This window comes from Molossus molossus, unplaced genomic scaffold (genome assembly GCF_014108415.1).
Source record: "Molossus molossus isolate mMolMol1 unplaced genomic scaffold, mMolMol1.p scaffold_m16_p_12, whole genome shotgun sequence".
Lineage (NCBI taxonomy): Eukaryota > Metazoa > Chordata > Mammalia > Chiroptera > Molossidae > Molossus > Molossus molossus.
The window spans coordinates 91,194,752-91,333,667 of record NW_023425347.1 but is presented as its reverse complement, the minus strand read 5'-3'; the positions used below and the strand labels follow the sequence as shown (position 1 = coordinate 91,333,667).

At 52.5% G+C, this 138,916-nt stretch overlaps 7 protein-coding genes across 10 annotated transcripts in view; 4 read left to right on the top strand and 3 right to left on the bottom strand.

Moving 5' to 3' along the window:
* FAM43B (family with sequence similarity 43 member B) overlaps window positions 1-10 on the top strand; it is a 1,386-nt gene extending 1,376 nt beyond the window's left edge. The window contains exon 1 of the mRNA XM_036256894.1: window positions 1-10. This exon is cut by the window's left edge and continues 1,376 nt beyond it. Within this exon, the coding sequence (XP_036112787.1) occupies window positions 1-10 (10 nt within the window).
* A 23,303-nt stretch (window positions 11-23,313) lies between these two features.
* Window positions 23,314-43,237, top strand: CDA (cytidine deaminase). Its single transcript, XM_036256236.1, has 4 exons — window positions 23,314-23,574; window positions 34,671-34,782; window positions 38,913-38,970; window positions 42,665-43,237. The coding sequence occupies exons 1-4, from the start codon at window positions 23,421-23,423 to the stop codon at window positions 42,779-42,781; spliced, it is 441 nt and encodes a 146-aa protein (XP_036112129.1). The 5' UTR covers window positions 23,314-23,420; the 3' UTR covers window positions 42,782-43,237.
* Window positions 43,238-52,632: 9,395 nt separating this feature from the next.
* PINK1 (PTEN induced kinase 1) lies at window positions 52,633-66,375 on the top strand. Of its 2 annotated transcripts, XM_036255379.1 has the most exons (8): window positions 52,635-53,045; window positions 56,769-57,053; window positions 57,991-58,091; window positions 60,928-61,110; window positions 61,670-61,833; window positions 63,167-63,294; window positions 63,667-63,903; window positions 65,026-66,375. In XM_036255379.1, the coding sequence occupies exons 1-8, from the start codon at window positions 52,650-52,652 to the stop codon at window positions 65,281-65,283; spliced, it is 1,752 nt and encodes a 583-aa protein (XP_036111272.1). In that variant the 5' UTR covers window positions 52,635-52,649; the 3' UTR covers window positions 65,284-66,375. The 2 variants fall into 2 exon arrangements, with proteins under 2 accessions (XP_036111273.1, XP_036111272.1); XM_036255380.1 differs by lacking the exon at window positions 63,667-63,903 and having other exon boundaries at window positions 52,633-53,045.
* A 98-nt stretch (window positions 66,376-66,473) lies between these two features.
* Window positions 66,474-74,959, bottom strand: DDOST (dolichyl-diphosphooligosaccharide--protein glycosyltransferase non-catalytic subunit). The gene is made up of 11 exons (XM_036255382.1): window positions 74,620-74,959; window positions 74,291-74,401; window positions 70,904-70,990; window positions 69,771-69,874; window positions 69,542-69,636; window positions 69,157-69,250; window positions 68,733-68,881; window positions 68,243-68,390; window positions 67,535-67,655; window positions 67,310-67,416; window positions 66,474-67,219 (listed from the first exon to the last, which is right to left on the bottom strand). The coding sequence occupies exons 1-11, from the start codon at window positions 74,774-74,776 to the stop codon at window positions 67,067-67,069; spliced, it is 1,326 nt and encodes a 441-aa protein (XP_036111275.1). The 5' UTR covers window positions 74,777-74,959; the 3' UTR covers window positions 66,474-67,066.
* A 2,718-nt stretch (window positions 74,960-77,677) lies between these two features.
* Window positions 77,678-115,929, bottom strand: KIF17 (kinesin family member 17). 2 transcript variants are annotated; one of them, XM_036256690.1, is made up of 15 exons: window positions 115,699-115,929; window positions 111,003-111,149; window positions 110,081-110,182; window positions 104,392-104,581; window positions 102,069-102,521; window positions 97,696-97,805; window positions 94,965-95,112; window positions 92,535-93,079; window positions 91,450-91,530; window positions 90,289-90,476; window positions 86,743-86,974; window positions 82,780-83,038; window positions 81,631-81,701; window positions 79,507-79,624; window positions 77,678-77,856 (listed from the first exon to the last, which is right to left on the bottom strand). In XM_036256690.1, exons 1-15 carry the CDS (start codon window positions 115,927-115,929, stop codon window positions 77,678-77,680), a joined length of 3,054 nt encoding a protein of 1,017 aa, XP_036112583.1. The 2 variants fall into 2 exon arrangements, with proteins under 2 accessions (XP_036112583.1, XP_036112584.1); XM_036256691.1 differs by having other exon boundaries at window positions 81,631-81,698.
* Window positions 115,930-119,011: 3,082 nt separating this feature from the next.
* SH2D5 (SH2 domain containing 5) lies at window positions 119,012-129,768 on the bottom strand. Of its 2 annotated transcripts, XM_036257260.1 has the most exons (10): window positions 129,747-129,768; window positions 124,925-125,052; window positions 124,529-124,609; window positions 124,018-124,092; window positions 122,903-123,049; window positions 121,553-121,801; window positions 121,221-121,395; window positions 120,725-120,833; window positions 120,123-120,282; window positions 119,012-119,467 (listed from the first exon to the last, which is right to left on the bottom strand). In XM_036257260.1, the coding sequence occupies exons 2-10, from the start codon at window positions 125,009-125,011 to the stop codon at window positions 119,264-119,266; spliced, it is 1,287 nt and encodes a 428-aa protein (XP_036113153.1). In that variant the 5' UTR covers window positions 125,012-125,052; window positions 129,747-129,768; the 3' UTR covers window positions 119,012-119,263. The 2 variants fall into 2 exon arrangements, with proteins under 2 accessions (XP_036113153.1, XP_036113154.1); XM_036257261.1 differs by lacking the exon at window positions 129,747-129,768 and having other exon boundaries at window positions 119,264-119,467; window positions 124,529-124,612; window positions 124,925-125,035.
* A 7,603-nt stretch (window positions 129,769-137,371) lies between these two features.
* Window positions 137,372-137,719, top strand: LOC118626820 (60S ribosomal protein L35a-like). Its single transcript, XM_036256831.1, has one exon. It carries the CDS (start codon window positions 137,372-137,374, stop codon window positions 137,717-137,719), a length of 348 nt encoding a protein of 115 aa, XP_036112724.1.
* The last annotated feature ends 1,197 nt before the right edge of the window (window positions 137,720-138,916 follow it).

Below are 138,916 nucleotides of genomic sequence, written 5' to 3'. Positions count from 1 at the left end.
GGTGCGCTGAGAGCGGACCCGGCAGGACTCTCGGCCCCAGACCCGGCCGGCCTGACTTACAGCCTCCACCCCCGGCCCTACCCGCTTGGCTCCTCCCTGGTCCCCTGGCCCCTTGCTTCCCTCGTGGTCTCCGTTGTCTGTTCTGCACCTCATCCTGGCTCAGGGTGACGCCTGATATGCCCTTGATTACTGGGGGACAAGGTGGGGGAAGGGAGTATTCAATGTTCACCTATCCCCCTACCCGGAGTTTCTGGGCGCCCTCCATTGTGGAATTGCCTCCTACGCTTTACACCATCTCTTTGATAGACCAAAAAATCCTCTCAAGATAAGAGGGGAGAAGTTACCAGAAATCCAGGAGGGTGGCCTTGGACCTCAGCCAGGTGGAGGCAATGGCCCTGCCTTTGGCCAGCCTCGCCCTTCTTTCTGGTGAGGCATTCTTGTAGGGGAAGAATAGTGGCACTCGTGAAGCGAGGCCAGGCCCAAGGTGGGAACTGAGTCGGCTGCCATGCACACAAGGAAGAATTCTCAGGCCCTGTGCCTGGCCTCTCTACCCCTTGGAGGACTTCTGGGACTTTACTGTTCCACCTCTGGAGAAGACTGGGATGGTCTTACCAACCCAAACAACCGATTAGGCCAGGTCACAGCTCTCTGCACCAAGCCTGTGCCCTGGCACCTGGCATCCCCACAGGACTCCTCATCCACCCCATCTCTCTGCAGACAGATGTGTGTGGTTCCCCACTAGGTGCCCCACAACCAGGACCAAGACAGGACCTCCAGAGGAGGTAAGAAGAACCTTTGGCAGGTGTTTGGGGACACTGACTACCCAGAAAGTGGACATAGGAGGGGTGGCCTTAAGTCGAGGTTTGTCAGAGCAGGAGGGTCCTGGCAGCAGCTGGATTCTCAAATTAGGATGAGGAAGAAGGGTACGTTTCTTCAACAGAGGGAGTGGGCCCCTACCCAGGTGTCTGTCAACAAAGCCACAAAAAGCCCAAAGATCTATGTGTTACCAACTGATCATTGTAAATAAAGTGGACCTGCTTTTTCAGCCTTGTCATCACGTACTGTGTTATGTTTGATGCCAGGCCTGCTGGGGTGGAAAGAGTATCATTAGAGCCCTAAAGGAAAGGAGAAGACCCCAGGACGCGGCCCCTGTAGCAGCTGGAGCCAATTCTCAGGATTGGGGAGGTAGCAGTGCTGCCAGGAAGCTGTTCTCTTAATGTCAGGGAATGAGACAGTACCAGGTGTCTCGTCTGCAAATCACATGTGTCAAGCCCTGGAGGAGTGCCCACTGTCTGTTTCAGTCTCCCAGAGTGTCTGTTCCCCTGGGCACTCAGATGCAAGTGTCTCTGGGACATTTGGCAGGAAGAGAGCACTGGGCAGGGGCTTCTCATCGGTTATATATCTTTGAGAAGATTCCTGTGTCTATCAAAGCATGTGTTATACACGGTGTTGCCCTGGGGCTGAGACAGGAGGCAGGCTGTGAAGGAGAAGAGTGAGCAACCCAATTCTTTTCAGAGGAGCTGGAGAAATCAGTCCAGACAGTGTGCATCTTGAGCTCAGATATCTTCTTTAGCCCTTTGCTGAGCTAGGCACTGGTCTCAGCTATCCAGAGCCCAGACGAGTGGCCTCTGCAATCACCAGTGATCATGATTGTTCTGTTTCCTGGAGCTGCTGGCACTTCATCCTGGGGAACACAGGCAGGGTCGGGGGACTTTGAAGGGGGAAGCTGGGATTGAGTCCACATGTTCCAGGAGGGGTGGCAAGGACCCACCTCACAAGGACGCCCTGCATAGTTGTTGTTTCTCTCTTACATGTGTTTCCCCACATTTGCAGGAGAAAAGGAAGTGGGAAGATGTCAGACCTGGGAGAGGAGAATGGGCTGTGGGCAAGGCAGAAACAAGGTCACAATCATGCCCTCTTTAATCAGGTTCATGCCGCAGATATTTACTAGGCGCCCGTCTTGGGACAGGCACTGAACTAGACACTGCGGTCCAGGGGTCCCTCCCTTGTGGCTCCTACAGTCTCAAGTGAGATGCATATGACTAAAGGAGCAATTGCTTTATAATCACTCACAGACACACTCTCAGCCTCAGTTCCTCTTCTCCACTTTTCTCTGGCCGCCTCCCCAAACTAGAGACATGCACGCGCGCGCACGCACAGCCACCTCCTTCCGTCTCTCGCTCACACTAGGCTCTGTAGACCCAGAGTTAGAAGGCCTGGGTGAGACGACTGCCTCCTTACCTCCTGTGTGACATTGAGCAACTCGTTCAGCCTCTCTGAGCCTCACCTTTATCAGTGGTAAAAGGGGAGAATATCTACCTTGCAGGCTGATTGTAAGAATCAAATAGAATCAGGTCTTTGAAAATGCTTTGGTGAATACTGTAATAAAATGCCCAGCACATGGAGAACAACCGTTTTACCCAGAGGGCCCTTTTCTGTAGGTGAGGATTTGATTGTGCCCCACACCCCTTTCCCGGAAGCAGTGGACCTGGTCCAACCTCCCTCGTCCGGTGGACTGAGGATGAGATGAGCCACGGGTGAGGCAGCACAGTGCCAGCTGCCACCAGGCAGAGTGGGGCGTTTGGGGCTGCTCCAGCCACCAGGCCCCAGGCATCATTGCAACCAAGAAAGGGAGCGGAAACCTGGGAAACCATGCCCTTCTCCATCTCTGTATTTAGTCTGCTTGCTTCCCTGATCTTAGACCAAAACCGAGAAGAGCCCTAAATATTGGTCAAGTGGTCTGGTGCCCCTTCATCTCTTCTCCTGGCTTCAGCTTCCCCACCTCTAAATTGAGAGGAGGTAGATCAGTGGTTTTCAAGTTTTTTTTTCCTTTATTGATTTTAGAGAGAGAGGAAGGGAGAGAGAGAGAGAGAGAGAGAGAGAGAGAGAGAGAGAGAGAGAGAGAGAGAAACATCCATGAGAGAGAACATCAATTCACTGCCTCCTGCATACCCCCCACTGGGGATCAGGCCCACAACCTGGGCATGTATCCTGACCGGGAATTGAACCGGCAACCTCTTGGTGCACGGGTCAACGCTCAACCACTGAGCCACACGGCCGGACAGATCAGTGGTTTTCAAACTGTGTTCCTCCAAGTCTTAGATTCCCAGGGGTGCTGTTGGAGGTCCTTTGGGAGCGACGGGAGGTAGAATGGGGAGTCCCCCAACCTGCTTTAACTAGAGCCGTTTCCGTTTTCTCTTTGGGGTTCCTGTGATTCTCTTTGCATGATGGGATCCCATAGATATATTTTTTTAAGTTTAGATCATTGGGTGACATGCTCTAAACCTCCCTTCCAGCCCTGATGCCCTGTGGTCTAAAGTTCGCTGGGCTGATCGGCCTGCGTGGCAGTGGAGGGCTTTTCAAGAACAATAGGCAGCCCAGGACAGTGTGGGAAGTGTGTCCCCGGCTAGGCCAGCCACGTGGGGTCAAGACTCTTCCTGGGACTCTGGGGCCTGATTTCCAGCTCTCTTGAACCGACTCCAGAGGGCTAGGCTGTGACCAAGGTGACGTGTGCCACAGCACACAGTTCACAGATAAAATCGGCTGGCCCACCCTCCAGTGCCATGCTGACTCCCACACGTGGCTTCTCTTCCACACGTGGGCCTGTCCCCATTCCCCAGACCACCAGGCTTGTGTCCTGGCATGGCTTCCTTCTGGCTGCACAGTTTTCAAATCCTCCCCTCTCTTCAAGGCCCAGCTCAGATTCCGCCTCCTCGAATCTTTCCTTAATGCGTACCCTTCCTCCACTCCCGCCAAATCTGGGGGTGAGCCCTCCTCTCAGGCTCACACAGGACGTGGCCTGTGCTTCCCTCGTGGTCCTCCTGTTTCACCCGGGATGACTGTTTTTATTTGTGCCTTGCCTCATACTGACCCCTCTTCATCCTCCCCTCCAGTGCCTTGACCATGGCAGGGCAGAGAGTTGGTGCTCAGTGATGTCTTGTTGAATGAACACATGAATGAATGAGCCAGATGGAAGGGCCTTCTTGAAACAGGAAAGTCAGTGGGTGGAGAAGCATTCCCTCTGCCAAGCTTCTGCCTGGAGATGCTGGAGAACTATCCTCAGGCGCCCTGTTCAGACACGGCTATTCTTAGGGAAGATGGCAGCAGCCTAAGAGATGAGGTCAGGGGAGGAAACTGAGGCCTCTGTCCACAGGGTCTGCTTGGAGTTCCAAAGCCTCAGGATGGGGCCTTCCCACTCTCCGAACTAGTCCAGCCCCCAGAATAGGGCTGACACTCAAGATACAGAGCAGCTCCTGGCAGTGACCACCACCCTCCAGAGGCACCGCTGGGCAGCAGAAAGGCCGTCCAGGGAGCTGCAGGCCCTAATATACAGGTGGTCCAGCCTGGCTCGGGCCTCACACAGACCTGAATGCCACGCCTAGTGCTGCCACTTGATGGCTGTAAAACTTTGGGTAGGTTTCTGAAGGCCTGGATTTTTCATCTGTAAAAATAGGAATAGGTGAGTCCGGACCTTATACAGTTATTGGGAGAATGAAGTACGGCGATGCCTTTGAAGAACTGACTTAGCACAATGCTTGATGCGCCTAATAAGTGATAGCTGCTGCTATTGTGTTTGTTATCATTTTACCTGGCGCTCCCCTGACAGCACTGGGATGAGGGGATCTGGGGCCGGGGTCCTGAGACCCTAAATATATTGCTTGTTCCTGCTCTAGCATGGCTGCCTGCCTAAAGTCCCATTCATCTCTAAATCACGGTAACAGATTCAACCACAGGTTGTCTTATTTTTGACTCTAGTTGTTCCACCAACATAAGCCTGATCGCCTTAACACTAAATTAGACTCAATATCTTATGCCTTCTTTATATATCCTTTTCACCATGGCACCCAGCACGATGCCAGGCACATAGTGAAGCACCCAGAAGTGAGTGAATGAATGAATGAATGAATGAGTGATCAGCTGCTGCTAGCTGCAATATTGACAGGTAGCCTCCTAGCCAGAGTCTTCAGAAAGCTGGGATGTCATTCCTCTGTGAGTGATGGGCCAGCTCCCCGCTCTCCCTCAGCCCTGTTTGCCCTTAGCTGTAGGCTGTGGAGAAGAGGAAGATGCTGCTGGCTTAGGGACCAGCTGGTCCCCAGTAAAGGACAGCTGAAAAGGATTGAGGGGACTGACGTGCAAATCTGGTGAGTCTCCGAGCCAGAACTGTCCTCTCTTCCTTTGCTCCACTGCTTGCCTGTCCATAAAGCACATATGGGTTTGTTGACTGATCCAGAATCGCTGAGTTTCATCAGCACTCAAGAATGGGAAGGATGTTGGGCAGGCCAGGAATTAAAGGGGAAGCTGAGCTCAAGCCATCATGAAGGAGACCTCTGTGGGAGGACGGGGCCAGCACTGCTGCAGGCTGGGACCCTTGACCAGAAGGCTAGAGGAGTTGGGCTATGCTCAGTCAGACCTTGTTTCTGCCTGCCCCACACCCACCCGTCCCCCTTCATGGCAGAGATTGCTTTCCCTTCCTCCTGGGCACACACCTGAACGCTCCCTTTCCCCCCTGCACTGCTGGTCACGTGACTGTCACTGCCAGGCCTGGGCTGCACAAAACATAACTTTTGCTTTATTCTCCTGCCTACCTGCTGGATGTCCTTGGAAGCTTCGTGTTGAAGATGACAACGCCTCTACCAGCCTGGGTCCCTGAATGGTCACAAGGAGAGCTCCAGCCCTGCCACCAATGGGAACAAGAAATAAAACTATGGTCAGCCACTGACAGTGAGGCCACTGACAGTGAGAGTGTCAGTAGCAGCAGCAGCACATAGCTCACCTTGACCCCACTGCCCTGACACTCCTGGAGAAACCAGTTCCCCACTCGGTTCCTGGGGTTCTAGCAGAGCTGACTTCACAGGGCTTCAGGGGAAGACATGTCAAACTCCCAATCAGAATATCCCACCTCCTCAGCCCCACAGATTGGTTCCAGGATGAGCGCGTGACATGATCAGAGCCGGTGGAATTTAATTCCGGGACTTTGTTGAAACTTTTGGGAAGAGAGACACTCAGGCCCTGGCCGGTTTGGCTCAGCGGTTAGAGCGTCGGCCTGCGGTCCGGAGAGACCCGGGTTCGGTTCCCGCTAAGGGCATGTACCTCAGTTGCAAACTTGTCCCCGGCCCTGGTTGGTCGTGCGGGTGGCAGCCACTCGATGTGTCCCTTTCACATCGATGTTTCTCTCTCTCTCTCCCCCTCCTTCTCTATCTGAACAAAGAATGAAAAAGTGTCCTCGGGTGAGGATAAAAAAGAGAGACACTCAGTTGCTGAGAGGTGGGAGTACACCTGGTGCCACTGGCAGCCATCTTGCCACCATGAGGAAAGGGGGCCTGAGAGGCCAGCACAGTGAAAAGCAGAGCAGGACGCACAGAGAGCTTGAGCCCGAGTCCCTTCAGGCCTGCCCAGATCTGTCCCTGGAGTTTTCAGTTCAGTGAACCAATAGGTTGTACCTTTTGCTTACGTCGGTGTGCGTTGGGCTCTCTGTCCATGGACTCTGAGAAAGCCCTGGCCCTGCCGTCACTGTTCTCATCAGGCCCCCGGCTCTGGAAGAGGCGGAGGGGGTCATTAAAAAGCTTCAGGGTCTGTTATAGGTCCTGGTTGTGGAACATCCAGCCTGCTCATGAGATCCGAAAGTCCCCAGGCCCTCTCCCCCCTGGGGCCACCTGGTCTCCCATCCTGGCTGCCTCTCACACACCTTTACAGTCTCTGGATGGAGTGGCTCCCTTCCCTGTCCACAGCACCCGTCCCTCTGTCCCTCCGTGTCTTTGATCAGCTCGCGGCTCTGCGCCTGACTCCACGGGCCTCTTCAGTCTAACAAAGCTTCCGGCTTTCTTCCCCTGCTACAGCCTGAGGCTAACCGATGCGGCCAGGCCTCTGGGTGGTCCCCAGATCACAATCCACCCAGCTCACTCAGTTGCAATTGGGAGTAGGCTCACTAGATGAAATCTGGCCTACTAGCCCTGGCCAGCGTGGCTCAATGGCTAGATGTTGGCCCGTGCACCGAAGGGTCACTGGTTTGATTCCTGGTCAAGGGTACAAATCTGTGTTGCAGGTTCGATCCTCACCCTCCCATCGGGGCATGTATGAGAGGCAACCAACTAATGTGTCTCTCTCACATTAATGTTTTTTTTTCTTCTCTCTCTCTCTCTCCCCCTCCCTTCCTCTCTTACACTCTTTCTAAAAATCATTGGAAAAAATGTCCTCGGGTGAGGATGAACAAAAACCAAAATTGGTCTACTAAGCCCATTTCTAGGGGACTTTCAGGGGGGAGGGGACACTTCTGAGATGGAGCATGGGCTGAGTGGGCTGATCGGGGCAAAGGACTTGAACTGCCTTTTCTTTATTCTGGGATGTTACTTAACTGCTCCAAAGCTCCATTTTCTCTATTATACGGATGTAATAATCCCGGTTCCTGCCTCAAAGGGTTATTCTAAGGGACCATTCAAATGGAATGGAATTTGGATCATTCAAATGGAATGGAATTCGAGAGGGCTTTGAAAAGCACCAAAACCGCCCTGGCCAGTTTGGCTCAGCGGTTAGAGCGTCGGCCTGTGGTCCTGAGAGACCTGGGTTCGGTTTTGTCCCCGGCCCTGGTTGGTCGTGCGGGTGGCAGCCACTCGATGTGTTCCTTTCACATCGATGTTTCTCTCTCTCTCTCTGTTTCTCTCTCTCCCTCCCACTCTACCTGAACAAAAAATGGAAAAATATCCTCGGGTGAGGATAAAAAAAAAAAAAAAAAAAAAAGAAAAGCACCAAAACCCAGACAAGAGCCAGGGGCAGGATGCTGCTTCCTCGTGGGCACTAAGACAAGAAAGCTGGCGGGAGGCAGCTCAGTAACGTCCAGGTCTGAGGGCTCCTGTTTAGAGGAAGGAGCCCACTGCCAGGAAATGAGCACAGACAGCAGCAAGGGATGTTTTAAACAGACATCTGCAGGGATTTCCTGGAGGGGAGAAAGGCAGGACCAGGAAACAGCTTGTGGAGCTCAAACAATAGCCCCCCCCCACACACACACACACACACACCACCCCCAGGGTGGACCTGAGGGGTGGGCGGCGTCCCTGGTCCCTGTCGCAGGCAGACACGGCCCTGCTGGCCCGAGAGCCCCGGGAGGTCCTGAGCTGCCTCTAAAGCTCTAAAGCAGGACTGGGAGGCGCAGGCTGGAGCGTCTGGCTCCTTGTGTGGGAATCACGCTTGTCTTTGCCTCAGGCCCTGGACAGCTGCTGCGACTCCGACACCCAAGCCGGCCTCAGAGGTGATTCGGCAGCCTTTGAAACGGGAGACAGACATCACTGTAAGGTCACAGTGGACACTCACTCGCGCAGACTCCAAAGGGCAGCAGACTCAGGGATTTGCCTCACGTCGTCCCCTCTGCCAAAGGCCACTGGTGCGCAGGCCTGGACAGCAGGGAGCTCTCCTGTGCTTAGGGGACGCACACAGGGAGCTGACTTACCCGGGGGTGAGCACTGCCCACGGAGCAGGGCCTGTTGTCAGCGGCAGGAGGTGTCTGCAAGGATGGCTCCCCTAACAGTTCGAGTCCTTAGAGATGTATTACGTTCTTCTTCCAAGATGTTAAAAGCAACACATTTTTATTTGCAACCATTGAAACAGCAAAGATACAAGAAAATATTAAGCCCAGCTGTGTGGCTCAGTGGTTGAGCGTTGACCCATGCACCAGAGGTCGCCGGTTCAATTCCCAGTCAGGGCACATGCCCAGGTTGTGGGCCAGATCCCCAGTGGGGGGCATGCAGGAGGCAGCGGATTGATGTTCTCTCTCATCGATGTTTCTATCTCTCCCTCTCCTTTCCTCTGTCTCTAAAATCAATAAAGAAAAATTAATTTTTTAAAAAAGGAAAATTAGTACTCTTCCCTAGTACCGATCTTTCTCCCCACCCCCAGACCCTCGGCATACACACGCTCCTGGGTAACCGATGTCACAGGCTGGGTTTTATTCTCTCCCTCATGTCTCCTTACTTGTGAAATAAACCAACCCACATACACACATACAGAGATTTTGTCATTTGGTTTTATAAAAATGGAGTCCTTCTCAAACACATTCTGCAACTGGCTTGATTCTCCCTTACGTCACGCGCGCCCCTCCAGCACAGCGGGTGGAAATCTAACTCATTCTTCCTTTAATAGCCGCACAGTGTGTCTGACCATCCCCTAGGGTTTTCATAAGCATCTAAGAAAGGTCTGCTGCATGCAGATCTCCAGACCACGCCACCTGAAAGAAAGAGCAGACATGCTGAGCATATCCACATGGGGGCTGGAAATAAATGGGATCAAGAGGAGTTTACATGAATTTCTGGTGCTGGGATGTCTCAGCTGGAAGGGCCCTTAGAACGTTTGGTCCAATCCCCTGGTTTACAGATAACAAAGGGATTTGTCCATGGCCACACAGCTTGCTACTGGAAGATCTGGAGCCATAATTTAGGTCTTCTGACTCTCAGACCAATGTCCTCTCCTCCACACAAAAGCTGTTAAAATAAAAAGAGGTCCAAGAAAGGTTTATCTAACCTCACAGGTGCCCAAAATGTAGGGGTGAAATGAGGAGAGGAGACGTATTCAAATCCCACAGAGAATGAATGGCAAAAAGGAAGGAGCCTCTTTTTATAATTTGCCTCCTGCCCCTCTTACCAGTCAGATTCTCCAAACACTTCAATCTCATTTCTGCCTCAGGGCCTTTGCACTCACCATTTCCTATGCAGGGACCACACTTCCCTCAGATTTTGTATGGCTGCCTCCTTCTCACACACAGCTCTCAATTCAAATGTCACCTCTTCAGAGAGACCCTCCTTGCTTCCACACCCCCCACACACATACACACAACTCAAACCAATTTCGGCCCATCCAGCCACCACTGTTCCAAACTCTGCCTGTTGACTTCACAGTACTGGTCATTATCTGGTGACCTTGATCATGTGACTGTTTACTTGTTCAATAGCGATTGCCCCCATTAGAACAGAGGCTCTGTGAGGCAGATGCTTTGCCTGCTGAGGGCCGTGCCTGGCACACAATGGGAGCTTAGGAAAGATTTGACGTGACAGAGACCAAGTCTCCTGACTGCTGGTCCAGTGATGCACCCTCCACACCAAGGGGTGTCTTTGAGACATCGGGGCTGCAGAGGCTGGTGGCCCTGGCTCGTGACGAGAGGGCTGGCTGTCAGCTTCCTAGAGGCTGTGGAGAGGGCAGGGGACCTGTAAGAATTAAAAGGACTCAGGTGTGACAAGTCAGGATGGTCTTTTTTTTCGCCCTCAAAGGCAGGACTGGAGACCCTCTCTGATTCCTCTCCTCAGGCCACCACCTCCCTCTGCTGCCTCCACCTTCCCCTCCACTCGGCCCTCACTGTGCGCCTCCAGCAGGAGCTCAGAGTAGTCTCTCCGTCTCTCTCCCTGCCCTACGGCACCTCTTCTCACCAGCCTGTGCCCTGGCCGCCCATTCTCCTGCCCACAGGCATTCCCGGCGCCTTGCCGGGAGGGGAACCCAGACACCTCTCCTCTGGGAGTGCGACTGTCCAGAAGTTCTTGGTCACCAGAACACTGGGCAACCTTGGCCAAGTCTCTTTACCTCTCTGGGCTTGTCGCCTCCTCTCGAAAAGGAGGCACAGAAGGCTGGTTGCTCTGCGGCTTGGAACCAGGCTCACTTCTGTGTTTCACATTGAAACAGTCAAGTTCTGGGTGGGAAAATGGACTGGTGCCGGCTGCCCAGTGCGTAATGGCCACAATGGCCTCTCGTCCAGAGGGAAGTCCTCTTGGCTGTCATGGAGTCGGGGCCCTGTCACAAGAATTGTGAGCAAATAAGATGGTTATTCTTTCACTCCACTGTTCAGGGTGTTTGTAAGGCGGCAAGAGATGACAGTTCTGCTGGCCTCGGGGGTGTTTCTGAGGCTGGAACGAGATGATGCACGGAGAGCCCTTCAAATCTGGTTTGGCACAAAATACAGCTCAATAGCTCTAGTTATTAGTATTATTGCATAATGTGGAGCCAAGTGTCTTTGCTTCGGGAGCCCTCTCTGTGGGTTTCTCAGCTACTCGGGTGTAAATGACTTGCCACTGGAGAATTCTGTGAGGTCGCCTCGAATTGCCCGTGGTGGCTGCAGCCTGGGGGAGGGTAAGGGTCACCTGGGGGGACTTGAGCCTAACTACTCTCAAAGGGGGAAAGAAAGGGTTCTCAGGCAGAGACCAGGTGACCCCAACAGGGAGCTGTTTCAGGTCAAGTACCCAAGAGGGCAACTCTGTTAGGGATCTCGGGTCTTTTCTGGGGCCCCCGCGTTTGCCCTGAACTGTACTTTGGGGGCTCCCTTCCACCTGTGTGTTTGTGAACCTCTACTGTGTGCCAGGCACTGGTCTAGGTGCCCAGGATATAAGACAGACATCTGCCATTCTAAACAGACAGACAAGAAGCCCATGCCAGGGAAGAGAGGCCCAGGAGAGAGAACAGCCTGTGCAAAGGGCCGCCGGTGAGAACAGACAAGAAGCCCATGCCAGGGAAGAGAGGCCCAGGAGAGAGAACAGCCTGTGCAAAGGGCCGCCGGTGAGAACAGACAAGAAGCCCATGCCAGGGAAGAGAGGCCCAGGAGAGAGAACAGCCTGTGCAAAGGGCCGCCGGTGAGAACAGCCTCGGCAGGTCCCATGTGGCCGGCGGGTGACGGGAGAGGAGGCCGGAGCGGTAAGCGGGGCCACGTTGGTCCTGGTGACGACTTTGGCTTCCATTCTAAGTAGCGGAAACTTCCAGAATGTTTGTGTCTTCAAAAGCCCACTCAGGCCACTTTTTAAATGACAGAATGGGAAGAGAGAGGAAGAGAAGAGGAAGGAAAACCAGTTGGAGATCCGGCTGGGAACCGGTGGTGCTTTGGACAAGGGTTGTAGTGGAGGAAGTGGGGAGGAGAGACTGAATTCAAAATTTTAAAAAATATTTTGACAGTATCACCAGAGCACAGGGACCGAGTGAGCGTGGGGATGGGGGAAAGCCAGGCGTGTGAGCTCACAGATACAGAGAACAGGTTGGTGGTTGCTAGATGTGGGTGGGGGTTGAAGTGGGCAAAATGGGTGAGGGGAGTCCAAAGTGCACACGCCTAGTTACAAAATGAGTAGTCCTAGGGGTGTAATGTACAGCATAGTGCTAGAGTCAATAAAACTGTATTGCACTTTTGTTTCTTTTTTACTGATTTTTTAATCAGTAAAAAAGAGAGGAAGGGAGAGAAAGATAGAAACATCCATGTGAGAGAGAAACGTCGATGGGCTGCCTCCTGCACGCCCCCTACTGGGGATCAAGCCCATAACCCAGGCGTGTGCCCTGACCAGGAATGGAACCGGGACCTCTCAGTCCATGGGACAATGCTCAATCCACAGAGCCACACCAGCCAGGCTGTATTGCATTTCTGAAAGTTGCTATGAGAATGTCTTAAAAGTTATCACAAGAAAAAAATGTGTAATTATGTAAGGTGATGGATGTTAACTAGACTTATTGTGGTGATCATTTCCCAATATATACAAAATCAAATCATTAGGTTATACACCTGAAACTAATATAACATTCTATGTTGAGTGTATCTTCATTTTAAAAAGAAGAAAGAAAGCCCTGACTGGTTTGGCTCATCAGTTAGAGCGTTGGCCTGCGGTCCAGAGAGACCCGGGTTCGGTTCCCGCTAAGGGCACGTACCTCGGTTGCAGTTTGTCCCTGGCCCTGGTTGGGTTGTGCGGGTGGCAACCACTCAGTGTGTCCCTTTCACATCGATGTTTCTCTCTCTCTCTCTCTCTCTCTCTCTCTCTCTCTCCCTCCCACTCTATCTGAACAACAAAAACAAAAACAAAAAGAGGAAAGAAATACACAAAAATAAAGTACAAAAAATTAGTCAAAGTTCCACTGCAGACAAAAATATTCCACCCGGCAGGTTTAAAAGGTGATTCGGTAGGTTTCAGAAGGGGTGAGAAGCAGACTCTATTCCAGGAATAACCCCCCAATGTCATTGCAGAACTAACCTGCAGGGGAACTTTTGCCACCACTGCTGACTCAGGAACCTTCCTGTCCAACTTGCAGTCAGGAAAGCTGCCGAGGTAGGAAGCGGCTGACACTCCTGCTCAGCACCAAGAAACTTGGAACAGATCTGCACTAGGGCTACCACCACAGCTGCCTCGAGAAAACCGAAACACCATGCATCCAGAAGAGCCGTATGGCCACCTCCTCCCAGTGCTCAATTCGACCTGCCATTTCTGGTTTGGTGGCACCTTCCTGGCAGAAGCCAGGTGACATGGAAAGCCTAGCTGCAAGAGAGTCTGGAAATGTCCTCTGCAGCAGTCCAGCCTCTAAAGTAGAAGCAGTTGTGATGGAAAGTGGTTTGGAGGGGGACTGAGTAGGCTCGGTCTTCAGAATTTGCTCTAGTTCACTCTTTAGTTCCTCAACATTCATGCCCATCCTACTTTCCATCTTAAACTTCCATAAAGCAACCACAGCATGTTACCACCCAACCTAATGAAGTGTATCTCAATCAAACAAGAACATTCTTATCCTTTTCTCAAACAAACAAACAAACAAAATCCAAAGGCCTACAGTTACTACATCCAGTTCCTACCCCCCAGGGAATCTGATTGATGTTTACTTCTTCTCTAGTCACAATCCCATCCTGATAGTCCTTTTTTTTTTTAATCCTCACCCAAGGATACTTTCTTCCATTTTTATCTTCAGAAAGAGGAAGGGAGAGAGAGAAAAAAAAGAAAACATCAACATGAGAGAGACACATCAGTTGGTTGCCTCCCGCAGGACCCTGACCAGGGCTGGGGACTAAACCACAACCGAGGTACGTGCCCTTGACTGGAATCGAACCCATGACTCTTTGGTCTGCAGGTCAACGCTCTAACTGCTGAGCCAAACTGGCCAGGGCCTGATATTCTATAATCCATGCACTAAAAGTGTAAAGTTTACCAGCAACAAAGCACCCTATACCAATGGTGGAGGAAGAAAGATGGACAGTTAGCACCATCAATAAATATATGCGTGACATAGCAAGCTGAGGGCTGCAGTTCCCATTCCCTCCACTAGCCATTCCATTTTCCCTCTGCCTTCAGCGAGAACCGCCGGCGGTCAAGGCTTTAACCCAATGGATCACCTGAATTCATTCAGGAGGAAGCTGAACCACGGTTGTCCTGCTCATATTGGGTTGTTGCGGAATTAGAAAGGAGCCCAGAGGGTTTCATGGGATCAGAGGCACACTTCTCCCCATTCCCATTTTGCAAGTGTAATTCCCCCTTGATAACCAGAATCAATCACTCCAGCCAACACCGAATCACCCCCCTCCTTTTTTCCCTGTTTGTCCAGGGCTTGATGAGTCTGACATAGCCAGAGGTCTGTCTCAATTTCCCTATCAGTGGGACCTCCGCGGTGTGCCTTGGTGGAAACATTCTTCCTGTACATACTAAGACCTCTAAGTTAGCAGAACCCAGAGTCTTGGAGAGGGGAGCAGAAACTGTGTAAGCTTTCCAGCGCAAGATTCCCGGACCCATGGATTCTAGAAAAGAGAGAAGCATCACCTTGCCTTGGCTGTTCGTTCAGCACATATACCAACGTTAGGCCAACACTTCAGATTCATACAAGATTATCTTCTAGATGATACTAACGGAGCCCAGTAGGCCAGGTCACCAACCCATTGAGACAGATGATTCTGGTGCCAACAGTATGTGGCAAGACCAGTAAATCTCATGCACACCTGCAAATTTATTTACTTCTTTGGCTGAAAAAATAGTCTCTGGTCTGAAGCAATGGTATCTGGACTACCATGATTGTGAATAAGATACTCAGCACATCCACTAATGATGTTGCCGGTAGAAGCATGACAGGCAGAGAATGCAAACCCATAGCTAGAAAAAAAATGTCAGTTTCAAGTTGCCCGCCGGTAATGAAAAGAATCCAATGTAACCCACCTGCCACCAGATGGCAGGCTGGTCCTCTCCAGATAGGTGCCATATTGAAGGCTCAGAGCTACAGCTGTTGACAGCTGGGCACTTAGCTGTGGTGGGAAGACTAAAACAAGGCCTGCTAAGTTACTCAAAATTCACTGTCCTTTTGTTCCTTAATAAAATAACCTTGATTTTATTCAGGTCTTTGATGTCCCCAGCCAAAAGAAAGCATTTCCCAGCTTCCTTTGCTGCTAGGTGAGACCACATTAACTAAGTTCTAGCTAATGACATGTAAGTGGAGGCACACCCTTTATATTCTTTTTGCTTTCTTCTTCTTTTTTATTTATTTAAATTTTTTTCTTTATTAATTTTAGAGAGAGAGGAAGGGAGAAGAAGGGAGAGATAGAAACATCGATGAGAGAGAACATCGACTGGCCGCCCCTTGCATGCCTTCCCCAGTGGGGATCGGGCCCACAACCTGGGCATGTGCCCTGACCAGGAATCAAACTGGCTACCTCTTGGTGCATGGGTCGGCGCTTAGCCACTGAGCCACACCGGCCGGGTTATAGTCTTCCATCATTCTTCCATCTTGCTGCTTAGAATGAGTTGTAAAGGTTAAATCTCCAATAGCCATCTAGGATCATGAGATGAACTTGAAGATGAAAGGTACAAGCTAAGAAGGTATAAACTGGGTCCCTAATGACTGTGGAGTCCTAGACTAAAAGAGATATATAATTATATCTTATTTAAACCACTTTTATTTGGAGTTTTATGTAAGTCAAACCTAATTCTAACTGATATATTGATAAATAAGATGGCGGGAAAATCTAAAATATACCAACAATTACAATAAGTATAAATGGCACACTTTTACAATAAGTGTAAAAGACAAAGACTCTCAGAAATATTTTTTAAGCCAATAATGTCATTTATAACAGGCTTATTTACAACAAAGGACCAAAAGATTAAAAGCAAGGCCAGGGCTCTTGTCTTGAGTCACTGGATAGAATTCAGGGTGTCCATGAACTTGGAAGGAAAAATTATGTCTTTATTTTCACTAACCTTTAATTAAAATTTATCATCCCTGTCATTTATAAATGCTGACAAGTCACAGACATATAAGCAGTATCTGTGACTGTCACCCATAAAAATCATAAATGTTTTCATATCACTTTATTGCATTATCCCAAAATATGTTTTACTCCTATTACTACTTCAAAAATCAGAGCAGTTATTAGGCCTACTGTTGGATCTTGCTATATAATACATTAACTTAAAAGTAGATATAATAGCCCTGGCCGGTTTGGCTCACCAGTAGAACATCGGCCCGCAGACCAATGAGTCGCAGGTTTGATTCCTGGATTGCCGTTCTTCCCTGGCCCTGGTCGGGGTCATGCAGGAGGCAACCAGTCAATGTGTCCCTCTCACGTCGATGTTTCTCTCTGTCTCCCTTTCTCTCCCTCTCTTTCCCTCCCATTCTGTCTGAAGATAAGTAGAAAAATATCCTTGAGTGAAGATTAAAAAAACAAAAGTACATATAATTGTCTTGGCTGGACTGTGGACCAATGAGTCTCAAGTTCGATTCTGGTCAAGGGCACGCACCTCGGTTGCCGTTCGTCCCAGGCCCTAGTCAGGGTTGTGCAGGAGGCAACCATCATTGTGAATCTCACATTGATGTTTCTCCCTCTCTCTCTCTCTCCCTCCCTCCCACTCTATCTGAAGATAAATAGAAAAATATCCTCGGGTGAGGATTTTTTTAAAACGTACATATAATATCACAAATATTTTAACTATTCTGAGAACTATTTCAATACAGTTGGTTTGCTTTATAATTCTATGCATGTGAAAACATTGTTTTGAAAAGGGGTTCATAGGATTGGACAGGCTTCGAAAGGAGTCTATGGCCCAATAAAGGCTAAGAACTCCTAAAACAAAGGGACCCATGGGCTACAAACATCATTTCAGGAAAAAAGAATATAAAGGGTTTTGTTTGTTTTTTATCCTCACCCGAGGATATTTTTTCATTTTTTGTACAGATAGAGTGGGAGGGAGAGAGAGGAACAGAGAGAGAGAGAGAGAGAGAAACATCGACGTGAAGGGACACATCGAGCGGCCGCCACCCGCACGACCAACCAGGGCCGGGACAAACTGCAACCGAAGTACGTGCCCTTAGCGGAAACCGAACCCGGGTCTCTCCGGACCGCAGGCCGACGCTCTAACCGCTGAGCCAAACTGGCCAGGACGAAAGGGTTTTTTTTAATCATGAGAAACAAAAAAGAACATCACACGTTAATAAAATAAACAATAAATCAAAAGTATATAATGGCCCTGGTCGGTTTGGCTCAGCGGTTAGAGCGTCGGCCTGTGGTCCAGAGAGACCCAGGTTCAGTTCCTGCTAAGGGTATGCACCTTGGTTGCAGTTTGTCCCTGGCCCTGGTTGGGTCGTGCGGGTGGTGGCCACTCTATGTGTCCCTTTCACGTTGATGTTTCTCTCTCTCTCTCTCTCTCTTTCCCTCCCACTCTATCTGAACAAAAAAATAGAAAAATGTCCTCGGGTGAGGATAAAATAAGAAAAATTTTAAAAGTATAGAATGATCACACACATATATGCATCTAACAATATAACTTCAAAACTATAAAGCGACTGATAGGAATACATGAAAATATTGTGCACACACACACATAAAAAGAACAGTTCAGTTGGAGATTTTAACGAACCTCTCCCAGAAACTAATAAATAAAGTAAACACAAATAAGAAAGGCAATATTTTTTGAAAAGCATGATTAATAATTCCATATACCATATGGAACTTATGTCCAATAAGTCTAAAATACACGTTTTTCTGTATCTATGGAACATACACAAAGATAGACCATGTGCTAAGTCACAAAGACTTTTTCATTTTATTTATTTTATTTATTCTTACCTGAGGACATTTTTCCACTTTTTTTTAATGCATTTTATTTTATTTTATTTATTTATTTTTTTTGTACAGATAGAGTGGGAGGGAGAGAAAGGAAGATAGAGAGAGAGAGAGACATCGACGTGAAAGGGACACATCGAGTGGCTGCCACCCGCACGACCAACCAGGGCCGGGGACAAACTGCAATTGAGGTACGTGCCCTTAGCAGGAACCGAACCCGGGTCTCTCCGGACCGCAGGCTGACGCTTTAACCGCTGAGCCAAACTGGCCAGGGCTTTTAATGCATTTTAATCTTTATTTTATTTATTTATTTATTTTTATCCTAATCCGAGGACATTTTTCCATTTTTTGTTCAGATAGAGTGGAAGGGAGAGAGAGGAAAAGAGAGAGAGAAACATCGACGTGAAAGGGACACATCGAGTGGCTGCCTCCCGCACGACCCAACCAGGGCCGGGGACAAACTGCAACCGAGGTACGTGCCCTTAGCGGGAACCGAACTTGGTCTCTCTGGACCGTAGGTCGAAGTTCCAACCCCTGAGCCAAACTGGCCAGGGCTATATCAGCTTTTTCAAAGATAATAACAGAATACCATATATATCTTTATATCAACAGTTTTGAAAATTTAGATAAAACTAACAAATTCTTAAACACACACACACACGCACACCACGACTGGTTTATCAAAATTGGCTTAGAAGCAACAGAAAACCTGAATAGCTCTACAAAAATATCCTCGAGTGAGGATTATTTCTTTAAAATATTTAAAGAAATTAAATTGATAGTTTAATATTTTTCTTAAAAGAAAACATGAGGTTGCCCTGGCCGGTTTGGCTCAGCGGTTAGAGTGTCAGCCCTTGGACCAGAGAGGCCCGGGTTCGGTTCCCACTAAGGGCACGTACCTCGATTGCAGTTTGTCCCCGGCCGGGTTGTATGGGTGGCAGCCAGTCAATGTGTCTCTCTCAGGTCGATGTTTCTCTCTCTCTCTTCCACCCTCTCTCCCTCCCACTCTATCTGAAGATAAATGCAAAAATATCCTCGGGTGAGGATAAAAAAAAAAAAGAAAGAAAACATGAAGCTTGGGACGGTTTCAGGAAAATTCTTCCAAAACATCAAGAAATAGATTACTCCAACCTTATATAATTCCTACAGAGGCTAGATAAGAGAGTTTTCAGAGGATATTAAAAAGCTGATTTTAAAATGTGTCTAGAAGAACAAAGGCCCAAGGCGGAGGGGGTAGGTGTTTGGCCTCCAGAAACCAATACTTATTATGAAGTTCTAATAATAAAGATAGGTGTGGTATGAGGGTAGAAATGAAAAAAAAATGCACCAGTAGACCATAACAGAGAGTCCAAAGCCCCGCTCATATGTACATGTGTGATTTGACACAGCTGGCATTGGGAATAGCTGGAGGAAGGAAGGGATGTTCAATCGGTGGTGCTGGGATCATTGGACATCCATCTGGATCCCTACCTCACACCAGAATTAATAGAAATTGATTCCAGATAAATGAGAGACTTAAAAGTGAAGCAAACACTGAAAAACTTTTTAAAAAACATTGCCGTATGATTCCTCTTATGGCTGCTTGTGAAAGTATCTGTTTACCTAGATCACTGGATCTCAAGGTACAGGCTGACCTAATTCCACCAAGTCCTACTCCATCGTTCTCCAGAAGGAGATACTAGTCTGACATCCCATCAGCAGTACATGAGGTTTCCATTCCTCTTTCATCTTTACCAGCACCTATCATCATTCTACTTGTTTTTCTTTTTGCCATTCTGATGGGTGTAGAGTGACACCTTGTCTGAAGTTCATTTCTGTGACTATAAGAAGGTTAAGCAAATAGTTCCTGGCCGTTTCTGTTTTCTCTTCTGTAAATTGCCTATTCATATCCTTTGTCCATTTCTCTAGAGGGTTTACTTCCTTTTTCTTCTTCATTTGCCACAAGTTCTAGGCATAGTCATTAAACTGTTCATTTGCTAGTGTTCCTCAACTGAAAAAACTTTTTTTTTCTTTCAGTTTTTAAACATTACCTGAACAAAAATACTTGATTTTTATGGGGCCAAGTTGAAGACTTGAAAACTTGTAGAGTAGTTCTTTCCAACCCCATGTCTCCTGTGAAACACCTGTTCTAGTCTTTTGCCTACTCTCCTATTAAGATGCTTATCTTATTCTGATTTTTAAAATTTTTTTTATTCCTGGCCGGTTTGGCTCAGTGGTTAGAGCGTCGGCCTGTGGTTCAGAGAGACCCGGGTTCGGTTCCCCCTAGGGGCACGTACCTTGGTTGCAGTATGTCCCGGGCCCTGGTTGGTCGTGCGGGTGGCAGCCACTCGATGTGTCCCTTTCACATCGATGTTTCTCTCTCTCTTCCTCTTTCTACCTCCCACTGTATCTTAAAAAAAAGTGGAAAAATGTCCTCAGGTGAGGATAAAAAAAAATAAAAAATAAAAAAAAAATTTTTTTATTGATTTTTAGAGAGAGAGGAAGGAAGAGGGAGAGAGAGATAGAAACATCGACAAGAGAAAACATCGATTGGCCACCTCCTGCATGCCCCGCACTGGGAATCGGGCCCACAACCTGGGTATGTGCCCGGACCAGGAATTGAACTGGTGACCTCTTGATGAATGGATGGATGCTCAACCACTGAGCCACACCGGCCAGGCTATTCTGACTGATTTTTAAAATTCTTGCTGTATTGCAGATCTGAATTGCCCTAGAGGGTTTTAATTCCCCAACACTTCTAGCCTAGCCTATGCACGGGCTAACTGTCAGCAACAGTCACATGCTCTTAGCTTAGCAACCACAGTGGCGAAAACCAGCAGTCTCACTGACTCAGCAGAACAGTGAGGTCTCTGACTGGCCATCTGTGTCAAACGCCTTTACCCAATAGGGAGTGAAATCACAGTGAATGGGAAACCTTCCTGAGCAGAATAAAACTCTGGTCACCATGAGCCACTGCAGGTGGGTTAGCGCTGTCCCATTATCTGAATGAGGAAAAGGGGGCACAGGGCGATGAGCTAGCTTGCTTAGGTACCCACCTGGTAACAAGAGGATTTAAACTGATTGGTCTTATGCCAAGTCCTGCATCCCTCGCATGCCCATTATGCCAGCTCCCCCACGCGTGCTGGGATGGGCAAGAGCCCAGATTCAGACGGAGAAAAACAACTCGGATTTGAGATCCACTTCTGGTCACCATGAGCTCAAGTGTCCTCATCAGTAAAATGGGCGGTAATATTGCCAGTATCTACCTTAAGGTGAAGATGACGTGAAATAATTCAATCATACATTTAGCACAGGCCCTGGCACATGGAAAGATCTAAATAAGAGCGAGCTGCTATCATGAGTAACTGTCCATTGAATGAGTAAGCAAATGAGTGGTATCTGAGCTCTAACAAGGGGACTCTGGATGGTTCTTGAAAGGCCTGGGGGTGAGGGTGGGGATAGGGAGGGCTTTGGGGCCTTGACAATCTCTACTACCACTCAAAACACCTTCCTTGGATTTTCCTCTCCTCTGACCTGGGCAATGAATTTCTTAATTTCTATAGGGTGGAGATTAAAGCATGTTTAGACAATGCTGTTAGTGTTGTTGATCTATAACTTGACTCTAAGCAAGCTTCCAGGCCCCCTCTACCCTTCCATCCAGATGGCCCAAGCCCCTTCTATAAGGATTCTAGAACCACTGATGTCTCTCAAGCTCCACACCCCAGGTTTGCAGTGGGTGCTGTCCCCATTTATGACCATGGGCGGGTAAAGAGCTCTGAGGATGCCAAGGGCCACAGTTAGCCTGGAGGTGATCCAAGGTCTCCTGGCACTGTGGCGCTAAGGAGTCCAGCTCCAGATCTGGGTAGGGCTGGGTCGAGCAGGCATGAGTCAAGACAGGGCAGGGGACAGAAACAGGACTGCATGTTGAGGTGAATCACAGGCTTGGCCGGCCAGCAAAGCCCTATAACCCTCTTCCCAGATGGAATTATACTTGGCCCCCAAAAGTTTTAGAATTACTCCCATGTTAAGTGGGCACACACGGCCCCAGGACATCCTTCGCTTTCTTTCCTGGAGCCGTAGAGAGACCTTTAGGGTGCCCAGGCAGTGAGGGAGAGAGGCAGGGGAAATTCCCCACCTCGGACCCAGGAAACTGGTCTAGACGCTGAGAGTACAGATCAGAGGAAAATGCAACAGCAGGGTGGGGGGGGGGGGGGGCTGGCTGATTCTCCGAGGGCAGGATGTGTGGAAAGAAGGTGGAGTAAAATGACGGGGGTAGGGTCAGGGAGGGCAGAAAAAAATGAGGCAAACTTGCCCAACTGTACAGTGGCCCAGCTGAGTCTCTGCCTGGCTGAGAGCCCTGAGCCCCGGGCCCAGGAGCCAGGCTGCAAGATGCAGAGATGTCAACATACAGGACATGGAGATGTTGCCTCACTTCTCCCCACCCCCTGCCCTTCCCACTTCCCCCTGCTTACCCCACACAAGCCCTCAGAGAAGCCAATGATTTAATCCTTGATGGAGGTCTGGGGACATTTAGATGCCTCTGGACACCCTAACTGGTGTTCTGCCCTTCCTATATATTCCTGGCCAAGTCATTTAGTGATAGTTATCCAATTTTCATGGAAGCACAGAGTGCTCACGTCATGAAGTCCCAGGATCCTACAACCATGTTCACTATACACACATTATTTCATTCAATCCTAACAAGAACTCTGCGAGATACCGTTAGTGATCCATTTTACAGATGGGAAAATTGAGGCTTAGAGAGGTGGTATTAACTTCCCAAAGTCATATTGCTGAGTAATGGCAGAACTGGAACACAGCTCTTCTATCATCCCAGGATGGAGACCAGAGGTTATCACTATCCTCTCTGAGGTGAGGATAGTGATAACCTCACCTCAGAGAGGAGGAAACTGGCTGACAGGTCAAGTAAATTGCCAACAGTTGAATGTGTGGAATGTGGCGGAGCCAGGATGTAAACTCATTTCTTTTACCACCAACCCAATATTTGCTCTGCCTGAGAGATGACCTCAGAGGGTGCCTCCAGCTGAGATACTTTTAAATTCTGGGTTGAGACAGGGACGAATTGAAAGGAGAACGGGTGAAAATAAAGAAGTAGCGTGGTCTTACTCCCTCACTCAGGAAACCAGTGTAGCTGCCTCAGCCCTGCCCTTTCAGCTTCATCCCTTCCTTCAGGGAAGGAGAGTAAATGTCATTCAACAAACAGGTTTTTCAACCCTTGGAGCTTGGACTTCCTAGACCTCTCACTGACCCACCCAGCAGCTATTTCCCTGAGGTGTGTGTCCACAGTCACACCCCACACAGTGACACCAGTCTCCTGACCCACCCCCTCATCAGTGTGTTAGCAGTGAGAGTGGTCCCCAAGGAAAAGCGTAAAACACATGTGGGCACAGTCATGTCCTTCCACACTGGGACCCCACCACACTCTCTGGCCCCAAACCAGGAGGTGAGGTGTGGCTCCACCCCCTGACCTGGCCCCGCCCAGAATCTCTGCAGGTGTGCCTGGGAGCCACCAGGCGGGGATACTCTGGGGGGAGGAGCTGCCTTTGTAGTGGGTCCCAGCCCAGCCCGGCAAGAAGCTCCCTCCTCTGCTCCTCCGCTATCCCGAGAGACGGACATGGCCCACAAGCACCCTGCCTGCATCCAGGATCCCAACAAGGTCCAGCGGCTGCTGCTCCGCTCCCAGGAAGCCAAGAAGTTCGCCTACTGTCCCTACAGTCACTTCCCCGTGGGGGCTGCCCTCCTCACCGGGGACGGGAAGATCTTCTCCGGTAAGGGGAAGGCAGGGCGCCGGAGTCCCCCTCTGACAGCCCAGCCCCGGGGGTGAGAGGAGGGTAAGCAGAGCCCAGCTCTGTCCCCTCCTGGCCAGCCTCCCCTATAATGCCAACCGCCCCTGCCCTGCCCGCTGCCCCAGACTGTGGGGATGGAGCTGCTGCTCAAAGCTAGGGGCTCTCAGTTCTGGGAAGACTGGGAAACCGGAGGGGGAAGGAAGTTGGAAGGGAAACCTCAGCAGTCCCCGTGTGCTGGGAGGGGCAGGGCTAGTACTTTCCATTTTGTTGTTAATTCTCACCAGAGGATATTTTTTTCAATTGATTTTTAGAGAGAGTGGAAGAAAGACAGGAAAGTGGGGGAAAGAGAGAGAGAAACATCAATGTGAGAGAGACACATTGATTGCTTACCTCCTGCATGCACCCTGACCAGTGCTGGGGATCGAACTTGCAACCGGGTACGTGCCCTTGACCAGGAATCGAACCTGCAACCCTTAGGTGCATGGGCTGATGCTCTAACGACTGAGCCATGCCAGCCATGGCAGGGCTAGTACCTTCTGAGCCCTCCTCTGGGTCCCACATCTGCTAAGGTTTCCACAAGTTATATCAGCAAGTCCTCACCTCCAACCCAGTGACCTAGGTGTCATGTCCATTTCTCAATGAAGAAACTGAGGCCCTGCCCTGGCTGGTTTGGCTCAGCGGTTAGAGTGTTGGCCTGCGGTCCAGAGAGACCCGGGTTCGGTTCCCGCTAAGGGCATGTACCTCGGTTGCAGTTTGTCCCCGGCTGTGGTTGGGTTGTGCGGGTGGCAACCACTCGATGTGTCCCTTTCATGTCAATGCTTCTCTCTCTCTCTCCCTCTCCCTCTATCTGAACAAAAAATGGAAAAATGTTCTTGGGTGAGGATAAAAAAGAAAAAGAAACTGAGGCCCAGAGAGGTGAAATGACTTGTCCAAGGTCACACAGGGCTCTGGAGGTGGAACCCAGGCCTGGGGTACCCCAAACCCTGATTTCTTCCTGCCACCCACTGTGCTGGAGGATGGCTGGGGGGGAAGCAGGGAATCTAGGTGGGGCGCCTTGTCAATGGGGTGCAGACTTGGATGAAAGAAGCCATGCAGGGTCTGAGTGACCAGCAATGAATGCCAGCCTGGGGAGGTGGGGACAGGAATCTGAGTTGGCGTTAATCTTTTTCTAAGCTCTTTTCCTATGGTTTGTTGGTTTGATAGAAAAGCTTACTTCAGCCCTGGCCAGTCTGGCTCAGCGGACCAGAGTCACAGGTTCGATTCAGGTCAAGGGCGCATACCTCGGTTGCGGTTCAGTCCTGTGCCTGGTCTCCCCGGGTCGTGCAGGAGGCAGCCAGTCAATGTGTCTCTCTCACATAAATGTTTCTCTGTGTCTCTCTCCTTCCCAATCTATCTGAAAATAAATGGGAAAATATTCTCAGGTGAGGATTTGAAGAAAAGAAAAGCTCACTTGAACAAGAATTCAAACATGTTTTTGCTAAGCTAGGGGCATTCTCTTTCAGGACAATGGGAAAGGCGTTGTGGAGGAGGCAGGGAAGCCATGTCCTCCCCACCCTTCCTCTGAGGGCAGATGACACAGAGGGACAAAGGGGAAGGCCCAGCCCTGCTGCGTAGAATTCCCCTCCCGCTCAGCAGCAGCCATGAGCAGGACCAGAGGCCCACACTGTCCACTCATCCAATCAGCAACCCCAGCAGCCCTTGAGCCGCTCGCTGGCTCCTCCTGCTCAGCTCTGAGCCTGCGGGGGCCCACACCTCCCACTCTGCAGCACCCCCTCTGGGCTCTCCTATGTTCTTTCTTGTCTTTTGAGGCCCTGTGTGGGTTTCATGCGTCACCTGGGTCGTAAGCATCTTTGAGCAGGAAAAGTAACCCTGAGTGAGTGCTGGTATATGGAAGGACAGTGACTAATGTGGCCCATCTCACCCATACAACCCCTCAAGGCAGTTATCACAGCACCACTTTGCGGAGAAGCAAACGGAAGCACAGAGCTGGGATTCGAACCCAGAGGTGCCCTGACTCCCAAGTCTGCTCTACAGGGAATAAAGAATCTCTGAGTGTTGTGGAAATTCAGGCTGGCCTGGTGGCTCAGAGGAGTATTAAACATTAACCGCTACCTCAGAAAACATTTCCATACACACCGCCCCATGGCACCAGGGCCTTGAATATGAAATCAGCCAGTGATTCTTTCCAATCCTCTACAACCCCCCTTGCACTGATTCATTTATTCAGCAAACATTTGCCAAGCACCAGTTATGTGCTAGGTAACGTGCTAGGTGCTGGGGACAGCACAGCGAGCAGAAATGGCATAGTCCCTGCGCCCATGGAGGTCCCTTCCTCTTGTTCAGGCTCAAAGTAGGAGCCACAGCCAATGATTGTAGGAGTGAGTGAATGAGGGGAGAAGGAGCGTAGACTATTTAAATTGCAGCAAAGGACCTGGTCCCCCTAGAGAAAGGGCTGTGCCGTGGTAATTGAGGGAGGCCCTCCGGAAGGTGCTGAAGTCCCTGGAATTAGAGGCTCCTGATTTGAATCCTGGCACTTCTGTTTTCCAGCTGAGTGTCCTGGGCCAGACCCCTGACCTTTCTGAATCTCGGCTTACATTTGTACACGCGGGATCCGGACGGCCGCCTTTCAGGACGGCTGTGAGCAGAGCTAGCTTGCCGGGCCCAGGGTGGCGGCCAAGGTCTCCCTGACTGTTGGCACCCACGCTACATCAGTCACTGACCGTGTTGACTCTCACCCCTGGTTGCGAGGCTTTAAGTGAGCGAATGCCTGTAAAGTGACTGGCACAGTTTCTGGCCCGCAGAGAGAATGTCACATGGCGGCCACTGCTGCTATTAATGGTACGATGAAAATGATGGGACCGCATGCGGGAGCAACCTGGAGAGGCTTGGGCAGCTCGGGTCAGCATAGCTGCGGCTGCCACTCGCCTTCCGGGAGTAATCATTTTAAAAAGATGATATGATGATGTAGAGGACTTTTGAAGTAGAGATACTGAGATTTGATGAGGTAGGACATAGGGAGTCAAGGAATGTTATTAAGAAGAGTAGCCCTGGCCGGTTTGACTCAGCGGTTAGAGCACTGGCTTGCGGTCCCGAGAGTCCCGGGTTCGGTTCCCGCTAAGGACACGTACCTCAGTTGTGGTTTGTCCCCGGCCCTGGTTGGGTCGTGCAGGTGGCAACCACTCGATGTGTCCCTTTCACGTCGATGTTTCTCTCTCTTACTCTCTCTCCCTCCCACTCTATCTGAACTAAAAAATGAAAAAATGTCCTTGGGTGAGGATAAAAAAAAAAGAAGAGTAACATGAGCCTGGCCGGTGTGGCTCAGTGGATTGAGCGTCATCCCATGGACTGAGGGGTCCCGGTTTGATTCCCGGTCAGGGCACAGGCCCAGGTTGTGGGCTCAATCCCCAGTAGGGAGTGTGCAGGAGGCAGCCGATCGATGTTTCTCTCTCTCTCCCTTCCTCTCTGTCTAAAAAAAGAATCAATAAAAACATATTTTTAAAAAAGAAATGTTAAAGAAGAGTAACATGAAACTGGTGTTTGAGAACAATCAATCTGACAGGTACCCATGGACGTCTGGGTCACAGAAAGGAGTGTCAGGGGTCCAGGTCTATCTTGGTGGCTGACCTGTCCACGGTACCAACACACTGCCTGACGTAGAATAGGTCCTCAGCCCTGGCCGGGTACCTCAGCTGGTTAGAGCATCATCCCAATACACCAAGGTTGTAGGTTTGATCAGGACACATACAAGAATCAACCGATGAATATATAAATAAGTGGGAAAACAAATTGATATTTGTGTGTGTGTGTGTGTGTGTGTGTGTGTGTGTGTCTTGCTCTCTGTCTTTCTCTCTCCCTAAAAAATAAAAATCAAGCCCTGGCTGGTTTGGCTCAGGGGTTAGAGCATAGGCCTGTGGTCCAGAGAGACCCAGGTTCGGTTCCCACTAAGGGCATGTACCTCGGTTGCAGTTTGTCCCCGGCCCTGGTTGGTCGTGCAGGTGGCAGCCACTCGATGTGTCCCTTTCACGTCGATGTTTCTCTCTCTCTCTCTCCCTCCCACTCTGTCTGAACAAAAAATGGAAAAATGTCCTCTGGTGAGGATTTTTAAAAAATCAATAAATAGAATAGGTCCTCAGTTAAGGTTCGGTGAACACATGAATGATGGCTCAGACTAGAACAGTGCCAGGTAGCATGAAGAGGAAGGAAAGATCTGAGAGCTATCATATGGGACAATGGACCAGGTATGGGATGGGCCATATTAGAAATAAAGGAACATGGTTCTAGGATTTCCAGCCATGTCAGCCAGAAAAATGATGTGTCACTGACTGACATAGGAGGCTGAAGGCAGAACTGGATTGTGCTTGGGACATGGTGGCCAGGACCAGCTGCAACACTAATAGACACAATGGATTGAGCATTCATTAAGCCCTTGGCATGGAAGATCTATTATAATGTCATAGCCACCACTTGGACAATGAATGTCACATGCATTAGTCAGAACATTGTAAATGACAGAAACCAACCAGAACTATAATGGGCAATGATAGACCTGGTCTCAGGGACAGCTGGATCGAGAATTCAAATGTCACGCAGAGGGAGAGGGCACCGTGCCCGCTGACACTGCTCTCTTCTCTGGGTCACCGGGTCCAAACCACCTCGTTGTTGGTGACCTTCTTCCCTTGCCGGTGTCTTGATGATATCTGACCCCTGCCCTGCCTTAAGCATCAGAGCACCTCAAAACATGGCCTCACCGAAATGCCACAGAGGAAAAGAACTGTCCTTTGTATCTGATAGGCCAGGATGTGAGTCCTGGCACCCTGCTACCAGCCTCAGTCTTTACCTTCTGTGAAATGGATTTATAGTAGTATCTGCCCTACAGAGTTGTTAAAAAGATTAATGACATAAGGCAGATAAAATGTTCCAGGGAGTGCCTGACAGATGCAGCAAGGTCAAGTTCAGCAAGGGTGGGAGGGCCAGGAGTAGATGGGCCAGCAAAGGCCGGTTTGGCTCGGTCGTTAGAGCGTCAGCCTGTGGATCAAAGGGCCTTGGGTGCGATTCCCGGTCAAGGGCACTGGGTTGCAGGTATGTCTATCTCACATCGATGCTTCTCTCTCTTTCTCCCTCCGTCCCTTGCACTCTATCTGGAAATCAATGAAAAAATATCTTTGGGTGAGGATTAACCAAAAAATAAAGAAAGAAACAAATAAATAAGAAAGACAGTCATTTCAGGTGAGCATCAGGACCCTGGCTGGAAAAACTAGGTGGGGAGCAAGAGAAACTGTTCATTGCGTCTCACAAGAAAAGCAATAAAAGACAAGAATAAAGGAAAGCAATTAGTAATAACAGCACCATCATCATAGTATTATTTGTTCAATCTAGTAACTGTGGATTCCTCGCTTGGAACCAGCCCAGGCTCCCGTGCGTGTTGCAGGTTAAGCGAAGGCAACCCCAGGAATAAAGCTGTTTTGCCTGGATAGGTCATGGCCTGTTTTCCTGGCTTAAGGAAGCAAAACAAAATTGTCTGGCCTCTTTTTTTTTCTCCTTAAAGCAAGACTTAAACTTGCTAGAGGCCCCAAATACAGTTATCCCTTTGGATCTCAGACATCTAGCACTGAAGTGGGAAATTCTGCTCACTTGATAATAAGTAACTGAGAGCCCCCGGGTCTCACTAGTCCAGGCCCTGGGCATACTGCAATGCACAACACAGACAAGCCCCTGACCACAGGAAGTTTACGCTATAATGGTGGAATTAGATAATAGATATTTATTTCAGGGAAGTGTTAAGTGCTGTGAAAATTAAAGCAGGCCTTAGGCAGTTTTGCTCAACGGTTAGAGCGTCAGCCTGTGGACCAGAGAATCCCGGGTTCGGTTCCCGCTGAGGGCACATACCTCGGTTGCAGTTTGGCCCCGGTTGGGGTTGTGTGGGTGGTGACCACTAGATGTGTCTCTCACACATCGATGTTTCTCTCTTTGTCTCTTCCTCCCTCTCTCCTCCTGGTCTATCTGAAGATAAATGCAAAAACGTCCTCGGGTGAGGATAAAAAAAAAAAAGAAAGAAAATTAAAGCGGGATAAATGGGTTGAGAGGGCTGGAGGCAGTGGGGGAAGGACGCAATTTTATTTTTTGTTTTTTTGTTTTTTTATCCTCACCCGAGGACATTTTTCCATTTTTTGTACAGATAGAGTGGGTGGGAGAGAGAGGAAGAGAGAGAGAGGAACATCGACGTGAAAGGGACACATCGAGTGGCTGCCACCCGCACAACCAACCAGGGCCGGGGACAAACTGCAACCAAGGTACATGCCCTTAGCGGGAACCGAACCCGGGTCTCTCCGGGCCGCAGGCCGATGCTCTAACCGCTGAGCCAAACCGGCCAGGGCAATTTTAGATAGGCTGATCAAAGAAGGCTTCTCTGAGGAGGTGACATTGGAGCAGAGACGTGAGTAAGGAGAGCCATACGTATAGAGTGAAGAGAGTTCCAGGAAGTGGAATCAGCTGGTGCAAAGGCCCTGTGGCAGGAGAGCACTTGGCATCCTTGGGGAACAGCTAGAAAGCCAGTGGGCCTGGAGAGCAAAAGGAGATGAGGTCCAAGAGGTAGGCAGGTTGGCAGCAGATTGTGTAAACCTTATAATCATGGAAAAGATTTCAAAGTGCCTAAAAGACAGAAACAGGGTCACTGTCCCACCTTGTCTAGAAGGAGCAGAAGCTCAGTGACACAGGCCTACCACACCAAAGCCCTGACTTTGGTGCAGTTCATAGCAGCAGCTATAGCAGCTGCTGAACACTTACTCTGGGCCACGCTTTATGCTCATTGCTTTACACGCATGATCTCAGCTCATTCTCATCAGAAGCCCATGGGAAAGGCACTGTCGTTTTTATTTTATAAATGAGGACACTGAATCTCAAGGAGGTTGAGTCTATTTCACAAATTCTCAGAGCCAGTAGGGCACAAGGTCCCAGGGCAAAACAGAACCTAGGGGCTCTTGCTACACAGCTCTGTTTGAGCAGTGGGGTATGTGAGTATTCCCTTCTAAAAGTACCTGTCTCTCTCCAACTGGCCTGTTACAATTTTCACACACAGTGAAGGCGGATTTCTCTATAAGAGGGCATTCCGAGCATCCAATGCTGACACAGCAATTGTCCTGAGAGACTGGACGTCCTGCAATCTGGCTGTTTGCTTCAACGCACATCTGCCAAACCCCAGATTTATGTGAATCTCATTTACTAGAAAAAGTGTCCCTGAGTCAGGGATGATGCAGAGCTGGGAGGGTTGCTAGACAGGAACTGGGAAGCAAGGCTAGCAGAGATCATAATTTGGGGAAGTAGAAGTCAAATGCAGCAAGGTCAAAGGTCAGCAAAGGTGGGAGGCCAGGGTGTGTTTAAAAAAGTCATTTCTGGTGGGCGTCAGGAACCTGGCAGGGGGAACTAGCTGGGGAGCAAGAAAGACGTATTCACTTATTTACCATGCACCGACCTAGCTGAGAGTCTGCGTGGTGTGGTACCAGTTATCCCGCTGCAGTAACTCACAAGTGAATATGAACAAACACTTGGCCACAGCAGGCGTCCAGTCGCCTTTCAGGGTTGCAGCTTCCTGATCACTGTCTGTCCCGCATCCCAGCTGTATAAACTGATTTCTATGTGCTTGCAAATGATAGAAATGCACTTAAACTCTTTTAGACAAAAGGAGTGTACAGTGTATTTGGCTCCTCTAAACTGGGAAGAGTTGGAATGTAGCTGGGCCTCAGGAGCAACTTACACCTGGCCGGTCCTTTCTACCATCTTTCATCTCATCTCCCATCCATTCGTCTGAGTCTAAGGGTCCATTTCATTATCTCCTCCATAATGAATGGGGACCAGGCTACCCCAGGGCCCAGGCTCACACTCCTAGTTTCAGAGAGGTCCTGAAGTTCCTGCACAGCGAAGAACTCGGATTGGCCCAATGTGTCAGGCACTAACTCTGATTGGCCCAGTGTGAGTCAGGCACTAACTCTGATTGGCCCAGTGTGAGTCAGGCGCTAACTCGGATTGGCCCAGTGTGAGTCAGGCGCTAACTCTGATTGGCCCAGTGTGAGTCAGGTGCTAACTCTGATTGGCCCAGTGTGAGTCAGGCGCTAACTCGGATTGGTCCAGTGTGAGTCAGGTGCTAACTCGGATTGGCCCAGTGTGAGTCAGGTGCTCATCCTGAGACCAATAAAAGGGTCATGTGAGGAAAAGATGGCCGCTTCCATTTGAACTACATGCTAAGGAATGAGGTGAGGCTCCTTCCCCAGGAAATAAAGAGGGAAGAGGTACGAAATTGTCAAAATAATAGATGTTCACTATAGTCTACTCTTTGGTGACCAGTATCCACACCTAGTTTCTCCCCAAAAGTGGAATTCCAAGTCCGTCTTCACCTAACACCACACAGCCATTCCATACACGACTGTGAGTGAGCACCCCCCCCCCGCACCCCCATCCCCACCCCAACAGGAGACTTGAAGCCAAGTACCGAGCCTGGGGGACGGGCTGTCTAGGGACAGCCTTTCCTCTCCACCAGTTGGACCTGCAGGGTCATGATCCTGAGAATCATGATAATGGTTAGTGAGTTAAATGATTAATTTAACTCCTCCTAAGTTGTCAATAATGGAGAGACAGAAAATTATACGAGGAGATAATGACCAAACAATTTGCAAATTTGATGAATACAGGCGGAAAAGGCTGCATAATCACAATGAAGACTCAGACTTCGAAGGGAGAGTGACAGAGAGGAGCAGACCAAGCCGAGGAAACACATACAGTGACTGGAACAGGATGGCTGCTTATTTCTCTCTCATCTAAGCCCAGGGGTGGGCTGGAGGCAGGGGCATACGAATTGCTCTGCTCTGCAAGGTTGGTCAGGAGATCAGAGTCCTTCTGTCTTGTGTCTGCCATCCCTAGTGTGGTGTCTTAATCCACGTGCTCCAAACAGACACATATCATCATCACATCCATGTTTCTGCCCCTGGGGAAGGGAAAGATGAAGTGGGCAGCAAGCTAGAAGTCACACCCATTACTTCCGCTCACATCCCATTGGCTAAAACTGCAGGACTCCATGAAGCCTCCAGGGAGGCTGGGAAATGTAGTCTCCAGCTGGGTAGCCATGTGCCCAGCTAAACTCCAGTGGAGTCTGTTGGGAAAGTGAACACTGGGAACAGTCTTTGCCACCGGGTCCCCTGTGGCCCTCTGGGAGCTTCCTCCTTGACCATTATCATTCTTGGCCACATACCTGAAATGAGTGTTGGAGAGAATGTCCTCCTCGGGGGCACACAGCTCTCAGCTCACTTCTGCGGGTCGAGTTTGGGGGGCCAGGGATTTCTTAGGTACTGAACAATCACAGGGTTTTGGAGACCAGACTTTCAGCTTCTTGGCTACCCAAGTCTATCAAAAACTTAGGAACCTTCTGATTGGTTTTCTGTCACTTTCATACAGTAGTACCACACCTCACAATCCTTTCTAGGCATAATTTTTAAGCCTGCGAGGTTTTTTTTTGTTTGTTTTTTTACTAACTGTTTTTCCTGCCTGGCCCATCCCTGCTGCCTCATTTTAGTGGTGGTTACCTTGAGGCACCCAAAACAGATGAGAATATGACCCTCTCCATCAGATCTTTGCCACCGGGCTCAGTCCCGTGGCCACGTGGAGAAATCCTAGTGGTAGTTACATGGTCTGCCTTTCAGGTGAATGTAGGGTGGGGCTTTGCAAATACTCTGTCACAGAGTAGCAAGCGTAGCAGCTTTGCACCTTGCTGTGTGTTTAGACGTCTTTGTTAAAGCTGCAACTCGCTGTCAACATAAATTTCTACATTCGGTATAGGTTAAACTGCTGTCACAAAAATCCCAAAACACAGTGAGTCAAACATGACAGAAATCCCTTTTCCTCTCGCGTAACAATTCAGAGTAGGCAGTTGGTCCAGGGCAACCAGGCAACTCAACTCTGCTCCCAAATCCTCTGTCATGTTGCTTTTCCTTCCCTGTGGCAGTGAACCATGCAGTCAGAGGTGTCCCGCCCCATGCCAGCCTGTGGAGGGGGAAAAGGAAGCAAAGGGCTAGCAATCTCTACGAAACATTTCATCCAGACGTTTCCCACCTCCCTTTGGCCACATCCCATGGGCCAAAACCTAGTCACATGGCAACACTGTGCTACCTGGGAGCCTGGGAAAGAGAGTCTCTAGCTGCCTGGTTACGGGGTCCACATGCTGGAAAGGGAGTCATTTGTGTTACTTAAAGGAAGGAGGAGGAGGGGAAGCTGGAGAACATCTATGCCTCAAGGAGAAAGGCAGGCTACGAAGAGCAAGAGCGACGCATATTGATGGTCAAGGAAAGTCCAGACTCTGGGCCATTTCCTCGTGGTCTCACCTCCTTGAAAATGGAGATTTCTTCATCAGCCAGGCTGTTCTGTCCATTGTCCCCCAGGGACACCCTTGAGAGGGGCCCTGGGAGGATTCCCTGAATGTGGGCTGTGCCACCTCAGTGCCCCACCTCCACTGGAGAACTGGGGATTGCCTTAAGGCTTGTGCAATCACAGACACCTTTTGCAAAGCCAGTGTTTTATTAGTTTGTTGATTTTGATAGTTTGCTTTGCAACACTCACAGAGAAGTTGGCTAAACCCTGATACTAGTAACCAGCATCAACAATTTTGCAATGGCCCAATCTTTAAATAATGAATCCCCATCCCCCACTCCCATGACCCCACCCCCGTGGCTTCTGTCTCTTGGATCCAGGGCTGGGGCCTATGCTCACCTTCTTAAGCCTCAGCATCTCCCTTGGCCTTGACCTCTGCTGGAGAGATGAGGCTGGGTTGATCTGCCCTGTTATACTGCCCCTGCTCCTAGGGTGTGCTTCAAGACGGGGATACTGGTAAGTGATGAGAGCAGGAGGCTCATGGGAAACCACTGTAGCAATGGGTCAGAGTCTCCCAATGGTTTGAGTCAAATTGCCCTCTTCTTCTCCCCACCTTGTTCAGAGCAACTGGTCCCTCCCTGCACGGGAATGGAGAATGCCTCTTACTCAGTACATGCAACAGAAAGTGATTCTGCTGGAAATACCACTGGGCTCTCCTCTCTTCTCAGGGTGCAACATAGAAAACGCCTGCTACTCACTGGGCACCTGTGCTGAACGGACCGCTATCCAGAAGGCCATCTCAGAAGGGTACAAAGATTTCAGGGCAATTGCTATTGCTAGGTGAGTGGGAAAGCTGGGTCATAGCCATTTTCAGTCATTCATCTATTCAGCTAATATTCACTGTGCACCTGCTATTCATCCCTTCATTCATCTAACATATGTTTATTCTACACTTCCTATGTGCCAGGCACTGTAGACTCTGGGTTGAGTGCTGAGGATAAGAAGATAAATAAGAAAGGATTCTGCCCTCAGAGAGCCTACAGAGCAGGTATATAACCAAGGCAGCTCTAAGACAAGGGCAGGTGTCTTTGTGTTCTCATAATAGCACAAAGCACAACAGAATCATTTCGAGATGTCATAGAAAAGCAGTGTAGAAACCTAAAGCTGGAGGGACCTAAAATTACCTGGCCACCTAGACTCCCTCGTCACTACCCCCATGTCACAGCTGAAGAAAATGAGGCTCAGAGAGGTTGAACAATTTTCCTGGGAGTTAGTGGCAGAGCCAGGACAAAACCAGATCTCTAGAGTGTCACCCCAGGGCTCATTCCACTGCACCATGCTGTGCCAGGAGGTCAGACGCTCTTCCCTGCTCTCCTTGAGTTGACACTGGGATCCGTGACTGTGCATGTTGACCCCTGCACTTGACAACACTCTAGGTCTCAAGAACCAGGATACAAAACGACAGCCAGGCATTCCTGGGTTATGATTCCAACTAACCCGATTCCAGCCCAGAGCTAACACGAGCACTAATCAACAGCTTCTGTGCCTTAAACATAAATGTCCAAGTTCCCACAAGCATGCCTCAAAGGGAGCTCGCTGAGTTGTCAGCCCTGGACCCAGACTCAGTGGTTTGGGTATTAGAGCATATGAATGGGCTCGTTTATGAATTTGGACCCCATTTGGCTTCTGATTTTTTTTTTTCTTAATCCTCACTTGAGGGTATTTTTGCATTTATCTTCAGATAGAGTGGAGGAAGGGGTGAGAAGAGGGAGAAACATGGATGTGAGAGAGACACATCGAGTGGTTGCCACCCGCACGACCCCAACCGGGGCAGGGACACACTGCAACCGAGGTACGTGCCCTTAGCGGGAACCGAACCCGGATCTCTCTGGTCCACAGGCTGAGGCTCTAACTGCTGATCCAAACCGGCCAGGGCTCAGCTTCTGATTTAATGGCAAACTGCTCATGTGTGTACCTCTGCATTGCCTGTGAGAGAGAGTTTTCTTAGCAAATGAATGGTGCCAAGAGCATGACACAGGAAAGAGACCGCATGGCTGACCAAATGGGGGTCTTTCAGGACATCTGGCTGCATGGGTGGTTATGAGTAGGAGTGAATTCTCTCTCCATCGTGGTGAAGCTGCAGGACCTTTTTGGCAGAAATGTAAGGGCCTGGAGCAAGGACAATGTGGGGCGTAGGACAGAAACAAGTCCCCATTTCTTTGATAAGATTCTCAACTTGGCCTCGGTCTGGCCCCGAGGTGAACCAGGTTACTGAAGGTTTTTTCCTTGAGTAACGGGAGCCACTTATGGAGAAGGGCCCCAACTTCCCAGAGCCCTGCCGGTGCCTGAGGTCTCTCCTGGCTTCCCACAGCTTTGGGGGGAATCAATGAGGCTGTGCTGGGAACATTTTGTGTGGATGTACAGAGATCAGGATGTGAATTATACTTTATACAAAAAATAAAATAAAATAAACAAGGATGGAAAATAACTCCATTTCAAAGCTCATCCAAGAAAATAATGATATTCTGGGGGGAAAGAGGCCAAAGTCAAGAAAAGGTTAATGGCACAGTAGTCCTGCTCTGTTTAGAATATTTCCAGTGAAAGGTGTTTTCTCTTTTTCACGATCTACTTTTAAACATGACTGGGTATTGCTAGCGGCGATTCGCAAATACCCTTATTTAGAGAAAACCTGCATTTTTCCAGCACCCGGCTGCTCTACTCTGGATTTGCAGCCTGCACCAGCATCCCCGAGCCAGAAGTGCAGTCATTCTGCATTAGTGATTTGTTAAACTGAGAGCATAGATTTAGAGGATGAATGGAAAGTGCCAGCTCCCTTGTTAACGTTGACGACTGTGAGCCGTCTAAGAGAGCCCCTTTGAGGTCTATAAAAGAGGGAGTGCAGAGCCCAGAATGGGATTTTGCTAATGGGGAGATAAGTCTGTCCCACTGGGGTCCCAGCTGTAGTCATCAAAGGCAATACGTTTCCAGCCTGTCGAGCCCGATAAGCCTGGCCTCAGCGTGCGACCAAGATCAGCCAAGCCACAGGAAACCCTCCACAGCCAGCACAGGAAGGAGATGGACAGAGAGTTTGGAAATGCATGGAGGGAATGCTCCGAGGCACCCAGCCCATTCTGGGGTGCCTGTTCTTTCAAGCTTTTACTTCTTACTCTTAGTGGAATATTGAATAATGGTTAAAAGCTCAGGCTTGGCACTATTGAGACCTGGTCTCAAATCTGGCTCCACTATCAACCTCAGGCACGCTGCTTCAACAATCTGAGCCCCGCTTTGCATCCATAAAGTAGAGGAGAATAACACCCACCCATTGGGTTGTTGTGAAGACTCAGGAAATGACTTCTGTAAAGTTCCTGGCACGGAGTGTGCAATAAATTAAAGCTATCGCTTTAATGTTATCATTATTCCTCCTGCAAGGTACAAGACTACCAAAGGCAGAGTCCACAGATCCTGGGTTCAAATCCTGGTTCTGCCACTTACCAGCTCCGTGACTTTGGGCAGGTCATGTCACCTTTCATGATCTGTAACACGTGGATAATAAAAGTACTGACACAGCACCTCTATTCTAAGGTTAGGAGAGTCGATGAGTTAACATACATGAGGTCCTTAGCACAGAGAATGGTGATGTTAAGTGTGAGCCATTATTATTATCAGGCTGTCTCCCAGTTCTCAGGGTGCACCATCTTGTGACTTTTGAACCCAACTCCCCAGTGGAATTCACATTCCCCCACCCCCTTGAAAACCCTGATGCAGGTCACCTTGTCCAGAGACATCACAGAGCTGAGGGTCTAGAAGAGCAAGGATGACAGTGGCTGCTGGTGTAACCTCTGGGGCTCCAGCAGGCTTGGAGCTTCCTACAGTTAAACCCACTTTCTTTAAGCGCCATCTTTTGTCCTATTCAGAGCTGGACGACTGCCTGTAGGTGCCCTAATTCGAAGAGACAACCCTTTGGCTGTAAACTCCTCCAGAATTTTTCAAATGCAAGGAGCTCAGTTTTCTCTTCACTCGCGTACATTTTATTCTTTCATGCCTCAGGGTCTTTGCACATACTATTATCTTTGCCTGCAACACAGAAAAAACAGGGCTTCAGAATAGCACCTCTGTTACTTCATCGCACTGGACCTGTTTCCTTGCAGGTAAAATGGTCATTTTGACACTCGGGTTGTACCGAGAATTAAATGAAATAATGTATGTTGAGTGCCTGATCCAGAGCATAGTAGGTGCTCACTAATGGTGACTTATGAACTCTACACTTCCTCCAAAGATCGGGCCAAATGCCACCTCCTCCATAACATATTCTCTCTCACTCCATAGGCAGAAATCGTCTCCCTCTTACCATGCATGCTTCCTGCCTTTTGCTTAAAATGACAGTTTTCTATTCCACCTACTGGACTGAGCAATTTCTTTTTTTTTTTTTTTATCCTCACCCGAGGACATTTTTTGATATTTTGTTCAGATAGAGTGGGAGGGGGAGAGAGAGAGAGAGAGAAACATTGACGTGAAAGGGATACATCGAGTAGTTGCCACCCGCACAACCCAACCAGGGCCGAGGACAAACTGCAACTGAGGTACGTGCCCTTAGCGGGAACCGAACCAGGGTCTCTGGGGACCACAGGCCGACGCTCTAACCGCTGAGCCAAACCGGCCAGGGCTGGACTGAGCGATTTCTTAAAGGCCAGAGACAAATTTCCCTTAAGTCTTGTGTCCCGAGGGTGTGGTGACAGGAAGTGCTCCCTAAACACTTACTAAATGTACTAATACAAATAACAGTCCTGCCCGTGGCCTTGCCGTTGCGCACATGGGACCTGCCAACAGTTTCTCAGCTTCCAGGACACCGCACGTCTGTGAGTCAGGAACTGCCCGGCGGGGTTTGACCTTATCTGAAGGGGCCCGAATCTCAGCAGCTGTCCTCATTTCTCAGGAAAAACTGAGCCACGTTTGATTTTCTATTTCCCCAGTGACTTGCAAGATGATTTCATCTCACCTTGTGGGGCCTGCAGGCAAGTCATGAGAGAGGTAAGAGGTTCTCTTTCTTTCTGGAATGTAAACTGGACGCCTCCTGCTTTCCCCAGGCTGTGGGAGCGAAGCCAAGCTGCCAGAAGACTGTCTTGTCTGCTCAGCTGGCTGACTTCAAAGGCCCTTCTGGGCTTGCATGAATCACTGGAAATGATTCTTTCATTCAACAGAGACTGAGTGGATGTCTTCTCGCCCTGGGGACACAGCCATGAAAAGGCAGGCCAGGCCCCGTCCTCACAGAGTTTATAGGCCAATGCAGGAGACAACCATAAACCAGGAGCAAACATTGCCCTGGCCGGTTTGGCTCAGCAGTTACAGCGTCAGCCCTCGGACCACAGAGTCACGGGTTCGATTCCGGTCAGGGCATGTACCTCGGTTGCGGTTCGGTCCCTGGTCCTGGTCGTGTGGAGACAACCAATTGATGTGTCTCTCTCACATTGATGTTCTTCTCTCTCCCTCTCCATCCCTCTGTTCTTTCCACTCTATCTGAAGATAAATAGAAAAATATCCTTGGGTGAGGATTTAAAAAAAACAAGGAGCCAAATAAATAAACGGTAGAATTTCTGAGAGTGAGGAGGGCTATGGAGAACAGAATGCAGAAGGAGTCACAAGTGACAGCAGGGGCAGCAGGTAACACTCTAGATCAGGGTCAGAGGTCAGCAGACAGTAGCGCATGGGCAAATCCAGGCCAAAGTTCTTGTAAATGAAGTTTCATGGGCACGCAGCCTTGCCCGTTCATTGCCTGTGGCTGCTCTGCCCCCCCCCCCACCACCACCACCACCACAGCAGAGATAAGCCATTACGCCATAGACCTCATGGCCTGCAGGGCCAAAATATTTACTATTTGGCTGTTTATGGAAAAAAGTTGGCCAACGCCTGCTTTAGGTGGCCAGGAAGGGCCTCTCTTTGGAGATGACGTTTGAGCAGGGAAACAAATGAGAAAAGACAAAGACAAAGGCCCACAGAAGGAGATTTCCAGGCGGAGGCGCGGCAAGTTTAATGCCTGTACACTTCCTGAGTTTGACAAGTCATGGGAAGGCCAAGGAGGCCAGAGCACGGCAACGGGAAGTGAGCGACAGCATGTGAAGTCCGAGAGGAACAGGGCCTGGTAGGCCACGGGAAGGAGGGTGTATTTTATAGGAATAAAGGGAAACAAAATGTAACTTAAAAATGGTTAAGGTGATAAATCTTAAGTATATGTGAGGACATTAAAACAAAAGTTGGTAAAAAGAATAAGGAGATTCATTGGATGGTTTTAAGAAAGGCCTTAAGGACTCCGAGGTACTTTTTATGAAGATCATCCTGAAGGAAGCCCTGAATTTTTTCAGCTCTAAAAGCAAAGGGTTTTTAATCCATGGTGGGTTCTTAATCGGGGTTCAGGGAAGTTTTTTGTTCTTTTTTTTTTTTAATCCTCACACGAGGACACTTTTCCATTTTTTGTTCAGATAGAGTGGGAGGGAGAGAGAGGAAGAGAGAGAGAGAGAGAAGCATCGACATGAAAGGGACACATCGAGTGGCTGCCACCCCATGACCAACCAGGGCCGGGGACAAACTGCAGCTGAGGTACATGCCCTTAGTGGGAACCGAACCCAGTCTCTCTGGACCGCAGGCTGACGCTCTAACCGCTGAGCCAAACCGGCCAGGGCTCGGTGGAAGTTTTTGATGTGTATCTGTGCATTTGGGGGAGAGGGATGTCAGTAGCTTCCGTGGACTCTGAAAGAGATCTGTGTCCTCCTAGGTCCCCAAAGGTTAAAGCCCCTAGTTTCAAGAACATGCAAACCCCTGAGCTCTGATGTGACATCATCAGCCCCTGTAAACATAGCATCTCGTTCGATCCCCACGCTCAGCCTAGGAGGGGAGAGTGGGTTGTTATCCTACTTCTCAGAGAAGAGAAATGACCGGCCGAAGGAGCGGGGGTCACCGCCAGTTCAGACCTGCAAAGCCTGCTCCTCACGCGGACTCCTGCCTTCATGGTACTATAACGGGACAAATTCATTCCAGCTCTGGAGGAGACGTCATGGTGCTTGGCAGAATAGGAGCTTCCACCAGGCCTTCTGTTATGGAGGTTGATTAAGTTTGGGGAAGATGGAATTATTTCAGTTTTGCTTTTTTGCCAGGACTACAAAACAGAACCCAGTTCCCAAATCTAGGTGAAGAATGCCGCCATGAAGGCACCGAGGTGGACTTCAGCGCACGTGGGGGGCAGAGATGGCTGCCCCGCTCCACGGAGAGTCCAAGGCCATAGAAGGAAACCACATCAGGACATCAGTGCCCTGGCTCCTGAGGCCTGACTTGAGTCCATTGCTCCTTGTTGTTTTCTCCAAACAGATTAGAGGTTGACAAACAAGAGAGAGCAAATGAAAAGGCTGAAGGTGGGAGGGGCAAAACTGAAAGCAAAAGGCTAATAATAAGAGACGGAGTTTGGGGGCCAGGGACCTGGCACTGAACCTCGGTCGGCTTTCACCCATACCCTCGGGCCGAGCCTGCCAGCACATTCATCTCGTTTACTTATTTTTTTAAATCCTCACCTGAGGATATTTTCCTATTTATCTTCAGATAGAGTGGGGGACAGAGAGAGAAACATCAATGTGAGAGAGACACATCGATTGGTTGCCTCTCGTATGGCCCAGGCCAGGGCTGGGGATCAAACCTGCAAGCCAAGTACGTGCCCTTGACCCGAATCAAACTCACAACTCTTTGGTCTGCAGGCCGATGCTCTAACAGCTGAGCCAAACTGGCCAGGGCGAGCACATTCGTTTTAAAAAGCCAAAAGACCTATTGTGCCTGGGAATAACTTGGAGATTCAGACAGAACGTGGAAACAGCAAGCCGCAAACCTGAGCGTTCGTGAGCAACTGCCAGCAATCAATGGGAATGGCTTCCAACAGTCGAGCGTTTACTCTGTGCCAGGAACTGCGTATGCGCACTTCACACCATCATCCGTATCTGCAATCCCCACAACACCTGGCCAGGCAGAGCCCTGGTCTGTGGACTCCAGCCGCAGGGACTCTCCATTACGTCACAGTCGATTTAACTCTCCACTTGGCTTCCTGCCTAGTACACTCTGCCTCAAAACCATTTCACAGAATACGATACTGAGACCCAGAGAAGTGAGTCATTTGCCCAAGGTCACACAGCAAGCAAGTGGTAGCTCCTGATAGTGTAAGAGAAAGATGTGGAGACAGATTTGGGCGAAAAGTCTGCTTTGCTGACACTGGCCTGCTAAAGCCTCAGTATCCTTATCAGTAAAATGGAGATGACAATAGCACCTACCTCAAAAGAGGAAGCCATATCTGTGCGTAAGGAGGCCCGCGGGCAACTTCTCCTGGTTGAGGAGTAAACAAGATGCTATAAGGAAGGGAAGCAGGTATTAGTTGTTTTTTGTCATAGGAGGAGGACACCGCCCCAGGGGTTAGACATTGTTCTTATAAAGCCCTGGGTGAGTCCGTAATTACATGTATTGCCCATTAACAATATGCTAAGCTCCGTGCTCACTGCTTACCACGCAGTCTTTCATTGGCTCCTCCCTCAAGCTCTACGAGCCAGGTGCAATTGTGATGCCCGTTTTACAGATGAGAAAACTGAGGCACAGAAGAACCATTAGAAAAGAAGAGGTAGAGCCAGTCTCAAACCCAGGTCTATCCTAACCCCTCGGTCACCCTGCCTCCCTCACGCTAGCTTTGCCTCTTTTGCAGTTTGGCACCAACTGGACTGTCTACATGACCAAGCCAGATGGCACCTATGTTGCCAGGACAGTCCAGGAGCTACTGCCTGCCTCCTTTGGGCCCAAGGACTTGCAGAAGATGCAGTGAAAGGTGGAGAATGCCCAGCACCTGGGAGAGCCTGGGTTCCCACACGCTCCAGGGGACACCACCTGGAGAACTTCATGAAGACGTTCTCACAGACCTGGGACACCTGCCCAATGGGCCCCAAGCCCACAGGGGCTGGGCAGAGATGACTTTTCCAAGTGACACTCAAGCACTGCAGTCTTCTGATGTGATAGAGGGTCTCACTCCAGCCTGGGCACCAGCCCCCCTATAACCCACCTGTCCTCCCCAGACAAGAGCACCTCATTCCTTCCTTTCCTTCCTGCAGACCATCTCTAAAATCCCAGCCAAGTCTGGGCAACTTCCCCATTAGCCTTCCTGAGGTTCTAGCCTGTTTTGAGTGACTTTTCTCATTATAAACATCACTGCAACCCTGGCCGGTTTGGCTCAGCGGTTAGAGCGTCGGCCTGCGGTCCAGAGAGACCCGGGTTCGGTTCCCGCTAAGGACACATACCTGGTTGGGTTGTGCATGTGGCAACCACTCGATGTGTCCCTTTCACGTCCATGTTTCTCTCTCTCTCCCTCCCTCCCTCCCACTCTGTCTGAACAAAAAATGGAAAAATGTCCTTGGGTGAGGATAAAAAATAAATAAATAAAATAAAATAAAAATAAATAAATAAACATCACTGCACATCCCGACTCGGGAGAGCACGTTTTTCTCTGTCATTGCGCACAGCTCCTAGGAGGGACAGGGCGATTTGTCTCTACAGAAAACTTGGGTGCTTTCTGCTGGGAGAGGAGATGGGCCCCTTGTCACTCTGCACCCTCAGTGTGGAGAGAGGAAGTTCTTAGGCTTGTTGCCCTGTGTTCACCAGATGCCCCCGCACCCTGGGGCTGGGTCTGTCTGTCCGTGGTGGCCATTTCTAGTGTCTGTTTTGGGCTCCTCCTTCTTGCGGATGAGGGGCTGGGCTTCAGTGAGGCTAAGGAACTTGCTCTAGGACCATGGCAATGTTCAGCGGAATCCGGGTCCTGAAACTCCCTCTATGGTCTAGAAACAGTGCAAGGTCTTTGCCGGTCACTGTGCTATGGTGTTTAACACATGAACCCATTTGGTCCTCACTTATCAAGTTCCGAGTATATTGCCCTCCGTTTTACCAATGAACGAGGCGAAGCTCAGAGGGGCTGAGTCATTTGCCCAAGGTTGCACGGCTCATGTGTGGCAGGCTGAAATTTGAACCAGGTCTAATTCCAGGTGTTTTTCCCACTCCCTCACAGCTGATGTCTGGCTGCCTTTATTTACCCAAGTATCATTTATATGACAAATATTGCAGAGAGGAACATAGATAAGAAACAGTCTCTGACCTCGAGGAACTTGCCATCTGACAGGAAGAGAGAGGTGTAAACAGATCTACGGCACAAAATACTATGATCCAGGCGGGTCCCAAATGCAAGATGGGTTCTGTAGGGGCCATGCCACCTCCTATGCTGTGAGGAGGGTCAGGGAGGGGATTGTCTGTTTCATTGGTGCATTGGTTGCAACACACATGCACGCACTTAGGAAAGTGAGGATTGAGTGAGGGACAGAGCCAGGCTGGCCCGCTAAAGGGGCACAGCTCTGGGTGTCCTCCCTGGACGAGTTGGCCTTGGGGCCAGCCTGGGTACTAGGGTAAGAATAGAGCACAGGCGTCCTCTTCCCTAGGCAAGCAAGTCCCTGGGCGTCCCTGCTACTCTGATCCAACGCATCTACGCATGTGTCTGGGAAGACTGGCTTCTCCACAGCCCACCCAGGCCTACCTGCTGCCACTTGACATGATGAAAACTCCACTCCACCTTTCTTTAGACATGGCTGTCGGGGTCTGAGCATAGTCTTCTGGGTGTCTCAACAGAGGGGGTGGAGAAGGAGACAAGAGAATGCTAGAATGACAGAGGCCAAGATGTTAGCATCAGTTAAAAGTCTGCTCCATGGGAATCTAGATCAGTGATTTTTTTCCCTTTGTTCATATCTGTATCTTTTACATTTTCCAAAACGTCTTTGCATTTAATAAGAAAAAAAAGTGCTATTCCATAATGGTTGAAGATTTCAACTTTGGCGCTGGACAGCCTCGAAACTGTGTGGCTTTGGACGTTATTTTATTGCTCTGAGACCCAATATTATCATCTCTGAAATGGAGATGACAGGAACCACCCCGTAGAATCGCTGTGCGATTGAATGGAATAATGCAGTATAGAGAGCCTGGTGTTGGACCTTCAGCAAGATCTTGATACATGTCAGCTGTTAAGGTGACAAATGGTCCTTTGAACGTGGATTTGATTTTTGCAAACAGGCAACAGTCTTACAGAGCCAATCTACTTACTCATTTACAAATGATTTATTGAGTGCCTACTGCTCTGGGGCTGGGGCCACACTGTGGGTGCAGCAATGATGGGGCAGATAGAACCCCACCCTCCAGCGCTCTCAATCAGTCTGCCTGTGAAAAATGCCATCTAAATGACGCCAGGACTTCATGACAAGTGTCACCCAAGGGGAGCACGTAGCAGGAGGAGAGGAACTTGCCTAAGAAGGGGCAAGGCATCCCCTGAAGAGGGGACGTTCCCACCAGGGCACGAGAAGGGTCATCCATTAGGGAACAGGGCTTGGGGAGGGGCAGAGAATGAGGACGGCCCAGTGTCCTTACCTACGTCTTGGGAACAGACTGCGGAAGGCAATTCCAAGAAGAGGATCCCAGAAATTATTTAAATAATGTCCACTTGGAAGAACAGCACTCCTTTGGCTGGCGAGAGGCTGGGATGTTCGTTTAGAATACACATCCTTTCATTCCGTAGTCCCGGTGCTCTGGGGCCTGCGATGTCCGAGCAGCCCGCTCCACTGCCCGGAACTGTCTGGTTGTTGGGACCCCACAGCGGAGCCCCAGATGCCCAAGGAAATAAACAGAAACATGCGCACTTCTGCTGCTCTTGCGAGCTGCTGCTCTGTGCTTATGTAAACTACCAGATTCTTGAGGATTTCCTTTTGGCAGGGAGGAGGGCACAACTCAGATACTAGGGGTACTTTGGGTGCCGGTATCAGAAAGGAAGCCAGAAAATGCTGTTCAAGAATGAGTCAAGGAATAGCCCAGTAAGCCTCCCACCCACATAATATTTTGCATATGATTATATAAGCACAGAAACAGGCATAAAAAAACACCCAGTCTGTTCGTTTTTGAGGGGTATGGGAAGGGGAAGTTAAGGTGGGGGGGATGAAAAACTCTACAAACAGCAACAAAAAAATGGCATAATGATGCATTAGTTATCTTTTGCTATAGAACAAATTATGCCAAAATGTAGCAGCTTGGGACAATAGAAATGTGTTATCTCCCAGTTTCTGCAGGTCAGGGATTTGGGCAGAGCTGGGTCCTCTGGCTCAAGATCTCATACAAGGCTACAGGTAAGGTATCAGCTGGTCTGCTGTCTCATCCAAGGGCTCGGCTGGGGAAGGGTCCACTTCAAAGCTCACTCGCATGGTTGTTGGCAGGATTTAGTTCCTGTGGGCTGTTGCTGTGACTATTCAGTTCCTGGCTACATGGGCCTCTCCACAGGGCCATTTACCACCTAGCAGCTGGCTTTCTGATGAAGAAGCAAGCAGGACAGCGAGACAGGGTAAGCAAGACAGAAGCCAGAATCTTTTTGTCACCTAGCCACAAAGGTGACCGCCCATCACTTTTGCCAGATTCTATTCCTTAGAAGTCTTTAAGGTCCAGGCCCCAGTCGAGGACTGCACAAAGGCATGAAACCAGGGGCTGGGCACTCTCAAGATGTAAAAATTGAAAGTGCACGTGGACAAGGAGCAGCAAAGAAAACAGAAAAGCAGGTGAGGGTGGCAGGAGGGCTGGAGGAAGCAGCCTGGTCAGCCCCGTTGAGTTGACCTTATTCCAGAGGGCAGCCCTCGGACTCGGGCAGCAGGGTTGACGTGGTCAGCTTTGTGCTTTAAATAGCTCAGGCTGCCAAATCAAGAGCTATTCAAGATCTGAAGGAAACCATAGAAAAAATAGCTGAACAAGTCAAATATTTTTTTCTCTGAGCTTAGAAGGAATTAGAGAAGGAGATCATTGCTTTTCTTTTTCTTTTTGTTATATGTTTTTATTGATTTTTTTAGGGAGAGAGAGAGAAACATCGATTGGCTGTCTCCTGCATGCCCCCCATTGGGGATCAAGCCTGCAACCCGGGTACGTGCTCTGACCAGGAATCAAACCGGAACCTCTCAGTCCATGGGAGGACACTCAATCCACTGAGCCACACTGGCCCGGCAGAGATCATTGCTTTTCATGAGGACCTTATCTTTCTATCTATATAGTTAGTGTTTTTAAACCATGTATACTTTTTAATTTTGAAAAACAAAAAGGGAATAAAAAAAGAAGTAATAGAAAAGATATTCATTTATCAATTACATAGTATAAATTCGAGAGCTCGAACGGGGTAGGTGCTTCTGTTGAGGGTAGGGGGTGAGCTCTTCCGCATTGCTAAGGTTTTCCTCTGGCTCCTTCTGGCTCACTGCTGGGAAGGAGGGAGTCATGTGAGTGGGAGTTCCAAAGGAGAGCCCAGCCCCTTTCTCTCCTCCTCAGGAGTGAGCCTGCGCACTGAAGGCTTGTACTCCCCAATGACTCTCAAACAAGGGCTGGGGTTCCAGGAGGCCCTGTGCTGAGAGCTGGGGGAATCAAAGGTTTAAAAATCACAAATCCCATCTTTACAGAACTCGCAGTTTAGAGAGAGAGAGAGGAACATCTAGCCCAGTCTAGGAAAGGTCAAAGAAGGCTTCCTGGAGGAGGTGACCTAAGGTAAGAAAAGGGATTCTTTTAAGAGGTAAATCGAGACAGGGGGATCAGGCCCTGGCCAGGTTGCACAGTTGGTTGGGGTGTCATCCTGTACTTGATTCCTGGTCAGGGCACAGGCCTGGGTTGTGGGTTTGGTCCCCAGTTGGAGTGCAAATAGGAGACAACCAGTTAATTTCTCTCTCTCTCTCTCTCATATCAATAAAACATATCCTTATATGAGGATAAAAAAAGGGGGGGATCAACATGATGCTTGGGAGGACAGCAAGTAGTTCAGTATTACTGGACCGTAAAGGTAGGGAAGGTGGACAGCAAGAAGGATGCTAGGGCCAAATAGTAAAGGACTTTCTGGGCCAGTTAAGGAGTCAGGCTTGGCCCTGAGGGCAACAGGCAGGGGCAGAGACTGTGTAGGACTTTATGTAGCAGGTGACATCGCCGTATTTTTATTTGAGTAATCACTGCTGGGCAGCCCATTTATTGGACAGCACAAACCACAGATTGTCCGAATTTCTCAACAACACAGCATCTCCCTAATCCACCACCAGCACGTTTTCATCCACCTTGTCCAGGCAAAACAGAGACGCTTCTTCCCATTGAAATCTCCCTCTCTGCCCGCTGCTGTGTGAGTCTAACCTCCAAAAACTGCTCCCGGGGTTTCAAGAGGTCATCTGGCAGCAGCTTTGCTCGGTCAACAGTTTTAGCAAAATAAACTCCTTCCACCTCTGCTGACTGTTTAGAGAGAGCGTTTCTGAAAGGCACTATGGATAAAGGATGTTGCTGCCCTGGGAAAGCTGTCTGTCTCCCGCCAGGCGGACACAAAGAGTATCGAAATGGTGCCAAAAGAGAAGGTCAAAAAGCCCTTGACAGTGTTTTTTGTTTGTCGTTTTCTTGTCTTCTTCCATTTTTACATTAGCGTCAGCTTTTCCCCACACCATGTCCTTTGGGGGAAGGTTAAATGATGCTTCTTAGGAATATTATGTACTTTGCTAAAACTACACAGTCTTGCTGCCTGGAAGAAAAGGAAGGATAACAAGGAAGATGGTAGGGAGCCCACAGAGCGGAGTGTGCAGCAGGGAGACTCCTGTGGTCTCTCCAATAACCCCCTTCCGTTCTCTAATTCTTGGGGCTGAGCCTATCAAAGCCTGCCTGGCACCTAGTGATGTTTAATAATGGTCTTGGAATGAGTGAGACTCTCCCATAGAACGTTAAATCTTCAGTACAAGCAGCTATCTCGGCAGAAACCATATACTACCATATCCCAACTTCCCCTTCTTGGGAGACCACTAAAGAGATGGAAGATGTTATCAGAGAACCTCAGGAGCATCCCTTGCGACCTGAGACTTGGTATCACTGTGGAGGTTTCCTTCTCCAGAGCGCAGAGGGGGACAAATGGGATCGGGGCCATAATCCCTAGGGAAGGTAGCTGCATGTTCTTCTATGATAAAGCTGTATCTCTGCCCCACAATGGAGACTACAGAACCCCTGTAATTCCTACTGGGAGCTTCTCTGGGTAGAAACGAACTTGCTTGCCCTTTCCATCTCTACGGCTGCTGAAGAATCCAGCCTCATACTGTGCTGGTTCAGACCTGTCAGAGAAACTTCAGTTTTTCTAAAGAAGAACTGAACCAGTCCAGTGCCATCTTGACTGGAAGCCCAGTGCTCTCCGTTGAACAAGAAACTACACAGCCCACAGCGGGGCATTAACATCAGTCTGGAGGTTTTGATTTCACGAGTGGGTGAGTGAAGCTTCACAGGTCTGGAGAGTTTGTTTGCACCTTACGGGACTAAATCCGAAGGTTGATTATAAATGCACTCCTTAATTCCAAACAACCCATACAATATCCCTTTAGTGGGTATGTCTCACCAGCTGCTTCGTCGTCACTAGCCTCATGGCAAACTGTTACATTCCTAGAAGAGTAAAGAAAATCCTTTGTACTTAAAACTAAAGATCTCAAGCCTGACCAGTGTGCCTCAGTGGTTGAGCCTTGACCCATGCACCAAGAGGTCACCAGTTTGATTCCCAGTCAGGGCACATGCTCAGGTTGTGGGCCCAATCCCCTAGTAGGGAGCATGCAGGAGACGGCCAATCGATGTTCTGTCTCATCGATGTTTCTACCTCTCTCCCTCTCCCCTCTCCTCTTAAAAAAAATTGATAAAGAAAAAATTTATTTAAAAATACTAAAGCTCTCAGAAAACCTCTTATTCCCCCTCAGTAAACACTGAAGAGAAGAGCTGTAATAATAATGACACATATCAGATGAGTAGATTTAAACTTTAAATGAGACTTTTGCCCCAACTAAGTTTCCACAGGTGAGCCTGTGGTCACTGGACTGCGACGTTTCTTCTATCTTCTCTTCCTTATCTTTCTCCAAAGGACAGTTTCAACAGAGCATTTTAAATTGTAATTTAAAATTCTCTGAGAGCAATAAAAAAAAAATTAAAGACAATATCTGATTTCCATGTGCTTATGTGTCAACATAAGAAACATCCAAACCTGTAGAGAATTTTTAGGAGTTTATTTAAGCTAAACTAATGACAATTGCCGGGAAGCACGATCTCAATGGATTGAGAAAATGCTCCGGAGAATGGCAGTTTTGCAGCTTATTTTATACATCAGAATAAAAGGAGGAGACGTAGGAGGGTTACATGAAATCCACTGGTGGTAGATTAAGGGGGCGGGAGAAAGCAAAGAGGGGGGATCGCTGGGATTGAATAAAAAGCAAAATGGAGCCCTGGCCGGTTTGGCTCAGCGGTTAGAGCATTGGCCTGCGGTCCAGAGAGACCCGGGTTCGGTTCCCGCTAAGGGCACGTACCTTGGTTGCAGTTTGTCCCCGGCCCTGGTTGGCTGTGCGGGTGGCAGCCACTCGATGTGTCCCTTTCACGTCGATGTTTCTCTCTCTCTCTCTGTTCCTCTCTCTCCCTCCCACTCTACCTGAGCAAAAAATGGAAAAATGTCCTCGGGTGAGGATAAAAAAATTTTTTAAAAAAAGCAAAATGGAGAAGTACATGCTTCTCTTACACTGGTAGGTACAAGATAGCTAATAATTAACATTTACAGCACACGAAGAAGGTATGCAGGGAACAAGATTAACAATGAGGGGTCTGTGATCTCTGCTCTGGAGCAGCGGTTATCCCTGAGGGGTCTGAAAAAGGAGATTACTATGACATTTCAAAGGTATGTTTTCCTGGATGCAAAAAGACAGACTGCTTAAGGTAAAGAGTGACCTCTATCAAGAAAGCTACAGGCCTAGGAAGGGATTACCCACTGTGATCGCTTTTAGTTAGGAGTTTTGGCTGTTCCACGGGTCACACTCACAGCCCTGCCAGACTACCACTGCATCAAACTCTTGCTGCCACTGTAGCTGCTGTCGCCCCTTAGCTTGAAATCGATGCCACCTCTCCACCTGCGGATGCTGCCAGTAACCAGGACTTCCTGCTTGATGTTCACTCTGCCTGTTTCTATCATATAAGCGCCCCCTTTCTGTGTATAACTTGCGTGAGACTCTGTTGGCTTATTGGGGAGGGCCTCCACTAATAAAACTGGCATTGTGGAGAGACACAACGTGTGAGTGACTCCTTTTGGAGATGCCCCCTTGCTTGTAACACCTCTTCTTTCTATGGGGCATGAGAGGGCCTAAGTGACATATTACTGTGGCTTGACCAGAAAAGTCCATGCTGGTTGATTAAGATTGTTTCTAGCCCTGGCTGGTTAGAGTGTTGGCCCTCGGGCCAAAGGGTCTCAGGTTCAATTCCTGGTCAAGGGCACGTACCTAGGTTGCAGGTCCGGGTCAGAGTCATGCAGGAGGCAACCAACTGATGTGTCTCTCTCATATCAATGTTTCTTTCTCTCTCTCTCTCTCTTTCTCTCTCTCCCCCTCCCTGCCTTCCACTCTAGCTAAAAATTAATGGAAAAATATTCTTGGGTGAGGATTAACAACAACAAAAAAGATTATTTCTGAGGGAGGTTGAAATACAATTAGATCAGGTATTAAATCTGGATTTGGTATCATGGGTTTTTAGCAGGAGTGGTGCCATTTTGGGCCTGTGTTTTTTCTTCTTTAACAGTATAGGTAAATAAAATAGTGACCATTTATTGATCATTGTTGAAGCTGGTAAATGGGTACATGGGGTTCATTATACTTTTCTATTTTTGTGTGTGTTTGAAAATTCCCATTAAAAAAAAAAAAAAAGGCAAGAAAAAAAGAAATCACTCAGTATGAATCCCTTTATCAGCCATTTCTAAGAGTTGGTTTGGATGACAGGGCTCTGCCACTAACAAGCTTCATGACTTTGGGCAAGTCCCTCCACGTCTTAGGGACTCAGCTCACCCATCTGAAAAATGTGGCCTTTCGGTGATATTTCTCTTGGGAGCCTAAGAAGCTAGCAGGGGCTGTGGGCTTGCAGAGAGGTGCCTAAGGGCCTTGGTGGGGGGAGGATGCAGTAGTCAAAGCAACATGAACTTTAACCTCAGCTCTGACACTGTGATCTCTGTCACTGCTTATCTATAAAAATGATATTCTTTTTTTTTTTTTTAATTCTCACCAAGGATATTTTCCCATTTATCTTCAGATAGAGTGGGAGGGAGAGAGAGAAACAGCGCCATGAGAGAGACACATCGACTAATTGTCTCTGGCAGGTCCCCAACCCAAGGAAACTGAGGTTCGTGCCCTTGACTGGACTCAAACCCAGGACCAGAATCCAACGCACGACTTGGTCCTCGGGCTGACGCCCTAACCGCTGTCAAACCAGCCAGGGCTAAAAAGGATACTCTTATCTCATTAGTGGGAAGGTTAAATAAATTAACAGTAGCCAGAGTCTGGCACGGTGGGCTGGGACATACTCAACAAATACTAGTTTCCCTGGCCCAGCAGTGTTCGTCCAGGGCTGTCTCACACGCTCCTCCACCGCACTGGGTCCAAAGTGCAAAAGGTAAGCAACGACCCACCGCCAAGTTCGCGCACAGCGCCCTCGCGCGTCCAGCGCTGAAACTGCCAGACCCGACTGCCCATCAGCCCCCGCGACTCCTCCGCGTCCGCGCCTGCGCAGAGGCGCCGCCCCCGAAGTTTGTTGTTGTTGAGACCAGCGTCTGGGTGGCCGGCGGCGCTACCATGGCGGTGCGACAGGCGCTGGGACGGGGCCTGCAGCTAGGTCGAGCGCTGCTGCTGCGCTTCACGGCCAAGCCTGGCCCGGCCTACGGCTGGGGGCGGCCCGAGCGACCGGGTCCCGCGGCGGCCCGGGGCCGCGGAGAGCGCCCAGACCAGGTCGCGGGACACGGCGCGGAGCCGCGCAGGCTCGGGCTCGGGCTCCCCGACCGCTACCGCTTCTTCCGCCAGTCGGTGGCGGGGCTGGCGGCGCGACTCCAGCGCCAGTTCGTGGTGCGGGCCCGGGGCTGCGCGGGCCCTTGCGGCCGGGCCGTCTTTCTGGCCTTCGGGCTGGGGCTGGGCCTGGTGGAGGAGAAGCAGGCGGAGGGCCGGCGGGCGGCCTCGGCCTGTCAGGAGATCCAGGTGAGCGGCGGCGGCGCCGGGCGGGGCTGGGGGCGGGGCTGGGGCGGGGCCCTGAGTGTTGTGGGGGCGGGGCCGGGAGGCATTTGGTGACAGAAGCCCTGAATTGAGGCAAGATGTATCCTCCCCAGCCCCAGAAATTCCTTGGACATCACCCGTTCAGGCTCATTTTCAGTGTTACTGATCTTCTGGAATGGAGACAGCACCTCACATTTGTCATACTGTTTTCCCTCCCTCAAACATCGTGTTTTGGAAGATACGCCGCTAATTATACCTGCTGTTGCACCATTGCTGATGGCTTTGTGTAAAGTTTTAAAAATTTAATGACAAATCATAACACACTGTTCCCGAGGTAGTTGTCATCCCCAGTTTGTGGATAAGGAAACGTTCTCAGAGAGGTAAAACTACTTGCTCGAAGTCACACAGCTAATAAAGAATAGCGCCCCACGTCTGACGCCCCGAAGCCTGTGCCCTTCAGCACCGAGCCAGGCTGCCTCCACCGCTTAGCCAGACAGTTGGTTACAGCTGAAGCCAAAGTAAACGGCAACAGCAGGAGACAGCATCACACCTAACGGATTTTAGGTAACCTGTGTGGCGTTATCAGGAGTGAGTGGATATGTAGGGGTTCTTAGGCTTTTTAAAAATGCTTAAAATAGTTCAGAGACCTCTTTCTACTCTACTAAAATCGGTGGAAGTCAGGGTTTTCCAGAGGAATAGAACCAATAGGATGTGTTTATAGAAAAGGAGATTTATTTTAAGGAATTGGTCCTCCAGTTCTGGAGGCTGGCAAGTCTAAAATCTTCAGGATAGGTAGACAGGCTGGAGACCACCCAGGCAAGAACCATTGTTGCAGGTAAAGCTGAGGGTCATCTGCTGGAAGAATTCCCTCCTCTTCCAGGGAGATCAGTCTTCTGCCTGGGGTTTGGAGCCACAGACTGAGTACAGCCCCTGCCTGCAATTTACAGTTGAGGGACGAGGGGCTGGAAGATGGAGTGACTTGCCCAAGGACATAGCTGGGTAAGGACCACGCAGTGCCTCCCGTTTCCTGGTTTCCAGCCCAGTTCTTGTTACTCAGCACTGCAGCTCTGGCTAGTTTGGGGTGACAGGTGACATCTGGCCTAGTCCCCAGGCACTGCCCTTGTCTTTTGCAATGGCTTAACTGGCAGAAGCCAAGGGTGGGAAACTTGATAATCCTGCTTAGAATTATGGAAGCTTTTTTTTTTTTAACTGAGGAGCTCGATCCTCCTAAGCTTACCATCTACACGTCCTTTTCTCACTTCACCTTCCTGTGTCTTAAATTTTTTAATTAGTTGACAATTAGTTTTTAAAATTCAGGTGTTTGCTTTCTTTAGGGGAAACAAATCACCAGGTCTGGCACCTCTACTGCTAAAATTCCTTCTGGTATCAGAGTAGAATAGTGGCTGCTCCTTTTAGATGGGGGCATACGGAGGGGGGAGGGGATTCAGTTATAAAACAGGCAAAAGACATGTATATTTTACCAAGAGGAGATACAGATGTCACATATGTATATGAAAAGATGTTCAACGTCACTAGCAATTAGGGAAGTGTAGGTAAAAAACACCATGTGATATCACTGCATACTTACTGGAACAGTTAAAAAAAATAGTGATTATACCAAATGCTGGTGAGGATGCAGAAAAGCTGGACTGCTGGTGAGACTATAAAATGCTATAAACACTCTTAAAAACAGCAGTTTCTTTAAAAAACAAACAAACAAACATGCATTACCACATGACCTAGCCATTGCAGTCTTGGGCATTTACCCAGAGCAATGAAAACATGTTTACACAGAAACCTGTATGTGAGTAGCTGATGTGGAAAACAGCATGGCAGCTCTCCCCCAGAATAAAAACAGAATTATCATGTGATACAGCAATTCTGCTTCTTGGTGTATACACAAAAGAATTGAAAGCAGGGACTCGAACAGGTATTTGTGTATGTATGTTCATAGCAGCCTTATTCACAATAGGTAAAATGTGGAAGCAACCCAAATGCCCATCAATGGATGAATGGATAAGCGAAATATGGTAAACACACACAATGGAGTATTATTCAGCCTTAAAAAGGAAGGAGATTCTGACACATGCTACAACATGGATGAACCTTGGGAACGTTATGCTAGGTGAAATAAGCCAGTCACAAAATGACAAATACTGTAGGGTTTCACTCATACGAAGTTCATAGAGACAGAAAGTAGGATGGGACTAGCAGGGACTGGAAGGAAAAGGGATGGGGAGTTATTGTTTAATGGGTATAGAATTTAAGTTTTGCAAGATGAAAAAAGTTCTGGAGCTAGATAATGGTGATGGTCACACAACAATGTGAATGTACTTAATGCCACTGAACTGTACACTTAAAAATAGTTAAAATGGTCAGTTTTATGTTTTGTTTTGTTTTTTTATCCTCACCCGAGGACATTTTTCCATTTTTTTGTTCAGATAGGGAGAGAGAGGAATTGAGAGAGAGAGAAACATCGACGTGAAAGGGACACATTGAGCGGTTGCCACCCGCACAGCCAACCAGGGCCGGGGACAAACTGCAACCAAGGTACGTGCCCTTAGCGGGAACCAAACCCGGGTCTCTCTGGACCTCAGGCCGACGCTCTAACCGCTGAGCCAAACTGGTCAGGGTGGTCAGTTTTATGTTTTTAATTTTTGTTTTTCTCTGTTGATTAGAGAGAGAGAAGCATCAGTGAGAGAGAACATCGATTGGCCTCCTCCTGCATGCCCCCCACTGGGGACTGGGCCCACAACCTGGGCATGTGCCCTAGGCGGGAATCAAACTGTCGACCTCTTGGTGCATGGGTTGATGCTCAACCACTGAGCCTCGCTGGCTGGGCAATAATAATTTTTAAATCCTGTCGTGAATCTTAGCAGCAGCATTCATAATAGCAAAATTTCCAAATGCCCTTCAAGTTAAACAAACTGGTATATCCATACAATGAAATACTAAGCAATAACAAGGAATTAACTATTGATGCAGATAACAATCTAAATGAACCTCAAGGGCATTATGCTTAGTGAAAAAAGTCAGTCTCAAAAGGTTATACTGTGTGATTCCACTTGTATATTATTCTTTAAATAACAAAAGTAGAGATGGAGAACAGACCAGTGGAAACCAGGGGATAGGGATGGGCTGGGGGTGGTGCAAATTCAAAGAGGTAACACAGTTCTTTTGTGGTGATGGCACAGTTCTGTATCCTGATGTGGTGGTGATTATACAGATCTGTTCATGGGATACAACTACATGGAGCTACACACACACCAATGAGTGCCTGCCACAGAATCCTGCCCATCCACAGCTCCTGGTAACCATCCAGTAGCTGCCTGCCAAGGTCTTTGCAGAGAGCTGTCTCCATCACCAGAAACCTCCAACATTGTGCTGGGTGCTTGACAGGCAGCAAAGGAGTAGTATGTGTCAGCTGCAGAATGTGGAAGTTCTGACCTCTTAATTATGTTCATTGGTGAGCTGTCTCTGATGCAATCATGTGACAGAGTTTGGGAAAAATTATTCTGAATAATGAGAGAGAGAAGCAGGATGGCCTGAGCTCAGGTTGAGCAGTGAAACCTAATTGGGTTATGATTTTAATAGCTCTCAGTCTTGTCATTGAAGACCTTGCCCCACTATATTTCTCCTTCCCCATTTCCTGTCACTTGAGCCCTACTTGTCTCCCTCATTCATGGTGCATGCTGTTTTTCCCCATAGGCAATTTTTACCCAGAAAAACAAGCTGCTTCCTGACCCACTGGACACTAGGCGCTGGCAGGGCTTCCAGCTGGAGGAGTATCTAATAGGGCAGTCCATTGGCAAGGGCTGCAGTGCTGCTGTGTATGAAGCCACCATGCCTGTGTTGCCCCGGAACCTGGAGGTGGCAAAGAGCATCCGGCTTCTTCCAGAGAGAGCCCCAGATATCATCCCACCAGAAGAGGAGGGGCGAGCTCCACAGCCCCGTGCTTTTCCCTTAGCCATCAAGATGATGTGGAACATCTCGGTAAGGATGGGCCTACCATCTTCAAAGTGCCACTCTTGGGGGACCTGATGCTGCTTTTCCCAGGAATTAGATAGGGAAAGCCTGATTCTTCACAGTCCACCTGCCTATGTAGTTAGGCTTCCTCACCCTCTCACACAGGAGTGAGGTGGCATGTCTCAAAACGTAATATGCCCACGAATCACCCGAGGATTGGCAGATTCTGATCAGCAGGTGTGGGGTGGGGCCTGAGATGCCCCACCAGGTGATGCCCATGCTGCTGGTCTGTGAAACACACTTTGAGTAGCAAGTGCCTAAACCATTGGTTTCTCACCTGGCAGTCCTAGCTGGTCAGTTAGTTAATTTTGGGACTGACTGACCACCATCCTCCCCCCTTCCCTTGACCTGCCTCACTGGAGAGGAGGAGCCACACTCCTTAACTCTAAACTCACCTTGCACCTCACCTCCAGATCAGAGGCTTGCTTGTCACCACCCTGCTGTCAACTCTTGGAGGACTCCAGGCTTTCGGAAATTGAGTATATTCCCCCTGACAAAAACAGATTTCTGTCTATTGGGAGTAATTTCTTCTTTTGTAAATACCCAAGGATATTTTTCCATTGATTTTCAGATAGAGTGAAAGGGAAGGAGGGAGAGAGAGAGAAATATCGATATGAGATACACACATCAATTAGTTGCCTCTCACAGGATCCCAACCAGGGCTGGGGATCGAACCTGCAACTCAAGCACATGCCCTTGACCAGGAATCAAACCTGTGACCCTTTGGTCCATGGGCCGAGGCTCTAATCACTGAGCAAAACTGGCCCGGGCAGGTTATCTGATCTTGAAGATGAAAACCAATTCTAGGCAGTACCTTTTCTGGTCTGGATTATGAGGAGGGCTTGGACTTGGCATTCTGCTTGGGTGTGTATAACTCTAGATTCATTATAGATATGTGTTTCAGGCTGGCTCCTCCAGCGAAGCCATCTTGAGCACAATGAGCCAGGAGCTAGTCCCAGCTAGTCGAGTGGCCTTGGCTGGGGAGTATGGAGAAGTCACTTACAGGTAAGTGCCCATCTGCCCACCAGACTGACTATGAGTTCTTTGAGAGCAAAACCATTGTCTGTATCCTCAGCACTCAGCAGTGTCTGACACGCAGCCAGTAGTAAATGCTTACTGAATGACGTAGTGATGGATTTTCAGTTGGTGGGTAATTGGGAAAGATTGTGGATCATCTGCCGATGAACACTGGAGTGGGAAGAGAGGGCCGTCCCCAAATGCCCAATTCAGAAAGTGGAAAATTGATCCGATTTCTGATTCTTCTGAAGTAATGCCCAGGTGGAGCACCAGCTCTCCATACCAACTGAACTCTGCCCCCAGAAGAGGTAACTTACATTCATTCCTCTGGTAGCTGCAGTGCACCTGAGGTGCCAAGACATTTAAAAGAAAAAAAAGTGGCCTGTCCTCCAAGAGTTCTCCATGGGGACGGACATGTCAGGTGTCGTAAGTTCTCGAATGGTGTATGCTCAGGTGCTGAGGGAGCCCAGAGGAGTATGTGTGGCAGTGTGGGGCCATTCAGAAAGGCCTCTTGAAGGGACAGTTTGTGCTGCTTTTTGAAGGGTGAATCGCATTAGCTCAGCAAAGCAGTAGGAAAGGAGGCATTGTTCCCAGGAAAGAGCGGTGAGGGCAGCCCGCTGACAGGGCTGTGTAAGTCCCATGTGACAAAGGCCTGTGTGCTTACTGGAACATCCGTAGACCACCAGGAGAGGTGAGCCTGCTGCAGTTTTGGTAATTTACTAAGGGTTGAGTTATAGATCTAGTTCTGTCAGAAGCAGGAAGGTAGAAATAGGGACTTAAAGAACTATACATGAAAAACCCTTTCCATTGCTTGGAAGGCTCCAGTATAACTGAGGGTCCGGGCAGGTCTGTGGGCTCAGCACAGCCTCTTCTCCTGCCTCCTTTGTAGGGAAAAGTGGACCACTGAATGTCAGCTGCCTTTGGGGACCTAAAGTTATCATGGTGTCAGCTTCAGCTGCTGACAGGGTGCTGTGAGCACTGATGTCTGCCGCAGAGCCCTGCCCAGACCTCTCATCTGAAATAGTCCCTGCCACTCTCCAGTCCCTTGCCCGGCCTTAGTTTCTTCTCAGCGCATTGATCACTATCTCAGCATAAATCCTAGATGTCTTTTGTCTGTTCACTCTCTCTTAAGCTGTACTATATGCTGTCTGAGGCTAAGGCTTTTAAGTTTTGTTTCCTGCATTCCCCCACAGCTCATTGTCTGCTGAATGTGGCTGAAGGTCTGTTACCTAAAGTACTGGTAACATCTTAACACTGTCTCAGGAGACACACTCTTCCCTGAGAGCACCCTGGGCCTATTGCTACTGAGCCTTTTTGCTCATCTGGGGACCTCAGATTCGGCTCTTTGCATCTGTTCTCCTTGCTTCTTGTCCCACCTGATTTCTGATGTCATCCCATTTACATGCTATGCTCCGCCACACTGGATTCCTGCTGCCCTTCCCCAAGGCACCAGGCTCCTCCAGGACTGTTGTCTCTGCATGCAGGTAACTACTGAGCTGCCCTCCCGACAGCCTCGTCCCATTCCAGGTGTCACTTCAAACACACCCACACGCAAATGTCCCCAGCACAGCCACACTCTTCCTCTGGGCTCCTGTGACAACTGGGCAGAGCTTTCCCCTGTGGCACTGATAGCCTTGAGCCATGATCCAGATTCTTCCACTAGCCCCAGTGGCCCAGGGGTACAATGCCTTGACTCTTGATTGCACAGAACAGGGCCCAGGGGGGTGGACTGAAGAGAAAGAGCAGTAGAAGGCCACATGTGGACTCGCTCTACAAAGCTCGGGAACCGAGGCAGCTCGGAGGACAGGGCAGGCATCGTGTTCCCAGAGATTGTCTTGATGTCTCTGGGCTTCTGCTCCATTCTCTTCTCTCTGCCACCCGTGTTCTTACTTCTTACCCCCTGGCTCTTGTTTCTGCACACCTTTGACTTGCACACCTCCTTGGCATCCAGGGCCCCAAGCAAATCTCATGTCCTTTCACCAGCTCCACTGCTGACTGCCAGGTCACTGCCGTGTTTCCTCACTCGTACCCCTCAAAGAGAGAATCTGACTAGCCCCTTCCCTTTTCCTGCCAACCATTGGGATCTCAGATATGGCCAGGCTCATTGCCCTTGGGTCAGGTACTACCCTTAGTCCAGTCATCTTTGGTTGAGAGGCTGAGCTGGTACACAGAAGGCCGTCACAATAAAAAACATGGCCCCGTGTCTCAGCAGGGCTGTGGATGTGGGGCTCCTGGAGGAAGAGGGTCGGGAGGGCAGGCAGGTGACAGCTCTAATACCAACTGTCTGTGTTCGTTCGTTCGTTCGTTCATTCATTCATTCATTCATTCATTCATTCAGTAAAGGTTTATTGAGCTTATACTCCACACCAAGTGTTACTACAAGAACTTAGAATCAGATTCTAGGTCCTTTCTTTACAAGTATTACCAGCCTTATAAGGTATGTTACTACCTTTTGCACTTGAGACTGAACCCAGAGAAGATAAGTAACTTGGCCAAGTGACAGACCTGGAACCCAAACCCAGGCAGTCTGATTTCAGGGGCTCTTAACCACTGTGTCTGCCACGTGGGATGATAGATGGATGGGTAGAAGGAAAGATGGACAGACGGACGGATGGAAGAAAAGAAAAGATGGACTGGTGGAGGCATCGAATGTGATGAGTCATCTTAATGAGTTTTCCCTCTAACACCAGGCTCTGCACCTGGAACACAGCAGATCTACAGTAAATAGTTGATAAGTGAATGGCGGCAATTATTGTGGCTTTAGATGATCTTTCCGACTGTTATCTGTTACTGGCCTCATGTTTGTCCCTTTTGACTGAAACAGAAAATCCAAAGGAGGTCCCAAGCAACTGGCTCCTCACCCTAACATCATCCGGGTGTTCCGCGCCTTCACCTCGTCTGTCCCACTGCTGCCAGGGGCCCTGGTCGACTACCCAGATGTGCTGCCTCCACGTCTTCACCCCGAAGGCCTGGGCCACGGGCGGACACTTTTCCTCGTTATGAAGAAGTAAGTGGCAGGAATATGGCAGGACCTGGAGTCAGTGAGAGCTGGTCCCTGCTTCTGTATACCTGGAGCCCCTGGGGTCACAGGGAAGAGGGTCCTCGCCCTTTAGGAAATAAGGCCATGCCAAGGGCAGTTTCCCTGTAAGACGATTTTCCATGAAAACAATCCCATCTTCGTTTAGAACAGACTTTTCTCCCGGTGCCTTTAGTGCATTTGGCTGTTGTCCCTTCTCTATGGCTGCCTTATGTGTGTGTTTAGTTGGTTGGTTGGTTTTTAACACACACAATTCCTCCTCTTCTGTACCCCTAATACTGCTGTAATGGAAATTTTAAGGAAATGAGCATCTGTACTGTTACTTTCAACATGTAAGGCCCTGGCTCTTCCTAATTTCAGGATGGTGGGTGGAAACAAATACTTGGGGCAAAAAAGAAATTTAAAAAGCTCCAGGGGAAAAAAATAAAAGCTCCAGGAAGAAGAGGAAAGGCCACCATCCTAATAGTAAATAGGATGCTAGAGAATGTCAGTGCATGATAGTCAGAGGCCCTGTCACCCTCTCCACCAGCTACCCCTGTACCCTGCGCCAGTACCTTCGGGAGAACACCCCAAGTCCCCGTCTCGCCACCATGATGATCTTGCAGCTCTTGGAAGGAGTAGATCATCTGGTTCAACAGGGTGTCGCACACAGAGACCTAAAATCTGACAACATCCTCGTGGAGCTGGACGCAGGTAGGTGCCTGGCCACACCTCGGAGCTCTCCAGGGGGCAGTAGGCCCGAGGTCTGGGAACATAGGTCCTTTTTGGTTTTTATGTTCTAAGTTGTTGTGTCTAAATTTAGCTCTATACACAAGACATGAGCATTCTCTCCTTAAAAGTGGAGGTTTTTGTTCTCTGTGGGATTTGTGGAATGATAGTTAACACCCCCAAGTTCCTTTCTGATGCCCACTTACAGGATGACCCTAGTGGTGGAAGTTTTATTGAATAAAGGAAAAGAGAGGTAGACTTGAGCCCAACATAAGAAAGAGTTTAAATCTGAAAGCTGTCCAAATGTAAGCCCAGTTGCCTCTGGAAATAATGAGTTCCCCATCACTGAAAGCATTCAAGTAGAAGCTAGATGGTTAGTAGTTTGGGGATATGGTAAAGTAGATTCATACATCTGATCACTTTTGATCTAAATTTAAAATAAACAAACATGGCGCAGCTGGTGTGGCTCACTGGTTGAGTGTCAACCCATGCACCAAGAGGCTACCGGTTCCATTCCCTGTCAGGACATGTGCCTAGGTTGTGGGCCCGATCCCCAGTGGGGAGTGTGCAGGAGGCAGCCAATTGATGTTTCTCTCTCTCTCTCTAAAATAAATGAAGAAAAACATTTTTAAATAAACATGTACCTCCGGCTGGTGGTGCTCAGTGGTTAGAGCATCAGCCCATGCTCTGAAGTCTCAGGTTCGATTCCCAGTCAAGGGCGCATACCTGGGTTGCAGGTTCGTTCCCCTGCCCCAACTATGCAGGAGGTAACCAATCAATGTGTCTCTCACATTGCCCCCCCCCCCAAATCAATGAAGATTAACATCCAAAAAAGTAAACATGCAGTTAAATTACCAGAGGAACTGGCTTTTTAAAGGAAGTCTGTGTAAATCCTTTTACAAATAACTAATTCCTAACACACCGATTTCTTAGGTTTGGATTTGGGGTTTCAAGTTCAAAGAAAAAACTGTTGGGGTATAAGGGTTCTTAGAGTTCACACAACCTGTCGAGTAAATTTAGAGCATTACTTCAGTCTTGGGACAGGTCCAATTACTTCATTATTTACATTGATCCAAACTTTTATCCAGTTTGTTCGGCTTTGTCAGGGAGCCTGTATTTTCCTGAGGCCTTTCTGTATTCGTGTAGCTGGCCTTCCCGTTCAGCTCTCTGAGGAGCCCTCTCTGCTCTCCTGGACCAATGCTGAGTCCCCTTTAGCCCCTCTCACCTGTGTCTTGATGGTGGCTTTAGTGGGGACATAGGAGGGCCTCTCGGAGGAGAGACGGAGAAGCAGTCGCTTACTCTCCTGTCCCTTGCCCAGACGGCTGCCCCTGGCTGGTGATCGCGGACTTCGGCTGCTGCCTGGCTGATGAGCACGTAGGCCTGCAGTTGCCTTTCACCAGCTGCTATGTGGATCGGGGCGGAAACGGCTGCCTGATGGCTCCCGAGGTGAGCCCCGCTGAGATGTCATGCGCCTGAGCACCATCAGCAGACTCAGTGTTTCCACTGACAGAACAAGACCTGACACCTCATGATTTTCTCAACTCCTCCATCTTTTATGACCCGTAATTTGGCTGCAGTCCCTCCCTGCCACTTTGCTTTAATCTGGATCTCCCTCATGTTCCCAGGAGGAGATGCAGGTTTTGTCAGCACAAAGTCGACAGCCTAAGCAGATTCTTCTGGGTCTGAGCTACAACTCACTCCAATTCTGGGTTCCTTGGGACAGAGTTCAGATTAGCCCATGAGTCAGGTGGCATGCAGAAGCACGAATAGCTTAGAAACACCAGCAACATGACTGCTCACCCATTGTTTTCCGAGCAGGTGTCCACAGCCTGCCCTGGCCCCAGGGTGGTGATTGACTACAGCAAGGCTGACACCTGGGCAGTGGGAGCGCTTGCCTACGAAATCTTCGGCCTCCCCAATCCTTTTTATGGCCAGGACGGAGCCCACCTTGAAAGCCGAAGTTACCAAGAGGCTCAGCTGCCTGCACTGCCTGAGTCAGTGCCTCTACACGTGAGACAGCTGGTGAGGTCACTGCTGCGGCGGCAGGCCAGCAAGGTGAGGCCGTCCCCAGGTTTTGCAGGGGTTATACAGGTAGAAACCTCAGAGTAAAGATCAGGTTTGGGCAAGCACTAGAGTGACAGATGGCTCCTCTTACGAAGAGTAAAAGGTCAAGTACAGGAGGACCGGATAGAGTTTAATATGAATTGGATAGGGGAGCTAGCCACCAAATTAGTCAGAATTCCAGCAATTCAACTCTTCTTGGCTTTAGTTAAGTTACATAGAAGGGAAAAGATGCATTTTTAAGAAATGCCTAATGGAAATGTCATTTATGGAAACAACTGAGATCTGATGAGACAACAGACGTGAAAACATGTACGAGAGCAGGTCTGGACATTTTGAAATTACTGTAAAGGGCCCTGCCGGTTTGGCTCAGCGGTTGGAGCATCGGCCTGTGGTCCGGAGAGACCCGGGTTCGGTTCCCGCTAAGGGCATGTACCTCGGTTGCAGTTTGTCCCCGGCCCTGGTTGGTTGTGTGGGTGGCGACCACTCGATGTGTCCCTTTCACGTTGATGTTTCTCTCTCTCTCTGTTCCTCTCTCTCCCTCCCGCTCTACCTGAACAAAAACTGGAAAAATGTCCTCGGGTGAGGATGATAAAAAAAAAAAAAAAAAAAGATATTACTGTAAAGGAATCTAAAGGCTCACACATGTGAAGGCACAGTTGGTTGTGGCAGGTCCAGTTCAGGTGGCATGCTTAGTGGAAAGAGCAGAGGCAGACCAGGTTCAGATTCTCGTTCTTGCACTCACCTCTCACCATGCACAGTGCTGTCAGGGTCACAGCAGCTCGCTGCTCTCGGTTACTGAGAGATGCAGCTCCTCACTCCAGACAGTGCTCTCAGGGGGAAGCAGAACATGGGCCTTTCGTGACGGGGCGGCCCACTGGGAACACGCTGCCTCCAGGCAGATCTGTATACAAGGAAAAGCCTGGAGCATGGGTAGAGAGCAGCCAGTATGTGTCAGGAGAGTGAACGGTTTGGGAGGAGAGAGAAGGGTGGAGAAGAATTTGGTTGGGACCAGAGCAGGGAAGAGCCTGAAATGAGGATTCCTTACTACAGAGGGTTGTGGGCTGAACACTTGGTCACAGATGTTCTAAGCCTCAGCTTCCCTTCTTGTTGCAGAGACCATCTGCCCGAGTAGCTGCTAACGTGCTTCACTTAAGCCTCTGGGGTGAACATACTCTAGCCCTGAAGAATCTGAAACTAGACAAGATGATTGGCTGGCTCCTCCAGCAATCAGCGGCCACTCTGCTGGCCAACAGCCTTACAGAGGAGAGCTGTGTGGAAACAAAAATGAAGATGTTATTTCTGGCCAACCTGGAATATGAGGCTCTGTGGCAGGCAGCCCTCCTCCTCTGCTCCTGGAGGGCAGCCCTGTGATGGCTGATGTGGCTGACAAATTACTAAAAGAACTTGGCAGCATCTATGTCGTGATGGTCTGTGAATGCTGACAGAGGGGTTCTGAGGTGTGAGGGGAGGAGTCAGGAGAAAAGATGGCACAGAGAGGGCTGGTTAGCAGAAGAAAAGGCTTCTGGTTTGGCAAATGAGAGGAACAAGTTGAGTGAAGCTCACAGTCTATAGCTTTTAACTCCAGCTGTGTGATTTGGTTGCATCATATAACCTGTGTGGTCTAAATTTCTCTTACCTATAAAATGAAGAAACCACTCTAACCGGGAGTGGGCACACTTCCTCTAGAGCGCCCAATAGCAAATACCCAGGCTGTTGCAGACACTCACCATTCCTGTTGTAGCACAAAAGCAGCCTTAAATATGGAGACGAACAAGCGTGGCGGTGCCAGTAGTACAGTGTTAGTTATGGACACTGAAACCTGAGTCACTTAAATGCTCTTTTAAAAAATCATTTAAAAACGTAAAAACCATTTTTTGCTTGCAGGCAATACCAAAAATAGGCAGCAGGTTGGATTGGCCCACAGGCCAGTTTGCCAACCCCTGGTCTAGATGAATTCAAAGGACCTAACTCTAAAATGCACTAATCACTAGGCCCCTGTGTATGGATACTAAAACTGGTAAGATCTTTGCCTACAAATCCAAAGGGATGAGTTCTCTGCACCAGGCGACAAGATACACTCAGGTGTTAACTGCTGACCACAAAGCCCTACCTTATGCTCATGTTCTGTCTTCACAGACTTCTGAAGAGTAGATGGCTGGGCTGGGCTGTCATGAGGCTGGGCTGAGGAGGGTCCAGGCCAAGGCAGTGCTGTTAGTGGCACGGTTCCTGAGCCAAGGCAAACATGCACAGGTCAGTGTATTCAGACATCGGGATGAAGGGATGCAGGCCTGGAAGGTAGAGAGCCTTGCACTGCTGCTACAGAACTGAGTCTAGCAGAGCTAAAACGACCGATGGAATGAAGTAGAGATTAACAGCATAGTGTTTTAAACATGCCGATCTCCTCCTGACTCGCATTTTTTACAGGAATTGTGAAGAATTAAACGTGCATTTACAACTGCAGAATATGTATGTGCCTTGAATTATTTGGCTTTAAGACTGAATTTTTATACCACAAAGACACATTTTGGGGGCAGAGATCAACAATAGGGAAGGGATTTTGCATATAATTTTACACATGCTTTTAGAAACACAGCTGTTGCCTAAAGCAAGTGACCAACTAAGTTTCCTTAGAAAACCAAACAGTTCTATGTCTGTTATAAAGATAAGTGCTATTACCTTAGATTTTCCATTTCAGTGATTCCCCACTGGCCTCAGTGTTATTATTAACCTTATTTTATCCCTTGAGAAGTTTGGAAACACTATCATTTCATAGTTAAAATACAGTCTAGTCTGAGGCAAAATTAAAAGAGGCCACTTACTGTTTTGTATCCACTCATTACTGAACAACATCCCTCCATCAGCAAAGCACAGTGGGGGCTGGATGAAGTTTGAAGGCAATGTTTCTCTTTATTTTAGAAATGACTGAGTGCACATTTGAAAAATACCACTTAGCATGAGGTGGAAAAACTTACATAAAAATCATCCCCTAACCCCACCCCTTGGTACTCAATGCCGCATCTCCCACTGAGGTAAGGCTATGCCACTGTCCCACGGCTTTATTAAAAAAAAAAAAAAAAAAAATGAAGGGAAAGAAAAACCAATCCTAGTCAAAGCCCTTCGTGTCCACGTGTAAGGAGTCCCAGGGCTCTGGCCCTCAGTCGGACTTCTCCTTCTCCTCCTTCATGTGTAAGAAGACGATGCTGAAGATGAAGAGTCCCGCCATCATGGAGAAGGCACTGGCGTAGTAGGGATAGGCCGAGGGGATGAAGCGCTCATACTGTGTGTGCTGCAGTGGCCTCACGGACACCTGCAACAGGACAGAAGTGACAGGCCCCGGCACTCAGAAGCCCAGGTGGGGCACACACTGGCTGAAATGGACTGTGTGGCCTGTGCTTACCTGAGTGGAAGAATACAAGTGCGTGTAGCCTAGCCGATTGTAATCCACTTTAAACTGGAACACACCGTACACGTCTGGCAACTTGAACTGGACGCTGTACTTGCCACCTGGGGAAGATCAACACACATGACCAGGAGGGTTTCCTGAAGTGTTTCTGTTAGCCTCCTGAGAGCAGGTCCGAGGCAGGGACTGTCTTCCTACAGCTTCTTTGAGAGCTGCTTTTACCTTTCTTCTTCAGGAAGGTCCTCACAAAAGGATCGATGCGGACAAACTCCAGCTGAATGTCATCCCCATCAAAGGGGACCCACCTGCCGTTAGAGAGCTGCTCGATCACGACGCTGTACTCCTGAGAGGAAAGGCCAGTTAGCCAGGGGGCCGGTAACTGGAGGGATGCTGCCACCCGCAGAGCTGCGCTGAAACCCCACTCGTGATCCGGCAAGAACTCCCAGGAACTGTGAAACCCAGGGCAAGCCCTACCACCCAACCCTGGGCAGTGACTGAAATACCACCTGGCAGGCTAACCCCTCTGATTGCATCCTCACCCCTTCACAGGCCAGTGCAAGTCTGCAAGCAAACCACGCTCCCCCCTGGAGCCTGCCAGGCTCTCTCGGGCATCCCTGCTTCCATATTCACTGCACTCTTGTTGACAAATTCAGCCGCAAACCCAACTCCAATGGCATTTCTCTTGTGAGCCCTTTCAGCGGAGTCAGCAAAGCCCCTCCCGTTCCGCACTCCCACAGCAAAACCAGACCTTTCCACAAGGTCTCCATCAGGATCTCGGTTTCTCTGCATCAAAACTGACTTTCTTCAGGGGAGAGGTTAACTTACTCCTCATTTAGGCCTCACAGGCCCAACATAGAAGTGCTGCATAAATGCTTTTGAGCTGGGTCACTTTGGCTAAAACCTCAAGGCCCTCCCACTCCAAGCTCTTACCACCAGGTCAGTGACAGTGTAGGCATTGGGTGGAGCCGTCTCGCCCACCCGATGATGGGACACAGGCCCCACACGGAGGACACCCTCCTCTTTGAACACCCAGCGGGAGAGGGCCACAGCTAGCTCGTAGTTGCCTGTCTGGGAATACCTGCAAAGGGAAATCAGGAGAGGCTGGAGCACCAGAACCAACTTCTTTTCAGTGGGAATATAAAAAAATGAAAAGATGTAAGGTTGTGTCGCTTTGGGTGTCACCTGCACAATGAGTACACAATTTTCTAAATGTCTCCAGAGAAGCCATTGCTAGAAAAGTTTGGAGTGCCAACACCAGCAATACAGCAACAAAGTCAAGTCTTCCAACTTGAACACAGCTAAATATACTTAGCCTCTGACATTTTTAGCCAAAAGGCGGTCTTCCTCCCCATCTGAGTCCTCCCCCTCTGCGATGACCCCACCACCCAGACCACATGCCTCTAAGTACCCTGGCATCTACCTCTGGGAGCCAGGTGTGGCCTTCTGCACTGCTGAGTTGAAGAAGGCATCACTGAAGAAGTCGAGGGAGCCACTGAAGATGACCCGGGCATTGTTCCTGGCCTGGAGCCCAGCAATCAGGAGGGTGTTCTTCCCCACTGCATGGGGATACTAGGAACAACATGAGGCGGTCATCCCAGAGAGCCAGGGCAAAAGACAAGCTCCTGGGCCTCCAGTGCAGAGGACAGCAGGCTAGACCTGAACAACCGAAGCCCTACCCGAGGGCGGAACCTGAGACACCCCTGCTTCTGCCCACTTCCCTGCTCCACCACTTCTCATAGTTCATCAGCAACGTGTGCTTTCCTGCTTAGTTCTCCTCTTCAATAAAAAAGCACTTTGCTCCTGGGCCCAGGAGCTGGAGTCTCAAGGCTGCAAAGGCCTCTCACCTGGGTGATAGGTTTATCTGGGAAGAAGGAGTACGAGGTAGAAGAGCCTGTCAGGATGTCCAACACCAAAGGGTTGTCAGGATCAGCTACCATCCTGGAGAAGAAAAAGAGAACCCCCCAACTCGGACCCCAAGAACTGAGCCCAAAGGACCTGGGGTCACCTAAGGGCCATTTCTTCACAGGAATGAATCCTACTTTCTTAATAGGCAAACACTTAGCTTTCCTCTTGCTGTAGCTATGAAGTTTGACTCTTAATGTCATGAATTAATCTCATCTGCAACCTCTGGAGGAGGGAATACTCCCAAATAATGACAAATTTGATTGGTTTCCTGACAAAATTAGAGTGATCCCCTCTTCCCCCAGGCTTATCTCTTTGCTCACTCACCCAACACCCCGAAAGAGGATGGGATTTAGAGACGATTTCCCCACAATGGTCGGGGCCTTCAGCAGGTTCTCAGTGTCAGCCACAATGAGTGTATGCTGCAACAGCAGAGGAGAGGACAGTGGTCAGGAAAAGGTGCCCCCAAGCCAGGGGTCCCTCCCAAACCCCTCATGGTTTTTGGCTGAGCTCTGTTACGGGGAACTGAAACCTGGACGGTGACAGGCCTGATTACCTGGCCAAGGTCTGAGACGTCGTAGTTGTGATGGTCAATGACAGCCGTTTTCTCCTCATCGAACTCAATCCCACACTCACTGCCCAGCTCTCGAAGAGGGTCCCCTACACAGACACAAGAGGTGCTTGGCTGAGCCTTAGGGGTGGGCCCTAGGCCAAGCTATGCTACCTGTCCTGGCTTCCTCATGACTTACTGTTCCAGTTATCCCCAGGGCTCTGTGCTCCTGGACCCTGGACAACAGCATGGCAAAAGACGTGAGTTCTAAATGTGAACTGGGCCCTGGCCAGTTTGGCTCAGCGGTTAGAGCGTTGGCCTGCGGTCCGGAGAGACCCGGGTTCGGTTCCCGCTAAGGGCACGTACTTCGGTTGCAGTTTGTCCCCGGCCCTGGTTGGTCATGCGGGTGGCAGCCACTCGATGTGTCCCTTCACATCGATGTTTCTCTCTCTCTCTCCCTTCCTCTCTCTCCCTCCCACTCTATCTGTACAAAAAATGGAAAAATATCCTCGGGTGAGGATAAAAAAAAAAAAACAATAAATGTGAACTGGTACAACAAAAGACACCTTGCCTTCTCCCTCCACAAATACAGTGACCTTGGTTCTGCACAAAAAGCCCCTTTGAAGCCAAGCAACACCTCAGCAAACGACCTGGATGAGCCCCAGCTTACAAGGTTTCTCCCCCATCACCTCACCAAGAACCCTACCCAATACAGTTTTTAAAAGCTTGTCAATGCTGGGGGGGGGGGGGGGGGGATTGGCCAGGTGTTGTTCACAGTTCTTCTTACTTCTAAGTATCTTTAAAATTTTCCAAAATAGGAAAAAAAACAAAACAAAATAAAAACCTGTCCAATGCTTTGGGCTCCACCCAATCAGCCTCCCCCTACTTGTCTCCTCTTCTGAAGGAAAGAACCACCAAAACAAAGGGAAGTAAAACCCAGCATTCCCAGCCCTTAAAAGAACCATAAACCATGAACCAGAACCTCGGTGGTTCTGGTCACAGGAAAGGAGGGACTGAATGGCTCCGTGGTTCCCTCGCTCACTCCCTGGCCAGGACCACCTGGTGAAGGACGACTTGGCAGCTTCCATTTGCAGAGCTCTCCAGCTTCCTGGAGAAACGGTGGAAAGCCCCAGACTCACCAATGTCTGAGCTGGCAGCCACCAGGACACTGCCTCCACCGTCAATAAAGGTACTGATGGTCTCCACGTTGATGTTGCCTCCAAAATCTGAAAGAAGCACAGACTCAGCGAGTCAGAAGGTTCCTCTCACTGCTCCTGACATCTGGGCGGGGGAAGGTGGGCATGGGACCAGCCACAGTCGGCAACAGAATATCGCCCTCCGGAAGCCCAAAACCAGAGGGACGTTTAGCATCTATGCCCCGATACAGGGCAATTCTCCCATTTTCGCAATGTGATGATCCAGAAATAAAGACTCAAATTCATAAACTTTTAGAAGTATAAATTAAAAAGTCAAACACCCACCAATTATAGTTGTCAAGTTATTTATAAGCACTTCAAGTTACATACAAAATCTATGTTTAGAAATGCTACACTTTCCCCTACATCGTGAAAGTTCACATTCATCACCTGCACCTTTAGAGCCACTTTCGGGGTCACCTAACGGTTTTCAAGAGCCTGCTGACTTCACTTCCGTCTGAGTTGTCTGAGGAAGAGCACTTTTGACTCTACGGGTGATGCTGTCTGTCACTAAGACTAGTACTTGCTTGCCCAACATGAGTAGGGTGTTTTCCTAGTAATCCTACGGGTTTATAGCCATAGTAGCCATAACAGAACCACTTCATAGACTATGCTTAAAAAAAAAAGAGCGATCACTGAAAAGGCTCATTTCCAACATCTGTAATTGTGAAATCATACCCTTTTTTGGTCAGTTTAGTCAGGTGACTGCCATAATATCCAAAACTAACTGTAAAGATCAACATGAGAATGACCCTCCTTTCGTTAGTAATTTTTACAAAAAAAACAACAACACTTGAAGACCTTTCCTCCAGGCCCAGACAGAACACCTTGTATCAGCAGACCCAACCTCTCAAACTACACTTACAAAGTCATCTTCCACTCTCCTACAGAGACCGGGCAGAATCTTAGACAATTCAAAAACAGCTTCTTGATATAGTACAGTGGTCCCCTTAGGGGCAATATCTGAAGACATTTCTAGTTGTGACAAGGGACGTAGCTACTGCCATCTAGTGGGTAGAGGCCGGGAATGCCGCTACACATCCTACAGTCCACACACGCTTATCCCGTCCAAAATGTCAAGGGTGCTGCCATTGAAGTGGAGACTCCGGGCTTAAATCTAGGCATCCCTTCACCTTTCTACGTCCATTTCCCTATCTACAAAAAGGGACCCAGATTTTTCTGGGTGAGAGGACATGCTATGGATCCTCCTTCTCTAGCCATTACTTGACCAAATGCGATGGGAGCTTCCTGATCCCAGAGAGGGCAAAGAACCCACTCACACACGGCGAAGGAAGCCAGGCCAGCCTTCTCACACCTGAGGGCTAACGGTGGCCACACTACCATAGAATTTCCTTGGAGCAGGGGCCAAACCCTTACCCTGACCCGACCCCCCCCCCAGCGGATACGTACAAGCCTTCTCCCCAGGAGTGCCCGAAGGAACCACGGCAGCGTTTCCCGAAGCGTGGAACCCACTCCACCAGGGGCAGAAAAGGTGACATGGTGATGTGAGGCAGGGCTTTAAAGCACGCTGAATCTCAGAGCTCCTCCGGCAGAGAGAATGTCTGAGTTTGCTACTGGTCTTGACCATTTCCCTCATATCTGCGAGTCTCCTCTTGTAAGAGGAAACCTCGGGCTCAACACCTTCTGCGGGGACAGAATCTGGCTAGAACTGTACTTACTCTACTTATAGTTACTTTCTACTGACTTTCCATTCTCCATGGCGATACTGGGTTGATTACTGGGTTCCTTTTAAAATATTTCAGTTTTTAAAAAGCAATTCGGTTTAAAGAAAAATACGAATTAGCACAGGTGATATGGAATGTGGTAAAAATCATGAAGGAGGTACAGAAAGTCAACTAACATTTGGGAAACACTGTCCCGGGCTGTCTGCTGTTTCTCCCACTTATCTTCTCAACTTCTCCGTCTCATCCACCGCTTCGTTTAAGCGACATGCCCCTCCTGCCTCCCGAGCACAACTCAGACGGTTCCTCCCCTCCACTGCAAACACCCCACACAGGGTTTGGCAACTCATTCCAAGTCCTTAGTCTTATCTCCTCAAAGACGACTGAAAGAGCAGGCTCTCTGTCACAGTCAGATCGTATTTCGGAGTCCCAAACACAGCAGCAACTTGGCAAATGCCAATTTAACCTGCCGAAGGCTCCATTCACCTGCCCAGTGACCTGAAGACTCCAACTTGTACAACCTGGGGTCTCTTCCACCCAACTACACTTGCCTCCAAAAAGCCAGTTCCAAAGGCACATTTTGCAGGGGAGTTGGGGAGTAACATGATAAGTGTTGGGAGCCTAGAGAAAAATACTTCAGGAATTTAACTGAACCCAGTCTCATATGAACCACAGAGAATAAAGTAGATGCCAATGAAGGGAAAGACTTCCCAAGCATCAACTGAAGGAGAGGCAGTCCTGTCTCACCCCAGCCAGGGACACCCTGAGTCCTCTGAGAAAAAGACAAAGTGAAGCCACTAAAGAAGAGGATGACTAGATGCTCACCAAAAAAAAACTCGACAAAGAGGAACAGCCAAAGGAACTGGGGGTATTTAGTTTGGAGAAGAAACAGCTGAACAGGCTATGACTGTGAAGTGCCAAGCAAAGTAAGCATCAGATTTATTCTCCACAGCTGTGAGGAGTATAAGAAACCCCTTCCACCTCTCCCCAACCCCAAATAAACAAAGTAGGAAATCGGAGACAAACTCCAGTTTAATATAAGAACTTAAGAGTTTTCCAGTGATGGAGGTGACTGCCTCATAATAAGCTCTCTGTCACAGGAACACTGAAGTATGAATTGAATAATCTAGTAAAGATATTCATTCTGTTCAATTCCCCAGCCCTCTCGTAGACCCCGGACATAGCCATCCTGCCTCAAACAGGGGGCTGGGCTAGATCATCACCAAGGTTCTATTTCAGCCTGAGAACCATGAATCCACCTGAACTCTTCAACTGCTACACACCTCTTTACAGCACATCATATTAATAGCATGCCATTTCCTCCTTCCACCCAGGTCAACACAACTAGGGGGTTCTCTATCTTTCCTATCGGTGGCTTTACAGAGAAAATTCACTTCTCAGATTAGCAGGGCCCCAGGCTCCATGGTCTGTGGCTACACTTGACCCTACGATCCTCAGCTGTGTCTTGCGGAAAGGCGATGTGCTGCTCCGCCCATTGGAAGTTAGCACGCTCCTCTTCACCGGCAGCAGCTGCGGCCAGGGCTAGCGACCCACCCCGTGACCCAGAACCCGACCAAGATCCAGAAGAAAGCGACACATCAGTCCTGAGCCTCGAATCCCGGTTCTGGGGGTGACGTGCTGCTCTTACCTTCTACCGAGGGGGAGAAGATGATGAGATTGTCATACAGGAACTCCCCGTACTTAATAAGCGATAGGCTGGGCTCATCTGCGGTCTTGAATGTGAGTTCAAAGCCCCGATCTAGATAAGAATAAAACAGGGACCTGAGGCAGGCAGGACGCAAAGGGAAACCACCAACGCAGAGATCGCGACCGCCCTCGCCTCACCAAGCGGCAGGCCAGACCTGGACGGCCCGCTCGTGGAAAATGAGTGGGAGGGAGGGTAGCCGTTGCTCTCGGGCTCGGGGACCTTTCCAAACCCAGACTCTCACCCGCCGCCCCCTCGGACCCCTGTCTCACCCTTAAGACTCCGGAAGAAAAGCGAATGCGTCTCCCGCAGGTTGAGGTTGTCCAGCAGCACTAAGGTGCGGGGGCCGCTGGCGCAGACCTGGCCGAGCGAGGACAGCTGCAGCAGCCACAACAGGGTCCAAACACGGGCCGCGACACGATGCTCCATCTTTCTACTCCTGCCCAAGAACCCAAGCACCTGCACACCGGAAGTACCGTCTACGGTTAGCCAATCGCGGCTCGGGGTCGTGGAGTTCCACCCGGAAGCGATCTGAGAACGCCGCGGCCGGGCGGCCGGGCGCCGGGCGCCGACTGTGGGAGGTTAGGAGCCAGGAGCACCACCATCGGAAGTGCCTCGGGTGCAGGCGGAGCCTCGGAACCCTATTGGCGGGAGGGGCGCGCGGCTCCGCCTCCCCAAAGAAAACGGTTCAATCCTAGAGAGACAGCTCTGCAGCCGCGACCAATCAGCAGGACTCTTCATCAGAGCGGTCCCGGTGGGCTCGGTCTGCACGGTCGCCGGCCCGAGCGGAGCTGGAGTGGCGGTGGGGGCCGCTCCGCACCACCTCGTGGGACCTCACCGGTCCTGGACCGACTCGGGAGTGGGAACCGGGCCCAATTCCACCCTCTCCAGAGAGGAAGGAGCCGCAGGGCCCCTGGCCCGCGTGGAAGGGCGGTGGGCTGGCCTCCCCAGGAAAAGGCTTAGCTGGGTTCTTTCCAAGCCCCGTCCTTCACTAGCCCTTTTACCCTGGGATTTCACGTCTCTGCAGGCCTAGGCTGGAAGTAAAATAGCCAGCAGCATCTCCTACTCACCGTGTGCCTTTGGAACAGCCCGGCTCCTGGGAGGACGAGCAGGTGTTAGGCGCCAGGGCAGGGCTGGGCCGAGCAGCCACTGGGTGATGGTAGCTCCCACCTCTTCCAAATTGACCCAGGGGGAGGGCTCATCCCAGACCTGCCTCAGCCCCGTCACGTCTAAGCTAAAGCGACCACAAGCAGCGGCAAGACTTCAGTCCACCTCTAACTGACCCGGTGCCAGACCGTTGCTTAGGGACCCCGAGAGGCTCTTCCCTCTCAGGTCTCCACTTAAACTCATCTCGGCAGCCTCACCCTCCTCTTAGTCCCCGCTCCCGGCTTGCCTGCAACAGGTCTCCAACATTTAACATGCCCTCAGCTTCCCCACCTCCTGCCTTTTGCTCACACAGCTTCCTCCACCTGGAGCACCTCCCCACAGTCCCATCTTTTTTTTTTTTTTTTTTATCCTCACCCGAGGACGTTTTTCCATTTTTTGTTCAGATAGAGTGGGAGGGAGAGAGAAACATCGACATGAAAGGGACACATCGAGTGGCTGCCTCTCACACCACCCAAACAGGGCCGGGGACAAACTGCAACCGAGGCACATACCCTTAGGGGGAACCGAACCCGGGTCTCTCCGCACCGCAGGCCAACGCTCTAACCGCTGGGCCAAACCGGCCAGGGCCCATATTCCCATCTTAAACCTCCCCAGATATTCTCCATCCAGTACCACTACCACCCAATGCTCCTCCCTTCACCAAGAGTATTGTGTTCCCATGAAGACCTGATCTTGCTTCCTCTTACTCAAAGTACATACTGCAGCCTGCCTCAGACTAGACTAAACTCCATAGTTACCTAAGCACCCTCCACCCCACCCCAGCTTCTCCAGGGTGTGAGCTGCTTGGTCCAGTCATTAATTACTACAGTAATGAATCTAAAATACAGAGGAGGGGGGGAGATGGACTGACACGGAGCACCTGCCATGCACCGGCACCTTAGATATTACCTCATTTTACCTTCACTTTAACTCTAGGACGTGGGTGTTCTCCCCCTGTCACAGATGAGGCTCAGGCCACCACCAAAGGCCAAACCTCTTCCCTCTCATTGTGAGCCCCTCCCACGGGGGGCGGGCCTGGGCTACAATGGGCAAGGGGAGGGGTGTGTCTTACGTTGCTGGGGTGGCTTGGACTTGGTTCTGGCCATGTCAGGACACCCAGTTCCAGCACAGCCCTTGAGGGCTGACAGAACCTGGGGCTTCTCTGGGTCTCAGCATGACACAGCTTCTGTTTTCCAAAACAAGGACTCTGCTTTCCTGGGTCCCAGAGCCTTTGAGAAACTAATGACAGTTCCGATGCTTTCCCCAGAAAAAAGCACTTGTACCCACTTTGGAGCCTGTTTGTCCTAAGGGCTTCAGCTATTTAAGAACCTTACTTCAGCGGCTGGAGCATCAGCCTGCAGTCCAGAGAGACCTGGGTTCGGTTCCCGCTAAGGGCACGTACCTCAGTTGCAGTTTGTCCCCGGCCCTGGTTGGGTTGTGTGGCTGGCAACCACTCGATGTTTCTCTCTCTCTCTCCCTCCCACTCTATCTGAACAAAAAATGGAAAAATGTCCTCAGGTAAGGATTAAAAAAAAAGGAACCTTATTTCAGAGAGATCTTCCCCATGGAGACCAGGCAGGGAGGGGCCCTGGTGCCGCTGTCAGAGAATCAGGGAAGGGGAGCTTGTAGGTAAAAGACAGTTTATTGGGGCAGCTCAGTGTGGAGTGGCCTCCTTGGGCCACAGAGCAGCCGGGAGTGGACAGGCCTCGAGCACCGGTCCTGCGGGGCTTCCCCCAGGAAGTGGGGCCAACTGCACAGAGGCACGATTTTCAGTCACCAGCACGTTGAACTCGATCCACGGGGAAGCTGCTGCCTGCTGCCGGGGCTGCTGGTGAAGGCCTCGAGGCCACGCTGAGGCTCCTGAGCCCATCGGGGCACTGAACAGTGGTGGGCCCAGGTGGCAGGCTCTGTGACAGGTGACCAGATGGCAATACTGGCGTGGCATTGGGAGCTGGAGTGGGCCTTTCCAAGGATGGTCCAGCTTCTGAGGGGCCCCCGCCCCGGGCAGAAGTGGGCTCTCTGGGGAACAGGGAAGGGGATTTGTCTTCCGAGGGTGAGGGACCTCTCGGGCCCCCTCAAGCTCCCCTGCACTGTGGGGGCAGGAGGGAGATGACCCAGCTGGGGCTGCCCTGGGAGGGCCTGGCAATCTTACAGAAGCCCAAGCAGGGCAGCAGGCAGCTGTGTTCACAGAGGCTCACTGCCAAAGTTGCTTTTGCTTTTCTTACGCTTGGCCTTGGTAAAGGGGATGTCAAGGGACTCGAGGCGGAAGGGCCGGGGCTGGGGCATTTCCAGGGCCTGGGTGGGTGGGATGGCAGAGCTGTTGCTGAGTGGGGAGCTGAGTCCTGGTGGTGAGCTGTGACGTGCTGTGGAGAAGAGGCACAGAGGGTGCTGGTGAGCCGGGGTGCAGGGATGAAGAGAAAACACTGTGTGGGTGGAGAGCCTGGCCCAGCCCCCACCCAGCCAGAGGCCCTGGTCCCACAGCCAGGACCCCAAGGACCCCAAGCTCTAAGACGCTGCTCTGGTGGAGGCCTCAGACCCAGCACTATGTCTGCATCCAGAGGGTCTGGGCTGGGACGCAGCCTGGGATCCCAAGCCAGACAAGCCTGGGTTCAAAGCCCAGCTCCACCACTCCTACAAGTACGGCCTCACTTGGAGCTAAAAGCACTCTGACCAGTACAACCCTTTAGTGGTCCCAGGTTAAGAATGGTTTTTTCAGAACAATTTTCCCTTTTTTACAAAGTTAAGCTATCAAAAGCAGCCAGTCACCAGTGTGGCTCTCTGGTTGAGCGTCGACCCATGCACCAAATGGTCACCAGTTCGATTCCCAGTCAGGGCACATGCCCAGGCTGTGAGCCTGATCCCCAGTGGGGGGATCAGGCCAATCGATGTTCTCTCTCATCGATGTTTCCCTCTCCCTCTCCCTCTCCCTTCCTCTTTCTCTAAAATCAATAAAGAAAAAAATTCTTTTAAGCAGCCGATCAGAGCTTGCAGACACCCTGAGCTCAGCCAGAAATGCCTCAGTTTTCCCATCTGCAGGATGGGCACAGTGCCAGTTCTCAACTGATGTTAGTTTATTTCCTGTCCAACTTTTCCCTCCTTATTTCTCAACTCCACCCACTCTGTCTCTTAAATAACCTCAATATAGAACTGAGATGTGCTTTTTATTGATTTTAAAGGGGCATACTTTTTAAAATATGTTTTTATTGATTTATAGAGAGAGAGGAAGTGTGAGGGAGAGACAGAGAAACATGGACGTGAGAAAATTGACTGGTTGCCTCCCACATACCCCCCAACCAGAGAATAACTGGGGATCGAACCCACAACATGGGCATGTGCCCTGACCAGGAACCAAACAGGTGACCTTTCAGTGCCTGGGATGACACTCAACCAAATAAGCCACACTGGCCCGGGCTTCACTGGTATTATTGAAAGGTCTGTGACCTTTTAGTTTTAAAAAGAAGAATGAAATTATTTTCAATTCTTGCTTTTGAAAGTGTTTTGCCTTTCTGGTCTTGTCTGCCCCGCTTGGCTCAGGGCAAAGCCACAACACTGGCCTCTGAGGAAGCTGGCGAGTGACTGACCCAGAGCCGTGGGACCCCACAGGGGCCCCGAGCGGTACTGGGGTGTGTGACCCCACCCGGGGCCCCGAGCGGTACTGGGGCGTGCGACCCCACGGGGGCCCCGAGCGGTACTGGGGCGTACTGCGTGTCCAGGGAGGCAGAGGAGTCAAACCGCGTCTCCCCAGGGGCTGGAGAGAGAGGAAAGGGGAGACTGTGTACTGAGCACCCCTGGGCAGGGCCGGTTCCCCGTTTCATTTCACCTAACTCTAAGAAGTAGGTGTATCCCCCTCACTTAACAGCTGAGGAAACAGGCTCTCCATGGGAGAGGAAAAGGGGCTTTTAGCCCAGGCCCGTCTGACTCCAAATCCACCCCGCCGTGCCCCTCCCAGTTGGCAAAGAGCCTGCAGGGCTCCTGGGAGGGTCTGGAGGACGAGAGGTGGGCGGGGCACTCACTGAGGCTCTTCATGGGATCCGTGCTGAGGATCTGGTTGGCCCGCTTCGGCCGGAAGTAGTTACTGGCAATATTTTCACTGTCGCTTCGACTGAGCATCAGCTTGTAGCGGTCTTCTTCCTGCTGAGATGCCAAATCCTCCTGGGTAAGACCCCTTATTTGTGCAGTTCTTATGGGGCCCTCAGCCAGGGCTCAGCAGCCTCCACAACCTGGTGGCGTGGGGCTTCCCTGAGCTCACTGCCTGCCCTGGCATACCCTGCTACAGCCCGGCCTCCTGCGTGGGATCCAGGCAGCCCAGGGCAGGGCAGTCTGTCTCCAGCCAAGCCCACACACCCCTCCCCCTTCCTTGGGAATGGGAAGTGCCTCCCTCAAAAGAGGGCATCCTGCCAGCTCCATCAGGGGCAAAGACAATACTACACACCCAAACCCATTATGGCACAGTCACGGAACAGGTGATACAGTAATTAGCTCATGGGCACATTTATGATCATTAGGCCCGGAGCCCCAATCTTTTTATCACCAAGAGCTATTATTTTTCACCACTGTCATGGACTTGTTTTCTTCACCCTGAATCTCTTCCTCCCGGAAAGAGACTGACGTCATCCTGGTGGGGTGTTCATTCATGGTGCCCTAATACCACCACTCCTGCCCACCTACCCTCTTGCTCCACAGCTGGACATGTGACCCAGACTGGACCAACCACAGAACTCCATCCTCTGGACACAGTCATTGGTCCAAGAGTAGGTCCATGACCAGGCGGAATAGATCAGACTCTCTCCACAAGCATTGGTTTGGGGATGCTCTAAGCCACTGGTCTTCCTTCCTGTTGGCTCACTAACGGCCAGCAGCCATCTTTCCCGCCACGCGGAGAAAGCCTGCCTGAGCCCAAAGCTAGGACAGGAAGGGAAGCAGAACCCTGAGTGTGTGAGCCCCTAGATCCAGCCATGCCTGAAACATGCACTTAACCTGCACCAGTAAGTTCCCCATTTCGCTTATGATTGCTTGCTTTGGGTGGCCATCACCGGGAAGTAAAAGCATTCTGACTACAATAACCCCTTAGTGGCCCCAGGCTAAGAATGGTGTTTGTTTTGATTTTTTTTTTCCTCACCCGAGGATATTTTTCCATTTTTTGTACAGATAGAGTGGGAGGGAGAGAGAGGAAGGGAGAGAGAGAGAGAAACATCGATGCGAAGGGACACATCGAGTGGCTGCCACCCACACGACCAACCAGGGCCGGGGACAAACTGCAACCGAGGTACGTGCCCTTAGCGGGAACCGAACCCCGGTCTCTCAGGACCGCAGGCCGACGCTCTAACCACTGAGCCAAACTGGCCAGGGCCTAAGAATGGTGTTTTCAAGAACTTTCCCTTTCTTGCAAAGTTAAGGTATCAGAAGCAGCCCATCAGAGCCTTAGACCAGCCTGAGACGTTCCTTGCAGCCACCGATCTCTGGCTGGAATTCATTACAAGTGGCCTTATCATGACTGCAAAGGTGTGTTCTATGTGAGTTTTCTGAAATATTGGCAATGGTTTAAGGCAGGGATCAGCAAGTACAGTCCACGGGCCACATCTGGCCCACAGACTATTTTTGTAACGTTTGATGGGAACACTGCCATGGCAGAGCTGAGCAGTTGTGACAGAGACCACAGGCCTGAAGTATTTACTGTCTGGTCCTTCACAGGAAAGGCTGTGACCTCTGCTTGAAGGACACATATTCCTGTTGTAATACAAAATGTGGGAGGTGTGAAAATAAAGTCACTTTAGAATCCCAGTTACTGTTTATGGAATCTCTGAGGATCCTTTTGGTCCCGGGATACCCGTGGGGCCCAGGGAGCCAGACTGTACTGCTGGCCTCGGGGGTTCAAGCTGACGCTTCTGTCCTTTGCCGGCAGGACAGGCTGACTTGAACCATCTATTTCTGGTCTTTATGACCCTACGTGACTTCAAATGAGGGCCAGAGGGGTTGAGGGTGTAGGTGCCAACAGCGTTACACAGAAAGGACCCAGGCCCAGCCCTCTGCTTGAATCCTCAGGGCGGATGAAAGTAGCAGTCGGGTTCCCTCGGGCAAAGCAGACCCAGTGCACCGTGTGGCCAAGCCCCGCCAGCCCCCACCTCCGGAGGCCCTACCATGCCTGGTTCGCCGTTGTCTGCTCCGGAGGTTTTGCGGACTGGTTTGTTCTGTGGCCCTGTTGAAACTGCTATGAGAAAACAAAAGGTGAAGTCTCTGCTGCCTGGTATGGGGGCCCAAGGGGCAGGCTGGGCTGCAGCCCTCTCCGGGTGGGGGTCAGGCCTGGTGCAGGCTTGGAGCCGAGAGAGGACACGTCCCAGCCCACAGCGCACGCAAAGGGATGGCTTTGGGAAACACAACAGGAGGGCCCAGATGCCAAAGAAGCCATTCCCCTGCCTCCCGGCAAAGTAGCAGGTTGGTGGGGGCAGGGAGGATGGTGGCTGCTGCCTGGAGTTTCAGCAGCAAAGTGTCAGTGGCCATAAACACAGAGATGTGGGACCTGGATAAATACTTGGACCAGGGAGAACTGGTGGGGGCCTGTGGGGTGTAACAGCCTACTGCTCTCTGAATGGGCAGAGCCAGCCAAGTAGCTGCAGAAAGAGCCTTTTGTAAGTCTGGCCATACTCTGAGGCTCCCTGGAGGTAGAGGGGCCTTCAAGATTATCGTATCCAGCCCTTTCTAAGCACCAAAACCCAGAGAGGGACAGTGACCATCATAAGGTCACACAGGAGGTCAATGCAAAAGCAGAAGTTGAACCAGGCCTGCAACTGAACAGCTCGTTTCCACACCTGGCCCTGCACCTCACTGCTGTGATTGTGACCAAGGCACTTATACTCTCTGAGATGCCACCTCCTCATACGTAAAATAGGTATAATGCTCCTTGTCCGTCACAGGGTGGTTGGAGGAGAAATAACAGTGATGATCATAATAATGATCAAATGCACCATGCAAGGCGTGCCAGGCATGGCTCTAAGGGGTTTACGTGTATTAACGTATCTTAAGCATTCTTTAAGGAAGGTGCCGTTATTAATCCCCATTTCACAGATGAGGACACTGAGTCCCAAAGAGGTCACACAGGGATTGGTGGAGCCACATCTGTCTGACTCAGAACACACCATTCTCTCAGGTCCCCATGTTTTGGACTCTCAGGGTCATGTGTCTGATTCACCCACAGCCAGCAGGGGGAGGCCCCCGGCTCCCTGTGAGTCTGCAGGGTGGCAAAGTGTGGAGGAGGGGAGGGAGGGCCGAGGGGGCAGCCAGGCTCTGACCTACTGGGAGGCTGGTTTTTATGATGACCGGCTCGGGGATCTTCCAGAAGCCATTGTCCTCGTCCCAGGAGGACTCTCGCCTAATCCTCTCCAGGTTGCTGTAGTTACAGTCCCGGCGAATCAGGGGCTGCACCTGCTCCAGGAGCTGCTGAAACAGCATGAAGTCACGTTCCTGCCGGCGGATGGTGGCCAAATAATCGATTTTCTCGAGCTCAAATTCTGATTGCAGATCTCTGATCTCCACCTCCGCCGCCCGAAGCTGAAAACAAAGCGTGACAAGCCATGAGCAGGAAAGACACCAAAACATTTCACCATCCATCCAACCTCCTATCCACTAACTGCCTGTCCAGCCAGCCACTCACCATCTGTTCGTGGATGCTCATCCATCCATTCTTATCTCCACCATCTGTCCACCATCCTTCCATCCCATCCATCCACTCACCCACCGGCCTCTCCACCCAGCACCTAAATGAGCACCTACTATGTCCATGGCCCTGCAGAGAGCAGGAAAAGAAGTTCATCAACCCCACTGCCAACCCTTGGTCACTATCCCACACTCATACATTTTATTCAGAAGCCTTTTAGCAGGCTCCACACAACACTATAGTCACCTCGGCCCTCAAAGATCTCAAAGAATTGTACAAATTCTCATTTATTTATTTATTTCAGATAGAGCGGGAGGGACAGAGGGAGGAAGAGAGAGAGAGAAACATTGATGTGAGAGAGACACATCGAGTGGTTGCCACCCACACGACCCCACCTGAGGTGGGGACAAACTGCAACTGAGGTACATACCCTTAGCGGGAACCAAACCTGGGTCTCTCTGGTCCGCAGGCCAACACTCTAACTGCTGAGCCACACCAGCCAGGGCAACAAATTTTTTTTTTATCCTCACCCGGGGACATTTTTTCCATTTTTTGTTTAGATAGAGTGGGAGGGAGAGAGAAACATTGACGTGAAAGGGACACATCGAGTGGCTGCCACCCGCACGACCAACCAGGGCCGGGGAAACTGCAACCGAGGTACGTGCCCTTAGCGGGAACCGAACCCGGGTCTCTCGGGACCGCAGGTCGACGCTCTAACCGCTGAGCCAAACCAGCCAGGGCTCTAAGGGGAGCAACAGGCATAGACTCTCAGACTCAGCCACCCCTGCTTTCCCACTGCCAGTCCTGTTGTGATGTGACGAGCACTGGACCAGAGTCAGAGCCACCTTGATTTGATCGTGGATTCGAGAGTGTTTGATCTCCTGCCCAGGTCTGCCAGACGGGCCCTCCATTTGCTGATCCTAAGCACAGGCGACTCCTAACTCCAACCACAACCATGCTCCCCTGAGTCTCGAGACTCGTTGGTTCACAGGCTATTTCCTCAAAGAGCAGGTAAAGAAGGTTTTTAATTCATAGGAATGAAAATCACATGTAATCAGTTGAGAACAGAGGCCACCTGGTAGGACACGAAGTTGTCAGGGAAGGGCAGGTACGCAAGGGTTTCCACTAAATGAAAATGCTCCATGTCCCAAGCTGGGTAGCAGATACATGGGGTTCATAGTCATAATCTTTATATACATTTGTACATCTGGAATCATTTGCAAGGATTTTTACAACAGCTTTGAGATATAGTTCACATGTCTTACATTCACCCATGTAAAGTGTGCAATTCAGCCCTTGCTGGTTGCTCAGTGGTTAGAGCATTGGCCCACGGACCAGAGAGACCTGGGCTCGGTTCCCGCTAAGGGCACGTACCTCGGTTGCAGTTTGTCCCCGGCCCTGGTTGGGGTCATGGGGGTGGTAGCCAGTCGATGTGTTTCTCTCACATCACTGTTTCTCTCTCCCTCTCTCCCTCCCACTCTATCTGAAGATAAATGCAAAAATGTTCTCGGGTGAGGATAAAAGATAAATAAATAAAGTGTACAATTCAGTGGTTTTTGGTACATTCCAACTTGTGCAACCAAGATCCCAATGGATTTTAGAACATTTCATCACCCAAAGAGAGACCCCATACTCATTAGTCAATCCCCATTTCTCCCCAAACCCCAGCCCTAGCAACCACCAACCTACTCTCTGTCTATAGATTGGTTTGTTCTGGACATTTCGTATAAATGGAGTCACACACTATGTGGTCTTTTGTGTCTGGCTTCTCTCACGTAACATAGTGTTTTCAAGGTTCGTTGTGTTGTATCATGTATCAGTACTTCAATCTTTCCTACTGCCGAATAATGTCCCATCGGGGGAACAGGCCACATTGCTTTCACTTTGGGCTACAATGAGTAATTGCCGCTCTGCCAAGGCCTTGAGTTCAGCCTTGTGGGCTTCTAAGCAGAGGAACCATCCATACTGCGCCCGAACTTGGACCTACAGAACCGTAAAATAATAAATCCATGTTGGATTAGGCAACTAAATGTGTGGTGATTTGTTACAGCAGCAACAGGAAACTAATACTGCAAGACTGGATCACTGTGTTCACAGAGAAGGGTGCCGCTGACTGAAGAAACCTGGTAGCCAGCCAGACCTTCACCTCCACATTCAGTAACCACTGGACGTGCAGAAAACCAAGACATTATAAATAAGCAAGAGAACAGATGTATCTCACCAAAGCTACAAGAAACAGAAAATGAAAATCAATGCATTTCAGAAGAAAATCCCCCCAAAGCACAAACCCAAAGAACCAAACATTAAAAAGGTAACCCAACACCACAGTGTGAATAAAATTTCCTTCAACAGCTAGTCACAGACATGACTTGAGATCAGACACCCCAAACCTGAAATGGACAGGAATGAAGACGGCGTGAAATGGGACATTCTCCAAACTCAGGAAGGTTTTTTAAAAAAACTTAGAGTGTAAACCAAATTAGGAGCCATCTGTGGAAGAATGAATTTGGCTGAAAAACATAAGAGGTACTAAGAAAGGGCATGAAAAAAGCCAAGAAAGTATAAAACTAAAGAGGTTTAGCCCTGGCCGGTTTTCCCAGTGGTTAGAGCGTCGGCCTGCCGTGCTGAGAGACCCGGGTTCGGTTCCTGCTAAGGGCACGTACCTCGGTTGCAGTCTGTCCCCGGCCCTGGTTAGGTCGTGTGGGTGGCGACCACTCGATGTGTCCCTTTCACGTCGATGTTTCTCTCTCTCTCTCTCCCTCCCACTCTGAACAAAAAATGGAAAAATGTCCTAGGGTGAGGATTAAAAAGACGACGACAAGGTAGATAAAAAACAACCAATTAGAGCAGCAAATGGGGAAAAAAAAACCCTAAAGAGGTTTAAAAGAGGAGAAAAACATCACCTTTCTGCTTTGGCAAGATCTTTTGGTTGCCAGTGTTACGTGGGGAAAGGGGGCCAGGAGGAGGAACCCTGCGGGTGGGTAGGGGGACATTGTGAGCCTCCAGGGAAGGTATCTGTCATGGAGGCGAAACCTCACCCTCCCTGCTCCTGCCTCACTCCCTACTCTCAGCCACAGCTGCCTCCTTGCTCCTGGAACCGCTGGCCTCCTTCCCAGCCCCCGCCCCTCTCTGGGCCCAGACGCGCGTCCTCCAGGTCAGCACATGGCCCACTTGCCATTTGTCTTTCAGGTCCCATCTTAGAAGCCGCCACCTCCCTAACAACGTCCCTGTTCCCACACCTAAGGTGGCCCCGGGAACATCTGGGGTTCTGTTAATGCTCTGTTAACCTTATGGGAGCCAGTTTCATGGTGCACTCACTTTGTGGAAATGAACTGAGTGGTACATTTGTCCTTCAGTAGAAGTAGAGAAATAAAGCAGCGTCCCCTCCCCGGCACCTCCATGGTGCTCCGCCCCATGCTCCGCTGCGTGCTCTCTGTCGTGTTACTGGTACGCACACCGGGAAAGCAAGCTCCGGGACAGCAGACGCACAGCTGTCCCTGTGACTGCTTCAACACCCGGGCCGGCACACAGTGGGCACGTAACAGATGCTTGTGTGAAGAATGAATGAGTGTCCGCTAGTGCAGTGGGGGGGCCTCACCTTCCTCTGCACCTTCTCCAGCAGCTTGCTCTTGGCCCTCACTTCCTCCTGGATGGAGTCGTAGACATTGAGCAGCACCCAGTCCCCGCTGTCCTCGTCCGAGTTCTGCAGGGCCGCCACCAGCTGCTTTCTGCGCTCGTCTGCGTAGCATTTCCGCCGCTTGTGCTTCTCCTTCAGGTCCTTGTTCTTGGCCTGCTCCCCGCCAACCACCTGCTGCTCCAGCAGCTGCAAACTGCCCGTGTGGGCGAGAAAGCACGCATGACGCTGTCTGCCTGTCCACCTGTCCTGAGCACTCGCTGCCCGGCATGACCCCATTGAATCTTTCCAACAACCTCACTGTACAGAGGTGTAAACAGGCTCAGAGAGCTGAGGCCGCTGCTTCAGACAGAACCGAGGTTTCTGTGCCCAACAGGAAGGACGAGAATCTTCCTGTGCCCAGCGCTGCCCCAGCCACCGCCGCCTCCCAGTGCTGATGGTCAGCAGCAGAGCCGGCTGCTGCATGACTGGGATGCAGCGTGGCTGTGGAAACGTGCCGCGCGCTCAGTGTGCTCGAGGGTGTGTGCCGAGTGAAATACGTCAGACAGAGAAAGACAAATACGTCTGCTCTCACATGTGTAATCTCAAAAGCAAAGAAACCCGTCAACCAAGCTCACAGACAGTGAACAGATCAGGGGCTGCCAGAGGTGGGGTGTGTGGAGTTGGCCAGATGGGGGAAGGTGGTCAAAAAGGTACCAACCTTCAATTATATATATATATATTTTTTTTTATCCTCATCCGAGGACATTTTTCCATTTTTTGTACAGACAGAGTGGGAGGGAGAGAGACGAAGAGAGAGAGAGGGAAACATCGATGTGAAAGGGACACATCGAGTGGCTGCCACCCGCACGACCAACCAGGGCCGGGGACAAACCGCAACCGAGGTACATGCCCTTAGCGGGAACCGAACCCGGGCCTCTCCGGACCACAGGTGGACGCTCTAACCGCTGAGCCAAACCGGCCAGGGCCCAACCTTCAATTATAGAATAAGTCCCAGGCATGTCATGTACAGCATAGAGGCTATAGTGAAAAATACTGTAGAGTAGCCCTGGCTGGTCTGGCTCAGCGGTTAGAGCCTCGGCCCGTGGACCAGAGAATCCCGGGTTCAGTTCCCACTAAGGGCACGTACCTCGGTTGCAGTTTGTCCCTGGCCCTGGTTGGGGTCGTGTGGGTGGCAACCACTTGATGTGTCTCTCACATTGATGTTTCTCTCTCTCTCCCTCCCTCTCTTCCATCCACTCTATCTGAAGAAAAAATGCAAAAATGTCCTCAGATGAGTATAAATATATATATGTACACACACACACACACACTGTATGGCAGCTCGGCCAGTGCATGGCTCAGTGGTTGAGCGTCGACCCATGCACCAAGAGGTCTCTGGTTTGATTCCCAGTCAGGGCACATGCCCAGGTTGTGGGCCTGATCCCCAGTGGGGGGCATGCAGGAGGCAGCCAATCAATGTTCTCTCTCATCGATGTTTCTATCTCTCTCTCCCTCTCCCTTCCTCTCTCTCTCAAATCAATAAAAACAAAGATTTTTAAAATAATGTATGGCATATTGGAAAGTTGTTAAGAAAATTAATCTTAAAAGTCCCCATCACAAGTAAAACATTTTTTGTAACTATGTACAATGATCGATGTTGACTAGACTTACAGTGGTGATCATTTTGCAGTGTACACAAGTGTGGAATCGCTATGTAGCACACCTGAAACTAATATTGTATGGCCAATACACCTCAATTTTTAAAATGCAAAAAAATCCAGTTTTTAATGTTTAATCAGGCAGGGACACGTATAATACATTTAAAAAATATTTATATCCAAAATGTTAAAAAATGTTTAGCTTTCTGCCCTTTAAAGGTACAGGTTTTAAATAACCACAAAGAGCCCTGGCCGGTTTGGCTCAGCGGTTAGATCATCGGCCTGTGGTCCGGAGAGACCCGGGTTCGGTTCCCGCTAAGGGCATGTACCTCGGTTGCAGTTTGTCCCCAGCCCTGGTTGGGTCGTGTGGGTGGCAGCCACTCGATGTATCCCTTTCACATTGATGTTTCTCTCTCTCTCTTTTCCTCCCACTCTATTTCAACAAAATGTTGAATAATGTCCTCTGGTGAGGATTAAAAAAATAATAATAATAAAATAAATAAGTAACCACAAAGAAGGGCTTATCTGTAACTCCTTACTGTCTACTAAAGCGCCACCCGAGTGTTTTAGATGCTGCCTCGTTCCAAGGGACACGGGCTTATAAGCTGGACAGGGACTCCCAGCAGGGCTCAGCCGAGCTCAAGGGAAAGACAGGACTGCAAACCGGGCAGCTGGGCACGGACTCGACCTCAGGCTCGGTGCGAAGCTGGATGGCAGGGCAGAGGGGAGCCATGTCCCAGCCACTGCTCTGTTTCAAGTCAGTCCTCATGGGGTCCCCCCCAGGATGAAGCCCAAGCCCCCAGGGGCACACAGGGCCTCTGTCTCACCTCCCTCTGCCCCTACCACTCCTAACTCACTCTGGCTTTAACAAGCTGCTGTCTCCTCCCTGTGTACCTTGGGCCACCTTGACGGTGCCCAAGGCACCGGTCTTGCAAACCTTATTCAGGTGTCCCCTCTCCTGTGCAGCCGTCACTGCCCACATGCCAGACCTCCTCGTGACAACTGCCACAACACATGCCCGACCCCGGGCTGCCCCTCTGCAGGAACCGTCTCATGGGACCCTCACAGCAGTTTCTCAAGCTGGAAGCCGTATGTCACCCACTTTGAAGATGAGAAGCTGAGGTACAGAGAGGTTTGAGTGGCCCCAGTGGAAGAACTGGGTAGTGGTGGAGGCCGACAGAACCCAGGCCGCCCACGGCACGGCCCACTCACTGAGCTGCTGCAGAACCCAGCCCTCCTGCACCTGCCTCCACTGGACCATGAGCCCTTTGGAGGACAAGGTGGCATCCCTTCCATCCTCACATCCCTGTGCCCAGCACACAGTAGCTGCTCAGTTAACGTGGACTGCGGGGCTGGGAGGAAGCTGACTCCGGCCATGGGGCTGATTTAGTCATAGTGGTGGGCCTGACATTCCTCTCCTTTACCGCAGGGCAAACCAGGGCTCAGAAATGTTAAGTGACTTACACAAAGCTGCACAGCCCGCGAGGAAAGCCCATATCCCCAGGTGGCCCCAGAGGGCGTTTGGGGGTGGCTTGGCCCCAGGGGGAGCACGTTTTCCATCAGGGAGGGCACTGGGACCTGAGGGAAGCCGGTGTCCCTGCCCTGGGATTCTGGGAACCTAAAGGCCAGGCCCGGAAAGCCAGGTGGGCAAAGTGCACCTTTCCCAGAGCAGGCACCTGAGTAGACCTGGGGCACCTGCAGCGCAGAGCCCCGCGCACCTGGCCACAGCCCCTGGAGAGAGGATCAGGCCCCCCAGCCACATCCGGAGGGAGAGCCCGGCGGGGCCCAGTGGAGGCGGGAAGAATCTGTGGGCACTCCTACACCGGGCACAGCTCCGAGGGGCCCCGCCAGCCCCAAGCCGCGCGCTCACCGGGCAAGCACCTGCTGCTGGTCCACGATGGACATCGGGTCGTCGGTCCGCACTGCTGCCTCCACGGCCACACTGTCCCTTCTAGAACTTGCCATGGCCATCAAGGTCTGGGCCACGGCCTCGGTCTCCACGCCAGGCTCCGCCACCAACACCACGTCTTTGTCCACCTCGAGGCCCAGGTCAGTCTCCTGAGCACCGAGAGAAACCTCAGTGGAGGCGGGAAGGCAGCCCCTGCACAGAAGCTCCCGGCGGCCTCCATCCCACACAGCACATCACGGCCCTCGCATCTGGGTGGGTCGCATCTGGCTCGGAGACATGCAGCAATCGAGTTCCTCGTCCCAGTTTCCACCAGCACCTGCCAGTGGTACCCGGGCAGCCAGGGCAATGCCTCCAAGTACAGACCGACCACAGCCTTTCCTCATTAGAGCCCTCCATGGACGCCCACAGCCTGCGCAGGAACATCCTCCTTCTCGCACGGCCTGCCCCCCACCTGTCCACCTGCTGCCTCTCGGGCCTCACTTTCCGTTGCTGAGAAAGTCCAGACCTTTCCAGCCACAGGACTTTGGCACTCGCTCGTCCCCGGGCCCTTTTCCCTCCTTGGGTCCCATTTCAATGTCACCTGTGGCCAGGGCTTCCCTCTCTCACCTGCCGAACATGCCTTCTCCCAGCTCCTACCCAGTCATCGGGCCCAGAGGTCGGCAGGTAGTTTTCTCTCTCCAAAAAGGTGAGTAGATTTAAAGACTTCCTCTCGTTTCCTGTGGCCTGTTGCGCTTCCTTAAGCAGTAAAGGGTGGAGTCTCAGAGCAGCAGCGTTCAAAATGCCTCCCTTACCCTCGGTGGGGTCCCTGACAGCACCCCGGGGCCCCCACCCACCACGCAAACTCGGCGTCTACGCCTCAGACAAGGGCTCCAAGGCAGAGGGAAGTTTGAGGGTCACTGCAGAACAGTGGCCTCTGGTTAACATCGATAGAGGTATAACGGGCCTCCGATTTGTATACTGCTTTGCAATGGCCATCTCTGACCAGCTGGGGCGGGCTGGGGTGGCTGTCCCTGCTTTATGAGGAAACTGAGGCCCGGAGAGGGAGGAGACAAGGAGTGTCACAGGAAGTACCAGGCCCCTGGAAGCCCTCCCTCACACAGAGGGCCTGCCCAGGGAACTCACAGTCCTGGGCAGGAGGTCGCCCTCTGCCTCAGCTTCAGCCCTGAGGTCACTGGGCTCCAGGCCATCTGTCGGGGAGGGGTGCTTGCGGAGAGCGGGTGGGAGAGAAAGAGGGCCGGTTGGGCCAGAATCAGCCTCTGCTACTCTGCCCCTGGCCTCCCCTTCAGCTCCCCAAACCCACCACCTCCTTCTGCCTGTCACTGTGAAGAGAAGGGGCAGGAGGGAGGGTCACGAGAGGAAGGGAGAGGACAGGGAACAGAGGGAGCGGGAGAGCGGAGAGGCCGCATGTTCTGAGCACCTGCTGTGTCCCAGGAGCACCACCAGCATTGCCTCATGCGAAGCATGCGTCAGCCCATTGTACAGACGAGGAAACCGAGGCCCAGAAAGTGACCCCCCCAAGGTCACACAACTGAGTAGTTCAGCCGGGACCTGAACCCAGTTCTGATTCAAAGGCCTGTGCTCTGCATGCACGCGCGCGCGCACACACACACACACACACACACACACATACGTGCACACGTGCACGGAAAGGAAAGCAAAGGGAGGAAAAGAACAAAGGAAATCAAAAAGAAAAAAAAATGTCCAACAAAAAAAGAGGGTTGAAAAGTGAGCAGATGACGGGCAGGACGGAGGAGGAGCAGCGTGGCAGGGTCCCCGGGTGGTCCCCGGAAGGTAGCTGGATCCCCGCAGACCCCAGCCCGCTGCTCCAGGCCTGTGAGAACATGAGGGCCGACCAAGGCCTCCGCCAGCTCTCAGGCCTGGAGCTCGGCGTAACCATGGCAACTCAGCAAACTCCCCTGCAGGTGCCCTCCACCAGGAGAACAGGTGCCCACCTGGCATAGCCTTGTATCTCGGTCCTAACTTTCCCACTGATTCACAGAGCATGACACAGAGCTGGTCTTTCTCAGACCCCTGAACAGTAGCGCCCTGAGCCGGTCACCAAGCCAGAGCCACCACCGAGATGACGGAGTCGGAGCTGGAGCCACAGAGATGGGGCTGTCCATCTGTGTGCGCCCAATGACCCCCGTGCCCCCAGCTGAGCTCCGTCTGCTGACCTCCTGCCCGGCATCCTGCATGGCATCACCTACCTGCGTGAGGACCTGGGGTACGTCGGCCGGGGGCGCATCGGCCTGGGCCACAGTGGAGGAAAGGCTGGCCAGCTTGGCTTCCACCGCGGCAAACGGGTCGTGCAGGGCTGGTAGCAGCTCCAGGGGCATCAGCTGGGGCTCCTCTCCCTGGAGGAAGGGCTCCTCCTCCAGCAGGGCCCCCCGGCTGAACTCATCCAGGAAGTACTTGCTCTTGGCCTCCACCTCAGGCACAGTGGAGGGCTCCAGGCTGGCGGGCTCCCTGAGCCCAGGGAAGGCCTCGGACACGGACGTTTCTTTGCATGTGAATGACTCATCAGACCCCAAAGAAATCTCATGCTTGGAGGTCCGCACCTTGATCAGGTCCTCAGACCGGGCTGGAAGCCCAGGCTTGGACTCAGCCTCCCTGGGAGGGTCGGCTCTGGAGCAGACCTCGGGGCTCACAGCCATCTCATACTGAAAAGCAGGCGGGTACTCAGTCATGTTGGCAAACTCGGCCCTGGATGTGACTTCGGACTTGAAGAGGACTTCGGCCTTCAGCACAGCCTCTGCAGGTGGAGACCTTCCTTTAGCTCTTCAAAGGTTACAACGAGGGGGGCCTTCCCTGGAAGCTGGCCCCAACCCATTGTCTCTGAGAGACCACCGAAGAGTCAGTCTCCCAGAACCCGAGACAGTGGGTCCCATCCCTGCCCCGCTGCCCTCTCCCCCATCAGAACTCAAACCCTGTCTCCTTCCACCTCTTCCAGGAGGCCTTCCCTGACCAGCCCCAGGGCCTTTCCATTCTCTGACCTCCCCAGCTGTTTCAGGGGTGGGGAATGTCCGGCCCACTGGTCGTAGAAGGCCTGCAAAATCAATACCAGCTAACATCACACGCCTCACCAAATTAGCCTGAGCAAACACAGCAGGCTCATTTTTAAGTTAATAATTTTGTATGGCCTGAGAATGTTGTTATAAATATCCAAATGGCCCTATGCAGAAAAAAAGGTTTCCCACATGTGTAAGTACTGGGCTCTTACCACCCTGCCTTGGGATTGCTTCTCTCTTTTTTGTAAGATAGGTTTTTATTGATTTTGGAGAATAAGGAAGGGTGATGGAGAGAGAGAGAAACATCAATCAGCTGCCTCCTGCACGCCCCCTACTGGGGATCTAGCCCACAACCCGGACATGTGCCCCGACCAGGAAGGGACCAGCGACCTTTTGGAGCACGGGACAATGACGCTCCAACCAACTGAGCCACGTGAGCCAGGGCTGGACTGCTTCCAACAAGCAAGCCTGTGGGTCTTACTGCCTCCGAGGGCGAGAGCTGCTGACCAAGACCCCAAGGGGTCCCCGCTGGAGTGCCCAGCTCAAGGCTCTTGCCCACGGGATGAATATGCCAGGTCCACGGGAGTTAAGTGAACACTGCGGATGAATGTCAGAGAGACCGAACAAAATCGGAGACCTAGTGTTCCAACTGGACTAGAGGGGACGCTCTGAAGGACAGAAAACGCTGGAGCCTGCCTCTCCCCTCTGCCTCTGGGTCTCCACCGAGAGTGGCATCTTCCCTCCAGCCTGATCCCACAGGCCTCCTCGGTGCCCAGCTCCTGGGCATTAGCCCACCTCCTCCACATCCCATCCGCTTCCTCGTCGCGTGTGTCCTGGGCTCCCGAGACATTCGGAGGTTCCCCAGCTCAGTGGCCTGAACCTCGCCCAGCCTCAGTCTGGACACTTGAACCTGAGGATTCAGTGAGTCCCACCTCCTGAGGGAGTTCGGCAGTGCACCCACCCAGCACCTGGCACACAGCAATACCCAATAAATGGCACTGATGATGTGCCCAGAGTCATCGTCATCACAAGATGGACTTTACAATCTTTGGGTGAGCACTAGGAAGTCTGGGCTGCTTGGCACCAGGGGTGTTTGGATGATAGTGATGGAGTGGAAAATTCTAGAATGTCAAAAAGAAGACAAAAACTTCCAGGAAGGTTAAAATTCTTACTAATGATTGATGCTTATTATGGAATGTGGTTGCTCTGGTAACAGACGGACTCAAACGTGAGAGAAGACGGCAGAGAATGCAGTAACTCTGGAAGGAGACTCACCCACGAAACACAGGGGTACTTTACAGCTCTAAGCTGACCTCGGGCTGGGGCCCAGCCTGCGGCCAAGGCACCAGGATGCGGTGCTGTGGCTGAGAACACGGGCTCTGAGTCAGACTGCCTGGGTTTGAATCCTGGTTCCACTCTACCTGCTGTGTGACCAGCGGCAAGTCACTTACCCTCTCTGTACCTGTTATAAAATGAGAATCACTGTGGCACCTACCTCGCTGGGCTGCCGTGCTGAGTAACTAGCACTGATCCTGGTACTACAAAGTGTTCTATAAATGTCAGGCAGTCGAGTGAGGAGGAAAGCAGCCCGGCCTCCCCCGACAGCCGACAGCCCGGGGCAGCGCCCACCTGTCTCCTTGCGCAGGCTCTCCTCCAGCGTGGACAGCTTCACATCGTAGGAGTTGCGCATGGCAGTGATGTCCTCCTCCAGCCGGGCCCGGGACTCCTGCTCGGCCTCATAGTCGGCCCGCAGCCGGGCCAGGCGCTCCTCGTACTCCTGGGGGCGGGCACAGAGGGCACCAATTTATCACCATTTCAAAACACAGCTTCAGTATTCCTTTTTTTTTTTTTTTTTGTCATTTACGCAATCCAGAAAATATACATAAGCCAAAAGAACTGAATTAAAATTACCCACCCAACACTGGGATAATTAATGGCTGGTTAAGGCCATACTGAACTTGTCCCTATGCATTAAAATTTTTTTTTTCTTTATTGATTTTTAGAGAGAGAGGAAGGGAGAGGGAGAGAGATAGAAACATCGATGAGAGAGAACATCGACTGGCCGCCTCCTGCACGCCCCCCACTGGGTATCAGGCCCACAACCTGGGCATGTGCCCTGCCCGGGAATCCAACTGGCGACCTCTTGGTGCCTGGGTCCACGCTCAACCACTGAGCCACACGGGGGGGCTCAATATGATTTTTAACAGGTTAATAATATATGTTTGTCATCTATTTTTCCACACAGCAACATATGAACACCTTTCCAAACCAACAGGTAGTTTTAACCAAATGGTCCTCCACCCAGTCCTCCCACTGGCCCCTGCCCCCGTCCCCGGCACAGAGCACCAGCCAGCAGGGACCTCCCGTCCACCTGCGTTCCGCCCGCCGAAAGCCCGGCGTCCTCTGTGACAGTGACCGACTGAGGCTGAGCCGCCCGCTCGAGGGCTGGGCCCTTCTGTGTCCCTTCTGCCTCCCACACCACGGATTCTCCCTGGCTCCGGACCATCCCGGCAGTTTACAAAGCCTGCTCTGTTCCTGCCGATATTAGAAGCAATCAAACCCTGCCAGGCCCATGCGCACCTCCTGCTCCGGTGCCAGGCCTCGTAGGTGCTCAGAAAGTGTTTGTTGGTCACACGGGAGCCGGGTGCGTCCCCACCAGAGACCCCTCCGTGTCCCCCTCTTACAGCAGCGGGAAAGCCGCCGCTGCACCCGGCCCAGAGAGACACAGGCTGCGCGCTGCCTCTTCTCCCTGCGCCGCAGCCACACCTCCAGCCAGCTGGCGGCGCCATCCCTGACCCCGCACCTCTTCACTACACTCGGGCCACCTCCCTTAGCCCGGCCTCCCGGCTGCTTCTGGAATGGAAGGGAGAGAGGACAGGCACCCTCAGCTCTTCCTCTAAGTGTGGCTCGCAGAACAAACTCCAGGGGCAGGAAACAAAGTTGCTGGTGGCGGTCTCAGGTAGCAATGCCCGGTGGGGAGGAGGTGGGCAACCCCTCATTCCCAGGGCAGATGGACCCTTGAGCCCGCAGTGTCTCTTCTCCCAGTTGACCACTAGGGGGCGATGCCTGCCCACCCGATGGGTCTTCCTTGGGGAGGAAGCTTCCATCCTTGTCCCTGGCCAACCCCTTCCCACCCCCAGTTTTGTGACCAATGTCCACCTGTTGCTGTGATTCCAAAACCCACTCTGAACCCCAATGTGTGACTTCTCTCATTCTGTGGGCTCTGGCTTGGCATTACCAAAGGCCGCCTCCTCACCCGGCCCCAGGAGCTCCCAGCAGGAAAAAGGCGGACTGGGCAGCTGAGCTCCCAGACCTTCCACAGGGGCCAGGACAGGGCCATCAGGGCCATAGCCGAGCTTCCCCCTGAGCACCAACAGCCCCTGCCTGTCATGGGCAGCTCTTGGGGACTCTTAGGTCCATTTCTCCCGTCCCTCCAGCCCCCAGGACTGAGGTCTCCAGGCCTTACCTGCTCTGCCACCCCCCCCCCCAGAGGCTGGCCCCAGGCCCCCACAGCCTGACCAGGCCCCGGGGCCTCAGAGCTGGTCCCATCTGAGGTCATAGTTGGGTGGCAAAGGCCCAGCAGCAGACAGTCCAGCCCCTGCAGAGCTGCTGTTGGCATTAGGTCTCCAGCAAGGAAAAGCCAGGGCCCTAGAGGGACTGTCGAATGTCACACCCCACCACATGCTCGGGGCTCAGAATTTGGCCTTTAAATAGCAGGAACCTCTGGAATCCAGCAGAGCCTAGAGTTGGGGGCTGGGAGTTCGGAGGCTCTGGCCACACCTGGCTGTGCTACGTGCCCCCTGGGGATCAGCTCCGCACCTGCCCTGCTGACTCCCGGGGTCCTGGGAGCTCACACAGAGGAGGACCAGGCGCCCCCAGGTGACGGCTTTTTCTGGGAGGCCAACACCCCACTCATCCTTCCATCGAATAGGCACCGAGGGGCTCTCCACCGCCCGCCCCAGCTGCCCCGCTTCTCTAAGCCCAGGCCTCTGGGCACCTGCTTCCACTCCAACCCCTCACCTTTGCACAGGCCGCGTCTATGACCAGGAATGCCTTCTCGGCTTCCATCAATCCACAGCACCCTCTTGCAGCACTGAGGAGCGAGGGTGCGCCAGCAGACGCCCCCACACTCCTTCCTGATCTCCCACCGAAGTGGGGTGGACTGGGCTCGAGTCAGAAACCCGAGTTCAAATCCCAGCTCTGACTCTCCTTAGCTGTGTGACCTTGGGCAGGTCACGGAGCCTCTCTGAGCCTCAGCTTTCTGAGCTCCAAAGGGAGACAGTGGTGCCAACCCCAAGGTGCGAGGGTCTCCTGCCGGACCCCACCTGCCCATCCATTCTCCCACCTGCTCCCGTCTCACCTCCCGGATCAGCTGCTTCTCAGCCTCCGTGTCCTGCTGGACCTCAGGTGGGGGCAGTGGCTTCTCCTCAGTCTGGATGGGGTTTAGGAGCACCTGACTGGACAGCAGGGCTGGGGAGAGACAAAAATGGGGGCTGTAACCAAGGTGCACACCGTCTTCAGGAACTAAGCTGTAATCCGCCAAGACAACCACATGCTCCTGGAAAAAGACTCCAAAGCACTGAACTGATTTGAAGTGTGCCTCTACGTAGCGTGCTGACTTATTCAGCCATTTAAGGAATGTTTCTTGAGCACCACATGCTCTCGGTACCAGGGATGCTGCATTGAACAAACAGGAAGCTCCACGCCCACAAGTTGCATTTTCAATTTGGGGAGAAAGGCAAGCAAAACCCACGAGCCAACGCACGAGATGTTTACAAGGTGACGTGTTGGGAGGAGACAGAAAGCAGGGAGGATGCTCAGGAGTAAGGACCAGGGGAAGGGCTGCCGTCTGAACAGGGAGAGGGACGACCTCTGAGACACGGGAAGAGGAAGGCGGGACCTGGAGGAAGTGAGGGACAGAGGTGAGGCGGGCAGAGATCCTAGCAGACAGCAGGGAGCAGAGGCCCTGCAGGAGGCAGGGGCCGGGGCTGTTCCAGAACAGCCAGGAGCCAACGTGGCTGGAGCCAGGTGAGCAAGGGAGAGTCTGTGTGAAGAGGAGGGAGAGAACGGGGCCAGATCATGGGACCTGGCAGGCTTTGACTCTGGGTTAAAATGGGCCATTGAAGACCTCATGTGGACAGGCTGCTGAGAACATACTGAAGGGACAAGAGCAGACCCCAGGAGACCTACTGGGGCCTCTGCAGTAACTTAGGTGAGAGATGAGGGGGCTCAGGCCAGGGGACAGCAGTGGGCATATCCTGGGCATGCTTAAAGGTCGAGACAACTGGATTGAGAAGCCGAGGCTGAGCCCAGGGGTTCTAGCTTGAACACCAGGAGGCGGTCGTCAACGGGGTGGGGACAGCTGGAGGGCGCGCAGGTTTGCGGAGATCACGAGCCCATTGTTGGACAAGTTTAAAGTGACTGTTAGACAGCTGGGTGCTCAGATCTGCAGTTCAGAGGACACACTATGTCAACCGTTTTTATACATGTTCTGTATTTTATGACACTTGGACATCTTGGTGGACTTTCTAGCCGGGGAGAGACTGCCCCTTCCAGGGCCAGCTAATTCCTAGAGGGAGTGGACAGCTCGTCAGTGAGCCCACCCTATAGAAACCAACCGACCTCGCCCTGGCCGGTTTGGCTCAGCGGTTGGAGCATCGGCCTGCGGACCAGAGTGTCCCGGGTTCAGTTCCCGCTAGGAGCACGTACCAAAAAAAAACAAAAAACAACCACCAACCTCGAGTCCACATCCCCAACCCCTTCTGGATCTAACTCCCACACACCAAGCCAGCCCTTCCCCTGCCCCAAATCGTCCCAGAGTCGGGTACCAGATAAGCATGGACAGCCCCTGGGCCCAAATCTGCCAGAATTATCCCAGCTAGCCAACCCCCAATGGTTCCTCCTGCCCTGCCCTGCCTTTCCCACAGAACCCCACGAAGGCCGAGCCTGCTCCTCTCTGCCCCACCCCACCCCACTCCCCGAGGCCCTGCATGCCCCTTGCTTCTAGAGTAACTGACATTAAACTGTTCTTCCAACAGCATTGACCTCTCATGTCGCCATTCAGTCACCTTTATAAAGACCAGACACAAGTCACACAGCCAGGCGGAGGCCCACCGGTGAGAGCCATGAGACCCGAGTGTCCGGCTCCAGAGGGAGTGCAGGGGAGGAGAGGCCGGGCACCGCCCCGGGACAGCTCTGCCTCGGGAGGTTGGGGAGGGGGCTCCCTGGAGGGGAAGAGAGGCCGAAAGGACAGGGCAGAGTGCCAGGAAGCAAGGGTTTCCCAAGAAGGGAGCGGATCAGCCGAGTGCACTGATGCTGAGAAGGAGGTGACATCTCCCGAGGACAGACCCCTGGATTTACCAGCAGGAGGTCATCCATGACGAGGGCGGGCTCAGCGGGGCGGGACAGACCCCTGGATTTACCAGCAGGAGGTCATCCATGACGAGGGCGGGCTCAGCGGGGCGGGACAGACCCCTGGATTTACCAGCAGGGGGTCATCCATGACGAGGGCGGGCTCAGCGGGGCGGGACAGACCCCTGGATTTACCAGCAGGGGGTCATCCATGACGAGGGCGGGCTCAGCGGGGCGGGACAGACCCCTGGATTTACCACCAGGAGGTCATCCATGACGAGGGCGGGCTCAGCGGGGCGGGACAGACCCCTGGATTTACCAGCAGGAGGTCATCCATGACGAGGGCGGGCTCAGCGGGGCGGGACAGACCCCTGGATTTACCACCAGGAGGTCATCCATGACGAGGGTGGGCTCAGCGGGGCAGGACAAACCCCTGGATTTACCAGCAGGAGGTCATCCATGACGAGGGCGGGCTCAGCGGGGCAGGACAGACCCCTGGATTTACCAGCAGGAGGTCATCCATGACGAGGGCGGGCTCAGCGGGGCAGGACAGACCCCTGGATTTACCAGCAGGAGGTCATCCATGACGAGGGCGGGCTCAGCGGGGCAGGACAGACCCCTGGATTTAACCACCAGGAGGTCATCCATGACGAGGGCGGGCTCAGCGGGAGGGGGGGGGGTGCACAGCCCACATGGACTTGGGCAAGAGAGTGGAAGCAGAGAAACTGAGCCAGTGGAAACAGACAAATGTTTCAGTTTCGCTCTGTGGGGAGAGAGAAGCCTGCCAGTAACCAGAGGGGGAGCTGGGGCGGAGAAAGTGTGGCCAGTCGTGAGGACCGGGTGGAAACCCGTGGAGCTTTGAGTCACACGCCTGGTCTACGCTCCACTACGAAGTTAAAGCACCACGCACGGCCCAGTGAGCCTGCGGTGCTAAGCCCACAGTCCTCCAACAGACGGCGTTGTTATCACCTCCACCTTCCAGATGAGGGGACTGAGGCTCAGAGGCGCTAGGTCACTCGCCCAAGGAGCCAGGGTTGAACTGGCTAGCGCTGGGCCCTGCCCTGCACCAGTCACCTCAGCTTGCTGAGCTGCCTGTTAGCACCCCAGGAGGAGGGGACACTCCGGCCCCTCCCCCACACGGCTGCCATGACAACCTGGGAAGCTGCACCAGTGTTAGCTGCTGGGGCTGGGGAGCCCCGGCTCCTTCCTCCTACCTACCTCTCACCATTCTTCCACCTAGCTTCTCCTTACCAACTTTCGGGGTGATTAGGGTCAGGGGTGGGGGAGTTGGGAAAGAGGAGGAGGGCAGACTGCCCAAGCGGAACCCCGTCGTGGTGCTCAAGGACACCCTTCACCACCCTGGCCCCTGCCAACCCCACCTGGCATCTCCCACCACCCTTTTCAGCAGAAGTACCTGTGGCTCCCCAGATGCACCTTTGCACACACTGGCCACTCTCATCCTGTCTAGCAGGGTGACTTCTCATCCCCAAGACTCTGCTCAGTCGCCTCGTCCCACAGGTGGGCTGCTGGAGTACCCGTCCCCAGGAGACAGGTGCCCGGGGGGCAGGGGCTGGTCTGATTCACCTCTGCGCTCCCAGTGCCCAGCACCGGTCCACACGCGGTGAGCTCTGGCTGGGTGGGTGGAAGGCAGAGGAAAGGACGATGGCAGCGAATGGGGGGGGGGGGTAGGGTCGATGGGTGAGTGGAGAGAATGGGTGAATGAATGCATGAACGGGCAAGTGGGTAAATCGTGGAGTGGGTGCGAGGGGGCAGGTAAATGAAAGGGTGGGTGGAAAATGGGTACCTGAGTGGATGGGTGGATGGACGGATGCGCAGATGAACGGGGCTGTGTGGAATGGACGGGTCGAGAGGAAGGTGGGTGGGAGCTAGATGAACGGAGAGATGCTCCCAGGCTCCTCTGTGCTCCCTCCCCCAAAGGTTTCTCAGATGAGAAGAACCCTGCTCCAGGTATGGATTTCTACCTTCCAGATGACGGCCCAATGCCTGGGCGTGTGCTGCCGGCACAGGTGCCCATCTGGGAGAGGGGGTGGGCCGTGGGGAGTGAGTCACCCCTGCTGAGCAGCACAGAGACAGCGGGCAGACAGGGGGTGAGAACGTGCAGCCTGGAGGGAGGGTGCAGGTGACAGACGCCCCAGCTGATGGGATAGGGTGGACAGACTGGCCTCTTCTTGGGGCATCAGTGAGCAGACACCATCCAGGGCTCGCCCTCACTGTTCCAAAGCGATACTCCCACGAAGCTAAGAGGACGCGGGGCATTGCCTCCATGTCTCCCAGACTCCGCTGGAGGCAGGCAGACCCAAGGACAGGGCCTTTGTCCTGGGTCCCCGGACCCTTCCTGCCGCGCCCCCCTGAGCCGCCCACCTGACAGGTTGCTGGGGCCCATCTGCTGGGCCAGAATCGCCTTGAGCTTCCCGATCTCCTCCTGGTACTCGCGCAGCAGGGCATCCTTGGGGTCTTCGTTGATGTGTGGCTTGTTCTTGATGTTCTTGGCTCGGTTGGCGTAGCGCAGCGTGCTGAGCGTCTCGTCGTAGTTGTTGTCAGCGGGCGACAGGCAGGCCACCATCAGCGTCTTCGTGTTGCCGCCCAGTGAGTCCTGCAGCAGCCGCGTCAGCTTCGAGTCGCGGTAGGGGATGTGTTTACAGCGCCCGTCCACCAGGGCCGAGATGACGTTGCCCAACGCTGACAGCGACAGGTTGATCTTGGTGGCCTCCTTGAGCCGCTCCCCTGTGGCGCCTGTCTTGGACTGCCGCTCGCTGCCCGCCAGGTCCACCAGGTTCAGCTTGCCTGCCCGGAGGTGGTCCTTGCCCCGCTCATCTGCAGACAGACCGGGCCGAGGGGTGAGGGCCGAGGGGTGGCCTCCCGCGGTAAGGAGGGCAGTAGGCCTCGGGCACCGAGTGCTCACCACCCACAAGGGTCTCATTTCAGCCACACAGAAGCGCCACGAAGGAGGTGCTCTTACTGTGCCCCGCTTTAGATGAGGAAACTGAGGCTCAGAAAGGGCATTTGACTTGCCCAAGGCCCCCAGATGGTGGAGCCAAAGATCAGCCCCAGGGCTGTCTGACCCGGACGCAGGGCCAGGAGGCAGACTGCTGTCCGAAGCGGACTTCGATGGCTATCCCAGTGGCTCCTGCGGATTTCTCGAGGCCAAAGATGAGGGGAGGGGGTTGGCCGTGTCATCAGGGGCTTTGGAGACTGCTGGATCCGGTTGCCACCCCAGTCCTCTCTCCTACTTGCTGTGCAGCCTTGGCAGAGCCGCGCACTTCTCTGAGCCTCAATTCTCCTATCGACAAAATGAGACTCACAACGGCCCCCAGCAGGGGTGGTTGCTGAGAGGAGTAAACTGCCAGCACAGTTTTACAGGGTCTACACGGGGCCTGGCCCAGAGCAGACATTCGTCTCTTCTGAGACAAGCCCAGTTCTTCAGTGACGTCAGGCTCTGCAAGCAGGACAGACCCCAAATGCTGAAGGTGACGAGTGCCGGGTACCCTCTGGTTGGTGGCAGGGGCTGAGCACAGATTTTGGAGACACAGACCTGTGGGGGTTCAACCGTGATTCCATCCCTCGGTAGTTGTGAAACTTGGGGAAACAACTTCACTTGGCTCTGAGCCTCAGCCTTTCTCTCCATACAGTGGGAATCAAAGACCCACCCTGCAGGGCTGTTGCGAGGATGACCCACTGGCACATCCGGAAAGAGCTCAGGGTTGTGCTACACTTGCTGATCTTAACACTGTTAACAATTCTTGTCTCCAGACATCACCATACATGGCTCCAAATGAGATAAGACGGGGTGAGGGGGGCAGGGGCAGGGGCTTCCTCCTTAGCTTTTTGCTGGCAAAAACCTGGTTTTGCCCAAGAGCACAGGAGGAGGAGGAGGAGGAGGGGGAGGGGGAGGAGGAGGAGGAGGAATGAGGGACTTGAAACCTCCCTTTAGGAAAGCTCTTTTTACAGACGTGGAAACTATACATTTGCAGAATGTATAGGAACCTTAGGCAGGTTTGTGCCCCCTGCTCCAGGAGGTCGACCCCAGGGAACCTAATGGAAGGAAATGACTCTAAGAGCAGAACAGGTTTTGTGCACAGAGATGTTCATGATGTTGATATTTACACTGAGGAACTGGAACCGGCTACAACACCTGGTAGAGGACTGGTTAGAAAAGGGCCCTGAGTCCTACAGCCCCACCCACAGTCATTCATATGCAGTAAATGCATATAAAATGCATGGCACCCCGGGCTGGTTTGGCTGGGCAGTTAGAGCGTAGGCCCACAGCCCGAAAGGTCCTGGGTTCAATTCTCAGTCAAGGGCACGAACCTGAGTTGCAGGTTCAATCCCTGGCCCTGGTAGGGGTCGTGTGAGAGGTGGCCAATCCATGTGTCTCCCTCACCTCAATGTTTCTCTCTCTCCTTCCTTCCCTTCCACTCTATGTAAAAATTAGTGGGAAGGTGAGGATTAATACAGAAATAAAATGCCCGGCACACAGTAAGTGCTCCTGGGAGCTGCCAGGATTACCGTGGATGCCGCGGTCTGTCCTGGAAACACGGGCCCAGCACAGGAGGGCCTCTTGCCTTCCCACAGGCAGCTCGAGCATCCTTCCGGGTCTCAAGCGGGCACGTGAGGCTCCAAGAGGAGCAGTGTCTTGGCTACGGGGCGCGGGAACCCAGTTCCGGTCGCCAGGGGCCCCACATACCCACAGCGTAGATCTCGATGCTGATGGTGAAGATGGAGTGGGAGCGCGAGGAGTTCTTGTTCATCAGGGTGTAGCCCACCGAGCGGCTCTTCCAGCCCGTCTCCAGGATGCGCTCGCACTGGGCCACGCTGTACACCGTGTGCGTGGAGAGCCCCTTCACGTACACCCCCTTCTCCGGGTGCTCCTTCAGCTGGGGGCAGGAGGCATGGGTCAGGGGCAGGGGCCAGGGATCCCAGAGGCAGGGGCCCAATTTGGACCACCTCTGTCCTCCTGCAGCCCTGATCAGCACCTCAAGTTCTCCAGTAGGCAGAGGGTTTGTTGTAGGTGGAGCCAGCCTCAAACCTACCCCTGCCTCTTACTTGTTGGGCCCGTGACTTAACCTCTCTAAGCCTCAGTTTCCACATCTGTAAAATGGGTATGAGATGCCTATCTCCTAGGGAGATGGCGAGGGTTCAGTGTACTAAGGCCCCTACGATGCTTGGCACGGAGCCTGACACATGGCCAGGACTCCATGAACGCCAGCCGCTGTGCTCCCTGTTGCAGCCAGTGCCACCAGTGTGAAGGTGGGTTTCGGTCTGGGAGTGGTCGCTCCCAGGGCTGGCACTGTAGTCCCCCAGGACTGAGTGCTCCTCCTCTGCCCCGTCACCCCCAGGACTGAGTGCTCCTCTTGGCCTCTCTGCCGTGGCTCCAAAGCAACAGGAATGTTTCTAGAACCGGGATGGTGGCGGTGAAGTGCCCTTTGCTGCCCAGAACTCCCGGCCCACAGCTCCGGTGGGCCCTCGCGCAGTGAGAAACGGATTTCTCTGACGGCTCCTGCTCACCCTCGGCAGCCAAGCTGCTTTGCTGCTGACACAGCTGTGAAATGCACTATTTTTCAAGTGTGAGAAGGAGCAGCACCACTCTGGCAAACAGAGTGAATTGGGACAGAAGTCGCCAGGCTGCTGGTCTGAGTCCCCGGGGCTCAGAGGCTCTGCTCGGGGCAGCGTCAGGACCCCGGGCGGGTGGGGACCTCCTGCGCCGTGGCGGGGAGCAAGCACAGGCTTACCCCACGTGCAGAAGTGTGGGGAAACCGGCTTCATGGTGCGGACAAACAACTGAGGCACAGGGGTTGAGTGACTTGCTGCAGGTCACACAGCTATTAGTGGCAGGGCACCCATGGGGTGACAGACAGCAGAAGAGTCCAAAGCGAAGGCTTGGAGAGAGGCTGCAGCATCTGCAGGAACTAAAGCTTGCAATGACGCAGGGCTGACCGTGACCCGGGAGGCGGTTGTGAGGACAGAGCAGCGGCACAGCACGCGTGGAGGCCGCTGGCCGCCTCTGCAGCACCTGGTGGCTTCACTCACGCCCACCCGCGTGCCCGGGCGCGGCCTTGATCACTGCCACGCTCCCTGGGAGAACCTAGGAGGCTGCCTGGCGCATAGTAGGTCCAGGTGAGTGAGCCGTGGCTCTGGCTGCAGGGAGATGGTAGTTCCTACTTAGTCACACAGGCCTGGGACAGAAACCTGCTTCTGTCGCTTGCTAGTTGGGGAAGTCAGTTTGCCTCTCTCGGCCTCGGTTTCCTCATCTGTGAAACGAGGGTAATAAATCCTATTTCTGCATGACTATTATCAAGAAGAGAATGGAGCTAATAAAACGTTCTTCCCTGGCTTGTTTGGCTCAGTGGTTAGAGTGTCAGCTCACAGACCGAAGGGTCATGGGTTCGATTTCCAGTCAAGGGCACGTACCTGGGTTGCAGGTTCGATTCCCAGCCCCAGTAGGGGGTGTGCAAGAGGCAACCAATTGACACATCTCTTTTACATTGATGTTTCTCTCTCTCCCTCTCCCCCTTCCACTCTATCTAAAAATCAACGGAAAAATATCCTCAGGTGAGGATTAAAAAAAAAAAGTTCTGTGGGTACTGGAGGGCTCCATGAACACAGGTCATGAAGCAGGTGAGGACGACTTGCCTCTCACGAGCAGAAGAGGGGCAGGGAGGCCACCCCTCCTGTAGGGCTCACCCCACCCCATGTTTAGACCCAGGAAGGCTTGCCTCCCACTCCGTGATCCTGGCTCCCTCCATCCCTTCCCTGGTATTCCTGTCCCCACCCACCACAGAGCTGGGGCGGCGCTGAGTGACAGCCACCAGCTGTGCCCTGTTCCTCGGTAACTAACTGTTCCTCCGGCTGCTGGGCCACCCAGTCACCATGACAACCAGCTGGGATGTGACATGCTGGGACTGGCGCACAGGCAGGACATGTCCACCACTGATCTGGAGCCAGGAAACACCCCCATGGAGGAGGGGGTCCCGACACTGCCAGGACGAGGAGGTACCAGACCCATGGAGAGGCCCCCGGGGGCCCACCTCCATCGCCCAGTACTGGGCTGGTTTCCAAGATGGTTCATGGTTTTGGGGGCAGGAGGTGTAACTCTGCTTCCCAATATCTCCTGCTGGCCCTCGCTGACCTAATAACCCCTAACTGCCAAGTGAGCTGGCCCGTGCGTGCTGTGCAGCCTGACCACCGGGCTTTCTGGCTGGGCCCCACCCTTCACTGACTGCGCCTTAGGCTGATCTGACCTGGGCGCACTGAGCCTCAGTTTCCCCTTCTGTAACAAAGGGTATGAGCAGCATCTTCTCTTGAGGCTGTTGTGAGGTTTATGAGAGGCACCAGGCCAAAAGCTCGGTGCACCCTGGGGGAATGTCATGGAGGACATCTGTCCCTGGCACCACCTGGCAGCCTGGTTCACCAAGCGCAGCCTGTGGCCTAGCTGGGGCAAGGGTATGTAGCTGCCAGGCCTTGGTCCCTCAGGGCCTGGGTGACCGAGCCATTCTAGGGGCTGGGGTACTGAGGAAAGGGAGGAGGGCTCAGGTTGGGTTGGCAGGGGACCCTGATCCTGAAGGCTGGCCTTTCAGGGCTGACAGGAGGGAGCAACTCCCTGTGCCTTCCCCCTCTCCCCAGCCCCCTGTCTGGGGCTGAGGTGTGACTCAGCTTCTCCAGCGCCAGGAGAGAGAAGGCAGGAGACTCTGGGCTGGCGCTGGAGGCTCCTGGGGAGAAAGAGCTAAGCACCGCAGTGCTGGGGAGAACCGGCAGGAGGGGCTGGCGGTGGGCCGGGGCCTGGATGGGGACAGGCAGGCAGGGAGCTCACAGCCCTGTGGACCTGCTGCAGCATGTGCCCTGGCACCTGGCACCTGGCACCCAGTGTGTGTTGAATCAATCAATCAACATACTCCTCTCCTAACTAGAACCTCATTTCTGGCTTATTGACCCGGGGATTTCCTATACTGCTGACCCCCAAAAATACTGGGAGGAAAACACCCGACTGCTCAGATCCCCCAAGTTCAGGTACAACACTAGTAGTTTGCCCTGTGACCCTGGCGAGTCCTGGCCTCTCCTTGGGACTCAGCTTCCTCATCTGTGCCAGAACGGGGTTGACTAGCTCTCTCGGGTCTTCCAGCTCCAAGCCTCAAGGACCTTCCCACCGTGTACTGGATGAACAACAGCTGCTGCCTGATGTCTCCCACTGGGCCATGGACTGGTTGCCCGTCAGAGAGGAACCCGTGACCCCTCAAATGTAGCCAGGGCGAGTGGGGGTTCGGGGGCAAGTAGCAGGCTCTGGAGCTGAGCAGAGAAGCAGCGCTTCCCCCAGAGGGGTGGCTTCAGGGTCCTGTCCAATCTAGAGGACAGGGAGGGTCGGAGGGTCCAGAGGGCTCTGCCCCCTCCCCATGACTGTCCAGGCATGTAGCCTGGGGAGATGGAGGCAGTTTGGGTCGCAGAAAATGTCCAACCCCGACTGTGACTTCCTAGCCCGGTGACCCTCTTTCCCAGCCTGGTTTCCTCACCTGTAGAATGGGGTCTCCATAGCAACTTCCCAGGGCTGCTCCTCGTTGATGATGGGCACTCCCCCAACTCGGACACTGACTCCGAAGGAGGTGGGCTGACCCCAGTGCTGGCTGAGGGCCTTTCGGTCCCCACTGGTTGTTTGGTCAGATAAGAAGCACTAGACGTGGGGTGCAACCCTAGCACCTTCCCACACTGGCCTCTCCTCCTGGACCTGCCCAGGCCCCCTCAGCATTTCGTCAGAGAGGACACGTGACCAAAGCCTCCCACTATGGAGAAGGCCCAAGGGCCCCAGACCTGAGGCCAGCCTTGCCACCACCTGTCCAGTCCCGCTCGGTCACTTGACCTCACTGGGCTCCCCAAAGGATCAGCCAAGTTCCGTTTATCTTGATAGACCCTTGAAGCATCTAATGCTGGTCAAGTGCTGGGAAATGATGTTCTTTCTTTCTGGTTCTGGCCTTTTAGAGACTGAGGAGACGTACGTGCCCGTCAGCCCCGACTCCTCCTCCCTGGGTTTCCTCTGTGCGCCCGCCGGTCCCGTCCGCTGTCCTCGGATCCCAGTGGCGTGAGACGGCTCATGCACGCAACACCTGCCCCACCCAGCACCCTGCCAAGCAGCTCACCCTCATTTCCCTCTCGAATCTCACGGCAACCTTATGAGGTCACATCACAGAGCCACCCACACCTGTCAAAGGGAACAAGGTCCCAGAATCTGAGCCCAGCAGTGGCCATAAAATGAGATTTTTGAGATTCAGGGCCTTGAAGCCAGACAGACCTGGGTTCAACTCCGAGTTTGGCCATTTACTGCTGCGGGAAACGGGCAAGTTAATTGACCCTCTAACCCCCTTCCACATCGATGAAGTAGGGGAATGACATCCACCTCACAAAGTTACTAAGTTAAATGGCATAATATGCCTGAAACAGTGAGGGAACAATAAGTCCTGAATAAATGACAACCACGGCCCTGGCCAGTGGCTCAGCTGGTTGGAGCATTATCCTGTACACCAGAAGGTGGCAGGTTCGATTCCTGGTCGGGGCACATACCCAGATTGTGGGTTCTCTCCCCTGTTGGGGCATGTACGGGAGGCAACTGATTGATGTTTCTCTCTTACAAAGATGTTTCTTTCTTTCTTTTTTTTTTTCTCTCTCTCTCTTCTTCCCTCCATCCCTTCCCCTCTCTCTAAAATCCATAAAAATGCCCTGGCCGGTTTGGCTCAGCGGTTAGAGCGTCGGCCTGCGGTCTGGAGAGACCCGGGTTCGGTTCCCGCTAAGGGCACGTACTTCGGTTGCAGTTTGTCCCCGGCCCTGGTTGGTCGTGCGGGTGGCGGCCACTCGGTGTGTCCCTTTCACATCGATGTTTCTCTCTCTCTCTCCTTCCTCTCTCTCCCTCCCACTCTATCTGTACAAAAAATGGAAAATATCCTCGGGTGAGGATAAAAAAAATAAATAAATAAATAAATAAAATAAAATCCATAAAAAAAACATATCCTTGGGTGAGGATTTTTAAAAAGACAGTCATTATTACCTTCTTTTTAGCTTGAAGGGCCCTTAGAGATTTTCAAAATACTCTTTTAGAAGTGGAACCTTTTCAAAATGATATCTATTACAAAACTGCATCTGTTTCAACAGATACAGGTGCACTACCCCAGGTAAGGTGCAGCCCCAGCTCATGTGGTAGAGGTAGGCCCATTAACCCCTCCCGCCATCACGGACACAGACAATACTCTGAAATCCAAGTTCAAAAGTCCCCAGGGCAGCCTGAACCGGCACCCGTGCCCTCGGATTACCGTCCCCGTGTTTCTGAGGGACCACCCCCTGCTGCCACCCTCCCCGCTCCGCCAGCGCCCACCAGCCTGGGCCAGGTCTGCACGCACCTCCAGCTTCTGCTTGGTGTCGGCCCCCAGCAGGTCACGGACGTCTTCATTGTAGATCTCCAGGTACGAGGCCTGGACCAGGAACTTGGTGTTCTCTGCACACTGCAGGGAGTGGGCGGGGAGCAGAGACACACCTGAGCCCCCGCAGCCAGGACATCACAGCAACGCAGGGAGGGGCCAGGCTCCACGGGGTCCCCTGGTTCTCATGCTGCTGTTGTCTAATGTTCTCTCTACGGGCCTCAGCGGAACCGAAATGGGAGAGGACTCCTCATTTTCAGGTAAGGCCTGGACCCAGCACTGTGGCTGAGCTGATCTCTGGTGGCTCTCTGTCCTGCGGGTCACCAGATGAGTCCCAGGTGCAGGCACAGTGGGCTCGGCAGCTGACCAGGGTCCCTGCCCCCACTTTGCCGTTTCCCAGATGCAGGAACCTCTGCACATGTCACCAGGGCACTTCTCACCTGCAGCTGGACACTGGGTGACTGGTTTTGACCCAGCCCATAGGGGCTCCAAGCCTCAGCTTCCCTATCTCGAAAATGGGGATGAGAGTTACTTCCTGGGCCAGGGTGGGGCTTCCGTGGGACAATAAAGCGCTTTGCACAAGGATTGGTCTGGAGCAACTGCTCAATAAAAAGGAAAGCTGATTGTCATGACCAGGTCTCAAGGTCATCGTATCGATGGGAGATGCTAAGCAAAATGTTAAAATCCAAAAATGGTAAGAGAAAAGCATGGAACGGCGAGGTATCATTTTCTCAGTTTTAAGTTCTTCTCCCATCACCTTTTCAGAAACCAGCGCCTGCCTCCGCTTATCCGCGCGGAGCGGAGGCACCCCTCGGTCAGAAGCGCTCTGGGACAATTTGCTACACTTGGGGAGCCCTCAGGCCCTGAGCCCCAGCCCTGGCCCTTCCCTCCGCGAAGCCCATACCTGCACGCTCTCAAAGACATGCTCGAAGGCCCTGGGGATGATGCCCCTCTGGGAGGACGGGTCCGGCAGGCCCTGCATGGTGAAGGACTTCCCGCTGCCCGTCTGGCCGTAGGCGAAGATGGTGCCGTTGTAGCCCTCGGTGACACCCTGCATGGGGGACCAAAACCCCTCTGCTGAGCGGGCCTGCTGTGGGCTGCCTCCAAAGCCGCAGACTCGGGGCCCTTGCTGGGTCTCCCAGCACCATGTCCCTGGGCTGGGGACAGGCAGGTAGAGAGGAATAAGGCACAGCTCTGCCCTCAGGCTCACTGCCTGGAGGGTAGGAGACGGTCCATGTGTGGTTGAGAGCTTGTGCCCTGGAGCCTAGCCCCCTGGGTCCAAACCAGTCTCCCCCTTTACTGACTGTGCCCTTGGACCCTTCTCACCCAGGCACATGGAGCCTCGGCTCCTCTGAAGGACAGGGTCAGGCGGCACCTCCTCCGAGGCTGCTGGGAGGTCTACCCGGGAAGTTCTGCACACACTGGCGGTGGGGTGCGGGAGGTGCTCCCTAGATGTCCCTGGATCTTGGGGGAGTGGTTCCCACACACGGAAAGTGGAGGCGCGAGGAGAGGGATGTGTGTGGGGGTGGCGACAGGGGGACGGGACAGGGTGGGAAGAGCCAGGCACAGCCTCCTGGGTAGGCAGAACTGGGGTATCTGAAAGGGTGGCTTGCATTTTGACAGGTGACAGAAGAGGGAGGCATTCCAGGCTGAGGGACAGCGTGAGCAAAGACAGAGAGGTGAGAGGCTGGGTGAGGGGATGGAAGACGAAGCTGGGGAGGGGTGAACTGGTGGCACCTGAAGCCATTCATTCACTCCATAGGCACTGCCTCCGCTCCCTGTGCGGCCACTGCGCTCTGGCAGGGGCGGAGGGAGGGATGAGGCGACACCCAGTCCCTGCCCTCACACAGGGGGACACAAATTCTGGAACCTAGCGTGAGGACGGGGAATCAGTGTCAGAACATGGCCCAGAGCGCTGCTCCCAGACCCCGAGGGCCCACGTGGCATCTGTGCCCACGTCCACCGCAGAGGCCCAGCCGGCGGACCGACGTGGGCGCGATCAGGGGCTGTAGGGAAGGAAGACCCGAGTCACTGTTCAGTCACCTCATTTGAATGGGCGAATTGGACGAGCACCGCTCCCTTGTCCGCGGAATTCCTGACCATCGTGCAGGTTCCTGCAGCTCGTCAGAGGGCCACGGGCCGCACGGGACGGGTCCCTGCAGTGGGGGAGAGCCCGTGGCTGGGCTCCTCAGAACCAGGGCACACAAAGTCCCAGGGACAACACAGTGCAGCACCCACAGTATCGATGTCACCCAAACCCAGAGACGTGTCTCCATAAAAATAACCACCACTGCGCCATCCGCCAGGGTAGCTACTGGCCACACTAGAAACGCACCTGGTGCAACTGAGACACTGCATTTATTTCTTTCATTTTAATTAAACTACACTTAAAAGCTGAAGCAGCGTGAAACGGTTTTCCACTAAGCAACGTCTTTGGTGCTTCACTTCACCCAGTGACACCGGCACCTGAACCGAGATGACCTGCAGTGCAAAACGGACCACGTTGCAAAGGCTCCGTGTGAAGAATGTGAAACAGCTCACTGATAGTTATGACATGATGAAGATATCTGCTATGTGCTATTGAAATGGCACATGAGATAGAATGCGTTAAATTTAATGTATTATTAAAACGAATTATGCTGGTCTACTAGAAACTTTTTTTTCCACCCTCATCCGAGGACATTTTTGCATTTATCTTCAGATAGAGCGGGAGGAAGAGAGAGAGAGAAACACTGATGTGAGAGAGACACATCGACTGGTTGCCACCCACACGACCTCAACCAGGCCAGGGACAAACTGCAACCGAGGTACGTGCCCTTAGCGGGAACTGAACCTGGGTCTCTCTGGTCTGATGGCTGACGCTGAGCCAAACCAGCCAGGGCTGCTAGAAACATTTTACCTGTGCATGTGGCTCACCTCATATCTGTACTGGAAAGAACTGTGCTCTAGAGCCACTAGCCACATTTTTTTTTTTTTTCAATCCTCACCCGAGAATATTTTTCCATTTATCTTCAGATAGAGTGGGAGGGAGGGAGATACATCAATGCAAAAGGGACACATCAACTGGTTGCCACCCGCACAACCCTGACCAGGGCCGGGGATGAACCGCTACTGAGGTATGTGCCCTTGACTGGAATTAAACCCGCGACTCTTTGGTCCAGAGGCCGATGTTCTAACCCAGAACCAAACGGCCAGGGCTACATGTGGTTATGTACATGTAACTTATTTAACATAAAATAGAATTGAAATTCAGTTCTTCAGTGTCACTAGTCCGTTTGGCTACATACGGGGAGCGGGGAGCTCACTGGACAGCCAGTACAGAACACCTTCACCACCGCAGACAGTGCTTCCGAACAGCGCTGTCCGGAGCGAAGGAGAAAACAGTGTTATACGCATTTTTAGGCAAAACACTGATTTCAAAAAAGTTTCACCCATGAGTGGATACCCGCCAGGGACAAGACCACACATGGAGCAGGTCCTCAATATCAGCCACTCTGTACTTCCTCCCGGGTCCAGCCATGTCCCCCGAACCATTATTTACTAAATGATTTTCATGAAATCAACTGTTATTTGACTCTCTTTTAACCTGGTGTCATCCTCAACAATAATTCCCATAAAACTGCACTATGGGTTGGATGTGCTAAATATTTTTCTACTTCACAGTAAACACTGAAATTGAAATAAAAAGCACTGATCATGCCCTGGTTGGTTTGGCTCAGCGGTTAGAGCGTCGGCCCATGGACCAGAGAGTCCCGGGTTTGGTTCCCACTAAGGGCACGTACCTCAGTTGCAGTTTGTCCCCAGCCCTGGTTGGGGTTGTGTGGGTGGCAACCACTCGATGTGTCTCTCTCACATCGATGTTTCTCTCTCTCTCTTCCTCCCTCTCTCCCTCCCGCTCTATCTGAAGATAAATGCAAAAATATCCTTGGGTGAGGATAAAAAAATACGCATTGATCACAAATTGCCTCATGTCCCTCTCTTTCCCCCTTCAAAATGAACAGCTTTGTGTCCCATCCAGGGGCCAAGTTCTATGGCTTCTACCGCATCAATGGCTCTGGAGTCCAGGCCCACCATCCTCAGTCTGGACATGATAGAAGTCATGGTACCTGGCCCCTGGGTGCGTCATCAGAGGCAACTCTAAGGCCGAGGGTGAGAAGGAAGGAGAGGAGGGATGGCAAGGCCACCAGCTGGGAAGAGCCCACAGACCAGGCAGCAGGCCAGGTGTGGTGGGGAGGAGCTAGAGGTAGGATATGCTGAAGTGGCAGAGGGTGGGTTTGGGGTAGAGTCGAAGATGTCACCCAGTGACAGAGAAGATCAGGAACAGAGCCTAGATTTAAGGGGTTGGAGAAGAAAGGAGAGGGGGAGGGGAAGAGGAAAGGGAAGAAAGGACTGGATTGATGTGACTCGGTTGGCGCATCGCCCAATGCACCAAAAGGTCGTGGGTTTGATTCCTGGGCCAGGCACATGCCTAGGTTGCGGGTTTGATCCCCGGTGGGGAGCATGTGGGAGGCAACCGATTGATGTATCTCTCTCACATGGATGTTTTCATCTCCCCCCACCCCCTGCTCCTCGCCTCTTAAAGTCAATGAAAGAAAAGGAAGGGGCAGAAGGGGGCAGAAGTCCTGGAATCCTGCCCCGGACTCTGCGTAGTCAGAGCCCTGGGAGAGCGGGGTAGGAGCCAGGTACACAGCCAGCCAGCCCGAATGGCGCAGCTGCCCCTGCTCAGAGCCGCCTGACTGTGCTTTGCACGTAATCTGCGTGTTGCTCACGTAATGGCAAACAGCTGCATGGAGCACGGACCCCAGGTACTGTGCTTGGAATCGAAACTGGCCCTAACTTGTTCAGTAAGGCTCCAGGCCTCAGTTTCCCCATCAGGAATGATAACTCCAGCTCTGTACATCCACAGTCTTGAAGATCAAATGCTGGCCTCCACCTGGAAGACCCCTTCCTCCACCTTGCCTCTCACTTAACTAGTGACTGGCTGGACAGCTGGGGAGGGGGTGGTAGGAAGGAAAGAGCCCTTGCTCAGCAGACAGCAGGCTCAGCTCCGGCCCCACTTCTGCCAGAGACCCCGGGGGGAGCTTGGCCAGAATGTGAGTGCCTCCCTGTTATGTTAGGAAGCTAAAGCCGGGAACTGGTGAGATCCCCACCCCCCTCCACAGGATTGTAACTGTGGACACTCCGGAAGTGGGAGGAAGATGAGAGGGGGATGGGGAAGTGGCAGGGGAGGGGAAGGAGACCTGGGTTCTGGAAAGGGGAGGAGGAGGCTGGAGAAAGTGGCCGGAGCGTTTAGACAAGTCCTGAAGCTCTCAGATGAGGGTGGAGGGCAGGTGGCCCTGGGGGCTGGAGTTCTCGTGGGAAAGGGGCAGTAAGGGACGGGAGTGAGGAAGGCCTTGGCACTGCGGTCAGTGGAGACCCGGGCACAGACTCTAGGCAGGTTCCCGCTCTGTCCAACCTGCACCAAAGTCTTCAGACCAACCTGCTGGTGTCCACCTCCGGAAGGGCCTTCCGGCGGCTTGGGCAGTCGTCCCGCAGGACCGCTCAGGGTGGCCCCACGTCCTGCCCAGCCAGTCCTGGAGGCGGCCCCCGGGCGCCCTCACCTCCACCAGTGGGTAAGCGATCTCGTTGTAGATCTGCTCCGTGACGTGGTCCACGTAGTAGGCGCCGTCGAAGGTGAACTGCTTGGGGGGCTCGTCGGCGGCGCCGGGGTTCTGGATGAAGCACTGGCCGCGCGTGGAGTCCACCGTCACCACGGACAGGCAGTTCAGCTCCCGTTCCCGCTGGTTCATGGGGCGGCAGCGCACCGCCACCTTCACCGACTCCGAGGCCATGGTGCCGCGCAGGGTCCCGGGGTGCGGGACAGACGCCGGCCCAGCAGGGGACCCCTGGCCGCCCGGCCCGGGACGAGCCGAGAGCGAGGCGCGGGGGGCGGGGCCTCGCGGCAAGGGCGGGGCTGCGGCGGGGCGCCGGGCGCCCCGAGAGGAGGAAGGGGGCGGCGGGGGTCGCAGGAGCGCAGCCGGGGCCGCCGTCTCCTCCCTCCCACGCCCGGACTCGCCTGTCCCCGAGGCCCGGCCGGGCAAGTGGGATCCGCTGCGGGCGCCGCCGCAGGACCCGCTCGCTCTCTGGCCCCCGCGGCGTTCGCGGTTGCTCGGCAACGCCCGCGGCGTCACAGGTGGCGGCCCCTAAGAACATCTGCGGTTTTCGCTCGCGCGGGGAGTGGCCCCGAGCAGCCCCGGCCTGGAAGCCTGCACACGTGGGCGGTCTTCACGCGGGGCCCGCTGGCTTCGCTGGGGCGTCCGCCTGCTCCTGCCGGCGCTTCTCGCCCAGTTGTCTTCTGCGATACCCACAGCCGCAGTTCAGAGAGGCTAAGCGATTTGCCCGAGGCTGCCCAGCCGAGTCGGCCTCACGAGGGGGTTAAAGACCTACTGAGAAAGGCAACCAGGACCTTGCTTTTCTCACATCCCTGTACCGACGCGGGAGCATTTCACAGTCCCCGGGACAGAGCAAAGCTTCCTGCTAATGCTGCCCTCGTTTTTTCCAAAGACTTAAGATAAAAAACCAAAAACACCTTGAGAGCCAAAGTGTTTAGCTGCAGAGGCTGCCTGGCCTCTCTCCCGGCTCAGCACAAGCCCCTCCAGCCGGAACAGCCTCCTCTAGGCTCCACTTTGCCCAGAAACACTGTCAGCCACCTGCCAGGCATTGTGATAGGTGCTTGGAAACAGCTCAATCCCTGCCCTCCTGGAACCCGTAGTCTAACCGGGTGGGGAAGACTACATCAAAAACAAGTCTCCCCGATACAAAAATCCCATAAATGAACTAGTAATTACGAACTAAAGGCCCAGTTGTATGGAACATCCAACAAGGGGACCTTACCTCCCCGCATCCACACACAAACCCAGGGGAGGGTGGCAGGCTTCCTGAGAGTGACAGGAGCTAAAATGCTAAGGTAAGTTAACCAGGCAAAAGGCGGGGAGGACAAGGAGACCTGTCCAGACTATGCAAAGGTCCTGTGGCATGTTGCAGGAGCAGAAAGAAAGCCCGCGTAGCCACAGCATAAGACTTGAGTCTTTTTCCTATAGAAAATAACCACGGAAAGTTTTAAGCAGGAGAGAGTTGATTTGAAAATACCGATCTGATTCCTTCAGGACATCCTCTGCCTCTAGGACAGGACCCGTCTGGTTTGCCATTCAGCACCATCTGAAGGTACGTTGGCAAAACAAAAACAAAACAGGAAAACTCGCCCTGGCCAGTTTGGCTCAGCGGTTAGAGCATCAGCCTGCGGTCCACAGAGACCCGGGTTCGGTTCCCGCTAAGGGCATGTACCTTGGCTGCAGTTTGTCCCCGGCCCTGGTTGGGTCGTGTGGGTGGCGGCCACTCGATGTGTCCCTTTCACATCGATGTTTCTCTCTCTTCCTCTCTCTCCTTCCTGCTCTATCTGAGTAAAAAATGGAAAAATGTCCTCGGGTGAGGATAAAAACAAAACAAAAAAAAACAAAAACAGGAAAACTGGACAAAGGCCTCGTCTTTCAAAGGAAAAGTCAACACTAGACAATCTGAAGAAACGCATTTTATTCCATGTACATACAGTAAAGAGAACTGGGCTACCCAGAAGGTGCTGGTTGGAACTAAGAGAAAACTGATCTATAATTAAGACAGTGAAGTGTTTGCACACATGGGTCAAAACCTTGCCCTGTTTGTAACCACGTGAGCAATAAACACTGTGTAAAGGAATGTTAAAGTGCTTTGGGAACATCCCTGATACCTTATCCACTCAGGTAATTTGTACAGCAAAACATCCCTCACGGACGCAAGCTCTGGCCTCAGCCTGGGCCACTTCCCAGGTCTTACATGTGTGAGCCCAGTGCTACAACCCTGGGCACTCTATTACCAAATTCCTCTCCTTGCCAGAGAAATAAATGTAGGGCTGGCTACTCCCACCAGGGCCCAGGGCTTTGCCCAGGGAGATGGTGCTGAGAGAAAGGGCTATAACGGGAGTCCTGGGTTCCCATTCACGTGCAGTACAGAATCATGAGCCCCCAAAGGGCAGCTTCCTCCCATCCCTTTTGACAAGAATGACAAGGACCCTAGCCAAGACCATTTCCTGGGCACGGAACTGTAACCTGGGCACCAGTTTCTGAGGACCCGCCCTCCTTTCCCATCTGGCGGGGCTGCCATTCATTCCAGGAGCCAGAAGTCTGTTAACGTTCAAGGCACTGAACAGTCACATCGCACCCCCAGAAGAGGAAGAGGGCAGCCCCCAGACTCATGACTAGGCCTCTGCCTCAAAAACAGAAGCTCATCCAAAGTAAACCTGCTCCCTAACTTGGTAGATTCGTGTCTGTCAAATTCACTTTTAAAGGGGAATACCTGGACGTGCCAGTCAGCGCAGACCGAGGCCTTAAACGTGGGTCCTCTGTCCCCGAGGCAGGGCCCACATCAGTTCTAACTGCGGATGGCTTCCCAAGCGAGGCACTGAGATTCCTTCTCCTGTCTGATGGTTCACGTCCCTTTCTGCACACGGGTGTCCGCCCCGCGCTTGGGCTTGGGGTAGCACGTCCATCCTGCCCTTTCTGCGCCTTCCTAACCCCCACTCCTCAGAACTCAAGGGAACTCCCCCTTATCCTCAGATGACTTGAGAAGCAGGCAGCCTGGATGTAGCCCACGAGCTCCACTGCGTCATCTCTGTGCCTCTCAAGGAGAGGGTGGCTCGCCCCCAGGCCTCCGCCCAAAGTAAGAGCTCACTCCTGCCTCCCCACGCAGCTTGCCCCAGCATCCAGCTGCCCGTCAAGAGCTCTCTGGAGGCTCCCAGTCAGGGCCCCGGAGCCTGGCCTCCTCCGGAGAGGGCCGCACCTCCACTGCGAATGAGCCTTCCCTTCATCCCAGAAAGCGCCAGTGGGGCCCAGAGAGGACAAGCATCCAGAGGCACCAGCAAGTTCACCGAGGCCTGGAGATCTGCCTACCCCTCCTGCAATCTCCCGGGGCCACATGTCATGTGAGGAGCCATTGGCAATCCTCAGTCTCAGGGTCCGCCACACAGTCAGTGAGGGGACGGAACACTGGGCCAAGGGGCAGAGTGACTGACCAGTGGGGTGGAAGAAGGGCAGAGTGGCCTGCTGAGGCCCAGGGGCCAGGGTGAGGGAGGGCCTGGGGGTGCGGCCAGGCTTCCTAGCCCAGGCCCTGCAGTTCTGCCTCGGACTTGGCATGGCCCAGGGGCCGGAGTGTCCGGGGCGGCCTGCCCTCGGGCCCACAGTCCTGCTCCTCGTAGCCGGGGTTCAGGCGGCCCATGTCGAGCGAGCAGAAGAGGCTGCGCTCGGTCCCAGCGTGGTGCTCCACCAGGGCCTCCAGGCTGGGGAACGCGGTTGGCAGGTGCTGGGGGAGGAAGGGGCTTCAGTTCCAACTTCCCCTCCCCACGGCTGGTGCTGGGCCCCGACCACCCCCTTGCATGGATCCTGTCCCACTTGAGAGAGGAGGAAATTCGAGCTCAGGGAGGAAATTTGAGCTCAGGGCGGTCACTGTCCTGCTGACAGCAAAGCCAAACAGCATTTCCTCTTTCTCTCCTCCCAGGACAGGACTGAGACCCTGGGCTCACATTTAAACAGCCTCCGCCCATCCCAGGCCCTGGAAACCTGTAACCAGCCAAGACTCCAGATCTGGAGGCTCGGGCTGTCAGAGCTGGAGCAAGGCCCACCCCAGTCAGCTTCCGCCTCTGCTAGGAGACGGGGGAGGGTGTGGGAAGGCGGACTTCTCCAAGCCGATTCCCACAGAAAGGTGAGGCACGGCTACCCCGACTCTGCTGGTGGTAGGTACCCTCGGAAAGCCTCTAGACGCCCGAGGATGGAGCCCAGAGGTGAGGGGGGGTGAGGGGGCCAGTGGGCAGAGCCAGCAGGGGCACCCAGAAGGGGAAAGGTGGAGTTAAATAAAGGGTGGGCAGAGAGAGCCAATGGGGACTAGGAGGAGGGTGAGGCGGACTCAGTTGTGAACGGGAAGGGCCCAAGGGCAAGGGGCGGGCGGCCGCCGACCCTACCTCCACGAAGTAGCGGCCCAGGTGGTTCCGGAAGACTTGGTGGGGCACCACGCCGCACTGCGTCCGCACCGACAGGCACCACTGGCCGCTGGCCCCCGGCTCCGGCCACAGCAGGAAGGCCCCGAGCACGTCTCTCCGCAGCAGGGCCAGGGCGCTGGGCCTGGGAAGGCAGAGGAACAGGCTGAAGGCGGACCTCTGGTGCGGCCCCAGCCTCAGGCTGCTGCCGGGCACTGCCCCAGGGCGTGGGAAACACAGGGCCTGTGCCGGAGGAGGCCCCGACGACAGGAAACGTCAGGCGACCCTTCTGTAAGGTTTCTATGACAACTTCAAGACCAAGCAGGAGAGTTTTAAAGACCTGGCATTTAGGGAGCTGTCCCCCGGAGCTGAGTCTTGACTCATCTGAATGACCTCACTTGACCCTCCCACAGCCCTGAGACGAAGGCCTTTTCTTATCCCCACTCACACTTGAGAAAACGGAGGCTCAAGAGGCTGCCCTTGTAGGGGAACGTGCGCCTACATGGCAGGTCCTGGGAGGGGATGAGTGACCTATTTCTCTGCTAACCCCAAGGGGCTGGGAATTCAGCCAGGCCGGGCCCGCCTACCTGGAGATGCCAGCAAAGGCCCACGTGTTCTCGGTCAGGCTGCCTTCACTCTCCACCAGGCACGGGGGGCCACTGGGACCCCGGGGCCACGCCTCCCATGCAGCAGGAACTATGGAAACCAGCCAGGGGTCAGAGGGAGAGAGACGGTCTCATCCTAACCAGCCCACCCCACCCCCACAGACCCATGACCCCACCCTGTCTCCTTGCCGAGCCTCCCCTCCCCGTGACAGGCACACATCCACACACAAGCTCACGCCCACTCACCAGTGTAAGCACACACACAGCTATACAGTCACCTATGCGAGCCCCGGGCACGCACACCGGACGCACGCTCTCGGGTGGACCGATGCGTACTCCGGCGGCACAGCACAGGCATCTGCTCGGAGAGCCGTCACGGCCTTGCAGAGACAGACACCAGGCCCACCCACTCCGACACACGCAGGTGCAAAGGCCTGTGCCCAGGTATGCAGGGGGCAGGTGTGTTCCTGCTACTCACAGGCCTCCCGGGCCGACAGCTGCAGCTGGGTCTCGTAGGTGCAGCCGCGGTAGGCCCCCGAGCGGATCACCTTGCTACGGATGGCCTTCTTGCGCACCAGGGTGGGGGAGCAGCAGGGGTTCCCCAGCTGGGCATGGCGGGCACCCCCACGGCCTTCCCAGTCCAGCAACTCCTTCTAGGGGCCCAGAGGGTGGGCAATCAGGTCTAGCCAAGTCAGGTCAGGCAAAGCCCCTCCCTCTGACGTCCAGCAACCACTCCCACATAACCCCCAAACCCTCACCCAGTTCCCTGTCCACTGCCCACTCCCTGGCTGGGCTTGGGGTGCTGCGTACCCCACTGCCCACGGGCCCCTCTGCTGACAGGCGCCGGAAGGAGACCAGAGCATGAACGTTCTGTGAGAGCTGGTCACGGCCGAAGGGCTCCCGCACTAGGCCAGGGGGCCTCCCAGGGCTGGACAGTGGCTGCAGGGGCCCATCCCCTGCGGGCCCCCGGCCGGGCTCCGGCTGTGCCCGCGCCTCAGGGTGCTGCAGGAGGTAAGCCAGCTGGAAGGAGCGGCAGAGCAGCAGATGCAGGATCTGAACCTGCAGAGGAGGGAGGGGCTCGGTTGAGGGAGGTTTCCTGGGGAGCACCTTGGGCATCAACCCACTTACCATAAGGGCATGCCATCCTATGGTGGGAAACCGCCTACTTACCCTCAAAAGCTCACCACCATGCAGCCTCCCCTGCCTGAGCATCTACCCTATCCGGCCTCATGCTGGGAACACCTGGGCCGAATGCATTCCTCTCCCGGTCTACCACCCATCTTGTGCATTGGGTTAGTACCCTCGGGAGGACTGGCGAAGAACCCGGGTCCTGGGGTCACAGAACCTGGCATCCAATCCTGGCTCTCACTCAGGAGCTGCTGTGTGACCCTGGGCAGAGCATGGCACCTCTGTCCTCAGCTTCCTCCCCCCACTGCCCTGTGCTCCTTTAGAGAAACGGGGCACGGAAGTTCCCCGGCGTAGGCCCAGCGCTGTCCCCCACACACCCCATTCCAGCACCCTGGAACCGCGAGCTCCAGGTCCGGCCATGTCACTCCAGCCGCCAGCCAGGGCTGCCCTTCGGGGCTGGTGGCAAGTGCCAGTGGTGGGATGAAACCAGACCCAGCCTCTGCGGGCGAAGTCGGCTGCCAAGGCTCTGTGTTCACGGCGCGCACCGGCTTTGCCTTCCGGGATCTACCCGCCGCCTCGCTGCACGGGCCGCACACGGGACCCTGGACCCAGCCCCTACTCGTGTCTGTAATCAGGGACAGACCTAATACAGAGTGTGGTTCATGGCACAGGACCAGAAGGGAGTGGCGTCTACAGGAGTCACAGAGGGCTTCACAGACACACGGGCTCAGCCTTGGAGGACACGGTGGAATTGGCCAGGATGAGAAGGTGAAGGCAGAGAACAGCAGGAGCCACCGTGCGGCAGAGTGACCCTCCAACCCCCGAGTGCATGGCCCAGTCCTCGCGGCACACGGACCTGCTTCTGTGGCGTCCTCAGTGGGCAGAGCACAGAGGCCCCTGTGTGGCAGGGAGTGCAGCCCGGAGCGGGCTCGAGCCAGCGTGGCCAAGCCCTCCAAGGCTCTCGGTCGGATCCCATGCTAGCGCATGGCCCTCCACCCCAGCCCGTGATGCCCCTGCCCAGGCCCCAGATACCTCTCCAGGCTGGCTGCCCACAAAAAGGTGACAGAAGAGCTTGCTGGCCGGGCTCCGGGGGTTCCGGGCCACAAAGGCAAACTGGCAGTCGGCTGGGCACCAGGTGGAGTAGAGAATTCGCCTCAGGGCATGTGCCATCAGGAGCACCTGGGGGGCAGCGAGCATGACAGACTCCATCAGACCCACCACCGGGCCTACAGCTGCCAGCCCTGCGGGCCCCACACACCTGCTGGCAGGCCTCCTGGGCCTGCTCTCCAGCCCGCGTGCCCAGTCTAGGGCCTACCCAGCTCCTGGGGTGAAGAACTCTTCCCGCCTTCCAGTCCCCCCCAAACCCTGCTTCAAATCCATGTAGTGGAGCCGAGGGGCAGGGCACGGGCGGCTGCAGGGTCACAGAGGCAGCGGGGGCAGGCCCTGGGGTTGCACTCCTGGTCTCTGGGGTCAGGTGGCCAGGGTTTGAATTCTAGCCCTGCCACTTGGTCTCTCTCTGTACGTCTTGGGCAGGTGAGTATTGCCCTGTGAGCCCTTGTTGTGACAAGTGTTAAGATGTGACAGTACCCCTGTGATGGGGCTGTTGGTGGGGTCAGTGAGACCTCATGCAAGTAGCACAGGACCTGACCCCAGGGCCCCTCGATGCACAGCTCTGGGACACCATTAGCAACAGTCTTAGGTAAATGGCGCCCAGAGTCCTGCGCATACTGTTGGGCGTGCAGTTAGCAGTCAACGAACGTTGGCTTGCACCAGGAAGGGAGTGTGGGCCATGAGGCAGGGGCTCCCCACTGGCCTCCAGCCTGAGTCTGGCCACAGCCCACTGGCCAGCGCTGGTCAGGCTACAGAGAGGCTCGGAGATTTGCAAAACCTCATGGGGCTGGACGGTCCTGATGGCGCAGGCCAGGAGGTATTGCCTGGAGGAGAGTTTGGGGGCTGGAATGGGGGGGCTGGATGAGAGACTGTTGCCTGCTGAGCTTGCCTTGGGGGGAGGCTCCTGGGAGAGAGGACTCCAAAGGACCTGAGCAGGCTGGGAAGCTGGGAGGCTCAAGGGGCAGTGCAGGGCCTGGTGGAGGCAAGCACCTGTCCTGTCCTGTCCAGCCTTCACCTGCACCCACACGGGCTCCTACCTCACCCTCCCCGCTGTAGATCTTGAGGCCCTGAAGGCTGAATTTCAGGATGATGGCCCGGCGTCGTGGACAGTCCTGGGTGGGAGAGAGTTGGTGGGAGGCAGGTATTACCTCTCAGGCCCTGCCGGCCCAGCCCAGCCTCAGTACCAGTCACTGCGGGCTGGTCAGCCAAGTCCCTCCACCTGCCAGGGGACTGAGCCCTGGACAACAGACCCCCAGGAGCCATGGAAGTGTGAATGACTCCTGGCAGACACCTCCCCAGCCAGGGCCACCCCGCATCTCCCACCTGTGGCTTCCACCCTTGGGGCACAGGTGCCAGCTGCCTAAGGGACTCCCCTGGGCGTAGGGGACATGGCCCCGGGGAGCCTGGGTGTGGTCTGGCGGGGCCCAGTGCTCAGATTGGCTTTGGTCCCCTCCCTGGGCCTCACTGGCTCCACCTCTAGGACTGGGGGCAGGTGGAGCAGATGGTCTGGGGTCCCCAGCAGGGAAGTGCCCTCCCCAGCTCACCTACCCTCAGTGCCCACAGCTCTTGTTGCACCAGCCACACGCTCTCCTGGGTGTCCAGGTCATCCACGGAGAAGGAACCCACGTACTGCTTGGGGGAGGGGTGGGGTAGGAGGGAGGCAGGGAATTCAAGCGCATGGCTCCTGACCCCCATCCTCCAAATTGCCCCCAAACACACACTCTGCTTTGTTGGGTAAGCTGTGGACAGTGACCGCTCTGAACCCGGAGTCCAGGCTGCTCCTGTCCCAGCAGGTGGCCTTGGTCAAGCACCCAGCCCCGAGGCCCCGTGCCCTCATGTTTCCATGCACACAGTCCCCAGCCTGGTCCGGGAGGGAAGACACAGAAACAGGTCCTCCCCACAGCTCCTCCCCGCCCGCCAGAGCACACGTGGGGAGGGACCCACCTGGGCGAACCTGGTGATGCACCTGGGCCGGTGGGGGGCAGGGCCACAGTCAGAGGCCCTTCGGCCCCTTGCCCCAGCTTTCTGCATGGCCCCCAGCGTGCCCAGCTTCAAGCCCCACAGGGAGCAGTCTGCAAGGCAAGGGAGAAGCGTTGGTTCCCAGGCAGCCGAGCCGGGCCACGTGCTTCCATCAGACGAGCCCCTACCGAGCATGTGCAGTGTGCCAGGCAGTGCACCAGCACTGGGACCCGGCACACAGAGACCTGTGCCAAATGGCAACGCCCTCCTGCCCTCAGGGAGCCAACATTCTCGTCGAGGAGAAAGACATTAAACAAGTGAGACATGGAACACGCTAGATGGTGACAAGCAGAGGCGGCTATGAAATGCAGGCTGGGGTTGACTGCGGCTGGGAAGGCCCCCCCAAGGAGTGAGGTTTGGGAAACAGCTGAAGGAAGGGGTGTGGCAGTCCACACCCTGGGTCCGCACTGACCCCTCTGCTCCGGCACCTGCGAGGAAGGGGGTGACAGCAGGGAGGCCAGTCCGCAAAGGCACAGAGCAGTGAAGGTGGCTGCGGCCCTCAGACCTTTCCAGAGCAGCAGGCAGAGCCCGGCATTGGGATCAGCCTTCAATGTCACACCAGGGAATTTAGGCTCTGCCCTGGGGGCAGTGGGGAGCCATAGCAGGTGCCAGGACAGGACTCCGCAGCCTCCGGGGCCGGCCCATGGGCTGGATGGCTAGAGCTGCCTCGCTCGCTCGCAGCCCCTGGCTTCTTCAGCTCAGCCTGACTCCAGCCCCCGCCCGAAGCCCCAACCACAGAGCACTGATGATGAGTCAGGAGGCAGGGAAGGTGGACAATTGCCCCAGGTGCTAAGGAGCCCCACAAGCCAGCCCTGGTTCTGGTCTTTCCTGGGGTCCCTCTCCCAGATCCACTAGTGGAAGACAGGAGGAAACCCCCTCGCTGGACAGTCCTCAAGGGCAGGGAGAGGGTGGACTGCCCACCAGAGCTCAGGACCACAGCTGGTGCCCAATGAACGTAGAATAAAGGCACCATGGGAAAGCATGGCTGACTGCCTCTGCCTGGGTCCCCGAGGACGCAGCCCCTCAGTTTCTCCAGGGACACTCGCCTCCACCCCCCGTCCCAGCTGGCTCCGTCTCACCAGCCTGCCTGTAATCACTGCGCTGGGGATCAGAGTGATCTGGGTCCACATCCTGTGCCTTTGGGCAAGCCTCCTCACCTCTCCCCACGCCTGGAATAAAGTGAGGAGTCAATGAGGACCGAAAGGAGGCGCAGGGACCCAGCATGATGCCAGTCAGGCTCGGAGCTGATGCTCAGCAAACAGGGTCTCACCGGATGGGGAATCCCACAGCCTGACTTCGGAGGGAGCTTGGGAGAGTGAGATGGGGCCACTTTCAGCGGCCTCCTTGCACTGGCCACACTGATGGGGACCATCCAGTCTGCAGGAGGAGAGGCCAGGAGCAAGCAGGGCCCAGACAGGGCCTGAGCAGGAAAGGGGCGCGTCCTGGGTGTGCTCTACGAGCCGCAGGAGTCCTTGGAGAAGGCGGCACTGGGTGCTTTGGACCTGCCGTGGACACTCAGTGCCAGGAGCCCAGGAACAGCCCCCCCCGACTACCCACGACCTGCAGCCCCAGGCTCAGGATGGGTGGAAGCAACAACAGCAATCTGCTTTCCTGAGCAGCCCACCAGGGAAAAGCTAGAACACACAGGCTGCGCCGCCCCCTGGAAGCCTCCCGGATTCCTCCCTCCTGCACCCGCTCCTTTCCTGCTTTTCCGGGTCCTCACATCCTCATGCTTTTTTTTTTATCCTCACTTGAGGACATTTTCCCATTTTTTTATTCAGACAGAGCGGGAGGGAGAGAGAGGAAGAGAGAGAGAGAGAAACATCGATGTGAAAACGACCCAACCAGGGCCGGGGACAAACTGCAACCAAAGTACTTGCCCTTAGCGGGAACTGAACCCGGGTCTCTCTGGACCGCAGGCCGACGCTCTAACCACTGAGCCAAACCAGCCAGGGCCCTCATACTTTTTTATCCTGATCATTTTTCATAACCTGTCAATTACCTCTTGTTTCTTTTATGTTTAAATAAAGCAACGTTACACGTGTAATGGGTACAAAAGCGATGTGTCCCCAGTCCAGGTATGGAGATAGGGGCTCCAGTAAACTTCCCTTTCAATGTCATAATCACACCATGGGCTGGACGCCCTGTGCCCGAAGGCGTGAGGACCAGGACAGGCAAAGACAAAACCAAACCGGGGTGAAAGGAGAGAGAGAAAGAACAGAAAATGGAAAAGGCTGCTACAGAAGTGGAGTGAGGGATAAGAAAGACAAACGGAGAGATAAAGTCCCTGGCCAGTTTTCTCAGTGGTTAGAGAGTATTGGCCTGCAGACCAAAGGGTCTTGGGTTCCCCCGTCAAAGGCATGTACCCAGGTTGCACGTTCGATCCCCAGCCCCAGCCGGGGTTGTGTAGGAGGCAATTGATTGATGTGTCTCTCTTGTGTGATGTTTCTCTCTCTCTCTTCTCCCCTTTCTCCCTCCCTCTCTAAAATAAATAAATAAAAATAAAATAAAAAGAAGAGATAAAGGAGAAATGGGAGAAGGGAGAGATAAAGAGTATGCCTCTCACCCTGGCCGGGTTGGCTCAGCGGTTGGAGCGTCAGCCTGCGGTCCAGAGAGGCCCAGGATTGGTTCCCGCTAAGGGCACGTACCTCGGTTGCAGTTTGTCCCCGGCCCCTGATGGGGTTGTGTGGGTGGCAGCCACTCAATGTGTCTCTGTCGCATGAATGTTTCTCTCCCTCTTCCTCCCTCTCTCCCTCCCACTCTGTCTGAACATAAATGCAAAAATGTCCTCGGGTGAGGATAAAAAACAACAAAACAAGAGCATGCTTCTCATTCTGCCTGTGTTGACAGAGCCCCTCAGACACTGAGTGTAAGATGGAATGGAGCCACATGGGCTGACACACGCGCTCCGAGACAGCTGTGTCTAGGGCTGTGCACAGCCTCTTCCCTCCAGATCCAGAGTGTGGCTTTCTTGGGGATGCCCAGGCAGTGGGGGTGGGGAGGCCACTGGCTCTCTTATGAGCCCCACCCCATCCATTATCACCTGATCCTCTCCCTCACTCCCAAGCCGAGAGGCACTTCAGCCCCAGGCCTGGAGCTGGGACTGCCCAGGGGACCAGGGAGGGCACAGGCTCACCCTGACCTGCACAGCAGACCGGAATATCCATTCCAGGCACAAACACCTTCTAATCCCTTTGGACCAGACTTGTTTTTCCGAGGTTTTGCATAGGAGCCTGGTGAGGCCAGCACCTCCCCAAGGGGACACGTATGGAATGAGAAGGGGCTCTTTTGCATCTCCGAGGTTTTCCAGGTGGCCCTGCTTAGAGACAGGGGCTGGATGGGTTGAGTTGCCTGAAGGGTTCACGGTCAGAGGCACTGTTCCACAGCTGACTGGAGTCATGGGAAGGGCCAACCTTTCCAGCTTCCTGGGCTTAGCAAAGGGGAGCTCAGGGGGGTGAAGTCACTTGCCTAAGGTCACTTGGCATAAGGAGGTAGCAAGTCTGGAAGCAAACCCAGACTCTTCCTTAAGGCCACTGCAGTGCTCTTCTCCGAGACTCCCCTCCACCAGGGGGTGTCCACCTTCAGAATTTGGTGGGTCCCAGCCGATCCAGCTGCTGGAACACCTCAGGTGCTGGGGCCTGATCTGATCAGCAGAACAGCAGCTTTGTCTCTCTGGCTGCCAGATGGTCTGGGGCTGCCAGCCCACCTCGGTCACTTGCTTCATCCCCACTGCCTGAGCTCAGCTCAGACAGCCCCCTGCCTGTCACCCCCACCTGCCCTAGGCCACCAGCGGAGAAAAGAAAACCCCGCAGCCAAGGACCAGGGGCCGAGACCTTGGACAGAGGTCCCACGAGGTTGACTGACTGACCTTGGGCAAGTCCCTTAACCTCCGCCTCCATTTCTTCATCTGTAAATCGGGGAGAATAATAGCAGCTACCTCCTGGGGTGCATTTGTTTTTCTCTGAGACTATTTCCTAGTGGGACTAGGAGCCAGACGAGCAAAACCAAGTCCCAGCCCTGGCGGAGCGCTCAGGCCGGGTTGGGAGACCCTGCGAAACCAACAACATTATGGGGCGGGGGTGTCCCTGGTTTAGAGAGAAATGCAGCAGGGAGGAGGATATGAGTGTGGGGGGTGCTATCTAACTCAGGGGGGCGAGGACGGCCTCTCCAAACAGGGCGCTGAGTGGAACGCGCGGTTTCGGGAGTAAGTGGGGCCGAAGCCACGCGCGGCCAGCGCCGGCGATGCAGGGCGCTCCGCGGCGGGTGGTTATTCCTGCGGCTGGATTCCTGGGGGCGCTGCCAGGGCTCCCAGCTGGCAGCCCCTGGCCCCGGGGGAGAACCTCCCCGGACCCACCGAGGGGCGAGCGAGGCAGGACGCTGGAGGCGGGATGGCGGAGGCGACGGATGGGGACGGCGACGGAGGGAGTGGGCAGAGGCGAGGTGACGTGGAGGTGATGGATGGGGACGGCGATGGAGGAAGAGGGCAGAGGTGCTCTCGCCATCCGAGACCCTACCCCGTCTCTGCGCTTGAGGACCGAGCCGCTACCGCCGACCCAGCCCCTGCCCGGCGCCCGGCTCCCGGCGCCCGGCCCGGCGCCCGGCGCGCACTCACCGCGGCCGCCGCGTCTCGAGTCCCGTCGCAGCTGCCCCGCGGTCTCCGCGCCCCCCGCCGCCCCCCGCAGGCCCCACGTGGCCGCGGGCACCAGCGCTCGAGATCACCGGGCGCCGGAGCCTGGCCCTCGCCCACCAACCGGCGCCCGTGCAGCGCCTCCGCTTGGCCGCGCCGCCCAATCAGCGGCCGCGAGGGGCCCTGGCACTGCCCCTTCGGCTCGCTCGCAGGCGCTCCGCCTTGAAGGACTGGGGGGAGGGGCGGTGTCCCCGCCCACCCGCCGTGGGCACCTCTTCCCGGGCTGGGGTCCCGGAGGGCCCAGAGCCTCGCGGACGGCGCCGTCCTCCCGGAGAGCCCTTCCCCTCCCGCCCCCGAGCTCCTCCTCGTCCGCCAAGCAGCTCCAGCACTCCTCCTCCGAGAAGCCTTCCCTGACCACCAGAGAGGGACTCCTCCGCCCACTGCAAAGCCCTCACCACGCCTGCTGGTCTTCTCACTCTCACTAGAGTGCAAGCGGCTTACGAGACTCCATCCCCAGTGCGCAGGACAGAGCCTGGCTCGCGTGGGCAAGTCTTGACCAGCGGAATGAATGAGGTCAGGATGCCCTCTGGAACCGGCCAGTCTCTCCCTACTCTCCCTCACCTGGGGTGGGAGTAGGGGTTGTCGCTCATCCTCTTCCTCCGGCCCTTCCCAGAGGAGGATTATCTGAGCCTGCCAAGCTCAGGGCCTGCACCAAGGAGTCTCCTCGTGAACACTGATCATTGTACACGGACCGTGACCCTGTCCTTCGGGTTCCGCGGAGATCCACTTAGATGGGGGACACGGCTGGGCAAATGTAGCCAGACGTGTCAGTGATGGCTTCATTCCCATCGAGCCAGACATTCTCCTCTGTGTGCGCCAAAACACAGATCTCAAACCTTCGGTGTGTGTTTAACCTGACATCTGCAGAGGAAACACCAGCAACTGCCCGAGGCCACACCTCAGAAAAGCCAGGACACAGGTGCTCAGGTCCAGTGAGGTGAGCACCCTGGCCGGAGAGAAACCTGGCCTGTGTCGGCGGACCTCCAAGGAGTTCCGGAAAGAGGCAGGTTTGAGCCACGCCTGGGTATCTGGCATTCCCTTTGTGTCCCCCTGGGCGTCTGGATGCTTTCCAGAGGAAGCAGTGAGGTGTACTGGTTACAGGCTTGATCCCAAGTCTGGGCGCTTCACATTCACCAAAGGTGAAACCTTAGGCAAACACTTTGATCCGCTAGTACCGCATCTGTGTTACTAACACCTGACTCACAGGGACGGGAGGATTCCAATGAGTTAATGTGGGCAAAGTGCTTGGCACAATACCTGACCCACAGTAAGTGAAGCGCTCAGTAAATATTAGCTGGTATTAGACTTTGTGTTTATTCTTTCTTGAGTGTCTTTTCTACGTGATTGAATGGCAAGTGTTGAGTTCCACGTGCCAGGTTCTGGGAAACCCTCCGGTGAGAAGGCCCTGTGACAGCCTGGCGTCCAGGAATGAGAAGGACCAAGAAGGTTTACAAGTTGGTCCTGCTCTCCCCAAACCCCAATTCGGGAAGCTCAGGGTACACAAAGGATGAAGGGTTAATTCTTACTAGCTTCCTAAAACATCATGTCGACTTTAAATAGAGGACTTGTCAATTACTAGATCCACAGACTATGTTGAGAGATTCAGAGAAAACAACACAAGCCACAACTCTGTTGACTCCTGGCTCTAACAAGTGTCTGATGCATATAATTCAGCCTGAGGCATGCAATTTTTAAAATAGCGACAGGCATTTGTTTCAGGTCAAAATGAAAAAAAAAAAAAAGACGGAAAAATTAAATTCAGATAGTAAAACAATTCAAACCAAAAGAGTCATTTTACCTTCTAAATCTTTCTCAGGAAAAGGAGACAGAGGATCAAGAGCTTAGTGGCAGCTACTGTGCTAGGTCCCGGGGATACAGAGATTTACAAAAAAACACACAAAACACCATGAAAAACATCTGGAAAGGTAAATATGTGAAAGAGGTGTGTGACATTCCCTCCTGACTACAAACCTCAAGGATCCCTTTTTTAATTTTTAATTTTTATTATTTTTTATCCTCACCCAAGGATATCTTTTCATTTTTTTGTTCAGCTAGAGCGGGAGGGAGAGAGAAGGAGAGAGAGGGAGAAAAACATCGACGTGAAAGGGACACATCGAGTGGCTGCCACCCGCACGACCCAACCAGGGCCAGGGACAAACTGCAACTGAGGTACGTGCCCTTAGCGGGAACCGAATCTGGGTCTCTCTGGACCGCAGGCTGACGCTCTAACCACTGAGCCAAACCGGCCAGGGCCCTTTTTTAATTTTTTATTATTTTTTTGTTAATCCTCACCCAAGGATATTTTTAGATAGAGTAGAAAGAAGGGAGAGAAAGAGGGAGGAAGAAATATCGATGTGAGAGAGACATGGATTGGTTGCCTCCCACACAACCCTGACTGGGGCCAGGGATTGAACCTGCAACCCAGGTACATGCCCTTGACCAGGAATCAAACCTGCGACCCTTCTGTCCGCGGGCCAACGCTCCAACCGCTAAGTCAGACCGGCCAGGGCAAGGATCCTATTTTTATTGGTCTTCACTCCCACACAGGAATACAGTGTTTTTAAAACCAAATGCATTTATACATTTGAAGTTTATCCCTTCAGTTTTATTTCTGTATCAGAGTATGTAACTGCCCACGTGAGCTGTTCCCCCAGCTTACCAAATTCTATTGATCTAATTCCACTACAAGCACAGAAACTCCAAGCTTCTACCATGCACGTGCTCTCACTAAAGAGACATTAGATGTGCGCATTTAGAGGTTTGCATCAGAGGAAACAAACTTCAGTGGGTGTCAGCCATCTCCTGGGCCAGCCAACCTAATCCCACTCAGGACTGCCCCTATAACAGCCCTCACTGCATCCTCTGCCCCACTGGTCCAGTGCTACATTCATGACAACACAGCTCTCCACAGTCACCAGGAATAGACAACTCACTTTTGCAGGAAGCCCAAAGGAGTCACCTAAATTAAGCAGGAGAGGAAGTGACAAAAAAAGGCAAGCTGGGGGGTGGGGTTGCGATCCCTGAACATGTTAGGACACCGGGCCATGTCATGGTATTTCCAGATGAGTCACTGACGATGACTAAATAACACAGGTGTGAGCTTGCTATCACAATTTTCCCTTTTCTCTGAAATCCCAGAATCAGGCACTGGGGTTGCCAGCTGACAAATGTGAGTGGGATGTATCATTTCAAAGCCAGTATCCTACAATAGGACTGAAAACTAGAGCCAAGCCAGGGAGCTTGGAGCGGGCCTGGGCGCAGCGTCCCCCGCACCTGGCTTTACACTCGTCCACCCATTTCCTCGGTAACACCTTCCCATGTTGACAGTTACTTTCGACCTTGAGCCCACTGTTCCATGCTCTCAGGTTTGTTCTCACGGCTGTCCCTGCAAAATTGCACCCCCAAAATGAGTGACCTAGAATGGAAATTTTTTTAAAAATTCTAAGCCCGGCTGGTGTGGCTCAGTGCATTGAGCCTCGTCCCAGGACTGAGATCCTGGTTCAGTTTCTAGTCAGGGCACATGCGCAGGTTGTGGGCTTGATCCCCAGTAGGGGGCGTGCAGGAGGCAGCCAATCCTTGTTTCTCTCTCACATTGATGTTTGTTTTTTTTGGTACGAGCCCCTAGCTAGCGGGAACCAAACCCAGGACTCTCTGATCCGCAGGCCGACGCTTCAACCGCTGAGCCAAACTGGCCAGGGCTCACATTGCTGTTTCTTTCTTCCCCCACCGCCAAAATATCAATTTAAAAAAATTTAAGATGTGTAATGGGTGGATTTGTGCCCCCACCTCCCCAAACAATATGTTGAAGTCCTAACATATTGTGACTGCATTTGGAGATGGGGTCTGTAAAAAGGTACATTTAAATGAGGTTATTAGCGTGGGCCTCAATCCAGTGTGACTGGTGTCCTTGTAAGAGGAAATTGGGACACACAGCTACAGAGGGAAGACGACGTGAAGACACAGGGAGAAGACGGCCATCCACAGGCCAAGGGCGGCAGCCTGGAACAGACACGCCTGCTGACACCTTGATCTCGGACTTGAAGACCCCAGAACTGCGAGAGAAGATCGCTGTTGTTTAAGCCACCCGGGCCGTGGTACTTGGTTACAGCAGCGAGCCGACTGATACAGTGGTTACAGTAAGATTCCCTTTCATTCGTGCGTAAAGCAGGTCACACAGCTAGTAAGTGACACAGCACTGGAGGGCCAGCTCCCGCTTCCTGGGGTATTCTGGTTGGTGGGTGTGGAGGTTACAGGATCCCATTTGGGAAGCAGTTGCGCTGTTCGTTCTCAAGGGGACACAGGCCGAAGGCGCCTGCACTCAGGGTCGCGGCAGGGCGGTGGTCCCCTCCTCCTGAGTGACTGTGCACGCCCCAGGGAGCACCTGGTCCGGCCTGAAGTGCCGCTGCTGCACTTCCAGGAAGGAGTTAAGCGTGTGGTCCCTGCCCTCTTCCATTCGGTTCAGGGTGACTGTTAACATAATGGCATTCCTTGCCCCATTACTTTGGAATACAACGGGTGCCTCCGAAATTGGCACTATGTTGTCTCGTTGCAACCTGTTCCCCATTTGGGGAACAAGGAACGGGTCCTAGTACTTCCCCAACTGAAGAGTTCAGGTGTGAAGAGGATCCCTCCTTAGAAACACTTGTCAGAGACTTCGTTGTCAGAGACAAATGGAACACGGGTCCAGGACATTTCAGACAGGAAAGGCAGGCAGCTGATATCCAGTACTATCTCCAATGACGCCTGTGTTTTCTGTGCAGGCCCCTCTCCATCCATAGCCAGCCACGCCCTCGGTCTGGCCCAGGTGGCAGCTGGTGGCACTCCTGTGGCTCACCCACCTGGCTTCTCTCCTGCTCCCTGGCATTTGAAACATAACGCTGTATCCACTTCTTTTTTCTTTCTCACCTTTCAACAAGAAGGCTCCTAGCGGTTTGAAACCTCACTTTAAAATCTATTAATTAAAAAAACCCAAAGTCTGCTCACCATGGCGTGTGATTGTACCGTTCCACCCTCCTGTAACTTGTTGCCGGAAGCCCCGCTACCTGTAACCTCTACGGGTGTGGGGGAAGGGTGCTCACCCCAGTGCAGGCCCAACTCCATCACTATTACGTGTTCGATTTGGGGAAAACAGCTCAATTGATTTGCTTCTGAAAATTGGGGGTAATGCCACATGTCTTTGTATTTGTGAGGATCCGAGATAGAGTGATCAATGAGCCTGGCAACAGGAAACTACAGTTAAGTGCTAGTTTAAACAAAACTGAACCCTCGAGAAATCGGATGTTCTGGCTCATTTGTTTTTAAAAAATCATTTTTACCCTAAAATCCTAAAATGCCTTAGTAACCCGAGTGTAGTGAACATGATTCAATCTTTGATACTTCATAATCTCATTACCTCTGGGTGGCTACTCTAAAAAAATTATTGTGGCCTCAAACCTCCCTTGTTTTACAGGGGAGGAAATCAAGGTTCAGGGAGATTAAGAGGCCTGGCCAAGGTCACAGCTGGTAAGTGACAGCCCCCAAGGATCACTGTGTAGGACCAGAGCTAGATGTCAGGGTACTGGGTGGGCTGAGTGGTGTATCTGAACGAGGATTCAATCTCAATTTGAAATCGGTGAAAACTTCTCTACACACCACACCAGCACATTGAAATGACATAAACAAGTAGCATAAGGGATTTAGGTTTGACATGAGAAGAATTTCCTCAGAACAAAAGTTCTGAATCAGTAAAATGAACGAGCAAGGATGTTGTGTAACTCTGTGGGTCTTAGGAAAAGAATATCCTTTGGTACCGCAAACAAAGAAGAGAGGAGAGAACGGATGAGTAAGGTTTCTTTCGGAGACATGAGTATACGAGCAAAGATTTCTAATATTCCAGCTCATGATTACTAAACAGGTATCATGTCCAAAAAATTCAGTTGTCAGACAATCCTACTGGAATTTCTCTTTTAGGCCTCCTAAGTACGAGTTCACAGTTTATCAAGAGTAAGAAAGCTGCTCACTTAGCAACATAAAAGTTCTGATAGAAGCTGTGGAACTTGGCAAGCATCCCTGTGAATTAAAAAAATTTGCCTGTGATCAACTGTGCGGAAGCCAAAGTGTTCCAAGGCTAGGATTTGAGGGTGAACAAGCACCTGTGCAGTGTCCCCCCAAAAAACTTGGGGCTGCCTAATAATCCAAGATCTAATTCTAATAGTTCTTACCAAACTTTATATACACACACACACACACACGTATATATAAATTTTTCTTTTATTGATTTTAGGGAGGGAGGACGGGATAGGGAGAGAGAGAAACATCGATGAGAGAGAACATCAACTGGCTGCCTCCTGCATGCCCCCCACTGGGGATCGGGCCAACAACCCTGGCATGTGCCCTGACCGGGAATCGAACTGGCGACCTCTTGGTACATGGGTCAATGCTCAACCACTGAGCCACACCGGCCGGGCATTACCAAACTTCTTAAAACAAAAGCCATACGGACTATTAGCAAAGTTAATAATTTCATCTCCTTTTCAAGTCCCCTGCAATCTTAAGTAAGTCCTTTCTTTTCCATGAATATAGCGTGGGAGCCACAGGGCTGCAGGAGGAGGAGGATCCAGAAGCCTGGAAACTGTGAAGGGAGACAGTAGAGCAGAGCAGCTGGAGGCAGCTCTCCATGCCCAGTCCCTGGGTTTCAGTCTGGCTTTGCCACTTATTACAAACCTGTGCCTGTTTTCCGTTCTGTGAAATGGGTATAAGAAACAGTGACCATCTCATAGGGGTGCTTGGATTAAATGAGATAGTATGTCAGAGGTTGACATACAGAAGAAACTCGGTGTTAGCTATTATCATCACAATTATAATTTAACAAAAACTTTAATTATACTTTATCAAACATATTCAAGGCATCATAAAGGTCTCTGCTGAGCGAAGATTTAGCAACAAATAGTTAATTATACATTTATATACAATATCAAGAGAAAGTTGCAATGTTTGAAAATGGCTTGGGAAAGTTCTTTTTGAAGCCTCCTTTGACTTATCAGCTATTGACAAAACAGGAACAGTTAAAACTAAGCTAATAAATTTAAGTAACCAAAGGTAGGAAATTTCTCCAACAGGAAAAAATAAAGCCACTTAAGTTATAAGAACCATGGGGAAAATGATAGAATAGAGTAATAGAGACTGTAGATGCCCAGCTGGTGTGGCTCAGTGGTTGAATGTCCACCCATGCACCAAGAGGTCGCCAGTTTGATTCCTGGTCAGGGCACATGCCCAGGTTGTGGGCCAAATCCCCAGTGGGGGGCATGCAGGAGACGGCCAATGGAGGTTCTCTCTCATCCATGTCTCTCTCTCCTGGCCCCCCAAAAAATAAAGAAACATTTAAAAAAATAAGATGGTGATTTTTTTTAAAAACAGGATTTAAATTTTTTTTTTTTCTTCATTGATGTTAGAAAGGGGAAGGGAGATAAAAACATCGATGTGAAACATCAACTGGCCATCTCCTGCGTGCCCCCCACTGGGGATCAGGCCCACAACCCCGGCATGTGCCCTGACTGGGAATCGAACTGGTGACTTCATGGTACATGAGTTGATGATCCACTGAGCCACACCAGCCGGGCTTTCTTTTTAATCATGTTTTTATTCTTTTTCCACCATCCTGGGCCCTGTGGAGGCCTGCTGGGACCAGGACTTTTATAAGGACAAATATGTCTGGGAGGCTGTGGTCCAAGGCCATTTTTGCCGGTTATAAGCAGGGTCTCCGGAACCAGAGGGAGCACACAGCTCTTCTTAAAATTGAAGGTATTTATGCTCGAGATGAAACTGAATTCTCTCTGAGCAAGAGAAGTACTTATGTGTACAAAGCAAAGAACAACACAGTGACTACTCCTGGTGGCAAACCAAACAAAACCAGAGTAATCTGGGGAAAGGTAACTCGTGCACATGGAAATAGTGGCATGGTTCATGATAAATTCCGAAGCAACCTTCCCGCTAAGGCCATTGGACACAGAATCCGTGTAATGCTGTACCCCTCAAGGATTTATATTAAAAAGTAAATAAAATTGATTTGTTAAGAACAAATAAAAATGTTCTTATTGCCCTGGCCAGAGTTGCTCTATCCGGCTCAGTGGCTAGAGCATCAACCCACAGACTGAAGGGTCACAGGTTTGATTCCTGGTCAAAGGCATGTACCTGGGTTACAGGTTCAAGCTCCAGCCCCAGTTGGGGTCATGAGGGAGGCAACCAATCGATGTGTCTCTTTCTGTCTCTCCCTCCTTTTCACTCTATTGATTTTAGAGAGGAAGGGAGAAAAAAAACATCAATGGGAGAAACATCAATTGGCTGCCTCCTGCACGCCCCCTACTGGGGACTGAACCCACAACCTGGGCATGTGCCTGGACTAGGGATCAGAGTGCATGGAAATGACACTAAACCACCTGGGCCACACCAGCCAGGGGAAGATTAATTTCTTAGAAGAGGGGAACTCAGTGCCACTAGGGATACTGCTTATTGATCTCTAATGGCTTCTGAGCCAATTTTTGTTTAGTAGTTCCTTAGCCAAGAGCTCCAACAGTTCTGGTTCTTTAGCTTCAGCTCTGCAGAATTGACTGACCATCTGTTCTACCAGGAAAAGTCAAAAACAACTCTACATGCTGGTAAGTAATGTCTAACAGGGTGGGGAACATGCAGCCCGAGGACCATATATGACCCGAGAAATCAATACCAGCTAACATCATACACCTCACCAAATTAGCTCGACCAAATACAGCAGACTCATTTTTAAGCTGATAATTTGGTATGGCCCTCAAATGATATTGTAAATATCCAAATGGCCCTTGGCAAAAAAAGGTTCCCCATTCCTGGATCAAAACCTCTAGGGGATGTTTCTCTCTCTCCCATTTTTTTCATGTGGGAGGCAACCAAAAATTTTTGGTGGTCTTGCTTCGGGAAAAAAACAAAACAAACAAACAAAAACCTCTAGGGGATTTGTTTAATAATGTGTTTTTCTTCTAATTAAGAATAGAACTTGCCCAGCTGGTGTGGCTCAGTGGTTGAGTGTCAACCCATGCACCAATAAGTTGCTGGTTTGATTCCTGGTCAGGGCACATGCCCAGGTTGTGGGCTAAATCCCCAGTGGGGGACATGCAGGAGGCGGCCAGTAGATGTTCTCTCTCATCGATGCTTCTCTCTCTCTAAAATCAATAAAGAAAAAATAACTTAAAAAAAAAAAAGAGAATAGAATTTCTCTTGCT

Coding starts and splice junctions, on each gene's coding strand:
- CDA (XM_036256236.1), top strand. CDS start 23,421: ATGGCCCACAAGCACCCTGCCTGCATCCAGGATCCCAACAAGGTCCAG. Junction 23,575..34,670: donor GGACGGGAAGATCTTCTCCG/GTAAGGGGAAGG, acceptor CTCTCTTCTCAG/GGTGCAACATAGAAAACGCC. Junction 38,971..42,664: donor GCAGGCAAGTCATGAGAGAG/GTAAGAGGTTCT, acceptor CCTCTTTTGCAG/TTTGGCACCAACTGGACTGT.
- PINK1 (XM_036255379.1), top strand. CDS start 52,650: ATGGCGGTGCGACAGGCGCTGGGACGGGGCCTGCAGCTAGGTCGAGCG. Junction 61,111..61,669: donor CTTTTCCTCGTTATGAAGAA/GTAAGTGGCAGG, acceptor CCTCTCCACCAG/CTACCCCTGTACCCTGCGCC. Junction 61,834..63,166: donor CCTCGTGGAGCTGGACGCAG/GTAGGTGCCTGG, acceptor TCCCTTGCCCAG/ACGGCTGCCCCTGGCTGGTG.
- DDOST (XM_036255382.1), bottom strand. CDS start 74,776: ATGGAGCATCGTGTCGCGGCCCGTGTTTGGACCCTGTTGTGGCTGCTG. Junction 69,251..69,541: donor ATCCTCTTTCGGGGTGTTGG/GTGAGTGAGCAA, acceptor TTTCTTCTCCAG/GATGGTAGCTGATCCTGACA. Junction 68,882..69,156: donor CAGATAAACCTATCACCCAG/GTGAGAGGCCTT, acceptor TGTTGTTCCTAG/TATCCCCATGCAGTGGGGAA.
- KIF17 (XM_036256690.1), bottom strand. CDS start 115,929: ATGGCCTCGGAGTCGGTGAAGGTGGCGGTGCGCTGCCGCCCCATGAAC. Junction 95,113..97,695: donor AGAAGCAGCTGATCCGGGAG/GTGAGACGGGAG, acceptor GCCCGCCCCCAG/GAGTACGAGGAGCGCCTGGC. Junction 81,702..82,779: donor AAAAACCAGCCTCCCAGTAG/GTCAGAGCCTGG, acceptor GTTTTCTCATAG/CAGTTTCAACAGGGCCACAG.
- SH2D5 (XM_036257261.1), bottom strand. CDS start 125,011: ATGCAGAAAGCTGGGGCAAGGGGCCGAAGGGCCTCTGACTGTGGCCCT. Junction 124,613..124,924: donor GCATCACCAGGTTCGCCCAG/GTGGGTCCCTCC, acceptor CCCTCCCCCAAG/CAGTACGTGGGTTCCTTCTC. Junction 119,468..120,122: donor TGGGCCGCTACTTCGTGGAG/GTAGGGTCGGCG, acceptor TTCCTCCCCCAG/CACCTGCCAACCGCGTTCCC.
- LOC118626820 (XM_036256831.1), top strand. CDS start 137,372: ATGTCTGGGAGGCTGTGGTCCAAGGCCATTTTTGCCGGTTATAAGCAG.